The 144,179-nt window shown below is 42.0% G+C and overlaps 1 protein-coding gene across 4 annotated transcripts; it reads right to left on the bottom strand.

Annotated features, from left to right (window-relative positions):
- Nucleotides 1–50,489: 50,489 nt before the first annotated feature.
- FAM110B (family with sequence similarity 110 member B) lies at nt 50,490–135,978 on the bottom strand. 4 transcript variants are annotated; one of them, XM_014952660.1, is made up of 4 exons: nt 135,850–135,978; nt 68,008–68,074; nt 66,791–66,934; nt 50,490–54,344 (listed from the first exon to the last, which is right to left on the bottom strand). In XM_014952660.1, exon 4 carries the CDS (start codon nt 54,039–54,041, stop codon nt 52,929–52,931), a length of 1,113 nt encoding a protein of 370 aa, XP_014808146.1. In that variant the 5' UTR covers nt 54,042–54,344; nt 66,791–66,934; nt 68,008–68,074; nt 135,850–135,978; the 3' UTR covers nt 50,490–52,928. The 4 variants fall into 4 exon arrangements, with proteins under 4 accessions (XP_014808146.1, XP_014808147.1, XP_014808144.1 ...); XM_014952661.1 differs by lacking the exon at nt 135,850–135,978 and adding an exon at nt 111,638–111,781; XM_014952658.1 differs by lacking the exon at nt 66,791–66,934.
- Nucleotides 135,979–144,179: the final 8,201 nt, after the last annotated feature.

The following is a 144,179-nucleotide window of genomic DNA, read 5'->3' as shown; positions in this document are numbered from 1 at the left end:
TTCCAGGAGAGTCATCCCTAGCAAACCCTTCTCTGAGATTACAGCTGAAATAATAGCAACAATTGGTAAACAGGCATTAATCAAGCTAGCAGATTTCTCTTAGTGAGAGTAATTAGCTACTCTGCCAGCTTCCAGTCTGCTCCAGAGCGGTGATTGGCTGGTAGAAAATTTTCATGGCAGACATATGAATGTGCACACCCGTACACAGATCCTGAGCAGATTATAAATGAGCTTCTCCATGGAAGAACCGATGCATAAAGGTTGCTTTTAGAAAGAGAAGTGCTCTGTAAAAAGCCATGTCTTAGTGTGTGCCTTAGTTCCGTGATTGGCAATGGGAAGTTTCCCGTTTATGTTTATGAAGCAAGGATTTTACCTTTCAGTTTCACTTGTGTATTCTCTCTCCACAAGCCTAATCTTCAGGGGGTTTTGAACATCTGTCAGATTCAAGTGGCAGAAGGAGATGGGCTGTTTTTTGCTCAAAGAACATACTTTTAATGGATTCTGCTAAAGCCTGAATTAACCAAACAACACGTACACTTGGGTATCTGCAATTGAAACAAGGGCGAGATCTAATTTTTGGGTCCATCTGCAGCCCACCCGTAACATGGGGGAAAAATTAATGAGATTACATTTACTCCATACATGAAGTTATTTGTAGATAACTTTACTGGACTAATCCCTCAGTTCACTCCATCCTAAATGATACTCGTATGCTAAAGCCCAACAGTAGTATCCATTTGAGGCAGTGGATTGGCAGCCTGGGACAAAACAACTATAGAAGCATAAAACAGAAAGATCAAGAGAGCAAAAAGACAAATATTTACCTTCTGTGGTGTACATTCACAAAGACTAATACTTCTCAAAAGCAAATAGTAATTCTGAATGCCCAATTTAAGGCTGACAGAAGAGATCAGATTTCCAGAGAATTGATGCTGAGCACTGTCAGACTTCTCAGGAAATCTGCAGCTAGGATCTGAAAAATGAGGAATTCAAAATCACTAGTTGCCCAACAGAAATGTTGGCTGGTATTCACGAATTTGGTCTCATTCCTAATTTCCAAACCTCCAGCTGGGTTTATTTTTAAAACTGTTCCAATTCAGTTCAAGTGCTCCTCTCCTAATTTCTTGACCTCCTGCTCTCTTGGCTTTTTTTCATTAAAGGAAAAGATAGATCAGTGGCAAAGATGAGGGAGCTCATTTTGTGTGTAAAAAAACACAGGCTGTTGACAGAGTCTTCCGTGACTTCTACATGTTTCTCTATTGCTTTTTCTGCTGCTGTTGTTCAAGTGCTGGTGTAAGCAATAGCTGGAGGAGGAGGTACCCAAAACGCAACCCGCATCTCTAATAATTGTGTAAAATTACAGAGATAGCATATAACTGTATGGAGGTGCATCCTATTGTAGGGTGCCAGCAATGTTCAAAATGCTATTTCCCAACTGTACTTCTGATGTATTAAAGAGCTTATAATTAAATTACTGAAATCCAAAGCCGTAAAGGTCTACCTCTCTTGTGTTCAGCAGCTTATCTGTGTATGTGAATCAGACAGTAGAGCTAAAGTCGAAGGTCTGAGTCTTGCAAAACAAAGCTATTCAAGGATGTTAAAGCTTCATAAGATTGAAGCCTGACTGGAAAACCCAATGAATAATGGGTACTCTGTTAACCAGTAATTTCTGTTGGAAGGATTTGCAACTCATCACAGTAAAGGAAATAATCTGTTAGAGTTTTATATAAACTATTCTGTGTGTCTGAGCTTTCAATTAAGTAGACTAGAGGAAGAGTCAAGTGCCAATTTCATCAGATTCTTTAATCTTTTTTTTACCGTAAGCTTATATATAATTTGTAATTTTCATTTACAATGGAAACTAAAGTAATAAAACAACCTTTAGCTACTTCCTTGTGAAAAGCAAATATTGTGTAGCAAGCCCTGCCTTCTTCAATATTTGTAAAGCTTGGTAAGGCAGGGATTCATATTTATGTGCCTAACACTGCAGATATAATAAACTGTGCTTTTTCTGAAAGAACATGTATGAAAGCATGAACAGAAGAGAGGCTGTCTGGAGTAAGTCAGAATCACTAGGAGGACTAATTGCTCCAGAATTTGAGGCAAATGTTTGTGGCACAATGTTTTGCTGTGAGAGATGCCCCATCTAGCCCTGCTTGAGCCTGTTGAGGGACCAGCCTTGCCTGCCCACGTCAAAGGACATTGTACCAAATGTAAAGAAGCAGCATTGGTTTCTGTCAGGCTCATCTGGCTATTCTGCTTCTGTTCATTTTTTAACTCTCCCTTTCTAGCTCCATGAATATTTGAGTGCTTCCTCCTTTCACCTCTTGCTCCCCTCCACATTCCTATATTGGCATCTGTAATTAGCTGTGGCCTTCAGCAATTACCACCGTCTCCCAAGCCTACCTTCTTCCCAGGGCTTTCAGTAGCAGTATCCACTAAAGGGCCTCAGATCAACTAATGAAGGAAATTTGTCCTGTCCATATATAATAACTAACAGATAATTACTAAGCAAAGAGAAAGGAAGAGAGAGTTCGGAAAAAAACTTAAAAAATGCAAATACTCAATGATGAAAGAATAGCCTGGGTCCAGCATCTCCCTGAGATGGGCTGGGAGCACAGAAGGAGGTTGCTGGGTCAGTGATACCCAACGTAGCACCGACAGGCTTCCCAGCCAGTAATCCACAGCCTGTGCTTAATGCCTCATCTATCATTGCGTAAGATGTGCTGTTCATTTCCAAAGACGTGAGTAATAAGAACAACTCCTACACGTGCACGCACTCCCACGCAGGCACACTTGAAAAGCAGGAGCATCCCTTTCCCATAACTGCCCCGGAGGATCTTCTTTTTAAAGAACCTCCCTGTGGGACACGTGGCAGTCCTAGCTGCTGCTGCTCATGCCCGGTGGCTTTATAGGATACAGCTCTTAAAGGATACATACATCTCATGGCCACACGTAGGCCTGTTATTATTCCACAGAGAGAAGAGGAAATGAAGTGATAAAAGACAAAAATGTATACATGGAGCCATGGGCTCCTGCTGCACTAGGGTAGCCCCACGTAAACCATGCCTGGCCCAAGCTTTGGGAAGTCCAACAGAGGCTGAGGGAGCTGCTCTACTTCCAGAAATCATCCCCTGCCAAGTGTGTGGGGAAGGACCTTTGGCAGGGAACACTTTATCAGCAGCTGAACCCCATCCTGCAGCACAGCTGGCACCACTGGCCAGGGGATGGGAGGCAGCGTGGCAGGTCCAAGGCAGGCAGAGCCACTCTGGGAACCTCTCAGCCTTTGGTAGAGCCAGCTGGCACGACTCGCTGGGGTATGGGATATCTGTGGCATTAGGGGACCCCTCAACCTTGCAGAGAAGCTGAACTCACCTGGTTTTTGAGAGCACACCAGCCTTCGGAGCTGCCAGAATTAAAAATGCCTGGGGTTTAGAGAATAAGCCTGACTGCTGCCAAATGCTGATGGAAAAAAAATCACACCACCTTCTGGTATTTAAGGATGAGCAGTCTCCACACTCCCATTTTAACCGGGCAATGGTCCCTTGCTAATTGTAGCAGATAGCTACAGATCTCCATAGGAGCGCTGGGCTCTGTTACAGCAGCAGATGAGTGTGAGTGCAACCGTAAACACACCCTGCCCCACTTGTGCAGCAAAATCAGTCAGGTTGGGATGTGATCCTAAGACTGCCTGCACTGTTTTGATCTAACATCCCCAAATCAGCGCCGTGCAGAGGAAAGTGATGACAGTTACAGGAAAGTGGGACCTTATTTCCTTGGAGGACTCACTCCTTCCCCTATGAGGTATGTCAATTTGATGTTACTATTAAGTCCTGTGACGGGTACATGTCAAAATGTTAGTGCTCACTGTTATCATCATTGTATTTCTCAGCAGAAGGCTGCTTATAGGAGTGACAGTGATTCCAACGTCTTGTATGCGAGATAAACATTCCTGTCTTACTGGTGAGGTTTGCATTTTTCAATCAGAAAAAAAAAATAAAAAATTAAGGGAGACTGTGTATTAGAAGGGCATTAGCAGAGCTTTCCCACTCAAGACTGACAGAAAAGCCCTGAGAATACAAAGGACAACACAAGGCAAACATCTGTTCAAATAAAGGGAGTTAGAGAACTGCCTTTTGTTGCATTGAAGTAATATTCCACCTCTAAAAATTAACCACTGTGTTTCTCCCCACACTTTCTACCCTATTCAGATCTCCTTAGGATTATGTTTACTGGAAAGTTTTGCTTGTGTCATTTCTTTTCATAGCAAGCTAATTTGTGGTTCCATGTAGCTTAATCACATTTTCTTCAGCTTTCTATTGACAGTACTAGCCTGGGACAAATAAAAAGCCATCATTCAAAGGAATAACATACCTTCTAAACACACAGTGACATAGGAAAGCAGGCTAGGGCTCAGACAATCCCAAACCTGCTCCATTAAGAGATGACATTTCTAACAATAGATCTGTCGGACCCCACTGGAAATAATGGGCCCTCATCACGGCGGGAATTAGCGCTCGCGACAGGTGATTATGTTCTGGAAATGTTCCAGTGCCAGCTGTGTTGCTGCACGTTATTTGTAACCTCTGTAATTGCGGCTTTTCAAAACCATTTTTATTTGGAAAGCCAGTATGGAAGGACAAAAAAACCCCTACCGCCATTTGTTCAGGGAAGGAAAAAATCAGCATATCAAAGCCTGAACAGTAGTGCCCTGTTTTCTCAATTGCTGGCTTAGACTCCCTTATTCTAACAAAACCCCAAACCCTAATGCAATCACTGTTACATGTTTCCCCCTTTCCTCGTAGTCCAGTTACAGTTCCTGCTTACAAATGAGTGGACCAGCAAGCATCTGCTTAATCCCTGTGAAGGCAATTCCTTCTGAGATATCTCAAAATGGTTGGAAAGCCCAGTCTGCACCCGAGGGTCGCTTGAGCAGTAAGCAGGCAGCCTTCTGTGTGTCTGGGGGATGAACCAAGCAGGAGACAGAGAAACGAGCCATTGGGAGTTGCTCCCAAATGTGTATTTTCATGTGTATTTACCAAGCAGGAGACAGAGAAACGAGCCATTGGAAGTTGCTCCCAAATGAGCTCCATGTGTATTTTCAATTCCACTTGCTTTTACCTACACTGGCACCATCAGGTTGTGCATAGAATGAGCCTGAGTAACCGCATGAGCCCGCTCCTACCAGCTCTGGTCCCTGATGCTCGGCTGGTTAGGTCACTGCTTTTGTCACATCTAGTGACCTTTCCACCAAAACCACCTGTGGAGAGAGGACATTAATTTCCTTTGCCCTGTACCGAGCAGAGCAAACTTTTGGCTGCTACACAAATAACAACTCTTTCGCACTGTTCGTCTCGCTTGCGTCGGCGCTTTGGGAAGATTCTAGTCCTTGAACGTCTTTCCTTAGATCACATCTGAATATAGATTTAGAAATTGGTGGGAGAGGGTTACTCTGCCCCCCAAAGTTACAAAAATTGCCTGCCCGTTATGCAAGTGATGGATTACTAAAGCAGTAATGTGGGTAGTTATATTCCTGGTGGAATAGATAATCTAGGCGTGAATCACCTTTTCTCCATGGCTGTATATTCAGAGAAAGCACTTTTATATCTGACATCCATGATTTCTGAAACCACCAGAGGAAAAAAAGTATATAAAAAGAAGTCATATGAGAAAGGAAGGAAGTTTTAAGAGCTTTCCTAGGATTTTTAGTTGCCAGGGTAACCGTTTTACCCAGTAATCAATATGTTTGGCGTGTTTCTATTGCTTTGTGACTACTCCCACAGACAACATTGAAAGGTGTTTGGGGAAAACACTGGAAACGAAGGCAACTACAAACTTGGAAAAAAACCCAGCTTCAAATATGAGAAAAGGAAATAACTTATCCCCCAAATAGTCTAAGGCTGTATCAGATTTTCTTGAGAAGTAGCGGAGTAATTTTCTTTAACAGGTTTGCAGGATTTGAAAGGATCCTTTGGAGTGTATGAGTTTCAATACAATTCCTGCCAAGCTGAATGAAAACTACAATTTAGTTCTTTCCCAGGTTAAATGTACTGCATTGTGCCAATTATTTCGTGGCAATCAGTGAAGCACTACCTTTAAGCAAGAACTTCTAAGTTTAAAAAAACCATACAGTAAGCCCACACCCAAGATACTGTAGCAAAATGTCTGAGCAATGTTACCTATTTGAATTTATTTTTAATAAGACATTGCAAATATCAGGCACTGATCCAATGCACATTATCAAGAAATTTAGGAATACCCCTACAAAATACTTACATAGTGTTTTCTACCCGAGCCTTTCAGAGTGCTTTTGTGAAGAGAGGTAGGTATTGTTCTTATTCTAAAGGCAGATATAGAATGGCAAAAAGCGGTAAAATTATTTCCTCAAAGCTTTCCCAGCAAAGCAGGGCCTGACTTGTTGCTACAATTATGACTTATTCCTTTGTAGCCGTTTCCATTGCTGGTGTGTCCACAGCCACACGGAGCAGGAGCTTCTGACCCAACCCCTCTTACTCATTTCCTCCTGCCCCGTTTCTTTTCTCTCTCGAGCTGCTGCATCACAGGGACCGCACCAGACATCTGTGATGAAGCTGACCTAGGTTAAGGAGGGTGCATGACCTAAAGCCCCGCATTTCAAAAGGAAAACAGCAAGGGAGCTTTAATACGCTCCTCATTTCTCAGAGCCTGGTCCTACCCCCGCCTTCTGAACAGCTCTTATACCCACGAGACATCAAAATGTTAGAAGAACTATTTATTCAGTTAAGTCAAAATGTTAGAAGAACTATTTATTCAGTTCAGCCTATTTTTCTTTTTTTTTTTTTTTCTTGCAGCCTTTTTCAAACAGAGGATCTTCAGAAACTTCACAGCTCAAGATAAAATTAGAAACTGCTTTAAAGAACTCGCTGCAGAGATGGCGAGATTGCAAGAGAGAAGACATAAGGAGATATGTCAGAACAGAAAAGGGAGATATTTTTATTAAAATGAATGGCTCTACGGTAGGCATTTCCCATAGCTACAGGGCAAAGAGAAAGCAGAAAAATGCAAAAATACTGACCGTTAATAAATGGAGTGGGCTATTAATTTTATTTATTGTCATTTATGTAGTTCATAAGGCAACCTTCCATTTGTTTCTGGATGGCATTGCGCAGATTTGTGGTGTCAGGAGATACCCCCTGTGAAAATTTCTCTTTACGAACGGTTCTTCCTGAACCGCTCCAAATATTCTTTCTTTAAAAATAATCAGAGGCCTTGGTGGTGAATTTAGTGCTCCTGAAAGGTGACAGTGGCCTCTGTCATTGATCATGCCCCTGGTAATTGGTGGTGTGGTAAAGGCTGTTCCCCTTCTTGGAAGTGCCGCAAGGTAGTTCTGAGATACCCAAGTCAGGAGTTTGCTTCATCTGTAGCACTTGTCTTCCTGCTTCTTACATTAGCTGTAAGTAATAACCACTATTGTTTTTGTTTTGTATTATAATTAATGACTCCTTTTGTGGACATACTGGAGGGAACAAGAGCTCGGGTACCATTGCCTGAGGAAAAATAAGCCTGTGGAGCGCAAGGCTGTCGTGCCAGTGTCTGTTCTTTGTGATAAAGAAAAGGGAAACATTATGTTTGCAAATAAAATTGTAAAGGCTTCCCATCTCTGCTCAGGAGAAAGGATGGTCAGCACGTTCGCTGTGAAGCCACAGCCAATGGTCAGCTCCCTCCAGGCAGGTCCACACCGCGGATCCTGGGGTCGTCCTGTCCCCAGCTCCGTGAAGTGATGGGCAATAGTGAGGCTTTCATATGGTCTGCTGCAAAACAACCTGCTCAGGACGGCATTGAGACATTTGGCCATTCATCTGTGCTGACCCCTTTCCATTGACAGCCAGAGCACCAGCAGGACTGAGCCGGGTCAGATCCAGTCAGGGTGTTTGCAGACACCAGCAGTGTTGGCATTCAAGCCTTTACCAAACGTTGCTTTTTCACTCCTTAGAGCTGCAACTTCCAACGAGGTAAGATTCACGAGGAGCTTGTCTTGCATAAAGAAGGGAAACCCACTTTCTGAGCCTCACACTTGCAAACACAGAAAACCACAGCCGTTTCTCTCCTAGATTTTTTTTTTTTTGCAACTGCATGATCAAACTCCTTTTTGGCTTTTTCAGATTGACAACACTGTTCTACAAAGTCTGCTCTACCAGCAGGAAGGAGGTGGCAACTTGGTGGTACCGATTTTTTCAGGTCTAACCCCTCTCAGTCCCTCTTGCAGGGAAGATGGGAATGTGGACAGGGTACATCTTTCCCTCAGAGACCCTCCTGATGTCTAATTTCTCTCCTGCACCAAATTCTTGTCTGTACTCCATATTAATTATTTAAAAATACATATTAAACTGGAGTTAGGGTTGTAAATATATACCAATGTGCTAAGGTAATAAAACCTTATGGGGATATTATAATTATCCCATAAAGAAACATGACAATCCCAGTGACTTGAGATGAAGCATAAAAGAAATGAAATTCGGTTAGAGATAGGGAAAATGTCTCCATATAACCTTTACGAGGCTCTCTGGTGAGATCTTGAGAATTAAAAAAAGGAAAAAAATAGCAGTTTAAAGTAAAATACCTTTTTCATAAGCAAGCAGTCATTGCTTTATGTCCCTATATCGTTGAAGTGCAGCATGCCTAAACCAGACTAGGTGGTGTTGGGCTAAACTTAATTGGCAGTGCTGATTGCACAGGCTGGGTCAGCTCACTCTTGGTTTACAGTGCTCTCCAGAGCCAGGTTCCAACACGCTGGAAGCTCCAGTGAAGACATAAACACGGCTTTTCTTTTGACGAAGCTCTCCCAGACTTGTTGAGAGCGCGCTCTGTTTGCTCTGTTCTCTTAGAAGAAATTTCATTGTTCACACTTGACAGCGTTCTGTTGTATGCAGATGTTTCTTAATTGGTTTCAGTTTCAACGACACCCGTATGAGACCTACAAAATGAAAAATAAAACGAAATTTGATTAACTGTTATGGAAAAAGAGCTAAGCATGAAACTGAAAGATTTTGCGAGTAATGCGGGGAAGAAATAAATAAGTCACGGTGGGATGTAAGACGGCTAGATTATTACGGTGCACTTTCATTTCCATATTGCACTTAAATTCAGCAGTGTGGTATGATATGCTGACTGCACGGCCGAGATAATAACAATATCGAACTCAATCAGACTTCACGGGTTCCAGCCTTTCCGAAGGCAGCTCGCAACTGTGAGATGATCTAGTTATCCACGCAACTGCAAAGCAACCTGGATGTACGCAAAATGTGCATAAATGTCACCAAACACCTGTGGTGGTTGCCATTAAGTTGGAATTACAGCCCGGGGGGGAGGCTAGCGTCATGCAGGAGAACCACATGCAGGAAAAAGGAGGTGACTAAATCAAAATAAGTTGCTTTTGTGTATGTGTTTGTATACACATGCACGTGTGCCTGAAGTGATGAACAGCGTGTTTGGATGAGGAGGAATCACCCGATGCCACATGCACGTGTGCCTGAAGTGATGAACAGTGTGTTTGGGTGAGGAGGAATCAGCCGATGCCGATGTGGTTTTGACATTGGTAGACGTGGTGCTTACAGATAAGGTTTAGTGTCAGGGTTGGGTTGACGCCTGGACTCGATGATCTGAAAGGTCCCTTCCAACCTGGGCAATTCTATGGTTCTTTGATTGTGTTCAGGTAGCAGGTAGCTATCAGCTCAGCTCCAGCTCAGCTCAGAAAGCAGCTCAGTTGCAGCCACAGTTCAGTATCCCGACAGACTTTGTGTTAATTCTCCTCTTGTGTATCAATTGCCATCTACTCGCACTACTGGTTTTCATGTTTCTCAGGGCAATTCTATGGTTCTTTGATTGTGTTCAGGTAGCAGGTAGCTATCAGCTCAGCTCCAGCTCAGCTCAGAAAGCAGCTCAGTTGCAGCCACAGTTCAGTATCCTGACAGACTTTGTGTTAATTCCCCTCTTGCGTATGGATTGCCATCTACTCACACTACTGGTTTTCATGTTTATATCCAACCTTTATTATTTCATGTTGGATTATTATCACTTATTAGTAATGCCAAGATTAGTGCCTTCACAAGACAAGCACTACACTTCCATTACCACTCTCTGGCGGTGCTGTTCCTCTGGTTCTGTCCCGTTGCCATTTGGACGTGTGTGGAGGTATAATTTTACTCATTCTTTAAGTACTTTTGTTCCCAGAATGAAGCACCCAGTGGACTCCCTTGTTTATATATTATTACATATATTGTTCTTTATTAGTGCTGGAGTGCTGGAGCGTGTCCAGAGGAGAGCCACCAAGCTGGTGAGGGCTCTAGAGAACAAGCTATATGAGGAGAGGCTGAGGGAACTGGACATGCTTAGTTGGGAGAAGATTTAGTGTCAGGGTTGGGTTGACGCCTGGACTCGATGATCTGAAAGGTCCCTTCCAACCTGGGCAATTCTATGGTTCTTTGATTGTGTTCAGGTAGCAGGTAGCTATCAGCTCAGCTCCAGCTCAGCTCAGAAAGCAGCTCAGTTGCAGCCACAGTTCAGTATCCCGACAGACTTTGTGTTAATTCTCCTCTTGTGTATCAATTGCCATCTACTCGCACTACTGGTTTTCATGTTTCTTATCCAACCTTTATTATTTCATGTTGGATTATTATCACTTATTAGTAATGCCAAGATTAGTGCCTTCACAAGACAAGCACTACACTTCCATTACCACTCTCTGGCGGTGCTGTTCCTCTGGTTCTGTCCCATTGCCATTTGGACGTGTGTGGGGGTTTTACTAATTAATTTTACTAATTCTTCAAGTACTTTTGCTCTCAGAATGAATTCTGGCGGTGCTGTTCCTCTGGTTCTGTCCCGTTGCCATTTGGACGTGTGTGGAGGTATAATTTTACTCATTCTTTAAGTACTTTTGTTCCCAGAATGAAGCACCCAGTGGACTCCCTTGTTTATATATTATTACATGTATTGTTCTTTATTAGTGCTGGAGTGCTGGAGCGTGTCCAGAGGAGAGCCACCAAGCTGGTGAGGGCTCTAGAGAACAAGTCCTGTGAGGAGAGGCTGAGGGAACTGGACATATTTAGTTTAGAGGAGGCTGAGGGGAGACCTCATTGCCCTCTACAACTCCCTGAAAGGAGGTTGTAGAGAGGTGGGGGCTGGCCTCTTCTCCCAAGGGAATAATGACAGGACCAGAGGAAATGGTCTGAAGTTGCAGCAGGGGAGATTTAGATTAGATATTAGGAAGAATTGCTTTACTGAGAGAGTGGTCAGGCACTGGAACAGCCTGCCCAGGGAGGTCATAGAGTTGTCAGCCCTGGGGGTATTTAAGAAATGTGTAATACATGGCACTTCAGGGCATGCTCTAGTGCCCGAGATCGTTGGATTGTGTCTGTTTGTGGGGTTTGGGGGTGGGCTTTGTTGTTTTGGTGGGGTTTTTTGTGGTTGGACTTGATGATCTCAAAGGTTCCTTCCAACCATGAAGATTCTGTGATTATATTATACCATATCACATGGTATAATATAATAAAGAACAAGGTAGTGCCTTTCAGCACAAGGGGACTCGTCTTGATTACCCTTCTGATACTGAGTTTCTGTGTTGGTTTATCATCCTAGGTCAATTGAAATGTGGCAAAGGGGTGGTGAATTTTTCTTGTCTGTCTACCATTTATGCTGTAGGGACTATACATTTTGCTACGAGATGAGTCTGGGCTGCTGCACTTGAGGCAGGCAGAGCCCTGGCAGGGAGGAGGAGAAGGCAGCAGGGGAGGATGCTTGTGGAACCCAAGCTGGGCTGCCCAGGGACAGATGCTGCAGCTGGGAGCCTGCCATGGCAGTGGGGCTGGAGGGTCCCAAGCAGGGCAAGGAGGGTAGAGACGTAGCCAGACCTCAAAGGTGGTAGAAAGAAAGAGGTTCTTCCAGGGACAGACATTATGCAGAGTTTCTTGCAGTTAGGAAGCAACTAAAAGCTGCTGGCTTGCGAGCAAGACTGAAGGGGAGTTGGGGATGTGGGGAGGAAAACTTTTGTTTACAAGACTTTTTGGTTTTAATCTGTTTCAGATGCAGTTGATTCATGTTTCCTTGGCTGAACAGTGGCTTTACTCTAGCTTGTCTTTTAGTGAAACGGAGCTGGAGAGATTGAAACAGTTTTCACGTGCTCACCAGAAGGAAAAGGTGTAAGAAGATCTACCTCAAAGCTCTGTCTCACGTTAGGTCCTGTCACATTAGTTTGAGTAGAAGTCCCTTTTCCCCTTTTCATATCTAATTCAAAGCCTCTCTATTGTGCTCTCCTTGAACAAAGCAGATGAAATCCAGCCAGTCTTTCAGCACAAGAAGCAGCCCACTGCTGCAGAAACCAACATCATCAGTCCTGGCTCTTGCTTTTCTCCTTTCTTGGTGGTTTCTGCAGGCAACGAAGTACTTAAATCACTCTCAGCTCCCTGCTGAGGGCCCTCAGAGAGAAAGTCACTGCAAGAAATCAGTCTCCCTTTGGTCACATTATTCATTCTGATGTAGATACTGATGAGGATTCTCTACATATCCAGACTGTCTAGTGCAATCAAGTGCTATATAGTGCTAGGGATGTCATCCACGCAGTTTGCTTCACTTTAGTCCTAGTCCAAACTACTGATCAGTACCCTTAATTTTCCTTAGCTCAGAGTTATCTGCCAGATCACACGCTACAGCTAACTGCTGATTTCTCATCTTTCTCTTCACACAAAAGCTCTGAACTCATTTATTTTCTGTTCCTTATATAGTTTCACTCTTCTTGCCCCTGTCTGAGATCAGCTTCAGTCTGGTTAGCAAAATCCATGCTGATCCTTCAAGACTTTCAGTCACAAGTGCTGGTACTATAGATGCAGTCTGTTCTCTTGGACATTTTAATCATCGTTATCTATACTAGTATTTGCATTTTTTATGGTGCCTCTCCCACCTCATTGCAGGTAAATGTCAATGCTGCCTCAGGAATTAGGCTGTCTTCTTTTTCCAGCTCTTCCATTGATATGATTTTTTTTGATCCACCTAAGCTTAATCCAGACTCTTTCTGTTTGTGCTGAAAGCCACTGCCTTTAGTTGGCTGTGGGCTGGTCCTCAGAGCTCTGATGAAAGCTACATTTGAGGTCATGACTGTTCTCTGTCCACCTTCAAAGGTGAGGTTATTAGAGCTGTCGGTGAAAATACACAGTAAATAAAAAACTTGAGTCTCCCTAGCTCTAGATATAGCATTATTATTTGCCACCATCAACTCTGCCCTCAGCCAGCTCCACGTACCTTTTCATCTCTGCCCTGCAAGCTTCATTTTGTTCAGGTGGCACGTCACACCGACGTGCTAATGAGCTCGCGGCTCCAACAATGCCACATATGCTGCCAATATAAATGCTAAGCACACACGTTCGCATGCAAAGTACGCTTTGAAAAATGGGCTGATTATCGTGAAGAGAAGCAGGACTGTGCAGATGGCCACTCCATCCCCGTCCCACTCTGGGCGAGGTGACCCCTGCCCTGTGGTGCCACCAGAGCCCATTATCCCCGCTGACAATGCTGATACAGCCAAAGCCCTTTCATGCATATGTAGCATCACAGGGTTTTTTTTTTCTCTAAGTCTTGGCTCCTCGGTTTCAGAGGTCACTCTAGCTCGGATAACAGGATTTTTTTGTTTACAGACTATGAATGAAATTTGGTGAATGCTTACACAGCATTATAATCTAGTTGGGTTTAATGTATTTTTTCTGTCTTGTTTCACAGACTGCCAAGATACCGGGCTTGGAATGAGGCTCCTGCATGTTCATAGGACACAACACATTTGAGATTACACAGACTTTTGTCCTTAATGCCACTGTGCATTTCCTAGACATGCCAGCATATAATTCCTTCTCCAGCAGAGGTCAAAAGGAGAAAGGCTTGAAACATCTAACCAAATTCTCAATAAGAAGTGTCGGCTTTTTTTGATATCCCACTTTTCCATCCTGTTCTCCTGAAGCTATTTCACCTGCAGCATCCTTGCCTTTCTGGCTCATGTGCTGCCCTCCAGCCACGGGTGGGTAATATCACTGAAGTACAAGCTCTCTCTCTTTAAGCCCTCTTTAGATGCGGTACTGAGGGACATGGTGTAGGGGAGGACTTTGTAGAGTAGGGTAGATGGTTGGACTCGATGATCCCAAGGGTCTCTTCCAACCTGAATGATTCTATGATTCTATGACTTAAATATTGTGGTTACCTATCACCAGTTGGATATTTCTTTTTCCTCAAGTTTTTATATTATTTAATCCTTCCTTTTCATCACATTCCAATTTTTCCGTATAATTCTCACCTCTTGTCTGTGAGGATGCTGAGTCTGCCTTCTCTCACTTGCCACATATCATCTTGCTTGAGACAGTCTCAACTTCCGCTGCCAAAATCCATTTTTCTCCTTGACAAATTTACTCTCGCAGGCTCTGAGCCCGCTTTTTCTTCAAAGTCCTTATTTTCAGTCAGAGCTGGAAACGAGATGTACCTTTGGCCTCTGGTGTTGCCACCTTTCTCCAATCAATAGTAGGACCCAGAAAAATACCTCTGCTGAGCATGAGCTTCCCAGAACTGCCCTGCCCTCCTCTAGCCTTCTGGTGCCATCTTCTCATCTTGTAAAATTTTTTATTTGCACTCTCTAGCCCCCTGCATTGTAACTATATTTTCCCTCCTTCTGTCTTCAGCATGAACAGAAAAATCTTCTGCACTTTTTTTGCCATTTACTACATGAGTGCCTATCCCCATATATTCCCATTGCATATTCCCATTGCAAAGACTAGGCTGGATCTGACCATAGCTTGGGAGAGGTCTTGACTTAGAGCCCCTTCCAGTACCTAAAGGGGGCTACAGGAGAGTGGGGGCAGACTCTTTATGATGGAGTGGAGCGATAGGATGAGGGGTAATGGTTTTAAACTGAAAGAGGGGAGATTTAGATTAGATTTTAGGAAGAAATTCTTTCCTGTGAGGGGGGTGAGGCACTGGAACAAGTTGCCCAGAGAAGCTGTGGCTGCCCCATCCCTGGAGGGGTTCAAGGCCAGGCTGGACGGGGCTTTGAGCAATCTGGTCTGGTGGAGGTGTCCCTGCCCATGGCAGGGAGGTTGGGACTCCATGATCTTTAAGGTCCCTTCCAACCCAAACCATTCTATGATCCTATGATTGACACCAACACAGCTTCTCCTGCTATGTGAAGTGGGACAGGTGTTGCTCCAGGGGACATTAATACTTCATACTGCTGGTGAACCTGTGGTGGTGAAGACCCATTTCTCTGCTCACACACATGCCAGATACAGCTTTCTCTGCACTGCCTGTGCTGGTGGGCACAGGGAAAGAATCAGGGGAGCGAGCCCAATTTAATTTAAATTTTGTGCATATTGTCTATAATAATGAGATTGCAGGTACAGGCACTCTAACCATTATGTTATATGAAAATTATATTTCCATATTTTCCCAGATGAAACATCTTTCAGATTCCATCTCTTTTTTCCCCCAGAAAGGTCTGGAGGAGAATAATTTTTATAATCTACTTTCAATTACTACAATTGCACAACCATAAAAACCCCACTAAGATAAAAAAACTCTGAAAACTATTATAGAGCCTCAGAAATGAACTCTTAAATTGCTGTGTTACATTCATTACCTATCTCAGTAGGGTCTCAATGGTTTATTATCATTTTAAACTCAATAAAGAGTACATCCTTCAAAGGGCAGAAAAACCTCCATATTGTTATTTTATTTATCAAACTAATGTAAAATCATTTCATAATGAATATACTTTCCGTTTTCAAATTTTTTTTATTTTTAAAGCAATTTTTTGGGAAAAACTGAAAATCTCTACTTTTTAACAGTTAATTTTATATGATTATTGTTTGGTTGTTCTCTTCCCTAGTGGGATACGGACCTGTAGAAACACTACAGTCACAAGCACATTTAACTTAGGTATTCCTATCAGCATGTATGTATGTAAGTGATTATTGGAAATATGGTGTTTTATTTACTAAAAAAAAGTTCAAATTCTTCCTCTGCAATTAAAAATTTAATTTAATAGAATATTTCATTGGATCTGAAATGAAAATGTATTTCACTGAGGAGCAAAGAAAGAGCTCATTTTGGTTTCATTAAAATTGATTTTTCCCAACTCACGCCCAGTTCAGTCCTGTACCAATGAATCAATCCTTTACAGTTTTACTTACAGTGATGCTCCAGTGTTAGAGAAAACTTGTGAAGGCGCAGTGGTGACATTCTCATACCAATAGGACAGATGCAGTTGAGGGAGCCTAATGTACAATGTGCACTTTCATGTATTTGGCACATATATAAACAACATACAAATATGAAAACACCTCAGTGACAGTCCCATTGATTATAGAACACTTTAGAGTCTGCTAACTGTGCTGCAAAGGTTCCTACCAAGTTTCTGAATCAAATTAATTTGATACCAGCTCAGATCACTGTTTTGTGAGAAGTATTAGTCTGTGGAAAATGGGTTGGTCTGATTCTTAGTGGAGGATACACATGCAGAGATGGGGAGAATTCATGTTTTGGGCAGGTTCAGCAGAGGAGCCCTGGATTTGCTGTATGGACAGAGCCATCTCTTCTTCCACTGGTAGGACCTCCAGCTTCCCACCAAGACCCACCTTGACCTGGGAGGACAGAGAGAGAGAACTTTTCCACCAAAAGAATTGATTCACAGTAGAAAAAAATTCAGGTGATAGTATTCTATAAATACATCCAAAAAAATTGCGGGTTGATAGCTAAAAATCTCCTTTGAAAAAAGAACTAGGAAGGACAAACGTCCAAATAACATACTTGCTCTGCTTTTGTCCACGACCAGTGCTGTGAGACTGGCAATCCTTCTCTTGGGGGAAATCTCCGCTGTTCAGTCAGAAGCTTTTAATCCTTACATTTACGATGGCTCAAATGACTGTAGTTTGGTCTTTGCTAGGAAAGCTGGTTGAAACCATCATCCCAAAGCCTAAAATGATTTGCAAGCCTGTGTGCTTAGGTGTATGTGATCTGTGGACACCTACATAGAATCATAGAATGGGTTGGGTTGGAATGGACCTTAAGGTTCATGAAATTCCAACCCCCCTGCCATGGGCAGGGACACCTCCACCAGACCAGGTTGCTCCAAGCCCCATCCAGCCTGGCCTTGAACACCTCCAGGGATGGGGCAGCCACAACTTCTCTGGGCAACCTGTTCCAGTGCCTCACCACCCTCACAGGAAAGAATTTCTTCCTAAAATCTAATCTAAATCTTCTCTCTTTCACTTTAAAACCATTATGCCTTGTTCTATCACTCCAATAATGCTGTCAGTATGGTGACAGGACAGGGATGAGTAAATTCACAGAAGCCTTGCTCCCATGTGCCCAATTACTGACGAGGATAGAGTTGGCACCTGCAAAATAGTCACAGTCGTTTCACTGTTATCCTGTGTTGTGTTTTACCCACTTGAATCCTGCAGCCAGTCTTGGTATGGCAGACACAAGAGTGGCTGCCAAAGTGGTTCTAGAGCCTCACGGCAGCCCCTTGGAGCTGCTGCAGTCCTAACAAATAGCATTGTGCTGCCAAAACGTATGCGTTTGGAGGTGTACAGTACTCAGAGGAAGAGTGCAGAACCTTCCTGGAGTGGGTTTTCCAAAGGCAGATGCACAATAAGAGAGAAGGAACTTTGTTCAGTCAATCAGCACCAACGTGGATCTGCAAAAACTCACAGTACTTGCTGCCTGGGGGTAGATTTGAAAGCCTACAGGACCATCAGATGCCTTAGCTATACATTGAATGGTTTGCCACTAAAAAAACCCCAAACAACAAGCTTCCTTTGTATTGGAAGCTTGTTTTTCTTGCCTATAAAAAGGGAGAGTGAGAAAGTATGTAGAGCGCAGGGGGAGAAGAAGTTGAGAGTGCTTTTAAAGCAAAAATGAAGAAATAGCTAGGAAAATTGCAGAGGTGAATAAGAGCTTCAGTCTCCCCTCTGCAGGATGGAAGAGCGTAAGGAGAAAATATACAGTGAAGGATGATTGCCCCAGAACAGCTGACTTTACAAAGTGAATTGCTAAGGACTCACTAACCCGTCATGCTAGTGCTCTGAGAACATTAGCTATTACAATTTCATATTTGACATATTTAATGCTGGAGGAACCTCACCCCACTGTGTTTTTACCGCCAGGTAGGACAAATCCCTGGGTTAATGGTACAGCCCAGAAATCCTCTTTGGGCCCAGAAAGAGAGCACTAAAGTGATATCTTGAATCATAGCTTCACTGAATTTTTCGTCTTATGCTAAGCAGTTTTCCCCGTGGTTTCCTGTAGGGCAACACAGGAAGGGCTCAGGAGGCTGGTCTGGCCTCCTGTGAGCCTCACCTGGCTGGGTTCTTCTGGTGCAAGACTCTAAAGCTTTGTTCAGTCTATCTTGGAAATGTGAGAAATAGTTTAGCATAAAGAAATTGGATGAAGTACATCCTATGATGGGATGTCATCCTGTGGCAGGTGACTATATAGACTCCATACCTTCATGGGATTTTCTTAGCTGGGTCTCACAACAAGCTTTTCCCCCCCTGATGGTGCTGCTGGAGTTACCTCTTGTATTGTGCAGCAATAAGTCAGGCAGCAGGGGAAGGGAAATCTCCCCATCTCGTGCTGGGAAGTGGCTCCCTTAGCTGTGGGAAGCAAGTTGAAAATCTCAAAAAAGGGTTTCCTGCTTTGGAAAGAATTTCAGGTCCTGGGCCTCAAAACTGGAGGTGATGTGCTTGGTGTTCCCCTCAGGCTAGGGAGATACTGCAGGTGAGAGGCAGGAGATCTTCTCCAGTGCAGAGGTGTTTCCTGCATGGGGAGTGTTTTTTTGTCTGTTTCTTTGTAGAGAAAGGATGTAAATGGAAGAGACTATGATCAGTAACTGCAGGTGTGTTTTGGTTTTATGTGTTTGCTATGTTAGCTGCACCAAACAGAGATGATAAAATAAACCTTTTCCTTAAAGGAGGATTTATTTATAAGGTGGGATGTCTGCACTCTTCCTGTCCTGCTGCTTATATCTTGGCCTTACCCCAGCTCTTTGACATCTCTTTGTAATGCAACTATCAGAGAGGAAATAAAGTTATCAATGATTGGTAGTAAACTCACGTACATCTAGATAACTGGGGAGGGCTTGGGGATGTTTCTGCTTTACTCTACCCCTTATTATTCCATCAGGCTATTCTTTACCTTTTACAGCTTCATTCTCAACTGAGAGAATTCTCAACTGCTGAATTTTGCAGACCACGGATTCAATATCACCGAGCAGTAGGGAAGCTGAATGGTTTTAGGATATCTTCATGTCATATAAGGCAAATAGAACGGTTTTCTTCCAAACCAAAAATGTCAAATGAAAAGGTCGGCTCAACACTAGTAAAACCAATACTATTGTGGCCTGTGTACGCATATAGGATGCATCACATATATTCCTCAGACCCTAGCAACTAAATTGAGGAGTGAAAAGAGAAGACAGAGCGAGCAGTGGCCCCTTAGAGTGACATGACACCATTCCAGTGCTTCTTGGAAGGATGCCTGATGTTTCAGCTCACCCTGGGAACAGCTATAACTAGTTACACTTCTTTGGACTGTGTGTATCTAGTTTTCCTGCACACGTGCAATTTCTTTCTTCAGCATTAAAAGTTTTCAAAGGGGAGGTCACGACTGCTGCTACAGCAATCAGGGACTCTAAAATGTCAGAGAGCTCAATCAAGTTTCCGCAGACCAGGTGCATAACTGAATAAAGAAGATATTGTAATAATTAGAAGAATCTTGTGATCATAATCACAAGATGCAAGCAGATAAGAGATGAGTGTGCGCTGGGATATGATGCCAAATGAAGAACATCTGTTTACTGGCCATGGAAAATCTTATAGTCCTGGATGGAGACTCTGCTTGTTCACAGATTAAAGTTAAAAAAGAGAAAAGTGAAATGAGTGGGTGATTTGATGCAAGATAGAAAAGAAAGGAATCATGTATAGAAAGAAAAACTTGGCCATTTTCATATAAACTTGCCTCCGGAAGGAAGAAATGTGGAGTGGATGGTTAGCGTTATGTTTTAATACATGTTTACCCTGATGAAAAGTTGGGTGGGTCTTCCAAATGTTAGATCTGCTAAGGCAATAAATCACTGCGTTATGCGAAGAGCTTCACAGGGTTTTCAGAGGAGGAGCAGCATGGCTGGCCAGTATTTACGGGCAAGTGTTTTAGAAGAGACTTGTAGAATGGAGAATACATGCAAGTGTGTGTGTGTGGGTGTGTGTAAAAGAAGACTGGGGCAGGCTGCTACCCCGAGTCTTGACTCCAGCCACCGGCGATGCCGCAGGCTGAGAGCTGTCTCTGCATAGACAGAGGAAGCAGCGTGGGCTCCCCTGCTCACAGGGGATTTGGCACCTTGTTATCCCTCCCATAGAGGATAATAGAAGCACAATCTCCCAGAAACACCAGGCTTTACTGGGTGACTTGCAAGGGGAGAGGGCATTCAGCTGTCCTGTGGTACTCCTGCCTGCAGACTGCTAAGCAGTAGACTTTAAGAAGATCTAACTCCTCTTTTACAGGATCTGTGTATTTGTGCAGGCTGTGTGTTCAGAATTGAGACACAATACAGAGTGCAAGAAAACAGTTTTCCAAGACTCCGTGATGATGCTGAAAGCTGATCCTTCCCCCCTCTGGTGGTATCACCAATTTCATCCCCTTCCTGTATTTCTTCACTTTCCCTCATCGCGGAGGTTGCGCCTCGGTGTGTCTGGCAAATTAAGCTTAAATCCTTTTTGCAAGGCGTTAATGAGGTGAGCTGCTTCTCCCGCTACGAACGCTCGGTGTGTTTCTATATAAGAACCTCGAACAACTTCAGCACTTTTACTAAGCTGCACAGTGTTATTGATTTCTCCAGCTTCTGCTGCGAGGGCTTTGTGGTAAAAAGCAGTGACTCAGCTGGTGTGCTCAGTGGAGCTGTTTTACATGCTCAGACTGTGCTGCTGTTGCTGCTGAGTGGTTAAAAAGAAATAAAAAAAAAGAAAAAAAAATCAAAGGGAAGCCTTTTAATTTGTTTGAAGTAAAGTGCAGGCAGCAGCAAGGTTTTCTGGCAACTTTGCAGAGATTATTGCAAATAGTCATAATGGCAGGCGTGACTCTGGGGGATAACCCTATGTGCTTCTGCAGCCAGACAAGGAGGAAGAGAAATCAGGGCTCCAACGTCCCTCTTGGTCAGAACATAGAATCATAGAATTGTCCAGGTTGGAAGGGACCTTTAAGATCATCTAGTCCAACCATCAACCGAACTCTGACCAAAAAAACCCATCACTAAATCATGTCAAGCACTATGTCAACCTGTCTTTTGGACACCTCCAGGGATGGTGCCTCAGCCACTTCCCCGGGCAGCCAATTCCAGTGCTTAATAACAACTTCAGTGTAAAATTTTTTCCTAATATCCAATCTGAAACTCCCCTGGTGCAACTTCAGGCTGTTGTCTCTTGTTCTGTCGCCTGTGACTTGGGAGAAGAGACCGACCCCCACCTTGTTACACCCTCCTTTCAGAGAGCTGTAGAGAGCGAGGTCTCCCCTCAGCCTCCTCTTCTCCAGGCTGAACACCCCCAGCTCCCTCAGACTTTCCTACTAAGGCTTATTCTCCGGACCCCTCACCAGCTTCGTTGCCCTTCTCTGGACCCGCTCCAGCACCTCTATGTCTTTTTTTGGTGGTAAGGGGTCCAAAAATGGACACAGTACTCGAGATGGGGCCTCACCAGTGCTGAGTACGGGGGGACAATCACACTGAAGGTGAGAACAATCCCACACTACGAGCTGAGGTGTTTGGAAGGGGAGATGCCTGGAAACCCTGGCCCGTCTGCCGAAACAGTGCAATGGGCAGGCAGGCAGGTTTGTGCTGGTGATCTCAGCTCTCTACCTGCCTCCCTTTACTGCCTGCCTGGCTCTGGCAACGATTTACTGAGGCTGACCACTACTCCTAACGCTGTCCTGCAGGAAACCTGAAGATTAAATGTTTGCCATTGCAAGCCAGAGCAAAGCTCAGACCTCTCCGAAGCTCTCGCAGAGAGGAAAGTCAGTAAGTGTGCAACCTGAGGGAGAGGGGCGAAGAAAATACAGCTGTCCCGGGAGGGGAAGTGGGGATTGTTTATCCTTTTCTGAAAGATAAATAGGGTGTTCCTGCCTGTGATCCCACTTATTTGTAAAGCAGCACTCCTAGAAGCTTTCAGATCACTGCAGATTCATGGAAGTGTAGGTCAGAAGGCACCATTTGGAGGTCTCTAGTTCAACATCCTGCTAAAAGTATGTTTATCACCGACACTGCATGAAGTTATTCATGGCTTTGTCCAATATTTTTTAATATTGAAAGGATGAGGGTTCTACAGCCTCTCTGGACAATGTAGTTTGATGCTGCGCTACCACCTCAGTAAAGAGGTTTTTTTCTAATGTCCATCCTGAACCTCCCAAGTCAGAGTTTGTGGCAATTGGCCCTTGTCATATGGTTTGCAGCTACCTTTGATTTTGTCATCTTTGTAACTGACTTCTGAGTAGCTGTAGGCTGCTATTAGATTCCCCCCAGCCTCCTCTTCACCAGAACAAGCAAACCCAACCTTTTCTTACAAGGTGCATCCTCTAGGCCTCTGATTCTCCTGATAACCTTCCACTGGATCACTTCCAGTTTCTCCACAAACAAACAGCTTGGAAAGGCTGAGAGCACCACCTGAGGAGCAAGACCAGGACTTCTGTGTGTCCTTGGATTTGGAGCTGAAGCACCCAGGGTACTCAGGCTCTCCAACCACAGCGCTAGGAGACTGCACCATGAGACCACAGCTTTCATCTCCAAACGTCTGTCTGGGATCCAGGTGTCTGTAGCAGGTATCCAGATGTGTCAACGGGCACTGAGACAGTTACACATAAGAGACAACCAGGTTGCATTGAAACAGAGCTATTTGTTTCACCAAGCTTTTATTTTTTGACAACTTGATGTTCTTCCATCCCCGTAAAACTTCTGAAATCATATGGGTTACTTCAGGGAAAGGGTGCTGGCTGGAGAAAGGACTACTTTTAAGTGCTTAACCCATGCATGCACTCTGAATTGCTCAATAGCACTGCCTTGCAAAGTAGAAATGGAAAAAAACAGGGAACAGACTGACCTGAATTCAAAAAGCCTGACAACAAGCCCAGTCGTTCAAAGACTACAGCACAGAAAGCTCACAGTGGGATCTCTGAAGCAAGGAGACCTAGGAGCTTGGGAAAGGAGCATGGACATACTGACTCACTGACACAGCAATCTGTCAGGTATTGCTAGGCCCATCGCATGTTGGTGAGACCTCAAACTGCCAAATGTTATGAAAAATATTTTTAGTTGTATTTAACAGTTTTGCAATGGCAAGAAAACTCTCCCTCCCTTCTCAGCCCTTAGAGAGCTGCTGTGGGGACCCAGCAGAGCTGCTCTCTTTCAACGTCTGTACTCTCCCTGGATTTATGCATTCAGTGACCTTGGCAGAGCTACAGAAGGAACCCTTTCCCATAGCAATGGATTGTTTTTCATTGCTTTCAAGATTAGACACAAACATACCTTCTCTCATCAGATACACAGATTTTAAAATCACATTTCTTTCCTCCCTCTTCAATAAAAGGACTTTCAAGTGCAGAGAAAAACCATATACTCCAGCTGTTTGGTTTCTGCTGCCCTCCTACAGCATCCCAAGATAGAAGATAAAAAGCTGATGTTTTGAATCCTCTTTTCTGAGTCCAGTATTCAAATTGCAATTGAAGTTACTATCTACGTTGGCAATTTTAGCTCTCTGGTGATTTAAACCAATTCTTCTTAGCTAGACGTGTACAGATGCGGTATGTTTTCCTTCATCTGAGAACATGCAGGAATGGTATGGAGACACAGATGATGGGAATTTGGAGGATTCCCAACTTAAACAGAGGATTTACTGTACTGGATCAAACAGGTTTCCTATCCCACCCCTGTGCCCTCCAATCAGGACTGCTGCATTTGGAAATGACTGAGAGTCATGTGTCTGAGGGAAATGACAAAACCTACCCATAACCGATGCTCCACACCAACAGTGCAATACTGTAGGTGGAGAGAAGGCAGTTTCCTTCTGACCTTGAAGAAGAACAACTTAAGTAATGAAGTTGCCGTTATGCAGGCCAACAGATGCTGTAGTCGATGTTAAAAATCCATCCCTTCTTATGGAAAAAAGATGTTAATACTGCATGTGAAGGCTATAGTACTCTCAAGAAACATCAGACAGTAGTAATATTGATAATCAACTAGGTTTTGCTTGATTTAATGTGGGGACATTTACATCTTGTAGAAGCTTGTGTTATAAAATGCAGATTTTTTTTCAAAGCTGCTTGACCGTCATTCTAGCCCAATGCCTCCACACATTTCTGGCTAGAATTATTCCTTCTTGCTGGCAACCTGCCTGTGGGATGTACACTTGCGAACGTAACAAGAGCCATCTTCAGGTACAATGATTCCTTCTCTTAGTGACTTCTACCAAGGAGCTACTCACTCTAAAAATCCTTGCAGGATCAGCCCGCAGTTAACCAGAAAGGGAGACAACTGCACACATTTTCAAAGGAACAGACACGTATCTCTTGCCATGACATTTGTGAAAGCAAGGAATTTACAAAACCTCTCTTAATCTTGCACACGCTATCATGGTGAATGGCCATGTAAGTGTATTCTAGATAACTTTTTATTTAACCCCTCAGACCCATCAATTTTATTTTTTGTCCATGGAAGCATTATAATTACAATGTTAGGGATGGAAATACCTGATGAAGCCTTTGGATTGGAAATTAGGTGGCTTTGCCAAGTCATCTGGTCTGTATTCATTGCCTCAAAAATGACTTAGTTCTTTCTAGATAATCCTGAAGCTATAATTCATACTCTGTATTGTATGAGCAAGTTCATCAGTTGTGAAACAAAATATTGACATTATCCATTTTAACAACATCAGTTTTTACTCCTCACCTGCATGAATGGCTCTTTATAGACAGTGGCATCAGCAGCCACTTGAACAAGGTTTGTTCACAGAAACACATGACCAATGCCAAATATTTGCCCACTTCAAAAAGATTTCCTTATTTACCTTTTTGTTAAACAGTGTTAACGTGATTTTCATTAGTCCCTCTTCAAGGGCTAATCAGCACAATTTACCTGTGCACACATCACATGGCGGGACTTAGCAGTGGATTATTGACATAAAAGAGTTACCATCACAACAACATATATTTACAGGGAAGGTGTGATATAATGCACAAACAAGTCGAACCCTTTCAAATCATTGTGTAGCCCTTCTGGTTCCCTTGATCACTGGTTTCGCTTCAGAGAGGGTTGCTCTTCCTTGCAAGTGGCATAGCACAAGGATGTGGGCAGAGGTGACACATGTGGGGACACAGACTTGGAGCCGTGTGTAGCAAGAAAGAAGACTGTAAATCATACAGATTGCTAGCTTTAATGAGAGGAGTGGGACTCCGCTGGCTTTCCTTGGGAGAGCGGTTCGCAGACAATTGTGTATTTATTGTTTCGTCTCTTGATTGGGCCATAAAATAGAATAACTACCAGATAGACAGGCAGATATTGAAACGGGTAGATATTTTGTCTGTCAGGCTTTCACCTTACAAGCCATACATTGGGCTAAGGCAGCTACTATTAAATTTCAACTCAAAAGTCAATTGTAGTCTTATGATGAAGATTGAGTTTTTTAAATCTTGTCTTCTGCAGAGGTTTTTTTTTTTGTTTTTTCTGGGGAAAAGTATTCTGTAATGACTTCAAGCCATCCAGAGACTGACAACAAGAAAGCAAGGGAAAGGATTTCCTCCTGAGCTGACTGAAAGACCTACTTAAATCTTGCAGTTTGCAACCTGTTCTTCTCAGCTTGGAGACACACACCATGACCCACCTCCACACAACATCTACCCAAAGAAATTCACTTAGATATTATGTACGTACAGATGGGAGTCTGCTGAATCTTCTAAGTGTTAATCCAATCCTGTCATCCTCTGAACACCTCAGCAAATTAATACTACCCTCACCTCTGACACATGAAACATTGTTCTCCACTTTTCAGATGTGAAGTGCAGAGACCATAAATGTCTTTACACACATGAAAAAGTGTCTCGTCACACAGAACCCAAACTGATGGTGTCCCAGGTGTCTCCCCAGGCCAACACACTGGCTGAGTGATAGAGTGCCCAAGAGCTGCATCCTGCACCCGCCGCTGGGCACCGTGCCATGACGCACAGCTCATCAGCGAGGGCTCCTCACAGGGATGTCAAGGCTTGCTGCAGCAGGTGAAAATAACCCTCTCCTGGAGCTCAGAACAACTGGAGTAATACCTATTATTCACTACACGAGAGCTGCTAAAGAGACCCAGAGGCCAAACCAATTAAAAATTTGCAAAAAGGACAATGACGACCGGGGAAGCACCATTTGCGTTCACACTAAATATCATCTAGGAGTCTTAAAGTCTTGGGGTTTATACATATTGGAGAAACTTTACAGATTTTGCTCTCCCCTCCCCTTTAGCAAAATCACATTTTGAAAATATAATTGGGAGACTGAAAAGACCTCACCTTGCAGTTTTTTTGTGTAGCTGCGTTAGGTGCTGAGCAATATAAGCTCTCTCTTAACAAGTGCCCTGTTTCCTCCCGCTGATCAGAGGCTTTCTGTGAGCACATTTGACTGGCAGAGTAATGCTGCTTTCTTAAGAACTGTAACTTGTCACAGCAGGATGCTGGGTTCTGTGCAAAGTCTTTCAAGCAGGTTCACAGCTCTGCCACGGCACTGCCACTTTGTGAGGTTTATGATGGAGAGCCCGGCCGTGTTTGCAGCAACCTGGTGGCTTTGGTACCCCTGCTCAAGGCTGACCTCTCTGGGTTTAATCTGTGACTCATTCCTGTTTCAGCTGGCACTGATGGGGGGGCCACAGCCACCTGAATATTGTTTGTTTGGGAATAAGGCACTGTCTTCTATGTTTTCCTCTCTCAATTTTTTTTGGAAAGAAGCATCCATCTACCCTGGACCCCTCACTACAGGAAGGACATTGAGCTGCTGGAGCATGTCCAGAGGAGAGCCACCAAGCTGGTGAGGAGTCTAGAGAACAAGTCATATGAGGAGAGGCTGAGGGAACTGGGCATGTTTAGTTTGGAGAAGAGGAGGCTGAGGGGAGACCTCACTGCCCTCTACAACTACCTGAAAGGAGGGTGTAGAGAGGCGGGGGTTGGCCTCTTCTCCCAGGGGAATAATGACAGGCCCAGAGGAAATGGTCTGAAGTTGCAGCAGGGGAGGTTTGGATTAGATATTAGGGAAGAATTACTTTACTGAGAGAGTGGTCAGGCACTGGAACAGCCTGCCCAGGGAGGTGGCGGAGTCACCATCCCTGGAGGTATTTAAGAAACGTGTAGATGTGGCACTTCAGGGTATGCTCTAGTGCCCAAGACTGTTGGGTTGTGTCTGTTTGTGGGTGAGTGTGGTGTGGGGTTTTTTTGTTTGTTTTTTTTTTGTGGTTGGACTTAATGATCTCAAAGGTCCCTTCCAACCATGAAGATTCTGTGATTCTTTGGAAATACTAAGGGACCCAAACTGCTGATGCTGCTGCATTGTGGGAGTTGAAGTGACCTGAATATACCCAATTCCTGGGCTCAGCCAGGAGGTTTTCTCAGTGTGTTTCCTTTTTGGCTAACTCTTTTCCTTCCCAGGACAGCTTGGGAGATTTCTTAGGGCCAGTTTGGAGGGAGAAGCTAGTAAGGGAATTGGAAGAGGCCAGAGCCATGTCGAGCAGAGCTCTGCAGGGGTAGCAGACATCTTCTACCCTGCTGTCTTCACAGCAGGTTTGGGAAACTTTCCTGGAGGAAGTCAGAAAGTTTCTGCAGGAGAAAGAAATGAAAATATTTCAAAATTTTGCTTCTGTCAGATGTACTTTCTTTCTCTTTCTCTCCCTCTCTTTTCTTAATGGAATCTGTTGCCTAAACATTTCCGTGCTTTTGTCTCCAGTTCTATTCTGCTCTTACTTGAAGGCAGCAATTTTGCTCAAGAGATTTATAGCAATAGAAAATGGAAGACAAAAGTCTCATTGATGATTTCAGACAACAAAGGAGAAACTGAACAAGAAGGTAATTAAAGTAAAATCCTGAAAGCTCTTCATTCTACAAGGTAAAAAAATGTCTCTAAATCCCAGTTTAATTTTTCTTGTCATGTTGACTATCCAACTCCAATGAATAGACAAAATGTTATAGTGTATCTCCCTTTGTGTACATATTTTTAATTCTTTTTCCTGCACTTACATTATAAAAGGTTCAGAAGCTGGAAGCGTTTTTCTGCACAAAGGAAGGGAATTTGCTGTGCAGTCTGATGCCTATTAGGCTTTTAACCTGTTTGAAATAATGAATTGCAATCTATTTTAATTAAATATAAAACATTAATTAACTGAGTATTATTAACAAGGCAAACCAAGAACAATTTGTAAAGTTTATATTTCCTTTAACAGAAATTTCCCTGCTTATGAGAACACTGTCATCTAACCCTCAGCTAAAGGCTCCGTGCCAATCACAAAAGGCATTTTTCAGTCTCAGATGTGAGAATTGCATTCCTTTATGGAATGTAATATCATTTTATTAGAAGTGTAGAATTATTGTATCAAGAGCTTATGCAAGAATTCTACCAGTAAAAACCATATTTCTCCCATTGCAGGTATTTTTCTACACATCAGTTTCAGCAGAAAGATGCATATGACCAGTATCATTGAATTACCGAAACAGACAATATTCATCACTTGATAATCTGGGTCTGAAAAGCCACCTGAGAGGCTATCATCTCAAGCATGCTGGCACTAAGACGGTTCTTTCTTACAGCAAAATTTCCAGCCAGGAGGCAGTAAATGAATTCATCAAGTGTTGTTCAAATTTTACTTTGTAAGAATTAATTGATTCTGTCCCACACGCCACTTTGAAGCGCAGCTGATGAAATTTACTTTGGGGCAGAATGTACTTGTCTGTGGGAGATCTTAATGCGCCCAAAGGCTTCTTTGGTTTGGAGAAGCACAACGTTGGGATAGTTATGGCAGCAGATGTTTATCAAGGGAAAACAATGTTTTTGGTTGTGTGCTATTGTGCACTGCCTGTTCCCTTCCTCACTATCCACCCTTTGCATGGGACCTACTGACCACAACATGTCACAGGACGTGCCTACCAGGATCCAGCACCTGAGGGAACACACTCAGGTGTGCTTGTTCTTTCCTCTTTCACTCACACTAAAGACAGCCAGTTTCCCAAAGTAAATGTAATAATCCCTTAAAACTCGGTAACCCCTGGGCTTTCGAAAGGGAAAAATGGAGAAGGAAAAGGGTTTTCCTCTAGGCTCTGAGGGGATGGAGAATGAGCAGCATCTCTACTGTACAGTGAGGGTTTGCCTTGCAGCAGCATCCAAATGCCAGTATTTCACCAGCAATACAAACATTTTCTGCAGCCTGTATCAAGCCTGAGATTAATTGTTAAAGCAGATATTTGTATTAGGACACCTGAGAGCACACCCTGCAACAGTTTGTAGGCACTGTAGCCTCCACCTCGCTCAGAGCACAACATCAGCATCTGGGCAGCTTTAGCATCATCTGCTCAGCTGTACCCACAATTTTGTCATTTACTCATAATGGGGGGGGAGGGAGGTTCCCAGGCATTCCTCCCTGTGTTAGTGCTACGTCTTCAACATGGATCAGGAATAAAGCCAAAGCTCAGCAATCCCTTTAGCCCATTGCCTCCAAAATTCTCAAGAGCCACTGGCAGGAAAAGATAGATAGGTTCAGGTTTATGTCTTTAGCATCCTCCCGTCCTAAGTAGAGTGTTTGCATGGGTTTTGTGTAGCTGTTCTTAACCAAACCCCAGCGTTCAAACTGGTTAATCCTCATCACTTCTCTCTGCGCACATAATCCAAACAACCATCTTTCCCAATATTTTACTTTCTTCTCTTCTGTTTGCATAACCCCTGTGAGGTTTGCAGGCTACATCTCGTTCCCTCAGGGAGGTGGCAAAATCACAGCAAATCAGGCTCTTTGCTCTATAATTTCCCAAAGATCAAAGTTTAGTTATCATTAGAATGTAAATGTCACAATATTATGAAACTGGTGCATCAGGACAGAACATATCTTCCTCTTTGAAAGTGTTTCTATGTGATGTGACATTTTGGTAACATTTGAGGGAGGACTTTTTTTTTTTTCTCTTTAATGATCTTTCTCAGGTTTTTTTTGGCCACTATATGTATGCTACTCCCACCCACTAAAATAAATTTAAAAGAAAGTATTTTACAAAGTGTTTTTCTTTTTCAAATTGGGTCCAACATCCAATATTTTTTGTTGTATTTTTTAATCTGTTTCTTAAGAAAAAAAGGGGTTGAGCTTTCATGAATATTAAGAAAGCATAGATTCTAAACTATTTATAAATACTCTCAAATTATCAATATACCACAACATGAGTTGGGTTCCTGGAGTGTATCAGAACAGGTGATCCACTTGAAAAAAGCAAGAAGATAAAATCCAATAAAATAGTTATTCCTTTGAACAACATAATGATTTGTCTTAAACTTTCCTCTGTGAATCCATTACAACTACAGAAATGACAGTCCATGAAGTATCTCAACTTGTTTAAGGACACAAGCAGCTGGTGATCCTGAATCAGTATGTTTTCTTGGACTTTGCTTCCAATCTCAGCTCTAGATTACATCAGAAGTTGTGTTTTTTTAAAGCTCCTCTAGAAACAAGTTGCGTGCTGCATACCACTTATTGATACAAAACGTGATGTTAGAGAACAGGAGTGAGCAATCTGCAAGCAAATTTTACCAACACCACAATCCCCAGCAAGCATGCTCAATGTCAGGATTTTTCTCTTTTTTTTTTAAGCCCATCAGGACAATGTAGTTCAGCTGAGATGTTTCAGGAGGCAACAGAAGGCAGTTTTCACTAATTTAAGTACCAGGGTGGGATAGTGGGAGTTCTTTTCCAGAAATGGCCAGAGCAGAAATGGAAATGTTTCAAAGTAGGCTTCTCTTGCTGACTGCTCTTCTGTTGGCATAACTCGCTGGGTGTTTCAAACCCTCTACTAACCAAAAAATCTTGCCTGAAGCATAGGGTGAAGTTTTCTCTATTCAAGAGATGGGAGATGAGATGGAAAACCCCCAAATCTTTAGGTTCATGTAAATGGCTTTTGTGAGATGCTTGAGTCCTGACCTGCGTAAACCATCTCCGGTGTGAGATGTAGCACGTGTTATCAGCTCACATTTGTCTGTTACTTCTCCAGTAAGTCAATTAAACTAACAGGACTGAGGTTTCCAAAGATGTGTTACATAAAGGACTGGCTGCAGGAACCACGTAGCGATTCTATCAGGTAACTCCAGTACATTGGACTATTACTTAAACCCAGCAGCCTGGAAACATTCATCCCTACACCAGCCGGGTTTAATGAATGATTAATGGAGTGAGTCAGCTCAGCCTGAGGTAAGCACTTATTTGGGGCCTTGGGGAGGTCAGGCAGCCAGTGCTGGGCAGAGACTGGGCTGCAGATGGGGGGGTCCCACCTTCCAGCCCCTTCGTGGTCTCATGGAAGAGCCTCCAAAGCACATCTAGCTGCCTCTCGTTTAGTATGGCCTCTGTGCACCTAGGGAAAGGGGAAAACAGCTCCTATTGCTTCCCAGCAGCCCCAGATAGACATGCCCCTGAGATCTTGTAAAAAGTATAGATATAAGTTTATATTATATATATAATATATATTTAATATCGATATAAGTTATATATTGTGTATGTGTAGCACAGCAATTACATTTACCTGGAGCATCTCAGCCCAAACGGACTGTAAAGGACCTTGATACCTTTGAAATTAAGCATTTTAAAACTCTAAACGGTCTCTGTAAACAAGTGATGCTCCTTGTTATCAGCCAGTAAAAAGTACCAAGTATGTATCTTGGGACAACTGAAAATAAAAAGGTAAAAACCCAAGGAAAAATTCCTCACATCAGTAAGATCCACTAAATCGTTCTACGCTCGCAAATATCTCTTTTCCAAGACTGTGCTTGGGATCGAAGACTATTCCAAATACCTTTGAAATTCATTAAATTCATGCTGATTGTTTTAAGCCAGTGCACTTCTCCAGCCACAATAAATATGAAGGCAAAGATGAAAAAGGTCAGTGCAGGAAATAACCTTAGGTGTCAGAAATGTCTGGCGTGTAGTTTTTTCCTATAAGCATTAAAAATCACCTGCATTTTAAATTATACCTTTTCAGGTACAAAATTTGTGAGGCTGCTGAATCTTGGAGTGGAGCTTTTGGTGGGGGAATCCCTGTAGAGTCCTGATTCAGGAGAAAAGTCCTGAAGAGCAACAAGGTTGGTTTTTTTTTACCTTACTGTTTAGAGACTTGTCCTGCAATATTCTGTAGCTGTGAAAACAAAGCATCTGGAAGCTGATAAAAATTATCAGAGGATGAGGTGCTTATGGGTCACTCACTTTATGTACAGGGTATGGGACTGGGTGTACAGTAATCAGAGTATTGCTACAGCCATCTTAGTCTGGGAATATAGGAGAGATCAGGTTTGTAGAGACTGGCAATAACTTTTCTTAGATCAACATTTTAGCATCTCGTCAGACACCGTGAGGGGACAGTGTAACTTAAAGTTTTATTTTCTCTTGTTGTGCCACCTGATCTGACACCTCCATGTTAGGGAGGAGGTAAATAATGTAAAAATTATGCAATAAGTGTTATAATGTTATTTTATAACATAAGAAGAATTTTCCCTGTACCTCTGTTGACTGTGTTACTTCCCCCAGACGCTTTCAAGACATGCAAGAAGATGTGAGCGTGGTTCACAAAGGGTAGAGTCTAAGGACATTTGAGAGGGAGAACTTAGGGCAGGGACACAAGTTACACAGCCTGGTATAAAAAGCAACAAGATTATCAACAAAAAGCAGTGTCCTGGCTGTAAGATCATCGAAAATTTAAAATTGACAAAAAAATCCCAGCTCCACTGAAAGCAGCACTGACTTCAGAAGAACCATTACCTTCCTGGGGATGAGTAGAAGGCACCTCACCCAATTTAGGCTGGTGAAACCCTGTTTAAAAGACCCCACATTACATTATATTTACATCACCTTAGAAATAGGAACCATATTGCTCTATAGTGCAAGCTCCCTATAGCAGGTGCAACGGAGTGTGAATTAGAGGGTCACTGAGGTGAATTTCAAGGCATTGCATGTGGGTAAATTCTATCCTGTTTTAATACCAAAATCTTTAATTGGATTATTTGCAGCCATTAAAGAGAAATTTATTACAGAGCGGTTCTTGTAAGAAGGAAAACAAGTCTAGACTATATTTTTTTGCACATTTTGGCTTGGACATCTTAAGGAATACTTGCAATCTTAACTAGCTAAGGATTGGGGTTTTCTGTTCATTATTGTGCAGCCAGAATTATACCCTGTAACAACTCTGATAAGATTTGGAAAGGAAACAAAGATTCAAGTGCAGTTTTAACTTGGCTTGCTTTTTTTGGCCTTTTTTTAAACCATTTTTCAGATTCTGCTCATGTTTCTGATTATTTTTTTCTGCTATGCAGATAAACACTATCAACTTACACCATCGTATCACTGTTACTGAGCGGCAGGCAACTTAAGTAATGTCTGATTTTCAGCCCCTGTTATTATAAAGCAAATTCTGTTTTAATATGACTAAATTGGGATGGAAAGGTAGGAATATCGCCTGTGATTGCAACGCTGTAATACATTGCATGTAGAAAGACTGAGTGATAAAGAGCTTAATTAACTGTGATTTATATTGATCTATATGTTCATAAGATCACCAGAGTTTGGAACGACTTAATTTGTTTTTCATAAGCGATGCCTGGAAGACTAGTAATTACAGTGGTAAACCAATTACTGAATTAAAGTGTAGTAAATTTGAAACAAAAGCAGTCAGAGGATATTTCATTAGGAAGCCCACTAAGTCAAAACAAAGGTTAATTTATGTTTATATGACACTGAAACTGCAGCAGCACCTGTGACAGGTGAATCCTTAAGTCTCTTCTCACTCTAAACTCACATTCTCGAGGTTTCCAGAAACATTTATGTTTTGCCTTAATAGTTGTAAACAGGGTCCCAAAGCTGTCTTGTGGATGTAAGTGGACAATGTTAATATTATTTCTTTGCTGTGTGTGGGTGAGAAATCCTGAGCTGACCCAGAAGTTGGTGAGCCTACAGTTGAAGAACTCTGGAGAGCACATTTATGGGTTAACAGAGCAAGAGTTGCTCTTGGCAAAGCCGGCAGTTGTTGACTGATATACGAGCCAGACAGGTAAGAGGCAAAAATTTATTTTCACTCTTTCAAGTCAAATAAAGTTCATCAGGAAAAAGCTGACATGCAGAGGTCTGGCTGCCCAAGAGGTGATGGGTGCCCCATCCATAGTAACTGGACACCTGTACACACGTGGCACCAGGATTTTGTCTCCCTGATGTTGAAAATAACCTTTTATTTTTCTTAACATATTCCTAGGGAATCTCAGAGGAAGTTAAAAATGGGATGGCAAAGAGATAGTGAAGACCCAACTGTGTTAACATTTCCAATATGACAACACCTTGTGATGTGCTAGAGTGGACCTAACTTCTCGTAAAAGCTTGTAGTCCAGACACCATGACATCAAGGCTCTATTTCTGAGGGAGCTGAAGAGGAAATGGAGCAATAAGGAGAAAGCAGCCATTCCACTTGAGTGAATGGAGACTGATAAACACCGTAGCTTTCTTTAACTGATCTCTGAAGACAACACTGAGGGTTACAGATGAGACAGTTCCCACAAATGTACCGCTCGGGTTCCCTGTAAAAATTTGACAAGGATTTATAAAGTAACCCATTGAAAGAGAAACTTGTGAAAGGTTATTAGTAGTAGATGGTCCACCTTAAGAAAGGCAATTGCTTAGGAAGAACTATTTGGATTTTTTAACAGATGAAAGAACTAACAAAATCTGAAGATGGTGCAAAATGATTTTGGTTCCTTCAGAGCAAGCAAAGAGTCTGGTGAATGCCACACACAAGCTGCATGGGCAGAATGGTGTCTGGTGAGGTTAGCCCTCAACTAACCCAAGGCCGTGTGTATTTGAGAGAAGCCTTGAGTAACATGCAGTTGGTTACTAACTGAGGTGTAAATATTAAGGAGAAAGTGCTTCCTACTAAGGACTATTCAGTGGAAACGTGCTCAACACACAGCCTTGGACAGAACAAAGAGAAGTTTTGGCTGATCTCGAAGACCATGTCCTGACTGCAGGTGACCCAGTGTAGCTGCTCACATCACTGCTCTCCAACCCCGTTCTGTCACCATCATCCGGGTCAGCCTTAACACTCCGAACAAGGTGTTGCTGGTTTTCTGTTGTTTTGTAGTTTGTTGGGGTTTTTTTGTTGTGTTTTTTTTTAATGTGGATTACTGTGACTGAAGTGGGTTAGGGAGAGAGAGATGGCACGTGGTGGTGTGCTGACAGATCTGGTGACACTCTGCCTCGTGAGGGGCAGGAAAGGGCAAGAAGCTCTGGCTGGGCTGCCAGGGGTGACTTACTTCAGACACAGCCTGTAAAGACTGCACAAAGACAAGAAAATATCGTCACTACCTCGATGGCGTATGCCTGGATAACAGACCTTCTCACCTTGACCGTGCTACTCAGTTCTGATAGGATGCCTGGGAGCAGCTGGGATAAAAACCTCTTCATCTGAGGGCTGTTTAGTTTTCCCAGGAAAAGGTTAAAGGCAGACACAATCAGGGGGTTGTTCAGCCTGGAGAAGAGAAGGCTCTGGGGAGACCTTATAGCAGCCTTCCAGTACCTGAAGGGGGCCTACAAGAAATCTGGAGAGGGAATTTTTACAAGGGAATGGAGCAATAAGATGAAGGGTAATGGTTTTAAACTAAAAGGCAGGAGATTTAGATGAGATATCAGGAAGAAATGCTTTCCTGTGAGGGTGGTGAGACACTGGAACAGGTTGCCCAGAGAAGCTGTGGATGCCCCATCCCTGGAAGTGTTCAAGGCCAGGCTGGATGGAGCTGGGAGCAACCTGGTCTGGTGGGAGGTGTCCCTGCCCAGGGCAGGGGGGTTGGAACTCCATGATCTTTAAAGTCCCTTCCACCCCAAACCATTCTATGATTCTATGGTCTCTTCACTGTGAGCAAAACTGTGGTAGCGGGCTCTTCAGCCTTGCAAACAAATGTACAGCGGTGCCTCAGGGCTGCTGTTTGAAGCTGGACAAATTTAGAAGGGAAAGGAGATTACAATTTATCTAAGCAGGGGGTTATTAACCACTGAAATGATTTAGTAAATGCTCTTTGGGGTTCTCCATCACTGCCTTTGTTCAAACCAAAATGGGATTTCTCAACTGAAATACAGTCTGCAATTCAAAGGGGAATTAATTCATGCCTGGTTATAATTGGTGTTATGGAGAAAGTCAGACAAAACAATTACAGTGATCTCATCTGGGCTAAAAATCAATGAGTCTATTTAAAAGGGGAAAAAAAACCAAAACCCAAAAAACAAACATAACAAAACTCAGTCAGGAGGAATTAATTTCTGAAGATTGTGTTTGGCAATGGCATATCACTTTCCACTAATGCAAATTCATACCTGGAGTGATAGTGCTGCATTTCTCAAAAACACTGTTTAAGGAGACAAAGTACTTTTTAAAGGAAGTAGCAACTGTAATTTTCGGCTGAAATCAGAGCCTCAGTGACAGAAATTACATGAGTTTCATTTCTACAGGAGGTCAGAACTTTATCTGTTTTTCCCTGCTTTCACAGCTGTAAGTGTATCTCATTCTGCATGATTTTAAAGAAGGATATAGGGGCTTTTCTGGTCTGCAAGTTGTGGTATTACTTTTGGAAATGAAGAAAACCCAGCCTACAGTGGCTGAGTGGTTGGCTTTGATCTGATGATGTCTCAAAGTCAGGGATTAGATGAACAGAGAAATGTCACTGATATTTTCCAGCTACAGAGGGTTGCAGTTACATCGTTGTGGCATCCTCAACAATAACAATTTGGTCTTTTTTATAGCCTATCACTGGGTAGGATTCAAAATCAAAGTGAAAATGCAGAGTACATGCAAAGAATCACTGCTACCACCCCAGCAATTGAACTACCAATGGAAAAGAATGAGCTTTTAATACAATGAAAGAAAATAGATTCAGTGAAAGAGGCGATGAAGCTTCCAAAGCAAAGGAATTGCAACAGCCTTCTGTCTAGCAAAGTTACGTTAGGCTCACTGTTGAGAAGTGGTCAGAAAAATATTGGGACCTCAGCAACACGAAGCCAGGTTGCTACGTTTCGGTACTGTGATGTGTTATCTCAGTGCATACACCGAATTGTCAGAGACATTTCACTCGGTATCCAAGGATCCCAAAGAAGTCTCCTGTTCCAATCCTGACCAGGGCTGACTGCCAAGCTGAAATGCAGCATTTCAGCACTCACGTTCACGTTTCAAGGTGGCACTTTGTTCGAGAAGACAGTCAATCCAATCCCACCCCTCGGTGGCTGCCAACATGCCGTGAGCTGTTCTGCAATCCAAAAGCTAATCTGTGAAAAGAAAAAGCAGTGGTCTGCCTTTATTTAGAGTTTTCAGTGGTTCACACGTGACAAATATGGTCTGCCTTTATTTAGAGTTTTCAGTGGTTTACGTGTGACAAACGTGTATTTTTACAGTATTTGGTATGAGCATGGATCCATTTTTTGGTGAGCGCTCCTGGAAAGCCAAAAAAAAAGGAGAGGGCAAATTGTTACCTTTCCTAATTATTTTCCAGAGTGTCAGTTCCCACATTTTACTACAGAGAACACATTTCTAGGTTTTTCAGATTTTTCTTGGAAAGAACTGACAAAAGGAGGGGTTGTAACTGCTGTAAATGCCTACTTGAGCTTATAGATTAGCCTGGAACAACGGCTGGCAGCTGTGCTGACAAAAGCAACCCTGTCTCAGGAAAGGAGTCTTCTACAAAAAAAGATTGAGATCTCAACATTCAGTTTCCAAAGAGTTTTGAAAGCTCCCCCAGAGTAGAAAACACTGGCATTCATGGTGCAGAAGAACAGGGCCTCAGAGCACAGCATTTCTCACCGAGGTGACCTGAACATGGGACACGTTGATTCTGATGACCGTGAATTCTCCAGGCTCCCTTTGGATCCACCCAGTTTAAACACAAGTCAGTTCCTTCCTGGCAGATGTGAACTGGTACGTTGGGGTCCACCAGTTGCTTCACTGTCCTTCACTGACTGCACTATCACATTGGGGGAAACACCTTCACGCTCTGCAAAGCATATGCTCTTACAGACCACGTAGGCATTTGGTTGTGGTGGGGGATTGCCAAGATGGAGTGAAACACATACTTCTAAAGGTCACAGGACAAAACGCTCCTGGAAAGCCAAAAAAAAAGGAGAGGGCAAATTGTTACCTTTCCTAATTATTTTCCAGAGTGTCAGTTCCCACATTTTACTACAGAGAACACATTTCTAGGTTTTTCAGATTTTTCTTGGAAAGAACTGAAAAAAGGAGGGGTTGTAACTGCTGCAAATGCCTACTTGAGTTTACAGATTAGCCTGGAACAACGGCTGGCAGCTGTGCCGACAAAAGCAACCCTGTCTCAGGAAAAGAGTCTTCTCCAAAAAAAGATTGAGATCTCAACGTTCAGTTTCCAAAGAGTTTTGAAAGCTCCCACAGAGTAGAAAACTCCGGCATTCGTGGTGCAGAAGAACAGGGCCTCAAGGCACAGCATTTCTCACCGAGGTGACCTGAACATGGGACACGTTGATTCTGATGACCGTGAATTCTCCAGGCTCCCTTTGGATCCACCCAGTTTAGACACTCCAGGCTCCCTTTGGATCCACCCAGTTTAAACACAAGTCAGTTCCTTCCTGGCAGATGTGAACTGGTACGTTGGGGTCCACCAGTTGCTTCGCTGTCCTTCACTGACTGCACTATCACATTGGGGGAAACACCTTCACGCTCTGCAAAGCATATGCTCTTACAGACCACGTAAGCATTTGGTTGTGGTGGGGAATTGCCAAGATGGAGTGAAACACATACTTCTAAAGGTCACAGGACAAAACCAGGCACAGCAGCACCAGGAGAGACAACCATGTATGAGAATACAGTTGCTCATGGCTTCAGTTGCTCAATGTTTTCGGAAGGACAGTCGTCTTTGGGAAGCAAGGCAAAGAGAATCTGGCAAAGCAGCAGCCATCTGAATGCAGCAAGTTAGACAAAAGCCCTACTTTAATTTTAAAGATGGAGCTAAGTCTGCTTGCGAGCAGCAGCCCCTCAGTGGTGGGCTGGGACAGCAGGGGAATGGGCTGCAGGTGGTGGCAGGGCCCTTCTACCCTGGGCTCCTTAGAAACCACACATCCAGCAGAGAGCAGAGATTTACCACTCTTTCACAACTCACTTGTCAATCAAATTCTTTGCCAGAAATAATGCAGAAGTGTTTCAGCATTTGATTTGGGGTTCCTTTAACCTGAGGGTGGGTTTTTTTATTATTATTTCTCTTGATCCACAGAAAATTTTCTCAACGCCCATTCTGTTATGCACTTTTGAAAAATAAACAGGGCTCAAAATGAGTTATTTCTTATAGAAAAACGGTCTGTTGGGAACACATCACACATTCCATTTACTAATCAGAATCTTGTGATAATTTTTACTGTGCATTGTAAATGCAGGCAGCCCGTGTTACATCTGCAGTGCTCAGATAGACTGGAACTGCTCCAAACTAGTTCTCCAAAAATTTATTTCTGAAATTTCCCGTACATTTTCGGTTCCTTCATCCTGGTCTCTAATGCATATTTATCCAATGGACTAACTATATGCATATCAACAGTTTAGTAGAGTTACGTGTACCATAGTGTTAGCAAATAATAGACTGGCTTTCAAAGTACATAGAAACTGCTGCCTAAAGAAATATGTGTTTCAACCTGAAGAAGCTCAAAGACTAAAATTATCCAAGAAGAAAGATAAATGGCCTTAGCTTACAGTAAAAAAAGCAGCAGGAAAACTCAAATTTAAGTGATATGCTTCATGAAACAAGTCTCATACGGCTGGTCATAAATAAAGTGGGGACCCAGGTTGTTGTCAGACAAATTTCAAGGATGAGCCAAACTGTCAGTCGGCTGCAGCTCTGATGTCTGGTTTCACCACTCAAATTCAGAAGGACGAGGTGCAGGAGAAAGGATTTTTGGCTCCTGCGTAGCTGATGTGAAAACATGGGTCTGGGAAAGAAACAGCAGCGGTGAAGCACAGAGGAACCGTGGGGGCAAGAAGCGTTCTGCAGAAGTCTACCTTCCTGCGGCATGGTGGGAAGGGAGGACACATGAGGACACAGCTCAGCCAACGAGCTCCTGAATGTGCCGTTTCCTCCCACACTTACTAAATCTCTCTGTAGAAATGCTGCTTATTTGCAGCAACAAAAAATGTTTGAGGTGGTGCGCGGGGCAGGACTGAAAGAGGCGGCAATTCCTTTTCAGCAGAAGCTCTGAGGGATTAGCATTTTGTTCAAAGGGGATGGTAATTCCTTTCCAAAATATTTAAAGGAGGTAGGTCCCACCTCTGGTGTTGCACATCGGTGCCTCCCCCCAAAGGGGGTGGCTTCGGAAGGGAAGAGGCTGAGGATAATTTCCTGGACCTCTCTGATGGCTCTCTGGATCTCTGCTGTGTTTCACTGCTGAGAGCACAAAGGCCCCCACTATTCTTATCTTGGCATTCCCACTTAGGGGAAGGAGAGAAGCATGACAAATGAGTCTGCAGGGATGTATCCTGAGAGTGGCAATAAAAACTGAAAAACCAGCACTGGGGGCTGTGGCCACTCAGATCGTTTGGGAGCGGTGAAACCATTCCACATCCCGGCTCTGAAAAGCTTGTTCATTTAGACACGGGGACTGGTTCTGCTCCTGAGGAAGACCTCATGGTCGGACAGTCACAGCTAGTGTTATTTTCAGATCACATTTCTGCTCCCCCCTCTGTCCTCCCGCAGACCATGTGCTACAGCAGCAGCCTCTTGCTGTCCCCCCCCCGCCGGCACCAGGCAGGACACGAGCAGGACACGCTAACATCAAGGTCGTTCTAAAAATTCATGCTCTCTCTCTCCTACTTCCTTGTTTACTGGCTTTACAGACAGCAAGTCTATCACTTATTTTTGGAGCCTAACAACTTACTTGGAGCTGTTGGGTAAAACACATGTGCGATAGTCAGCATCAGTCAGGAAAACGCTGTGGTTTTAATCAGTCTTTTTTTTCTGAAGAGGTTCAACTTCTTCCTAATCCAGTTAACATCTCCATGCCGTTATCTCCATGACCTGCGATTATCTGGCACGTTGAAAAAAGGTGCAGGGTGTCAACAGCTGCCAGGAGTTCATATTGAACTATTTCTCTAACTTAAAATAATATTAAAAAATTAAAACAAACTACCACCACTCACAAATACGTTAAGCCAATGGATTAGATTTCCTGCATATAAAGGCTATAAATGATTCTTGAAAAAGCTGAATTAAAAGTATAATTAATTGCCTAGGCCTGGTTTATGGCACGGCTTGATAGAGTTAGTCCCTCCTTCCAGTGCACCCAGCCTTCCCCATGCCTGGCAAGTGGCCACACAGGCTCTTTCCTTCAGTCGGCCGGTTGGGTTGCTGACTTTTGCTCAGTGTCTGCTGGATCTGAGTGCTCTGCTGTGATTTCAACCATGGGAAATGCCATTTTTTTTTCATTCAGCGAAACACGTGGTCAGGAAACCCCTTCCCATAATTTTTCAACACATTCCACGATTTCATGGCGTTACACATCTGTTCACTGGGCAGCCCCCTGAAAACTCGGCGTCTCCCTGAGGATCAGCTCTGTGTGGTACTTGCCTGGGAATAAGCCTGTTAGAAAAGTCTCTAATTCCTCACTACAGCTGCCTTTGGGTATTAAACTATACACGTCCCCAAGCCCTGACAGCTCAGGACTGTCCTGCCCGTAGTGGGGGAATTTGACAGGACAAGACCCCCAAGTGTTCTGCTTGCTCCCTCTTCCATGGCAGAGCTGGAAGTAGGACAACCGCAGGAGAAGCGTACACCTTTCAACGGTGACCTCCAAGGAGCAGGGTCTGCCCTGAACATTTCAGAAATGATACCTTGAATAAATAACTTCCCATAAAGATTTTTGACATCACAGCTGACTACTTTGTAGTTTATTACTTAAACCTGCTTTGGGGTAGGGTGAATTTTTTGTAAACTAGCACCAGTCATACATTGCTCCTGAAACACCTCATTGGTGTTTAGAGATGAGAGAAAGGGGAAACACTGAAGCTTGATATGAATATTCATGATGGCTTATTAGCTCCCAGTTTTTCCATAACCTGGTCATTAGCAGGCAACGAAAATCCAGAGAACAAATTACAACATATGCTACCTATGTGTAAGGAGAGACACTCTGTGCTGAGCAGGTAGGTCCTGACCTTCTCCTTATACCAGTATTAACACCTTGCTAAGTTGTGCTTCACCAAACCTTTGCCTCATTTCACAGATCTTAATCCTGTAGAAAAAATAGTTTTCATTAAGATATTTCAGTGCAGAACATCATCCAAATGTTCTGGAAGATAACCCCAGCAAAAATAATTGAAAAATTACTGATAGCCTATGTGCAATACATGCAGCTACATGTGTGGGTGGCATTTTCTTGGAGGCTGGTGGCTCAGGTGGTCCTCTTATCAGGGGCCTCCACTGCACAGGAATACAGTATGGGGACAAATTTCTTGGCACAAGATTTACAATAGGGAAAAAAAACCCATCCCCAAATAGGGTGAAGAATTAACGTCTGACAGTGAGTGAAAACCGGTGCACCACGCTTAAAATTAGTGGTAAAATTCCCATTGACTTCAATGGGGCCAGAATTTGGGTGTCAGTTTTATCATGCTCTTCCCAGATGAAGCACCCTGCTCTAGTGGGAGGTGTCCCTGCCCATGGCAGGGGGGTTAGAACTCCATGATCTTTAAGGTCCCTTCCAACTCTAACCATTCTATGATTCTATGTTGTAAAGTTTTCTCATGCCATTGTGGGAAGAAGTGTAAGGTTTTATCTGCTTCTTTGGTTCTGTTTCATTGTGTGGCATTTTGGGGAGGGGGAAAATTCCCAACCCTGTGATTTCACTAGGAAACAATAGTAAAAAAAAAAAGAAAAAAACAACATTTTACATTATGACTTCTCGCCTGCTCTCTACCCCCTGAATTCAATACTGGAGCATATACTGATACAAAGCTCCTATTTTTGCTGAATCTGTAGGAGAAGGTTTGAAAGGGCTGGTTGGCTGAACGTGCTAGAAACAAAACCATGGGAAATGGAAAGCGTTATGACAGCTCTTTGTTCAGAGTCCTTCAACACAAAAGAAAATTCAGCAGATGGACTCAAACCCATAAGCTCGCAGAAAGCGTTTTCAGATGGGATGAGTTAGTTTTGTGCCAGATACGTGTAAGCTGATATGCTCCCAAGATCTGCAAAACATGGATAAAGAAAACTAAGCCTTTGCCAAAACCTAATACTGTAATTTTCATGCAGTCCAACACATTAACCGAACCTGTGCTTCCCAGTCTTATTTGCAGGCCAACATTAATAAGTAAGATGATGCTAATTTTCTATTGCCCCCCACAATCTATTTAAAATAAAGAACAAAACCACCATCCTCCAAAACTTCACTATAATAAGTTCACATTCAGCTAAGCACCCTTTTATCCTACTACTTAAGCCACTCCAAATCACTGCCAGTACATTGCTAAATGCTCTTTGCTGAGAGTAGCAAAGCTTTTACAGTTCAGAATGGCAAGACTGACTTCATAAAAGATTAATATACTTGAAAAGCAGGTCATTTATTAAAAGATCTTTTAAAAGCTTCATTTCTTAAAAAGCAAAACTATCTACCCACCTCCGCATCTCGTCTGAAAGCATTTGCATACGCAGCTGTTCCCAAAATTTCATCCCTGTTCTTTTTTTTCCCTTCTTCATTTTTTTAAGACATGAATAGCAGGTATTTACTGCAACAGCCCCACGCTTCACCACGTGCCTTTGCCTTTTATGCACTGATTTATCCCCTCTCCCATAGGAACACACAAGACACCCTTTTCCCATACATGGGGTTGAGGTGTCGGACCCTCAGCCCCAGGGCTGCATGGGGTGGCAGCCTGGGGATTTTGGCTCCCAAACCCACTCTTACCATGGCTGGAAATCTCCTGTAATAGCCTGGAGAGGACAGACTTTGTCTCTCCTGGATGTCTCACTGTCCTCTGGTTCTACGATAGCCTGTTCAGGCAGTGCTCTTCGGCCGACTGCCTGGGAACTGAGCGGGCAGTGCAGGTTGTCTGCATGCCACAGGTGAAAGACCATGTCACCAAACAGCAGAAGACAAAACGGTAGCTATTGCTTGGATAGTGGGCTTGTACCATTCTTTTCACTGGAAATTGTACCACCTTTGCACAGTGCAGTCCTCAAGCCAGCATTTCGTAGGGAGCCAAAGAAGTAGCGAGAGTACACATCGAGCGAGATGCAGCAGAGAAAGAAATTCAGGCCATTTTGGACCAAGATGTTGATATTTCAAGATATGTTTGGCATCCCATTCTTCATGAGTGTTTTCAATCACGGCTTCTTCCTGAAGAACCACCTCTTGCTGTTTCATCCTGCCTGCAAATCGCATAGCACACCCGCAAAGTGAAGAAAAAAATCCATTAAATAGATTATTATCTGCTCAGGACGTGGCAGCGCAACTGCAGCCACAGAGTTATACTCTTGGAAAGGGGCTGCTGTGAACACAGAGATGTAAAAGACAGGACAAGTTGTGGGAAAGTTGCTATGGGATTCAGGGGCATTGACATAACTAAGGGATGAGGCTGCTCAAGAAAGAGTAAGCGAGAAGAATATGACAACCTTAGTCATGCGTTTCAGAGAAGAGAAGATGGAAAAGCCAGGCAAGACAAGGAAGCAACATGCAGAAAAAAGAAGAATGAAAGCTGGGAAAACTCAGAAAAGGCAAGACACCAAGAAGGTGGAGAAGACTTGTAGTGCCAAGAGCAGGAAACAATAATAGCACAGATACTAGCACTTTCTTACTCTTGTCATAAGACCGGCATGAAGATTACTTTAAATTTAGACAAACGACATTTAGGAGACCAGAGGTTTTGTTATATAAATGATTGTTGTTCATTAAAAATAAATTTAAAAAAAGGTTACCACTTATTATTACTGAGTTTCGATGGGCAGCCACAACCAAATTCTTAAGTTATCAAATATAAAATATACTTGAAGGCTGTTCCAACATTTTACATTATGACTTCTCGCCTGCTCTCTACCCCCTGAATTCAATACTGGAGCATATACTGATACAAAGCTCCTATTTTTGCTGAATCTGTAGGAGAAGGTTTGAAAGGGCTGGTTGGCTGAACGTGCTAGAAACAAAACCATGGGAAATGGAAAGCGTTATGACAGCTCTTTGTTCAGAGTCCTTCAACACAAAAGAAAATTCAGCAGATGGACTCAAACCCATAAGCTCGCAGAAAGCGTTTTCAGATGGGATGAGTTAGTTTTGTGCCAGATACGTGTAAGCTGATATGCTCCCAAGATCTGCAAAACATGGATAAAGAAAACTAAGCCTTTGCCAAAACCTAATACTGTAATTTTCATGCAGTCCAACACATTAACCGAACCTGTGCTTCCCAGTCTTATTTGCAGGCCAACATTAATAAGTAAGATGATGCTAATTTTCTATTGCCCCCCACAATCTATTTAAAATAAAGAACAAAACCACCATCCTCCAAAACTTCACTATAATAAGTTCACATTCAGCTAAGCACCCTTTTATCCTACTACTTAAGCCACTCCAAATCACTGCCAGTACATTGCTAAATGCTCTTTGCTGAGAGTAGCAAAGCTTTTACAGTTCAGAATGGCAAGACTGACTTCATAAAAGATTAATATACTTGAAAAGCAGGTCATTTATTAAAAGATCTTTTAAAAGCTTCATTTCTTAAAAAGCAAAACTATCTACCCACCTCCGCATCTCGTCTGAAAGCATTTGCATACGCAGCTGTTCCCAAAATTTCATCCCTGTTCTTTTTTTTCCCTTCTTCATTTTTTTAAGACATGAATAGCAGGTATTTACTGCAACAGCCCCACGCTTCACCATGTGCCTTTGCCTTTTATGCACTGATTTATCCCCTCTCCCATAGGAACACACAAGACACCCTTTTCCCATACATGGGGTTGAGGTGTCGGACCCTCAGCCCCAGGGCTGCATGGGGTGGCAGCCTGGGGATTTTGGCTCCCAAACCCACTCTTACCATGGCTGGAAATCTCCTGTAATAGCCTGGAGAGGACAGACTTTGTCTCTCCTGGATGTCTCACTGTCCTCTCGTTCTACGATAACCTGTTCTGGCAGTGCTCTTCGGCCGACTGCCTGGGAACTGAGCGGGCAGTGCAGGTTGTCTGCATGCCACAGGTGAAAGACCATGTCACCAAACAGCAGAAGACAAAACGGTAGCTATTGCTTGGATAGTGGGCTTGTACCATTCTTTTCACTGGAAATTGTACCACCTTTGCACAGTGCAGTCCTCAAGCCAGCATTTCGTAGGGAGCCAAAGAAGTAGCGAGAGTACACATCGAGCGAGATGCAGCAGAGAAAGAAATTCAGGCCATTTTGGACCAAGATGTTGATATTTCAAGATATGTTTGGCATCCCATTCTTCATGAGTGTTTTCAATCACGGCTTCTTCCTGAAGAACCACCTCTTGCTGTTTCATCCTGCCTGCAAATCGCATAGCACACCCGCAAAGTGAAGAAAAAAAATCCATTAAATAGATTATTATCTGCTCAGGACGTGGCAGAGCAACTGCAGCCACAGAGTTATGCTCTTGGAAAGGGGCTGCCGTGAACACAGAGATATAAAAGACAGGACAAGTTGTGGGAAAGTTGCTATGGGATTCAGGGGCATTGACATAACTAAGGGATGAGGCTGCTCAAGAAAGAGTAAGCGAGAAGAATATGACAACCTTAGTCATGCGTTTCAGAGAAGAGAAGATGGAAAAGCCAGGCAAGACAAGGAAGCAACATGCAGAAAAAAGAAGAATGAAAGCTGGGAAAACTCAGAAAAGGCAAGACACCAAGAAGGTGGAGAAGACTTGTAGTGCCAAGAGCAGGAAACAATAATAGCACAGATACTAGCACTCTCTTACTCTTGTCATAAGACCGGCATGAAAATTACTTTAAATTTAGAAGAATGACATTTAAAAGAGTAAGCGAGAAGAATATGACAACCTTAGTCATGCGTTTCAGAGAAGAGAAGATGGAAAAGCCAGGCAAGACAAGGAAGCAACATGCAGAAAAAAGAAGAATGAAAGCTGGGAAAACTCAGAAAAGGCAAGACACCAAGAAGGTGGAGAAGACTTGTAGTGCCAAGAGCAGGAAACAATAATAGCACAGATACTAGCACTTTCTTACTCTTGTCATAAGACCGGCATGAAGATTACTTTAAATTTAGACAAACGACATTTAGGAGACCAGAGGTTTTGTTATATAAATGATTGTTGTTCATTAAAAATAAATTTAAAAAAAGGTTACCACTTATTATTACTGAGTTTCGATGAGCAGCCACAACCAAATTCTTAAGTTATCAAATATAAAATATACTTGAGGCTGAGGCTGTTCATACCTACCAGGGAAAGACAGATAATGTGGTGTAGGTGCCCCCACTTTAGATTATACTGGACCCCAAGTGGACAACATCTGAGTATTTTAGCAGCAGCTTACTAAGTGTAACTAATGCTATTGATCATCCTTTGGGCTTCCAGGGAGGAAAATAAAAGGTGTTTATGGGTTAATACTTCTGACGGAAATTTGCTTATTTAGAGGTTCACTTAACAGATGCCATCATCAGGAGATAAAAGTCCCTAAACTGAACAGACAATTTTAATGGCCTTTCCCATTAAGCTATGGGTGATATATTTCAAAGGGCAGATTATTGGTGTCGTTCTGCTGACAGCAAGGAATGTCAGATGCATTCAGAGTATCTGTGAACATCTAAGCCTTGGTAACAAGGATTTTAATATAGAGTTATATTGCAATTCAGGACAAAACACCTTGACCAATTTATTCTCTGGTACAGCACAAAGGGACCTTACACTATATCTACATTTATATTCATTGCCAAAATAGGCAATGGACCCTTACTGTTCATGGGAACAAAGCTCCAGATGCTCTTATATTCTAAGCCTAATGTGCTCAGCTACTGGTGGGGCACCATTAATCACATAAAACATGAGTTTTATAGCCTTGGAAAACTGGCATCTCACGGATTTATTGGTTTGACTTACTCTGCTTAACAAAAAGTTTCTTATGAACAAGTGAGCTCTGAATATAACGTACTAAACGTCACCATCCCATAATCAATAGGTATGGGGAAGGCTGTTTTTAAGGTTTAGCTCCTTTCCTGTTCCCCGGGCAGACTGAAATCACCCAGCTCTGTACTGCAGAGCTCCATTAAGCACTTTGTTTTCCATTGAATGACTGGAATCAAACGCGTACGGCCTCCGTGGATGGATAGATGGCTGTAAAAAGAGGTAGGTCAGCAATACTGACTGGCTCGGCTGTCTGAGCCTGCGTGCCCTTTGGATTTTTGAGCTTCTGCCAAAAGGCATCATGGTTCTGTGTTTACCCTTCAAAGGCCCCCGGTCACTCAGGGGGTGAGCGCGCTCACAGCACAGCGCTCTCCCTTGCACCTGAGAAACAGGATTCATAAAAAAGAAAATTTTATTTCAGTACTTGTATTTGTCAAATGTAAATTTGTGGCACACATCCTCTCTCTCTCATAGAATCATCTAGGTTGGAAGGGGCCATTAAGATCATCTAGTCCAACCATCAACCCAACTCTGACAAAAAAACCATCACTAAACCATGCCACTAAGCACTGTGTCAACTCATCTTTTGAACACCTCCAGGGATGGTGCCTCAACCACTTCCCTGGGCAGCCCATTCCAAGGCTTAAGAACCCTTTCAGTGTAAACATTTTTCCTAATATACAACCTGAACCTCCCCTGGTGGGACTTGAGGCCATTTCCTCTTGTCCTATCACCTGTGACATGGGAGAAGAGACCAACCCCCACATCTCTACACCCTCCTTTCAGGTAGATGTAGAGAGTGAGATCTCCCCTCAGCCTCCTTTTCTCCAGGCTGAACAACCCCAGCTCCCTCAGCCTCTCCTCATAAGACTTACTCTCCAGACTCCTCACCAGCTTTGTCGCCCTTCTCTGGACCCGCTCCAGTACCTCGATGTCTTTTTTGTGGTAAGGGGCCCAAAACTGGACACTCATCTCTTATGACACTGTCGCTATATAATACGAAGTGATTAAGAGACCGGTTTCACTTTGCTTCTCCATCTCTTCCCTTCAGAGAAACGGTTCATCTCTGGGCAAAGCTGTAGGAAGGTTCCAAAGGGAGTTTGTAGCATCACCTTCCTCTTCCTTTCCCTCTCCCAGCGAGCCAAAGTAACAGAACCACCATAAACCTCTGTGGTGGCTTCTTTTGTGTGCGAGTATAAATCCATACTAATTACTGAAAAGATGCTGCGTTCCTCTTCACTTCTGGGGCCAGGACTGTCAGCGCTGGGCTCAGCTCTGGCTTCCAGAGGATGCCCCAGACTCGCAGCTTCCTCCAGAGCTGCTGCTGCCCCAGGAGCTGTTGTTTAACCACGGATGCTCACTCTGTGCTTCACACCCCAGCAAACGGAGGCAGCAGGAAGGCCACCAGAACGTGTCCCCGGCAAGTTGGTGGCAGCTCCCTGCAAATCCAGCCATAGGGGCTCGGGAATCCCCTACGGCAGAGACAAAGAATTAACCCTCCTGACAGGTCTGCAGGGGCAAAATGGTTATTCCCACTGGAAAACAAAACAGGATCAGACACCAAACATGTGGCATTGGTCCAAACGTACCAATTATAGTAAGACTATAAATCAATCAATCAATCCTGTCTGCATAAACTGCAATAAAGTGACAAACGGAGTCGTTATCCGCGTGTCCATTTTGCAAAGGATGAGCTTTTCCTGCGATTTCTGTCACTGCGACCTCACCCAAGCTGCACGTTCAGCTGACTCTGAAGGTCCAGGTCCTGCAAAATCCTCCTCCCGGGCGTCCTGTAGGAGGCAGGGACAGAGGTGTCACAGCCTCACGCTGTGCTGAGTGTCAGCGGGGCCGCTGACCATCCCGGGTGAGGAAATGCTCTCTTACGGAGAGCTCACAGGCCTAACCCCCTCGTGGCATGAAAAGGAAATGAGTTTGATTCCTCAAGAGCCTCCAGCTTCCTAACAAACCTTGGGAAACTTGTTCAGAATACCAGCATATGCTCCGATCCATTTTCCAGTTATAAAAGGCTCCTTTATTGCTGGTTTTGGCTGACACCGGTTGAGATAGCGTGTTTATCATCATTCTTAAAACACTCGAGAGAGAACAATGTGAGTGCATTTTTATTTCAGTTTTAACTTCTTTATTTCATTGCTGTACAGCTGCATTACACTTGGCTTTAATCCCTTAAGCATTATTTTCCTTGGCAAAACAAGTCACTGAACTGAGCAGAACTCACTATTGGAAAAATATGCTTGAAAAACCAGTGTGATGTCAATGCCAACTGAAACCCGTGGAGCTTCAAATGTCACAAACGCGCCCGTAAGCTGAAATACACAGCTCCTCATTTTTATTTTTTTTTTTCTGACTGAACTAGGAATGTTGTAGTCTTAGGTTGTGAAGCCGAGTGTAAAAACCACAGAGTAGCCTCCTGAAACTGAACGTACGCCTTTTTTTTTTTTTTTTTTTTTTTTTTTTTTTTTTTTTTTTTTTTTTTCTCCTTCTCCCCATGAACAATCCTTTGGAAAACAATGACATAAAAATAGATGGAGGATAATTCCATAGGCAACAAAGGACCGCGCGGCTCCCCTTCTGGGCTCGCCTGCTTTAGCTGTGGCTATCGGTAAGAAGTTGGGCTACAGGCTCCTTAGAGAAAAGATAGAAGCCGACTTTGTAAAACATCTTTAATATTCAAATATATAAATAAGCACTACTGAAGAATAATTCAGAAGACTGCAGTGATTCATTATGAACAGATGCTATAAACGGGAACAGCAACATTGCTAGGTAAGGAAGAAGCAAGCTATTTTAGGAGTCTTGAAAATCTCTTCTAGTTCTTCAGACAGATCATGCTGCTATAGTTACTTTATAAAAAATTATATTCTGAAAAGCACTTGAGTAAAAGAAACCTTTTACTGGAACTATTATTTAACCAAGACCTTCTACAGCACTAAAACACACTGCAATTGAGTTCCCGATATAGTTTTAAGAATGGGAGGGGTAAGAAAAAGAATGAAAAAAACCTACCATACCTGCACCAGGAGCTATTTATTAGCATAACACTCTTCCTTTTAAAGATTTCGTAACAACTGAAGTATATACAAAGTCTTACAGCATTTACACAATAAAAAAGTTTCCTATTAGCCGATGAAGTATAAGGTAGTGCTGCAATTTACTTCGAAGCGTGTATACAATAATAATGAAGCAGACCACTGTACTTTCAACTTCTCCGCTACCACACCACCACTGTCAGTTGAAATGACAGGTAATTAAACCACTGGGAAGACACAGATTGTCAAAAGATTTGTAACAGGTTGACCTGCAGCACTAACCATCATAAGGAGGAAAAAAAAACCAACCAAAAAAAAAAGAAACCAACAAAAAAAGAAAAGCTACATACTGTCATGTTTCTACACTTTCCTAGAGCTGTAACAAACTTTCACAGCCTTAGATATAACATATGCAAGACAACATAATCACAATTTTTCAGATATAGTTCAGCTACTGAGTGTATTTACTTCTGAATAGGAGGCGTTATATTGATATGGCTGTGTGTTTCCATTTTTGTTCATTAACTGTTCAAATAGGTCTACAAAAAAATTAAAAGACAGCATGGAGTTTGTAGTCATGATGTGTTTGACTATAATAAAGGCATTCAATATCAGCTATAGGATCTAATCATTCCTGTCAAAAGTTTAAGACCAGGAATCCTTGAGTAAAAACCAAACCCACAAAATCCCGCACCTACAACATTTCCAGCTGTTGACTCCAACCTTCTTTAAGCTTTTCCAACAGGGATAATACAAAATCACTAAAACGCTTGCACCAACCCAAATGCAAGACTCATTTAGGTTATGAGAGGTCAAGCAGATTCACTAGACAACTTCTGCTGTAAAACCGAGGGAGCTGCTTACCAAGAATAAAGAAACTTTTACTGAACAGTCCCTTACTACACGTAGGGATATATACTTTAACAACGATACATAATTTAAGAACGTAGCATTCTTTGCCTTTTAGAAAGTTTTACATGTGTCAATAATGCACTTTCTACAAGAGATAAGGCTGCTTTGCCTATCGTCATGTGCCTAAACCTCTTATTTTGGCCAATTTTGCTTTTCTTCCCCCCAGAGGGATTCTGTTTCAACTTAGAAAGCCGTAATGTCAGTTGACAATATCTGTATTAAGACAAAAAGTGACATATATAAAATCCACAAGGAACGACATAAATACCAAAGAAGTCATATAACCTTTCCATGTAAACACTTGGATTATACTGAAGCCCTAATTAGATTCTTGTCTTAAACTTTTGGCAGATAATGTGTATGCTCAGCCAGGCTTTGTAGTTAGTTATTGTTCAAGTGGAAGCCAGGTCAGCTCACATGTTGACAGGCATGCAACTTGGAAACATTGCACAACAAGCAACACAAAGAGATTTGAGAAGTGTACAAGACTCCAAGTAGACTTCACAACCCTTCACAACTGAATATTCACAGACAAAGCTACAGTCCTTGCTTTTTTCTACGGTGGATTTTCTCTCACACATGGGACACTTTCTGTGACTCTCTAGCTTGCTTGATGCTATACAACCACTTGATGATTCTGGCATTCCTTTCAATGGCAGAAATGCCGTATGGCACACGGTCATTGGCACTGTCATCGTTTCTAAGGTCACTGTTGCTGTCCTGAGACTGTTCACAGTCTGAGCTAATCATGCTTGCACTGCGAAAGTTGAGGGATATAATATCAGAGTTAGCCCTTGCAAAGTTTTCCATCCCGAGGTTTTCAAGCTCTTCAGGATCCAGTCCGCAGTAGTTAAAGAATCGTTCGACGTCTGCGTCGACGCGAAAGTATCTGTCGCTTAAGTCTGATTTTGATCGCTGTAGGGAGGGTCTTCTACTAACCCCGCATCCAGACTCGACTGCCTCAATCTCCGGGGATTTCAGGGTGGAGATGGCAGCAATTTTGGGCTTTGGAGGCAGAGGTGGGGCTGAACTACTGCAAGGTATTGCTTTTAAGGGCTTTGCACTAGTTACTTTCCTAATGTCTGAGGAGCTGTGAGAGACGTGCAAGAAAGTCTCTGCCGACTGATCCAGGAGCCTTCTGCTGACGTTGGAGCTGCTCTCCTGCGGGCTGCTACGGCCCTGCGTGGGGTAAACCTTCAAAGATTCGGCAAATGAGTGTCGGTTCAGCTCCGTCGAATCGGCTCTGTGGGGCGGCCAGTTTCGGGGACCGTGCTTGTGCCCCGAACCCGAGCTGGACCCTTCGGAGCTGTTGATGATGTTCTTCAAGATCTCGAGTTTCAGGTTTTCTCTCTGGACGCCGCTCTCGGTCTTGGCGTTGTTGCTGAAGACCTTCAAGGTGGGGCTCCCCAACGCTCGCTTGGCCGCCGGACAGACCGGTGGCTTCGCCAGCACCGCCGGCTTCACGGGCTCCTGCTTGGCGTTGATGACCTCCTGGCTCTTGACATACTTGGCCTTGTCGGCTTCGAGCCTCTCCACCGCGCTCAGTCTTTTTGGGTTAGGCTCCGCCTGCCTGCGAAAATAGTCGGGTCCTTTGTTGAGGATGCGGAGAGGAACGGCGGAGGTGAAAGTGACGGCGGGGCTGACGGGCTTCACCATGCTACCTGTCGGTAGTGTTTCTGTAGGCATGTTTGGTGGTCTTTCCCCCGCAGCCGTTTTGGATTCTTCTCTGGGATCTCCTAAATGCACGGTGCAGAAACATGTACATTAAGCACAACGAAGAGCCGATGAATCCCGGGGATCTGAGCGTTAGCAGCAGCGCCTCATCTCACAGCTCATTAAAGGACGCCGCGTTTCTCTTTTAAAGGCAGCCTTTGTAGGGCAAGGCCACCCGACACAAGTCCCTATTAGTCTGCTCCGCCGACTCCTTTCTTCTGGCTGAAAGATGCGGGGGTCTGGCCGTTCCCTTTGTGCTCCGCTCCCGGCAGCGATCTGAAAGGCAGGAGAACCAACCACACGTTAGCGAGAGCGCCTGACATCAGAGCGATAGCAACAGCCGCCTCCCAGCCCTCCTCTCCCTCTTCCTCTCCCCTCTTCTTCCTCCTCTCCCACCGCCGGATGGGATGCGGCCGCCGGGGAGGCGGCGCTGGGGGCATCCGTGCCCCTGCACCCCTCTGCCTCCTTGCTCACAGTCTGGATTTAACAAAATTACACTGGAAAAAGAAAAAAAATAAAATAAAATAAAAAAAAAAGCCAAAACCAACCAGCAGGATGCAGCCGTGCATTTCTGGAGGGAGAAAAGGAAGCAAAGTGCGTCAATTCATAGGATTAGACCTATCTATCTCCTGAAGATCGATGAAAGAGCGCTTTCTAACTAATACCTTTGGCTTTGATTAGTTGGTTTGTGTATACGTATTTTATCTCTAAACCCCAAACATTTTTCTCCTGACAGGCAGCAAACACTTAATATCTTAGATTTACAGAGTATGTTCCTTTTTAATTAAATGCTCCAGAAAACTATCTGGTCTAAAAATGAGAGAGCAGAGACAAGTAGCATTTTAAGTGCAGTGCACACATTTCATCATTAATCTGATATAAAATTAACAATTAAAAAGTAGCAGATTTTGCTTAAGCCACCAGTTCCAGTTCAAAGCCTTGTTTGAACGTTAGTCCCCACAGCACTGGTGCTCCAGCAGTGAAATAAGGATTTCCAAAGTTCTCGTGATCACTTTACAGTCTTAACAGAAGAAGAAAAGAAAAAAAAAAAAAAAAAAAAGGCTTTGTTTTTCGACGAGAGATTTTGGGAGCACGCAAAAACATTCTGACTGGCTTTGAAAGAAAAGAGCTCGTCTTCGCATTTGGATATAATCATTCAAGTTTTCTACCAAGCAGAGAGTGCGTATAAAGTTTACCTCCATCTAAATTATTTTAAGATCCTATCACTCAGGATTATCACAACAGTCTAAAATCCCACACCATGGATAATGTTACAAGTGCTGTAACAATTTTTCCCACACGAGGCACTGAAGGGCACTTATCAGAGAATCTACTTTTCAAGCAGTGATTTAGCTAATGGGTCTCATTTGTTTTATTACTGCCCCATTAATCTATGCTGCCCTTTTTAATATCCCATTTCTGTTATCGCTGTGTTCTTCAGGGAGAGAAAGGAAAGCAGCTGCTCCTTCTTCCTTCAGCCTAAGGAACGGGGAGCAGCATCCTTCCCAGGGACAACACGCTCTCCTGTGTTCTGTCGTGCTGGGCATGCTCATCCATCAATACCCAATTTACTAATCCAGGGCGTGCCATCAGTATATTGTTTGGAGCAAAAAACCCCACCGAAAAACCTTAAATTCCAGCTAAAGATACACGAACAGTAAAAAGAAAACAAGCTCAAGTACCGATTCCCAGAAACACATGATACACACATTGAGTGTTCTCTTTAAATCATCCAAGGTCAGAGCAAGCAAATAAAATATATAAATGCTATAATGAGATTATAGGAAAAAGCTGAGCTTTCTCCCAAAGGCTCACTGTCACAAGCATTCTTCAAATACAAACTAACATATTTAGGTGGGTGATAAACCAGACACGCATTCGGTGCCATTGAAAGGGTAGTGAAATGTTAATTAAGCTTCCCTTTCAATGTTGTTTTATAAATCCTAGTGCTAACTCCTCAGCAGTTTGACTTCCTGAATTTTAACTAAGTCTTTCTGAAAGAGAAAAAAGCTCCCTTTCCTCATTTGAATCAACATATTTATTGGTACTATTTTGAAATTAAGTATCAAATTTCCAAATGCGCTGAAGGCAATTCCAACGCGCATCTGCACACACGTATTTCTCTTCCGTACACACAAATCAAATCTCTCCACGTTGCCAGCTCTGAGCTTGATGGCTAAATGCTTGTAAAAATAACCCCACTGGTGTGTGTGTGTTTGACACTTGTGTGCAGAAATCAATTCTATGCTGAGAGCAGGGGTCTTGCCAGGAGGAAGAAAACCCCCCCAAACAACCAGCCCCCTAATTCCCTGTACTTAACACTGTCACCGAACGGAGTTAATACTTGATTAAGACAGACCACAACCCTCCATCTCCTCATTGGCCATTGTCATTAAAGGCCATCCTTGTCTTGCCCCAGAGGACAGCTGCCAACTCCATTCTCTTCCCAGTGAGTGGCTCCGCACACCACTATGGATCTGAGCTGTGGGAACCAAGGCATTGGACTCGAGGTTGCTTTTGGAGGTCCTTCCCCAGCACGTGACAACTTCCTCACTCAGGATGACCCTGATCAATGCCAACAAGCATTGCTTAGGAGGCTAAGCATCCATGTGTGCTTCATCAAAGCTTTTTTGGGCTGCATCAAAAGAAGTGTGGTCAGCAGGCCAATGGAGGTGATTCCGCCCCCTCTACCATGCTCTGGTGATACCCCACCTGAAGTGGGGCTGCATCAAAAAAAGCATGGCCAGCAGGCCAATGGAGGTGATTCTGCCTCCTCTACTGTGCTCTGGTGTGACAGACTCAACCTGGAGTGCTGTATCCAGCTCTGGAGTCCTCAACACAGGAAGGACATGGAACTGTTGGAACAAGTCCAGCGGAGGGCCACAAAAACGATCAGGGGACTGAAGCACCTCTGCTATGAGGACAGTCTGAGAGAACTGGGGTTGTTCAGCCTGGAGAAGAGAAGGCTCCAGGAAGACCTTAAAGCCCCTTCCAGGATCTAAACGGAGCTACAGGAGAGATGGGGAGGAACTCTTCGTCAGGGAGTGGAGCCATAGGAGGAGGGATAATGGTTCTAAACTGAAAGAGGGGAGATTTAGATTAGACACCAGAAAGAAATTCTTTCCAGTGAGGGTGGTGAGACACTGGAACAGGTTGCCCAGAGAAGCTGTGGCTGCCCCATCCCTGGAGGGGTTCAAGGCCAGGCTGGATGGGGCTTGGAGCAACCTGGTCTAGTGGGAGGTGTCCCTGCCCATGGCAGGGGGTTGGAACTCGATGATCTTTAAGGTCCCTTCCAACTCTAATCGTTCTACGATTCTATGAACATCACACTTCAAAGGAAAAAAAAATGAAGAAAAAAACTCCCACTGTGCACACACGTTCATCCGAGAGAAGAAGAGCGTTTGTTTGCAAGCACCTACGGGGCCAAGTGCCCTGAAGTGAACGGCAATATGCTGTGACTGGCAATGAGCTCCAGGCATGCCTAGAAAGAAAAGCAAAGACCTGGTGAGGAGCCAGGGCAGAAACGGCCACCTGAGCCAGCACAGGGAGCTGGGGGAGTAAGGGCCGGGAGGTTACACGGCCAGACCTGTAACAGCTTTGTACCTGTGAGGCTGCTGGTATAAATTAAGGTACATGCAGTTATGAAAAGTGATCAACTATATTTGTGTGTGTTGTTTAAATTGCTCTGTTTCACTGGGGTGCTGCAGGTAAACATCAGAGGAAAGTTTATTCAGTACTTTCGTCTCAGAGAGCTGAAAGTTATTAGCCAGATACTGGTAGAAAAGGAAGTGGGATGAAAGAGAGGTGGGTGAATGTGAAGTGCTAATGAAACAACTACTCTTGCCTGTGCTGGGGATGGCTGCAGCCTAATTCTGCTGCTGAGAAAGCGAGAGCAATTCCTGCCAGCCCCTCTGCTGCCCACCGGCACCTGAAACACAGAGAGCCTTGCCGCTCATTAATTTCATCAGTAATGAAAAAGGCCGAGCAGCAGCAGCAGCAGGATGGAGTCTGGGGAAGACAAAATCGTGCCACTTAGTTTCCAGTTGTGAAAATCATCATTGTAGCAACAGGGGGAGAGAAATGGCTTTCTTCTGGCTTAAACGCCAAAGAAACTCCCTGCCCAGGCATCTCGATTTCCCACACTAGTACCAATTTTCGACTGCAGAAATTCAGAGGCAGATAGGTTTTCTTCACCCACTCCCCCAAAAATGTGTGAAATATACTTAGAGACCTAAGAAACAGTCCTTTTACTCTGTTTACATCAAATGCCTACTCAGTAGGTGTGATTCTTCCATGGACCGAATTGTGTCTTTCAGGATTCACTCTGTATTTCCGTTATTGCTCTTCCTTATGACAACTGCTAGACTTCAGAAATTATTTAAAAAAATACAAAACTAAAAACTCATGCACGCATTCAGACATAGTTCATCTTAACACTATGCATACATTAACAAAACCTTTCTTAAAGTTCTCCCTAACTGAGCTTTTCTAACACCCAGCAACAATTGCAGACCCGCTGAGTAGAACACAAAATGTACAAAGGGGTAGAAAGGTGTTGTTTTTTTAAAGCTGTATTTTCAACCAGACACTTTGATTCAAGGATTCCTTTGCAACAGAGGCAGAGATCCAAAGCACTTACTCATTCTGGGCATCGTACTCTAATCACTTTTAAGTCTGTAATAGGTTTGTCAGATACTCACATTTAAATAACAGGCGCACTATCTGCGTGATTGAGGAGAACACAACACAGCCCAGGGCAGCAATAGATATACAGCTAACATTAACTACAAATAAATCCACTATAAAATATTCTTGCCTTGATTTAAAGCCAAGACAGTAGGAGGAGATAAACTATGAAGAAACTTTGGAATTAAAGTTCCATATATTCCAAATATGCAGGATTTTTAAATTTAACAGAAATTTATGAACTGGGCTCACTGGCAAGCATAGAATTCTTTCTAGCAATATTATTAACACCATGTTATTGTACAATACTCAAGTTTATTTTTTCTCTCATACCTAAAGCTGCATTCCAACCACAGATGGAATGATGCTCACTGACAGAAAACAACCCGCTTCCCTCCATGGTTCTGTGTTGCCCTGTAGCTCCTACACCTCGGCCAAGTTTCAGCCAGTCTTTGCCTAAAACTGCACTCAGAAGAACACTACACCTTTTAACAGTGTTCAAGTTGCATCACAGCAGCAAAAAACCCACAGTGAAAATGTGGCCCAAATGAAATCAGTGGAATTTCTGCTCTTGACTTCGGCAAGGACACGGCTTCACCCGGCAAAGCTATGCTGAAGCTGATGCTCTTAAATTCATCCCTCTGGGACAGCGGATGAAGGGATTCTACAGGAGGTAGGATGGAGCACAGTGGATAAATGTAACAAAGGCTGACAGCCTTTACTCTGCTTTCCTTGATATTTAAAGGCCCGTGTCAGTTTTATTTTCCAGATGATAAAATGTAACTACCACAACTTCAAGATGCACCATAAACATCACATAAATTCCAGCGTAAGTAATCAACAAGTGATTTCAATAGGACTCAAAGAAATCACAAAACAAACGCAGGACACAGATGGAACATGTCAGGCTCTGCTAATGACTAGGTGCACGTTAGGGCTGAAGGTCCATTATGAAGATGCTGCTTCGTTAATAGTTCCTAAAAAGCCTCTACATAAACGAGGGCTTCACTGGGAATGACTTGCTACAGGTCCATGCACTAAGATACACTAATGCATACGTCTAAAACTGATCTAAGTTCTTCTGTGAATAATTGTGATTGCAAACCTCACATATTTAGGTTACTCAGTTTACAGATACAGGCTAAGCCTAAAGAAACTGGGTTTAAATTGACATAAGATAATCCACATCCAGACTGGCAGCGGCATTTTATTTTTTAAACCCATTTAGATAAACATGTGTACGCGTGTAGTCTTGGTCTCACAGAATATTAACTGTCAAGATAAAGGAAAAGGAGATGGAATAATCTTTCAGATCTACCGTTACTCGAAATACTAATAAAAGTGCTGATTTTCAACTCGGTTCCCCCAAAGATCTGAAACAGTGAACAATAAGCGAAGAGCAATATGTGATCAAGAAGACATTTAAACCTTCAAAAGGTCATAAAAAAATGTGAACCGCAGTGACCTAAAGCCAAGAGTGGCAGAATTATGTAGATGTGAGAAACTTCCACCAAGTGGGAAGGCAAGCAACTTTGGCAAAGGCGCTCACTTTGCACTGCTGATGTATTTCTTCCAACCAAAAAAAAAAGCAAACCACAGCTAGCATTAACGTTGTAATAAGATGCACTGATGAATGTACAACGGGCTGATAGATTTATGCTACTTCTGCTTCGCTGTTACGTCACACTCAAAGACTTTTAAGCTAAAACTCTCCTTTGACAAAACACTGCCACCACTTAGCGCTCCTTCCATTTCACTGCCCAGTTGAAATGATGAGGTTTAAAGCAGGGTGCTGCCATAACCAGAAATGCTAACACTCTTACAGGGAAATAGCTTCTGGAAAATCCACGGAGGTACAAAATGCCCAGAAAACAGGAAAGCAACTTAGCAGCTCTACTTACATACTGCCCCTGCAACGTATGCTTAGCGCTCCCTGGGAGCTGCACAGAGACGCCTCTTTGAAAGAAAAATCTTCAGAAAGTGTTTTGCTTCTTTTTAGTTCTGAAATCTGGCACGGTTACATTTCCTACCCAGTAGCAATAATCCACTCTCAGCACTACTTGCTTCTGGGTAAATACTGCCCTATAGATGGCTCCCAAACATGAAAACTCTGATTTCTTTCAAAAGGCACAGACAGCTGCACAAATACACAAGGAAGCTCAGACATGAAATTTCCCTGTCTTCCAACTAGATAGTACAAAAAAAAAAAAGTCATCTTATTATTTAGAATGATACTACATGCTGTGTATGTAAAAGCTGTAACGGGAATCAATTCCGTTTTCTTTGGGCCCCTGTGTTGCACACACCATACTTTGGAATAATTTCAGCCTCTCATTGAAAGAAAAAATAGTATCAGGAAAAGGTCTAAAAAGTATAATAAGGAATGTAACTTTTTATTACATTTGTAGCTCTAGCTTTACATGAATACTTCTATTTCAGTGTATATTTTATGAGAATGATTCTTTAAACACTTTGCAAAGCTTTAGGAAACACCTTTATTGCTCATTCATCAGCCAGTGTCAATGGTCCCAAGTCCAAACCACTTTTATCCTTTTAATTCCGCATCTCTCCATAGCCATTACGTTTAAACTCATCGCCTCCTCCCTACAACAAGACTGCAACTCCCAATTTATCTTGTGGTCTTGTGGGCCTACACAATTTCCCCAGGATCCTTTGTGTACATTTAGAAATCACCACAGCCCTCTTCTTCAACACAGGGTACTTGGTCCTGGTGCTCCATCACGCTTCAGTGGTTCATCAGACCCTGAGACAGGTCGTTGCTGCACCGGGTCCCAGCTGTTGGGTCCCTCTTCTCTGGGAAAAGGGGGATTCTTATTTCTCTGCTCCTTCATTACCTCTTCCTCCAACCTTTTCCCTATTGTGCCATCCCGTTTTTGCAAGACGCAGGAACTCCTGCTCTGCTCTGGTTGGAGGAGCAGCACTAATCTGGACTATGCTTTTCCTTTCTTCTCCTCTACAGACAGGAAAAACTAGCATGTCATCTCCTCGCTCCTGACAGCTTTCCTTTCCAGCCATGCTTGGATTCAGCAACCTGGAAAACCACTTTTTTTTCCCAGTAGTAATACTTTCAATATGTAAAAAAACCCCAATTAATTAGGGGGAAGGAGGCGGGGGGGGCACGACAGGGATGGGACGGGTCATAGCCACACACTGGGATAAAACAGAGGGAGGCAGAACAACAAAACAGTTTTAATGATGAAGCTCAGCAAAAGTGTTCTAGATGGAACACTACTCATTTTAGTTCACATCTCAAATCAGCAGTAATTCTTAACAAGCCCATTTTAAGACTGAGACGTATTTTAAGCTACCCAAATCTTTGTGGAATGATATGCACTAGAGAAGAAGCAAATCAAAACCTTCTATCTGCAAAAACGTGGAGAAACACCTGCAGAGCACCCTCCTTCTAGTATCCCACACCGATACACCGCCTCACTACCTGGATTTGCAGACTCCACACATCAGTCACCCACGTCACCCACCCAACTGCAGAGCCAAGCCTGATCCTCTGCCCTGCAGAGAACAACAGAAGCACAAGCGTAATCAGTAATTAGGCAGCTGGGAAACAGCTCAGTAACTTCTGCAGCGTCCCTCACCAAAAAACTGGTTATCGTTAACTCAGCTATGAAAGAACCACTTTGACAGCAGTATTTTCAAAATGCTAATTCTGGGCCACGCTGAGATAAATTAAACATAGTCCTAAATCCTTTGAACGTTTGAAAATTTGTATGAATGTTAAAGCATTTTACTGTGGCACACTCGTCATCATCAGCATGACTACGGCATCAGCCTTGGGCTTCACTTACACTGTGGAGTGAGCCCTAAAACATAAATCACCTTGGCTTAGAAGAACTTTTGCATGCAAACTTGGAAATACTAAGAAGTCAGGCCAGGTTCAAATTGATAAAGTGAACAGTATAGATTTTTAAAATGAAAGTTTATATTAAATGCACTGTATGTCTACCAACACGGCCCTTGTAGTCAAAGATTTGAGGACCCATGACCAGGTGACTTCAGCAGGTTCACCTCCTTCAGAGCTACTGCAGGAAGGTGACACGGCTTCCCTTTGAGATCTGGCATCTTGCTTCACACAAACTTGTGGAAGGCACCTCAAGTTCAGTACTCAAAACTAATGAACACCCAAGCACGCAGATTCTGTAGGGAAACAGAGTCTCTGTGTTCACCATTTAAGTGACAGCTCTGTTCATAAAATCTCAGGTAGCTGATATTTAGGCTTAGATCTTGCCTAGAAGCACATGTTCCTCTGCTAGTACTTTTTTGCCTAAACTAATAGAGAATCAGTTCTGAGCTCTTCTGTCTGGGTATAACACCCCAGCTATGTCCCGATGCCACACCAGGTCAAAACCTGGACACCTTCCCCATCACCCTTATTTGACTTCCTTGGTTCCCCATCTCCCATACTTAACTTCCATGGAAAGGAACTGTGAGAAGTCTGGAAGGAACAGGAGCATGTAGGACAGGAGGGATGTTTGGGAAAGAGGCCAATGGCCATGCTCTGCACACCCATGCCATCCAGCAGCCCTGCTGTTTCTACAAACAGGCACGCACACAACTAAGCCTGGTGGCTAATTCCCAAATTGTAGAGGAACCAGGGATTTCCTCGCCCATCTTGCTCATTCACACCCCCCTGTCCAGCAGGTACCCGCTGGCTCTAAAAATGCAGTCAGGGATAATGCAGATGACAAAGAAAAGACCTTTTCTTTCACTTGGAGTGCAGACTGGAAGCAGCCCTCCAGGGCAGGTGCTCAAAGTACTAGGCTATACCATATGTAGAGACAGATCCTTCTCCAGCGCTTCTTTTCAACGGTTTCCACTTTTAAGAAAATAAATATTTGCAAGCTTTCTTTAAATTAAAAAAAGAGTTTAAAAAAAAAAGCCTGTATAGGGTACTTAGGGAGGAAACTGGGTTACTAACCCTGCTGCAGTGCAATTAAGTAATTTCTAGCAAGTAGGACATTTCAGCTGAAATAGGAAGACCCACTCTACATTCTGCCAACTGGGTTCTGCCTCAGGAGGTGGGAAACTTGCCCAGTTTGGGGACTGGGGATTTGATCCACCCCTTCTCCTGTTTTCTCAGAAGAGAAGCAGCAGTCTCTGATCTCAGGGACATAAAAGGATACCTGCTGCTGCTGCCAGCTCCGTTTTGTGGGAAAGGAAAAAGATTTACCAGACTCTGCCATAAGAGGCCAAAAGCCCTGAAATCTCAAGTCGCCGTGTTTAGATTCTTATTTATTGAGAAAAGTTTTCTAAAACTGTTTACATTGAGAAATATATTAAAGGAACCCAGTATCACAGCTATAAACAGATTATTCTTGAGAAATAACAATAAACCCACAATGAAAACAGCTGCTGTTAGACATTCCCTTGCAGTTACCAGCCCTGCAACACTCCAGAAACGTTCAAATACACGAAGACCCAAAGTAAACAAATACAGCCCAGAAAGCAGAAACAAACACAACCGTTTATGCTGTGAAATAACAGAAACCATAAAGAGCTATTATAAATGGGAAAAAAACATATCATACTTAAAAATTCCTTTCCTTTAACCAGAGATTTAATAAAGCAAGAGAAACTTTTAAAAATACTTCTTTTCAAAGTTCTAAAACAAAGCTCAACAACATCTTTCTGAAGTTTCTTACCTGTTGTGAAAATATATTTGAAAGAAATAGTGCACAAGTATATAGAATATTTCTCATAAAGCTTACCAAATTTCTACAAAAGCCAGAAAGTCACACAGATTATGTGCATTTAACTCTTTTCTCTATTATTGTTATATGGAAAATTCTTTTTAAAAACCTCTATACATGAACACAACCCTTTCATCTTCAGAAATAAATATTTAAATACAGCTAATGAATGTCTTTTGCTAATAGTAAGAACCTACAAGATCACCTTTAATAGGCAGCACAGTATGTATAAATAAAACCCAAGTATGCTAAAACCAGCACCATTAAAAAAATGATAATGTTCAGCCAGTGGAGTACAATAGAGTGGCCTAATTCTGACAACTGAGGGCTTTGAGCCACTCTTCTGATTAGCTGTGGGGTCTTGTTTGTCAAAATCCTTTGTATTAAACAGCCTTTTTCTGTAACATGAAATATTACTGCAGTAAGGTCAGCAAGGTTATTTAAAAATAATTTCTACCCCATAATTAACCATTTCTACCCCTTGAAGCTTTACATGCATGAAATACTGCCCATTGATTTTTTTTTCTTAAATAAACACACTATAAAAGTTTTGTAAAACTATGTAAAACTATGTAAAACCAAATCAAGTCTTTTTAAAACTAATAAGTAAAAAAACCCATCAAAACCAAACCAGACATGATTTACAGCAGCGTTACGGGGCACTGCAACCTTCAGATCAACTCCATGAATGATATCTTTTATTTTTGACTGGTACAGCTATGTTTTTCTCTAGATAAGAGGACATTTTCCCATACCACAGCATAGTTCATTCCCCTTTTCTCCAGCCTCAAGTCTAAAGATACCCGATGTCAGAAGTCAAGAAAAGAAAATGAAAGGAGTGCATAACACTACAGCTTGAAGAACAGGCCTGCATATTTAAGACTTCTTTGAGCAGATGGTTAAAAAAATACCAATTTTGGCACTGGAACACAATGCAATTTAGGTTTTCAGTGCTGTGATGATGTTGCCATCAATGATATAGCTGTACAGCCCAACACAAGTGCTAAGCTGTATGTGCACGACATGACTACACACTTGTGTGTGTAACCCCTTAGACTACACCAGATGTATTTACTGGAGTTGTTGAGGTGTTAGAATACACTAGGTGTATTTTCTTCTTAATTGCCGTATTGGAAATATGTGTCCACAGAGTCCAGATGTTAAAACCACAGATATTCACAAGCTGTTTAACTGAAGACGAGTATCCAGTTAGCTAGCTATGCATCCAAAATTTTGTTAAATATCCACATTTGATGCTCAAAGTGTGGTTTTTGGGTAACTGACACTTAATGTAATGAGTCTTCACTAAAACAATGTTTTTAGAAAGCTGCTTTTAAGAAATCAGACTGTCTGGACTCTGCACACTGAATGGTTTTTGCGTATCTGAGGGCCCTGATGAAGTTATGATGATGATGGCCACAACTTTTAAGAAACCATGAAAACCTCACCATCTTAAAGAAAACAAAAGCTGTATTGAGTCATGACCAGTGCATGTCATCAAGTGGAGAAGGCGGCAGTGCAGGCAGGGTTGAGGTGTCCCAGCTCCTGCTCATGTAAACAAAGCAAAATCTCCAAACAGGGACTTAAAACCAGAATTGAGTATGATTGCCCAAAGTAACAAAGGAAATTTCTTCCAAAGTCAGAAACTGGATACAAGTGTCCCAAGCTTGTAGCTGCTGCTTTATGCCCATGACTTGTTACCTCTTTAGAGACGAGCATCAGCAAACTTTTTCAGTAGGTGGATCTACAGAAACTGAACTTGAACATCAGATGGCCAAGCTGCCTAAACCAGATACATCCTGGGATGCAGCAACCAAGGTGCTGAGCTTCAAGTAAGGACATATGGTGTCCATTTTCCCCATCCACCCACGCCTGCTGCATAAAGGTAACCTCTCCTGGCCAGCCGCCCTGCCAGCACACCATCCCCATCACTGCTGGAGAGCCCAGTTTCCCCAGTGGAGGAGATGTCCCACACTAACTAGGACCAGCCCATCACTGATATGGACTGGTTTCAAGTCATTCTCTAAAAGCTAATAACGAGGGAGGGCTGGCTGTGTCACCGCAGCCAGGACCAAATGCTGTTTTTATCATAAATCCAATCTTTTCAGTTTGCAAAACAAGCAATAGATCTCCAGCAAAACTATGAACCTCCTGAAGCATCTGTACGAACACCAAACACTGAATTCCCTTTTTAAGAAGGCAGAAATAAATCCCATACGGCATGACATCAGGAAGGTAAAAACATGTAACGTGACTGTGAAATTAGTGTAGGTTAATTTGTGACCACAAAAACCAACACAGATCACTTACAAGGCTTTGAATGTTCCTGGTGTCAGTCCTTGGCACAGCCAAGACAGTTTTGCTGCCTCTACTTTCATACTGCAACGTATCTGGAATTTCAAGCTCCCAATTTCCTCAGCTGACAGAACTGGCTTCTGAGATGACTTCTACATTCTGGGAACAGATTTTTACCCTTAAATTAGCCATGCATACTCTCAGACTTAACATTTTTGTCTTGAAATAAAATAGCAGCGATAATTGTTAATTTAAGATCCCACATGATGCAAATTTACATTCTGGAGCCAAATATGGCGATTGGAAACAGATGAACATGAAATGCCTTCTACTGAGCGGAATTAAAACTAAATATTAGTGAAGCGTGTTGCTGATTTTGATACACAATGCATCTGACATTGATTAATGATTTTTTTTTCTTTGCTACGGTGAAATACCAGAAGTGACCTACTAGTCTTTCAAGGATTGTACAACCATTGGTACATAGTGCCACATGTACAGCTCTTGTCCCCTTTCTGCCCTCTTGGGTTTCAGCTGGTTTCCTTGTACTCACCAAGGATGAAGCTACTTGATATATGCCACTCCTTCCATTATTCCTGACACTGGATTTCCCCCTTTTGTTCAGGAACTTTTATGATGAATAAAAGATTTTAAATTTTAATGCTCATCTGTTCACACCTTGAAATCAGGCTCAGAGTGTTGCAGACGGACCTAGAGATGTCTAAGCCTTCTTCTGGTTTTGAGCACATTGGTAATAACCAGATAAATAACAGAAAGCTCTGGAGGACTAAGGCTTGAAGCACTTGCTTGCACTGAAGGTCTTCATTATAAAAAAGGCTTGAAGCACTTGCTTGCACTGAAGGTCTCCATTATAAAAAGTTAACACAATCCACTGAATGGAAGGACTGTAACCACAGCATAGGTTAGGAATAAAGAATGGGAAAAACCCTGGGACTACTGGAGTCCAAGGAGGATTCTGCCATGTTGACACACACATTGTTGCATGACTGGGGCAAGCAAAAGCCTTCATCTTTCTTAAAGAGTACTGAAATATATATTTGCAATTAATGAATCTGCCAACCCAATCAATTAGTAAAGGTCAACGAAGAGAAATCCATTACCAGAATGCACCTCGCAGGACGGCAGAAGGGGACATGCTAAAGTCCGTCTGCAATTGCCCTCCTTTTATCAAACCCCGAGGAAAAAACGTGCATTTTAATTCAAAAAGGTACCTGTAAAAGCGCAATGCCAAACTCTTGTCCACACGCTGAAAGGGGGAATGTAGTGCTCCAGGGGATTCTGAAAAAGAGAAGAAAACAAAATATGAAAAAAAAAAAAAAGCATTAAGAAAAGAGAGCAGTGACACAGCAGGCGTGTAGGTGTTAGTGATGCTGGAGGTCATGGAAACCCAACGCCAAGGCTGGTCCATGCCACGAGAAGGGAGGGAGAGAAACGCAAGGCAGCCAGAGGAGCAACCAGGACATGAAAGATGAGATAAGTGATGACATCAATGTGGCTGTGCTCTGGAAAAGCTACGGGCTGTGTAATAATAACAACTAATTAAAAAGTCATTTGGGAAGCCTCAGAACGTGAGCTCACATATGCTGCAGCACCCGAGGTGTGAGATGAGACGCAGCCACGCTCCGGGTCCACGTAGAAACGCAACCAATTTCAAAATGAAATTTTTAGTTCACTGATGAAGGGCAACAAAAAATTCTGCATTTTAAGGTCTTGTTATAGATAAACAATCCCTTTTGTTTTGGTTTTGTCCATCTCCAGATGAAGAAGAGAGTTAATATTGTGAAAAAACCCCACTCTGTTTCTGTGATCCAGCTTTAGCCAGGCATGGAATCAGTGTCACCTATTTTGCAAGTAACTGAGGAAAAATATCAACATGTAAATGTTACTGTTACTTCAGGGTGACTGCTAGTTGATTTCAACATGAAAATACAGAATCTACAGTGATGATCTGTTTTGAAGTGACCTCCCAGATTCAGAGTTAATGTCAAAGAGCAAAGGGTTTGTGTGCTTAAACTCCCCCCCTATACCTCCCTGCTGGGAACTAGAGGGAGATGACAGCATATTTTCCAAATTAACAACCACCGTGACAAAAAACTACTACTACATTTTAATACATCACTTACGAATTCATTATCTACTTTTCACCACCCATTTGAAGTGATTATTCATGGAAGAACTATAATATTCAAATGGTGGCAGGAAATTATTAAAAAAGCATGAATTTTGCTATATATATTTTTTTAATTAGCCTCTTCACCTTTTCTAAAGCACTTATTTTATACAATGCGTTTTTATTATGGCAGTATTTACAAAACACTACTCCCATCCAGCCAACTGATATATGTTTCATTTCATATGCAATACCTTCTCCTTTTTCTCTCCAAAATTATTAGGTACTTTTGGGGGTTTAAAATCAGTTATTAAAATCCACGCAGAAAAAAAGTCCAGGCCTTTGTATTTTGTGTCACCTGCTAAAAATATTTATATATATCTTCACAATACAGTAAGGTAGCAGAAAAAGACATAATTTAAAAAAATTCAGATTATATTCCTGTGCTTAAGTATTCGTATAAACAATACGAAAGGGAATAATAAATCATTGTATTCATTTGGGAAGAAAAGGGCTCTGCTGCAGGATGGAGTCTTCTTCTGTATGTTTTTATGTGCAGGAATGCATGGATGCAGTAAGAGAAGCAGCAGTTTTCCTAACCCTGTGATGAGGCTGGTGACACCCAGCTGAAGGGTAGAAATGCCAAGCTGAGGAAGACCCTCCAGCACAATCATTTTTTTTAAGAACGCTCCAAAACACAGTCACCATGTAAAGGCACACACCAAAAAGTTTCCTTCTTCCCATATCAACATTTATACACTTTTATTTTTTTTTACTGATACAAGTACATAGACATAAAAACTCACATATATATGGGTTTACACCAATGCTAGTAATTCAAACTGGCTCCAAAACTATTCATGAGGTTGTAGATATACACAAAAATACCTTCAAAATTTTGGCAAGACTAGAAAAGTTTCTATAGTTTCCTCAAAATACATAGCGCTTATTATAGATCGTTATTCAAACAGCAACAGGGATCAACACATTTATGATGTGACTGTCAGTGTGAACTATATCGTGAAATACGTTCTCGTTTAGTGAACAGCAGTGTATGCTATTTTAAAAATGTGTAGCCTATTGCATCTTCTGTGTGTTAGAAAGAGGTCATGGTCATAAAAGTGCAAGTATTAATACTGGAGTAGCTCTGGTACAGTGGGCTGCCATAATTCTCTGGTTCCACAATAAACATGCTGCTCCAGGTCTCAAGGGTTTCTCAAGAGGGCATGCATTAAACTGTGAAATCACTGGGAAGGGACACATCACATCGGCTTCACTGGGCTTGGATCTGGACCCAGGAGAGCAATGACCAAAGAAGACATACAAACAAAACCCAAGCAGACTAATGTTCTGTGGAGCTTTTAAGCACATGACTGGTTTCTACGTTCACACTATGAAACAAAACACCAACAACTTCAACCCAGTTCAAGAAGGACAGGGAACTGCTGGAGAGGGTACAGCAGAAGGCTACAAAGATGATTAGGAGCCTGGAGCACCTCCCTTACGAGGAAAGGCTGAGGGACTTGGGTCTTTTTAGTCTAGAGAAGACTGAGGGGGGGGTCTGATCAATGCCTATAAATACTTAAAGGGAGGGTGTCAAGAGGATGGAGCCGATCTTTTTTCAGTGGTGCCCAATGTCAGGACAAGAGGAAATGGGCACAAACTTGAATAGAAGAAGTTCCACCTAAACATGAGGAGGAGCTTCTTTACTTTGAGGGTGGCAGAGCACTGGAACAGGCTGCCCAGGGAGGTGGTGGAGTCTTCTTCTCTGGAGACATTCAAAACCTGTCTGGACACGTTCCTGTCCAAGCTGCTCTGGCAGGGGGGTTGGACTCGATGATCTCCAGAGGTCCCTTCCAACCCCATGTGATTCTGTGATTCATTTAGCATCCACAAAAGGAGTGTGCAGTGACAAAACTTTTAATGGATAAAGCTGATAGAGTAAAACGGAGTCAGACCAAGTACTATGGAAGTTCTTCAACACAACAGCACAATATTCTCCAGTCTATGCATCTCACACATAGACGGGACCAACCATGAAGCACCACCATGGACAACCATCTGTAAGGGCTTGGGTATGTCGGCTAGAAGGAGAGCAAATCCTCAGGCAAAATCCTACTGGATTTTGTAGGTGCAGGATGAACAGCCCAAAGCAGAACCATAAATTAATCCACCGTTTTAAGTGGAGGAACTTTCTGGTAACAGATCTCAGCCCAACATAGTGCCCTTCAGTGACACATTTCAGACAAACTTCTTCATCAACACAACACCCTTAACACAGCTGAGAGGGACCAGGTACGCTACAGTGAATATTTTTAAACATAAATATGCAACTGCAAGAACAAGTAAACAACATGTAGAATATAGTGTAAGCCTCAGAAGAAAACACGAGCAATGACTTGTTGGGAGACCTAAAGGCAACAAATCCTCCTTTCCCGATTACTTACACTGTTTTATATAAGAGGTATTATACAAATATTTCTCAAGTTCTTATTGCTCATGCAGGTATAATTCGAATGTCTTTAGAAAGCATCATCCCTTCTGCACGTACCACGCCATTTCTGTCACAAACTTTTGGTTTCCCCATGGATCTAACCTTTATGGCCCAGCCCCAATGCAGAGCAATCCAGAAAGTACACCAAAGTACAGGCACTTGTCTTCTCCATGAGACAGGAGAAAGGTGATAAGGAAACAGTTGCACTTGTCCCACATCCTCTGGGGAATTTGTAGTACAATCAGTGGCTTGAAAGAGCCCACGTACTTGTGACTAAACCACTATCAAATTCCTGGGCCTCCAAGGAGGCTCCAGAACTTATGAATGGCAACTAATACAGTTGATTCTTTGGTGCTTTTCAGTTCTTTCTTGAATTTCTTCCTGGGCTTGGAGGTCAAGGATTTCATTTCTCCTGCAGGTGTATAGTTCAGATGAAAATACAGGTAGGCATGTTGCCATTCAGTTTTACACTGGATGCACAGTAGAGTTTGAAAATGTTTGGTAGCACGTGTGCTTCTTCCTGGTGATGCCCAGACCTGCTCCCTGCAGGCAGGGTACAGCGGGTACACCTGTGACAGCTGGGCACAGTTACCACTCCATTTATTTCTCATTGCCACTCTTTCTTAGAAGTTTTTTTTTTTCCTCCCCCTTTAAGTAAGCTAACGAGGCCAATGATAGCAGATCTGTACCATCGCAACAGGGAAGGCTGGTCTCCACAACACTTTGATTTAGGAACAGTAAGTGGTCCCATAGTACTTCTCTTAAAAAAAAAATTAAAAAATCAATACTAGATATGCTGATATAGTGCCAACAACAGACACGGTAGCTGAGATCTATGCAAAGAACTCATCGGCCACTGGCTCTTACCAGACAGGTGCATGGGATGTAGTTGAACTCTGGCCTCAACATGAATTATTAAAGCAACTGTCCTTATCTTTCTAATTCTCAAATAAAAAAATAGAGACAAAAAAAAGAAATAAATAAAAGTATTAAAAAAAAAGCTTTTAAACATGTCAGATCTAAAACAGCACATGAAAACCTGATGTCAGACTTCTCGAAATCACAAAAATCCACGAAATGCAGCCACGTACACAACCCAGTTTACCTCCTGAGCTTCAGCTGGAGGATTTAACCTCCTTTGTAAGGGAAGAAAACGCATAACACCTGGACAAGAAGCACCAAAACCAAGACAAGAAACTGTGGAAGGCCAATGATAGCAGATCTGTACCATCGCAACAGGGAAGGCTGGTCTCCACAACACTTTGATTTAGGAACAGTAAGTGGTCCCATAGTACTTCTCTTAAAAAAAAAATTAAAAAATCAATACTAGATATGCTGATATAGTGCCAACAACAGACACGGTAGCTGAGATCTATGCAAAGAACTCATCGGCCACTGGCTCTTACCAGACAGGTGCATGGGATGTAGTTGAACTCTGGCCTCAACATGAATTATTAAAGCAACTGTCCTTATCTTTCTAATTCTCAAATAAAAAAATAGAGACAAAAAAAGGAAATAAATAAAAGTATTAAAAAAAAAAAAGCTTTTAAACATCTCAGATCTAAAACAGCACAAGGAAACCTGATGTCAGGCTTCTCGAAATCACAAAAAACCAAGAAACGTAGCCACGTACACAACCCAGTTTACCTCCTGAGCTTCAGCTGGAGGATTTAACCTCCTTTGTAAGGGCAGAAAATGCATAACACCTGGATAGGAAGCACTGAAACCATGACAAGAAACTATGGACTAGAGTCAGACTGTAAAAAAATAATAATTTCTTCAATGTTTTTCAAATCGAGCACTTATACAGGCGTGAACTATCACGTTGTCCTCTGACCAGATGCTCCTCTACAGTTTTGTTGTCTACAAAATCCCACAGCCTCATTCAAATTTATCTCAAAAAAAAAAATCCTCTCTGAATGCCTAGAAAAAAACACCACAGTGGCCAGGCAGCTGGCATACCACAGTTGCTCGTTATCCTAATTTCAATAGTCTCTCTTCATCTGCTGGTGAAACCAATGTCACAGAAAAGTGTTAGCAATTACTATAAGGAGATCTGGGGATCTTAAAATTAAATTTGTAGCTAGATAAATTCTAAATATTTCTATCATTTTCAGCTATGTATTATTTTGAGCATTTGGGAAGAAAAAAAGGTATGCAAACGGTTCAGGAAGGAGTTGATGCTCCTCTCCAAGACTGACTACCTGAGGACACCCACACCCAGGGTGGATGCTGGTAGAACAGAGGATTTACCTTCACCTGTAGCGCGAGGACGTTCTAGCAACACGCCACGTTTACAAGTTTCATTAAATAACATGTATCTTCATGATGGGGTTGAGATCTTTAGTCCTAAGAGTCACTGAAATGCATGAGTAACATACAAAAAAATAAAGATTTTCTTCACTCTGGCTAGCGTTCCTACTTCTTTCTGTGGGTCAGCCCTATCTCTAAAGGTGCCTGATCCTTCTGAGGTCATGTACACTTCCAATTAGCAGGGCCATAAAACCCCACTTTGTCCCAGGACCAGTGGTCCCTTTAGTTGGCTGTTTGTCAGTTCAGCATCCTCACAATATAATATCTGCAAAACCACTGTGGGGCCCAGATCACCAGGTATTGTGACTGGTATTGCATATTTGAAAGCTCAAAATCTCAAAGGAAGGAACGGCCAACACATCTGCCATGCAAGCAAGATCCCAGTGAGGGTTTTAAAAGGGAGAAAGAGGCCAACCTAACATCTGGATTACTTATTTGAGATACACTTTGAAGAAATGAAAGAGACATCTGGCCCTGGATACTATCAGCAGAGGGACGTGGTTCATAAACAATTCTCCAAGGCATGGCCAAGGACAGATCTTCTTCAGCAGCTCTTAACTGAAGAGCATGGTGAGCCCCGTGCCTGGAATAAGCAAACACTCACCAAGGTGAGGATTTAGGGAGTGCACCCGATTCTTCCCATTTTACTTGGGAGAAACCAGGGAGTTTGTTTCCTCAGCCAGAACCTGGCTTTCCCTTAGGGACCCACAACCTGAGAAGTGCCCAAACTTATCTCAGTTTAGCCTCAGAGATCCAAATCTTGAACAAGAATAATTAAAACAAATAAAAGGACTATTTCCCCTTGCTGATGAAAACTGAAGCAAAAGAAACATGGAATGAAATAATTCTAAAATAAGTTTCAGGTATTTTCTTAGGCAACATCATGCCATCTAAAAGCATATTACTGTTTGCAGTCTGTCTTCTTATGAAAAGCTGAAATATTTATACCTAAATATACTTTCCATAGCTTTTCTGCTTTTTGCCTTCATAGAATAGAATCACAGAATCATAGAATTATCTAGGTTGGAAGGGACCTTCAAGATCATCTAGTCCAACCATCAACCTAACTCTGACAAAAAAAAAAAACATCACTAAAGCCTGTCACTAAGCACTGTGTCAACCCATCTTTTAAATACCTCCAGGGATGGTGCCTCAACCACTTCCCTGGGCAGCCCATTCCAAGGCTTAATAACCCTTTCAGTGTAAACATTTTTCCTAATATCCAATCTGAACCTCTCCTGGTGCAATTTGAGGCTCTTTCCTCTTGTCCTATTGCCTGTGACTTGGGAGAAGAGACCAACCCCCACCTCTCTACACCCTCCTTTCAGGGAGTTGTAGAGAGTGAGAAGGTCTCCCCTCAGCCTCCTCTTCTCCAGGCTGAACAACCCCAGCTCCTTCAGCCTCTCCTCATAAGACTTATTTTATTCTCCAGACCCCTCACCAGCTTCATTGCCCTTCTCTGAGGTGCTAGACCTGCTCCAGCACCAAAATGTCTTTTGAAATCCTGAAATCTTGACTCCGAACATAATACCACAACAGGAAAAGTGAAAACCACATACACAACTTCATTTGAACTACCTGGACAACAACAGACCTTGATCAGGACACCACACGCTAACACATGCAGACACACACAGAGAGGAACGTTGTGTGCCCAACCTGGCCGACCCATAAATGAATGGAGAGGGACCTCAAAGCCACAGCCCAAGCTCTGCTGAGGAGCACTCGATGTGTGTAACACAGCAGGTGGCTGGGAAGTGCTTGCACAAGTTGCCTGACATAACAGCTTGCTTACAACATGTTCCCCATGATTGAAAACAAAAGATGAAAATTATCATAATGAAGGGAAACAAAAAAATACAACCCAAACCCCACCCCGAGACAGTTCAAGAGCCACAGAAGTTAAATGAGAAGTTTAAAGAGAATGAAATTTGAGTCATCACTGACCTTTGCCTGCATGAACCGTGGGGAAACTGCTGGCTTCGGTACTGCCAGCAAAAGGTGATTTAAAAGATTTGATGGTTTAGTGAAATGCTCAGATTTGGATGTGCCACTTTCTTATCTCACTCAAAAAGTGTACCTGGTGTTTTCCATGATGGAATCCTCTATTTCTCCACTTGCATAGCTGTGTTGGAGGAGGTTTTTTGGTTGGTTTTTGTTGGTTTTGTTTTTAAAAAGTCTCACAATAATTATGATTAACAAAAAATTGCAGGTAACCTCTACTTCTGAGAGTTAATGTTGAACAGATGTTTCAGCCCATCTAATAGTACTTAATTTTGCCTAAACTGCCACAAAAGGAAAACAATTTTTGAAATGAATAACTGTAGTTGGAGCGGTATAATTGGAGCACATCTGAAGCACGTTACCTTTTCCAACAATTAACATATGTGATATAGATATCAAAACATTTTCATAAACAGACACATTTTTGCATAATTTTTACAAAAAGGTGAATTCAGATACTGAAAAGGTTTGGCCCGTATTCTTCATGGAAATGGTTAATTAAGCCCAAATTCAGAGACTTTTTTCATACTTTTTAAGAGATACTTAAACGTCTCTAAGTCAAACTGTGATGATGAGGAAGTAGGTGCTTGGTGTCTCTGAAAACCAAGTGCAGCAATTCAAAGCCCAGCACACAAAGTCCAGGGCTGCCCTTTGAAAAGTTAGACCTCAAGTGCCTTTACTACATGAAGAAGACACCGTGCAAGATGTAAGGAATACAGTCCATTCCTCCCAATATCCCTGGTCCATCACCCCTGGCAGCAGATCACACACATCTGTTACTAACACCTCTTGGTGAAGAGGAGGAGATGAAAATAGGACTCGGCTACATATGTGCTCTAGTACCAAAAGGAGATTCTTGCTTCCTCTCTACCAAAAAAAACAAAAACCACCCTTTGATTTTTATGCAGTTACCTAATTAAATTTCACTATGCATATTGAGTTTTCTGATGTCTAGCTGTTTTATGTTCAGTCCAAAATCAAAAGAGCGCACACTGATAAATGCCCCTTTCATTAAAAGAAGCCGAACCGAAAATTAAGACAAGGTTTGTCATATGTAAAGATATCCCTTGCTCTACTTTAGTTGTTTCCTCAGTTCAACTAAGGAGAAGACATCATGCACATAACTCCTAACTAGGTCACAAACTCTACCTTTCTAATGTTTTATTCATGTACCTTGTAAAGAGATGCGCATTATGTCAAGTTCCAAGAGGAGCATCATGCCATAAGCAACAGCTCTTCCAGAATGGATCAATATTATGTTGGTGTTACTCTCTTTTAGGGAGGGAGAGACAGAGCCAATTTCTTCGGTCAGTGAGAAATAACGACATAAAATCAAATTGTCAATCTCTGGACATGCTATTTGTTTTCACCTATAGTCAATAGCTCCTTGATGAGTCCGTGGATTATTCCAGAGCAATTCACAAAAATGCCTATAAGAAGATGTATTGTCCAAAGTCTGAGTTTGCCATATAGAATTCATCCATACATTAGACAACATTTAATGGTCTGCACATCAAGAGGAGCTGAAACCTACCGCTTCCCATTACATGCTCTGAAAACCATAATGCTTTTAGAATATATACACACAATAACTGTGTGTGAATTTTCAGCTAGGAGAAAACAGCTATCTTAAAAAATTAGATGAGAATTTATCAGGTGCTGTAGCTCTCAGCTCATTAACCTGGAGGTGTACAATACACAGAATCACATGGGGTTGGAAGGGACCTCTGGAGATCATCTAGTCCAACCCCCCTGCCAAAGCAGGTCCACCCAGAGCAGGTTGCACAGGAACATGTCCAGCCTGATCCTGTTTCCTAGGATCTTTACAAACTGATACCTTCTTTCAGGCCAGTACTCATAACACGTGATTCACTGAGATTTAGAAGTTCTATCTTGAAATTTTCACTTTTTTTTTTTTTTTTTTTTTTTTTTTCTCCCCTGACTAGAAAGTGTTGGACATCTACCCCACTCTCAGCACTGCTGAGAAAGAGAAAGGCCTTTGCAGAGGTTCAAAGCAGACTCTGGGCACTGAGCCAGTCTCTAACTGTGCTTTGCCCTCCAAAACTGTGTTTGGATTTACTGTGATATTGTATACAATATCTGCATAAAGGCTCTTGAAATACCAGGGGCAACAAAAAAAGAAGCAGCAGAAAACAATTTTAAGCACCATTTTTCTGCTCCAGTCACTAACAGAATATGATCTGCACCTGGATCCTGGATCTGGAGTAGCATCCACCTTTTTGGGTTGAATGTTTGCATCTGACTGCAGAATATTTAATTTTATACTAGGCAACATGTTTTAAGTTCTTAAAGAAAAAAGTAAGGATCAATACTTGCTGGATGGGGATAGCTGTAAGAATGGACACTGTGACAGATAAAAATAACTAAGCTAAAAAATATCAATTGCTTTTTTCTTTTCTGTTACCATACGTAGAATTTGATGTGACATCACAGTATATGCAGCCATCTGAAAATGTTAGTTTGTTGGAGGTGTTGCACAAAAAGGTAGAAAAAAAGGGACAGCTTAAGACCAGTTGATAGGAAACAGGGAACTACACTCTGGAATACATCTGGGATGTCATCCCGTAGACACACTGCCTGGAGCAGCACTGCCTGCCCAGTGCCAGACCCACGTTGACCCACCAGACTGAGGTGTGGGGTTGGATCACAGGAGGAGAGGAGGAAAGCACTGTGTCTGCTCAGCCCCGAGAAGAGAGGGCTACAGGGGGACCTACCCACTGTCTGCAAGTGCCTGATGGGAGGGGACACAGACTGTCCCCAAGGTGCACAGAGAGGGAGAGGAGGCATCAGACAGAGCTGCAACATGGGAAATTCTGGCTCTGTACAGAGAGAGAAGTCTTTTTATTGTCAGGGAGGTGAAACACTGGAACAGGAGCCCAGAAGGTCTGCTGGACCTTCATCCTTGGAGATACTCAAAACTGTCCTGCACACAAACCCTGAGCAACCCGATCCAATGGGACCCGATCTGGGCAGCAGGATGGACCCGGTGACCTCTGGAGGTCCCCTCCAACCTACCCAATTCTCTGATCTCATCTTGTTACCTCTGTTTCAGTCATACTAAAAGCTGGCGTCTCTTTGCCTCACCCTGTCCTCAGCAGCCAGCGATCCAAACACAGGCAAGACAGTAATAAATACTGCAATGCACAAGTTAAAATTCATCACCAGAGATATCCATTTCCTTCTATCACTCCTTTTTTTTTTTTTCTTTCCTGAAAGACTAAGATATTTGCTGCTCGGTATGCGCTGGGCATTCCCTCTGCTCTTCTGCTTTTTGCACCTCTCAGTGATTTAGCTGTCAACAGCGCACAAACCAGGACGACTTGAGGAAATCAAGAAAACACGAGGAGGCAGAACAAGGACTACCTGGGCAAGAAAAAAAAAAACAACAAACAACAACAAAAAAACCCATGATCTCTCCTTTTTTTTAGCAGCGGGCACCTGTAACATATTCAGCAAGGCAGTTAGTTAAGAGGCCGAGCTGCGCAGGAGTTCTTTGTGTACGGTGTGTAGAAATCAGTTCAGCAAAGGGCTGAGAAGGACAAGCTGCTGATGCCAGTGTTTAACTGTCAGTAGGGGCTGAAGAGGGGGCTGCTGGGCTGTGCTGTTCTGTGCAAGCCTGGTGAACGTGCCACGGGAGCCCCAAATGCACTGTGCTGGTGATAGGGATATCCAGGGACATGCGGTGAGATGCGGGATATGTTGGGACAGAACTATGTGGAGGGTATAACAAATTCTGCTATTTAGAAACTCTTGTAATCAAAGGAGATTTTCTGATGCTACAAAGCACGTACTAGGCAGGGAAATCATGGAGGGTCCCACTTAAAGGTCTGTGGTATGTGTCACATCACATACTCAGAAGAAAATCTTTAGTGTGAGGGTGGGCAGCATGTTCCAGTGCTTCACCAGAGAAGTTGTGGATGCCTCATCCCTGGAGGTGTTCAAGACCAGACTGGATGGGGCTTTGAGCAACCTGGTCTGTCCCTGCCCAGGGCAGGGGGTTGGAACTCGATGATCTTTAAGGTCCCTTCCAACCCGAACCATTCTATGATTCATTCTATGATTCTACATCAACTGAAATAGCCAGTTTGATAATAATGACGTGATCTGCTCCTTGCAGCTCATGGAAGATCACATTTAAGCAGAACTGTGCAATGATTTCACCAAAAGAAAATAGAAGATCTTGAGTTAGGCTGTCTGACTCTCTGCAATGTTTCTGCCAACAGTCCAGTAAGAACTTACAAATATTTGTAGTGATACAACACAGAAGCAGTATTCCTAGCAGACACTGAGTAACAGAGATCACCAAACTTTTTTTATGTTTAGTGAAAATAATTAATAGCATTATTAGAAACTGACAGAGAACAAACAAACTAAAGCAACTCAGCAAACCCACAGAGAAACTGGCTAATTAAGTAAACTCCTATTTTCCACAGCAAGGATGCCTGGAATCTCAAGACTGTAAAACATGCGACTCTCTTCCCCCATTTCATTTTCCTTAAATCAGCTCTTTTTCTTCAGTATCCCAGTCAAACACAAACTAGATTTTAAAAACATCCATCCTAAGAGATGAGCACAACTCCATAATGAAGCTACTGAAATCAAAAGCGTAACCCGTAACCGTATGGTAATATCAATGTTATATCATCACCCATGAACCTTCAAATGCCTTCATAATGCAGATGTCCACAGTGTATGCAAGCCATGGTGCTACAAATGTGGGTTAAGGTTGGTGAGGTTTCCATCCAATGTCTCTGCACTGTTGGCAATCTCTTCTCCAGTTCCTTTTCTCACCATGTTGTCTATGCTATCCAATGTGATTATGACAACAGTATTCCAGGAACCCACTGAAAAGGAGTACTTACTAAAACATTTCCACCCTCATATTTCCTATGAAAGTATAAATGTATAAGGCTCCCACCACTGCATGTTTTTTTTCAGGTTCCAAGCATTATTAGAAACTCTTTTGATATAAGTTATTATCTTTGCACAATAAGAGGTGATGCTAAGGATTAATAACACGTGTAATGTTTATTAATTTCATACTGATAACTTATTTGCACTTATAAGCTACACCTCAGTTACAATGACAGCATAGCTGTCCTCCACTAGTCACTGCAGCCACGTAGCTTTCATCCTACAATCCCTCCACCAAAGCTCCTGCTAAAGAAAAGCATGACTAATGTAGAATGCTTCACTCCTGAATCGCTGTGTTACAAGTTATGGGAGTGTTATAACATCCACAGCTTATTAATTGCAAAGCACTACACCTTACACCGAGTTCTCCTCCAGCAAACTCCCTACCTGGTGGGACCAAGGGTGGCCAGAAGCTGTGCGTGCCCTCCCAGCTATTTCGGGTGCTCAGGATGCTGGTGGATTGCTCACCTGTGAGATGAAAGCAGCTCAGGGCAGGATTGCCTTGGTGTTACAACAGCTCTGGAGGCAGCTGAATGCTGGAGCCCTTGCTTGGCCAAGGGCACTGGCTGCTGTGAGAAACCTTGAAGAAACTCCTGGGAAGCAGGAATGGAGAGAGGCAGGGCAGCCCTGTCACAGCAGTCCGGAGAGCACTGCTGGAGCTGCAGGTCAGCTCCTGTCCTCCCCCTTGGACAACAGCAAAGCTCTTAGTCACTTCCCAGGCCTGGGAACGGAACATGGTCTTGTGAAACTCCAATAGAGCTTTAACGCTACCATTATGAGCATTGTCTTCAGACAATGAAACGTTCTGCGCGGTGGCTGAGGGATGACAGCAGTGAATACACACTGAGTCACCCCACGGTAATTTAAACAGCACAACTGCGTGAACACGTGTTCTTTAGTTAAATCCAACACACACTCAAAAGTGAAAACAAGCAGATCTCCAAGGAAGAACTCGCTTTCTACGCAACGCAAAAGCCACCCTCGCTGCTGTGCTTCTACAGCCTCAACAAACAGGCGGCAAAGGGCTCAGTACAGCTCCTTGTAGACAAGTACACAAAGCCACCCCCAAAGGCTTATGTCATTAAGAACATATGTGCCTAAACTTGGCTTTATTTGGTGACCTCCACAACCCAAGCGGAGACGGTCCCTGCAAGCAGGCACTCAGCATCACGGTGTTGACACAGAGAAGTTCTTCCCCACCTCTCCCTTCCAATCCAAACAGCACCTCCCAAGAAGAAAAACCACTGGGGTGTTTTCTTGCTATAGGTAATAACATACCCTCCCAGTTACGTTCAGTCCCATTCAGAGCAGGAGAAACCCAGAAGATTTCAAAAACTGGGGCACGGGGAGGAGGGTCTACTGCCCAGAGATTCCCCCTTATCTCAGGACTTGCTGTGCTGCCAACTCACCGCGCGCTGCTGATACCAACGAACACCAAAAGCAAAGCAGAACAACTGCCCCTGGGTTCAAACCGGCCCGTGTTTCCGCCCCTCAACTAAACCGCCACCAGGAATAGAAACTGGATAAAGCCCAGCTTCTGCATTTGGAAATGAAACCACAGAAGGCAGAGAGGGTTAAAACGAGCACATGTTTTTTCACATTGCATCCGTGGAAGCCCCCTCCACAGTCTTCCTCGCACCAAAGCTGCACAGCTGCCTGAAGGCACCTTATTTCACACTTTGTAAAACATCTAACTCTTCTAACGCGCAACCAGATACACTCCAACCAGGTATCATCATTATGAAAGGATTCATAATGATGATAATAATGACGATCATAATCATCAATCATGCCCCTTGGCAAAGGGCAGCCCCCTGACTAATGGCCAACCTGTAGTGTCAACTGCCTCCTGCTTATGTCTAATCAAGATGTATATTTTTAATCCTATTTCCTAACTGTTAGCATTTTCATTTTATGTTGCCAAGCAGGTGAATCCTTCAAATGCCACTATGCAAAAACTATGTAAAAAGTCAAAATTTCCGGTCAGACCACTTCCTCCCTGCTGAACTCCTTCCAAACAAAGTGAGAGGCGCAGTGCAGAGGGGCAGTCTTCCATGGGATGGCTAATTATTAGTTATTATTACAATTAGTTACTATTATTACAATATGCATCATGCTAAAATACTTAAATATGTTATTTAAGGTCTTTACTTAAATATGTTATGCCCTTTCCTCCTGTGCCAAAAGCTTGTGCTGATAAAGTTTACTGTGCAGACATGAACCTTGTATTTCTGAGTTGTCTTTTATTTTTCTTTTCTTTTTTTCCCCCCTCTTCCTTCAGACATGAAGGTAAGCTTTAATATTTATTCCAAAAACCAAGAACAATGAGATTTTGCAGAAAACATATCTAAGATGACAAAATGCCCCGAGCATTAAAATATATTAAAAACACCGATTTTTTTATTTTACACATTCAATCCTAGAGTGGCTTTTAGCACCCTACAAAACATTAAAGCCTTGTAAAGTCAGATTTACAACAGAACTTGAAACAGCCCCATCTACAGCCTACAAAGTGCTGTTATAATGCAAACTTTAAAAGTGTCAAACTTCAGTGAATTACGAAACTCAGCACTTCCCATCTTTTTTAGCTGTACTCTTGGATGGAAAGGGGTTATTTAAAAAACTGCCTGCCCTTGTGCTGTAAGATTTTATTATTTTATTTATCTAACAGGTGTTATGAAATTAGAAGTGACAAACCATGCACTAAATCACTGATTTTGTGAATCTTTTTTAAAAGCCTGAATATCATCATGAGTTCTAGATTAAATTATATGGATAAAAGCAAAAGGGACAAGATTAAACAGGAATAAGTAGGTACATCACAAAATCAGGTTTATAAGTTTCATATTTTAAAATGTATGGTGAGCAAAAGAAAGAACAAGAAAAATCTGACACCACCACAAATTTGGGCAGTAATGACAGGAAACTTAAGTTGAACAACTGTTTATTGGGTTTTATTCCTTCTTCCTAGTTTCCAAATCTGTTCATTTTGTTCACAGTGGATCAAAATGAAATTTAACAAGTATCAATTTATACCTACTTTCCACCGTGCAGAAAGATGAACAACTACTGGTGTTTCTGAAGAAATTCGTATCAGTTAATGTGCAAGACCTAAATACATATGTGCATTTCTCTTTAAGTATACAGAAGCACACTTACTTGGGTGGAATACCCACCAAAATACTAAATAAATCTATATGTACTACATTTTCACAGTGAAGGCCCAAATTACATCAATGTAGCAGACTTCACCTTTTTTATGTGATGTCACACATCCACTGGAGGATAATTATATCCTTGTGAAAATTTCTCTAGAAGTTCTTGATCTTTTTTTATAGTATCTTAGTAATCCTTACAAAATAACATTTTTCTTTGCACTTGAATTAATTTATCTTCTTTCATTTATCATCAGTAGCTATAGTAGAAAATGAATAACTGAGATGCCAAATGTTGTCACTAATTTCAGTATTGTGTGACAAAAATAACTTAAAATTTGACGAGTCACTGGAAATGCAAACTTTTTTTTCATATTGCACGCACACCTATATATACATAATATTGCATTTATAGTATTTATTTACATATTTTACCCGGAACCCCAGAAAAATGACTGCTTTTCTCCACAGAATCCTTTCCAATTCCTGCAAAGGAAGATCAGGATCCTACATAAAATATCACTGTTTATGATGTAAAGCATTTTAGAAAGAGTAAACAGAATTTACCTCTCAAACCAGGACAGCGGGGGAAGGTAAGAATAAGTGAGAAATGTCAGAAATACTGCCAGAGATAAGAAGCAAACCCATTCATTAAAGAAGTGATTTAGCTCCTAGATTAAGATACGAAAGAATAAAATTGACAGAGGATCAGCATCCCCACAGATTACCAGGATTTGGAGAGAGCAGAACAGAACACTTCTAGACTGACTAAAACTATACAATATTCTATGTAGCCATCAAATTTTGTGAAACTTCAATTTTTTTTCCTCCATGATGCAAATCAAATCCTCCTTCCCCTCCCAAAACCTTCTCTTTCAAGGCCTTTTCTGGATCTGCTCCAGGGGAAGGGAGAAGCGCAGATGAGCTTTTTAAAACAAGTAACCCAACTTATTAAACCCACTGCACGACTGGCTGCATACAGAAACGAGATCTCCATTCCCAAGCAGATAGACTAGATATGTCAGTTCTGTTTTTGCCATCTCTGATATAAAAATAGGTGTCAGCAAAACCCAGTATAAATTCTTGCAAGCCCCTGCAGGAATGCTGCTGTTTTCCTCTGGACTGTTCAACCAGCGCAACCACCCAGAAGCTCCTCGTCATCACGGAAAAGGGCGGAACCCACCCTAAACTCTCACTTCTGTTGTGTTCAGAACCCCTATCAAAATAACCAAAATGATTTTTCTTATTGCTTAGAACCAACCTCGCAATAAAATATTCCTGGGTCATCACCGCTGACCCAGGGTTGGTCCCTTGTCCGAGAAGGAATGATGGGAATCTCTTCCCTGGGAGGGGTCCTGGTGCCATCACCGGGGGTGGGGAAAAATAGAAATCAGGAGCATTTTGTGGCCTGGAAGTAAATCCAAACACAGCTGCGTTTAACAGCAAAAGCCAGCAAACCGAGGCGTGCTTCTACAAGCTGCATCTCACTATTCCTCGGGAAAACCTCTCCCCGGCATTTTTCTGTTGGGTATTTTTCTGCGAGCAGGCATTCCCATCGGCATGTGCGGGGGCTGTTGCCAAGTGCTCCTAAAGCTTGCACTCCCACACCTCCCACGTGTGTGCCCCTGCTCAGGCGGGCACAAAAACCCAGCAGCAAAGGGTGGCAGCCGTGACCCAGGAGGCCAAGAGCAGTCTGCCACCCACTGAATCCATTTATGGGGGCTACAAAGATGCTCCCCCAGCCATCGGTGCAGGCAAAGGTCCCTTCCAACCCGAAAACAAAAAAACAAAAAAACAAAAAAACAAACAAAAAAAAAAATTAAAAAAAAAGAGAACTCTTTAGAATACAGAAAGGAAAAATAAATAAATAAATAAATAAAGATAATTAGAAATGTTTTGCCTTCAGGCAGCTCCTGGGTTTCTCCTCCCACCCGAAAAAAAAGCTAATGTGTTGCTTTTGTAACCCATTATTATCGTCCATATACACAAACAGAGCGATTTCATGCCTGTTCTAGAAAGTGAACAAACCGAACTGCGGCAACACACCCCAGCGTATGGCCAAAACCCAACCTCTCGGGCTTCGTTCAAGCTTCTCAAGTACAACTTCTCTTTTTTCTGCATCTTTTTCTCCATTCCCCTCCATTTCCTTCCACGTTTCTGATCTCCAAATTTTAGTAAACAGGCTGAGAGAGCTGGGGTTGTTCAGCCTGGAGAAGAGAAGGCTCCAGGGAGACCTTATAGCAGCCTTCCAGTATCTGAAGGGAGCCTACAGGAGAGCTGGGGAGGGACTCTTTGTCAGGGAGTGGAGTGATAGGACGAGGGGTAATGGTTTTAAACTGAAAGAGGGAGATTTAGATTAGATATCAGGAAGAAATTCTTTCCCGTGAGGGTGGTGAGACACTGGAACAGGTTGCCCAGAGAAGCTGTGGCTGCCCCATCCCTGGAGGGGTTCCAGGCCAGGCTGGATGGGGCCTTGAGCAACCTGGTCTGGTGGGAGGTGTCCCTGCCCAGGGCAGGGGGGCTGGAACTCCATGATCTTCAAGGTCCCTTCCCACTCTAACCATTCTATGATTCTATAAGGTGCAGGCTTTGGGCTGGGTTTGCTGCCTGCACGACTGGGACACGAAGAGGCGGGGGGGATGGATGGCAGGCAGAAATTGTCACCACGTGAGGGAAAGCAGAGCTGAGCCAGCAGCAGACACGATAAGAGTTATCTCTGCTGGATGCTGCTCGCTGCCACGACGGCACCTCGGCTCAACGCTGACAAACGCCGGGAGGGAGGGAGCCGGCGCTGAGGCTGGACCTTACTCGTGACAAACGTGGCACTTTGGGCACTGGGGCTGTCAAAGCAGCAGCCTACCCACCTTTCCAGACATATTAGAGAGGGTAGAATCATAGAATTGTCTACTTTGGAAGGACCTTTCAGATCATCGAGTCCAACCATCAACCTAACCCTGACAAAAACCATCACTAAACTGTGTCTCTAAGCACCACGTCTACCCGTCTTTTAAATACCTCCAGGGATGGGGACTCAACCACTTCCCTGGGCAGCCCATTCCAAGGCTTAATAACCCTTTCAGTGAAGAAATTTTTCCTAATATCCAATCTGAACTTCCCCTGGTGCAACTTGAGGCTTTTTCCTCTTGTCCTATGGCCTGTGACTTGGGAGAAGAGACCGACCCCAACTCTCTACACCCTCCTTTCAGGCAGTTGTAGAGAGCAAGAAGGTCTCCCCTCAGCCTCCTTTCCTCCAGGCTAAAAGGAGTAAAACTCCTTGAGGAAGTAACTGCTTGCAGCGGGAAGGTGAGAAATGTAGCCGGGTCCTGTGTTAGTGGAAGGTGAAAGGGGGAAACCCCAACCCTCCTCTTCCCCAGAGGGCTGGAGGGGGAGACCCCAGCACCCAGCCTCCTGTAGCAGCTGAAGGTCCCAGAGCAACCACAGGCTCCCGCAGTTCCTCTGCACCCACACCTACTCAAACTTCCTAGTTGTTGGACTCAACATTTTAGGTTTTTTTCCCCTGTAGTTCTCCAAAAAAGAAAAAAGATTATACACTCAGTACAACACAGTAACTAGCATGTTTTTACGGAAGAACAGTTCCTGCACTGAGGTGTTCAACTACCGATGGATCCAGAGGGGAAAAGCTTAAGGGAAAACAATACCAGGTATTTTAGCTCGCCCCGTAATTCTTATCCTTCTGGTTCAAAGCTGAGTTTCTCCCCTGTGGGCATCCCTGAGCACAGGCAGCACGGGCAATCCAAGGGTAGAGGACTTCAACTATATTTGCCCACTGGCTGCAGGCTTAGCCAAAAATTAACAGAGATATCACCAGAGAAGCCACATCTACTGAATAACCCCTAGCAACGAAAGCAGCCGAGTTTGTCACTGGGCATTGCAAACAAGTCACAAAGGAGAAAAACAATTTGGATAGGCCACAGTGTGAGAAGAAACTTTGTTTTTAAGAGTTTTAGATATATCCACAGATTACTAGATGTTTTACCCGGAGGATGATTTTCAGTTTTAGAAAAGATACTAAGGAGGTGTATCAGGAAAGATCCAACCTGGGGGGGGGGAAAAAAGCACTTTATGTAAATGGAGGTAGGTTACATGGAAGAGCTGAGAATGTAATTAAAGATGGAAGAAAAATCAGTATCATCTCTATATCACGGCAACAGAAACCAGACCTGTCATAATAAGTACAGTTCATATCCTCTAATTTAGTTAATAGGTTTTTAGAGAAACTGAAAAGTTCATTCATGGGATACAGTTTTTTTCTCTGATGAGAGATTTGCAAGAGAATCAGTGCAACAGGCAGCCTTGTTATAACTTTCACACATATAAAAGGCTAATAAGCAATTAGGAATTACAGACATTAAGAAAAAGAGCTGAGACCTTCTCCAGTCCATTACCCTGCCAACTGAAGATAATTCTCTACCATCTCTTAGTGAATGAATTGCTACATCTAGTACCGGAGCACACAAGTGCCACAGCCTCTTCCTAACTTCTGTAAGAGACTACTCCCTGGATTTATGCGTGTCCTCATTTGAGGTAAAACAGAACCAACTTTCTGTTCAGTAATTTTACTTCTTAGCTAAGTCTCTTCTAACTCTCTAAAATTAACAGCATATTGTGCAGAAAACTCTTCCTTCTCAGGCCTATAGAATTATTTTTTTTTTTTTTATAGAATTTCCCAGGCCGGAAGGGACCTCCAAGGGTCATCTAGTCCGACCTCCCCGCAGTCAGCAGGGACACCCCCAACTAGACCAGGTTGCCCAGGGCCTCGTCGAGCCTCTCCTTGAATATCTCTCTATGTTTCTAGTTAATGTCAAGAAATGGTATGCAGACATGCTCTTGCTTTTACATGTTGCTATAACAACAAAATGAGCTGACCTTGGTTATTTGCTCCATTAGAGGGTCAAAGTGGAAAAGCAGAGGGCTCACACTTGCAGGGAGGAGTGGACAGGGCAGGTGACCCAAACCTGACCAACAGGGGTATTCATAGAATGGTTTGGGTTGGAAGGGACCTCAAGGATCATTGAGTTCCAACCCCCCTGCCCTGGGCAGGGACACCTCCCACTAGACCACGTTGCTCAAAGTTCCATCCAGCTTCGCCTTGAACACCTCCAGGAAAGGAGCACCCACAGCTTCTCTGGGCAAATTCCATCCCATCTGCCCTATGTTGGCATCCGAGGAAGACCCTGTCTGTCTGCCTTTGGTCTTGATCCATGTGTTCCTGACTTCAGAGCTGAAATCTAGCTCCCATCCATCTCCGAGTCCAGTCTGGGACTTCCCTAGTACCTGCTGGTGACATCATCCTGGGAGATTTATACGGGTTTGTATATACTATATCTATTTCATTTTTTTTATTTTATTATTAATATTTCATTAAAGTAGTATAATTCCTTCTAAACTCATAAATCTCTTTATCTCTCCTTCTCCTGTCCTTGGAGTGAGAGGTGTAGGGAGAGCATCTGTCTCATCATTGGCTGATTCAGCCTAAACCACGACAATGCATCTACAGAATGAGTATTAAAGAAGTTTTTTGATTTTCTTAATTATTTTTGTCTGTTAAACCCTGATTCTTGTTATAATCGCATATGTTGAAAATTTCTTTTGTACTTCAGTTTTATTTCTCGTATTTGCGCTTTTCTTTCCTGATGTCCTTCCAGTACCATTGATCTCCTCCAAGGGATAAAACATCTGCAACTGACTGCCCGTTTGAGGTGTCCACACAGAAGAAACACAAAGCTTGCTGCAATGCCAGCCAACATCAGTAGGAGATCCTCCACCAGCTCCAGTGGGGTCACAATCAGATTTTCAGAGCTGCTACTCGCCCTTGCAGCTGGGCATCCTTATACAGCCAACAGCTGTAATATCCTCCCACCCTCATTATATTTTAGACCCTTACTACTATTATTCCAAGTTTTTTCCAACATTACCCTTTTTGGTCACAATCAGATTTTCAGAGCTGCTACTCCCCCTTGCAGCTGGGCATCCTTATACGGCCAACAGCTGTAATATCCTCCCACCCCCATTATATTTCAGACCCTTACTAGTATTATTCCCAAGTTTTTTCCAGCCTTACCCCTTTGGAAGTCTCTCCCTTACTTGCAATAGTGTTTTATTTGGGATTATCTTTGGTAAAGTTAATTACAGTTCTGCATTTTATGTTCCTGACCTCTTTAGATTCTTTTGAACTTTAAATATTTGTCCAGACTTGTATTTCCAGCTCTTCTGAATGTGAATGCGGTTCATACAGCATCTGAATTCCCTCCGTCTCATCAGTTTAGTTTAGAAAGGACAAAACTGAAGTCTTTCAGAGAGGCAAAGGACAAGCTTTTGAAGGAAGATGCAACAGTTAAATCTTGTTTCCCATCAGATTACTTTTTCAGAACTAATTTTGACTTAAAGTCCTGAAATACTAGCACAACAAATGAAATATAACCTATTTTGAAGAAAAAAGTGTCAACTTAGAATTAAAGTTATATAAGCTTAGACTGACTTCTTTAATAAAGCAATGGGAAGCCACAAACTGAGGATCAACAAGAGAAAACATCAGTAACAGACCCACGGATCAGCAATTATATTGCCATATTTGAGAAAAACAGACACTTCAAGAGATGCCAGCCTACTGGGAATACTAAACAACATCGCCGCCTAAAATGTAAGCAGCAGTAGAAAATAATTCTTTACAGAGTTACAGTTAGCTTATCTTTAGCACCTGAGGAGTTATTTTTTGGTTTGCCAGCCCAAGAACAACAGGGTCCCTGCACACAATACGCAAGAACACAGGGAGGAAAGAAACAGTTTGCACTAAAGACTTGAGTTTGGATATAAATGGCACTTTCCAATAATTTTCCTGCAGAAAAAAAAAATGGTAGAAGACAAAGGTGATGTAGACACCATATGGTATGTTAATTCCAGTCCTGACAACAGCTCAGTTCTCCATCTATTCCTTTGCTAGACTGTGAGAAAACACACAACTTGTGTCACTGACACCTACGGCAAAACCCAGCCTCATCAGGCACAGCAAATATTAATGAGTAGGTAAATAACAGCCCAGGACACTGGGAACAAAAGTTGTTAATGAGCAGCCCTGCAAGCAGTGTCATCGAGGAGCATCGCTGGGTGGATGAAGTACCACAATAACTTCTTCTTTGGTGTTATGGGAAGCCAGGATAAACCAGACACAAAACACACCCTGGAGCGAGGAGGATGCCATGCTGCCTTTACCAAAAAAACCATACAACAAAAAAATTACCCAAATAACCCACTTGGAAAAGGAGCCTGGGTCATTCTTCTATAAATCCAACCAGTTTGTACTGCACTAGCACATAAAACCAAACATTAAGAGCAGGACACTGGCACCAGGGATGTGCAGGGGTCAGAACACCCCACTGTTGTGGGAAGGGGCAGTGGGACAAACACCCCCATGGTGATGCACCCAAATCTTCCTTCCAGGAAGGGTGCTCTGGTAGGACACAAGTTCTTCAACTAAAATATATTCTGACAGCAGTGAAGGAAGCAGGTAAAACCAGACAGACTGTAATTACTAATTTTTTTTTCAATCTCCAGATAATACCAAAATGCCATCGCTGCTGTTGCTGAGTTATAAGGAGTGAAGCACGCGGAAATAGGAACTTGTTCTTGCTAGGTAGGGTAATTCAAACTTTAAATATTTAATTTGCTGGGGGGGAGCGGAGAGGAGGGGTAGGGAGCTGTGGGTGGCTGAGAAACAGCTGGGATGGCTCAGCAGCACGTGTCACCGATGTGTTCCCCTGCATGGTGGCATCTGGCTAGGGTGGCTCGCTGCAGGGGAGGGAGAAACACCCTGGAAAACACCATGGCTGCCCTCCCAGAGGCTCAGGCTCACCCTCGCCACCGAGCACACAAACTTGGCCAAACATGGTTGTGTTTCACCCCGCCTTCCCACCATAAAGGAGAGATGAGGCTGGGCTCCTACTCGCTCCATCTCCATCTCTACCAGTGCCTCCCTCTGCACCACCTCCAGCATTAAAGTGCCCCTGGAAGGGTCCCACGGGTGCACACCACAACCTAACTCCAAGATCTGGTCTGGAGCCCATCCCAACCTGAGTCCAGCTTCCTTAGGTATCATCCCAGTACTGACTGCTACCTCTTTGACCTAAAATTAGGCAATTTTGGCCCAGCAGCACATCACCATGGCCGTGGACACCAAGTGAGAAGCACTGGTGGCTGCCCACACCCCCTGTGCTTCAGTAAGGCTGTGAGGAGCTATACTCCAGCTGGAACGTGGCCTTGTCCACCTCCTGCGTGGTGGTGAGACCTTCCTCTCTCCTCCAAAGCATCCCTTGGGTTACACTGGTGCAACTGCTTGTAGGGGCACAGCAATATCAGGTTTGAGATTTGATCCGGGCTAAAAATTATATTCTCCCATCAAACGGACAGGGGTGGGGACAGGGACAAGGAAGAGAAGCACCATTTATAGCCTACCTCAATTCTGGGTGCATTTAATTGTGAGAAATTGTGCGACACTGGAACAGGTTGCCCAGAGAAGCTGTGGCTGCCCCATCCCTGGAGGGGTTCAAGGCCAGGCTGGATGGGGCTTTGAGCAACCTGGTCTGGTGGGAGGTGTCCCTGCCCATGGCAGAGGAGTTGGAACTCCATGATCTTTAAGGTCCCTTCCAACCCAAACCATTCTATGATTCTGAATGTGGATGCTTACCTCTAGGTTTGGTCAGTTTTTCTGTAAAAATCTTAAATGTCAACTATTTTACTTAATATAAGCATCTGCATCTGACATGCCCTGCTCACGGCCCTGTCTGCACCTTATAAATTCATACCTGCACAGTATTAATGGTTATAGGAAAGCTTGAAATCCTGCCAAACACAGCATGGTGGTGGTTTAATTTGGTGTGCACCCAGTGTGCACCCAGGCACACTTGCTTGGTGTTCAGGTGAGAAGACACAACTGCCTTCAGACAGGGGCTGCAGTTGTTCCACTTCAGAGTCAACAGTCTCTAAGGCCGGTATAGGAGATGAAACATCTCCTAATCTGGGCAGTACAGAGACATGCAAGGATATGACTGCTTTGGCTGCATCCTGCTCACAGCTTTAACAGTAATCCTCATGACTGGAAGAGCTAGAAACACCTTTTTTTCTTTTTCTTTTAAAAATAAAAGTTCAGAATCTAGATCAGCCTAAGTTTTGGCCAACATGGTGTTGCAATCTAATCCTAGCTGTTGATTTCCAGATCTCTCAATTTAGTACCCCTTAAAAAATAAGACTAAAACCTACCTTTGCCCCCTAAAAGGATTTAAGAAATTATCATGAAACAAGAAGCATACCAAGTCACTACAAAGCAGATTTGGTTAAATATACTTCTGCAAAGGAGGTTACTGTTCAGTCAACTCTGTTTTAACTGTATTTCTTGATATTCCAATCTTCTTGTCACTTCTTTTCTGGTAAAAGTCTTCTTTAGTCAGACTGCAGAATCAATTCGACCAAGATCTAATAAATCTGCTTATTTCCCATGCTAAGAGTGGCTTTGCTTAACATAACTGAGTTAGGTAAAGCAGCAACAAATCCAGTTGTGCACACATATACTGATATGCAACAAGAAAAGCACGTGGTGTGGAAACTGTGGGGGAAGAAACATTGCCAAAAAATCCCCCGTGACGAGGTGTGATGAAAAGGCTGTAACTTCCCAGCACCTCAGACGTGCACCAGTCCCACACAACCACAGCCCTCCCCAACCCCAGAGAGAAATAAGGGCTCACAGCAGCCTTAGAGGGTGCTACAAGAACAGGTTCAAGGAGTTGAGCCCACAAATTACTCCACTCTATAGGAAGTTGCCTGTGAAAGGGACTATAACAAGTGATTTTGTTTGGTTGGGTGGTTTTGTTGTGTTTGTTTTTTTTTTTTACAATAATATAATGGAAAGGATAGATATTTTGTTTGGTTGGGTGGTTTTGTTGTGTTATTATTTTTTTACAGTATATAATGGAAAGGATAGACAATCTGTGATCACACACAAATAAGATAAGGCAGAACCTGTTAAGATCCAGGATTTGGAGTGTGATGTGTATATATATATCTCAATATAATCCACGTACTGGGAGCAGGAAGCACATACCCTTAATAACAGCCCCCTGTAGCCAGGACGCTAAGCAGTGGCACCTACCACAGCTTTCACAATGGGACCCCAAAGGTCTAATTCCAAGAGGGAAATAAAACAAATTAATAAGAAAAACAGTGCAACCATTAAGATAAATGAGTATTAACTTGTTTCTGGTCACAGATTTTTTTTTTTAATAATGTAAACAATGTGAATCCTAATAGAAATTGGGGGGGGGGAAAAGTCCACATGTATCTACAGGGCTCATCCTAAATATTTAGCAGTTACTTTGACAATAAGTCTTTTCGTGTTTTGGTGTACTAGTGCAATGTTAGTGTTCTCAAAACTAGCCTGAAGGGTTTCTAAATTAGTAAGTCAATGTTACCATGGTAACATAATGTACTACCAAAATGGACCACGTTTTATACATCCACTATAATCAAGTTAGTGACCAAGCAAGTTATAAAAACCCTTGCTTTTTCAGTTTTGGGGGTTTGGGGTTTTGTTGGGATTTTTTGTTTGGTTGTGTCTGGTTTTCTTAACTATTCCTACAGTTTTTTTAGAATTATTAAGACACCCACAGAATTTCTGTTTTTTCATGCAGGAATAGATCCTGCATAAGCAGAAAAAGAATCACCACCAGCAGCAACAAAAAAAAAAAAGCAGTTCTTAGGACTTGCAAAGGGTTTCTGTAATTTCAGTTCCCAGGCACGCAAAGTTTTAATGCCCCATTTCTGGTTTTACTTTTCCAGACTGCTCACAAGCAGAAGACACTCATTCCTTGTCACAATACTATTTAAAACACAACGACATGTCTCTCAGAGCTTACACAGCAGGATCCTGCCCACCATGCTGTCTCAGATACCCTGGGGCACGTTAAACCGTACTGGATGCCCTAAAAGTCAACCTGCCATCCTTGATCAGACGATCTTCAAACCGAGAACATTCAAGTTAAAAACATTCTCTTATAAAGTTCAGTGTTCAAAAGACATCATCTTCACGGTCATTGCTTCCACACAGACCAGAGTATCTGTCTTACACACACACACAAATTTGATAAAAACAAGAGTTTCTTTATACCTTAACAAAAAGAAAAAGCAAATTCTCTCAGTAGAGCCATCCCTCACTAACACCATGCAATGCCTTCGTACGAGGGCTACCACAGGATCTCCTGAGGACAAGGAGCCCCATCCATCCCAGCAAGTTTTCACATGATGGTCCTTATTCAAACCACGTCAAGTACCTGAATGAAAATCTGGAAGACTCATGTTTGGATAGTTTCTATTAAAATATAGCATCTCATTGTATACAAATATCTTTTCTCATAGGCCTGCTGTAACAACCTCCTTGGGTTCATAAAAATCTGTTGGAAAACAGATTCATAAAAACCCTGTCCATAAAAATCCTTGGAAAAATATTAAGATTATATGAACTTTCTCTGACTCTTGTATTGAAATAGAAGAGAGAGTAATTGGTTTGTGGTTGTGCCAATAAGAGCTAGATGTATCAGTTTATAATACTTCTTGCCAATAACTCTAACATTTTAAGTTGATGGCGGAGTTCAACGATTTAGGAAATTAAGAGGGTTTTTTATTATGAAATTTAATAAAATCAAGTAAAGATTCCTATTAGTGGGAGAGCATGTCAAATATTCAACTTGCCGCTTTCTACTTGGCTGACTAGTTTTTATTCTATTAGATGATACTATCATTTTCAGTCACGAGGTAATGCCAAAGCATTTCTGATGAATTTGCTGAAACAACTGGCTATAACTTATATTCCTTTCAGAAAGCTGGAGGGACAGGAAGAAGCAGTCTCCAAAGACACTATGCAAATCCCTCCAAAAAAGACTTATATGAGCACAGGATTGCTCCTTGCCTTCCTTTGCCACACAAAGCAGCAGCAAGTGAGCCAGGAACCCAGGACCTCTATCCCCCTTTACCCTCACCTTTCCAAAAATCACATCCACAAGATATAAAGGAGAAGCTGCTCTCCTGTTCAAAGGATCTTCCACCTGGGAAAATGCATCAGTCAAAACATACTATATGTATGTGTAGTAGCATATATATATACACACACACATATATATATAGGCAGAGTGTGTTTACATACATATGTACGTGTGGCACTACGGTTTGAATTGTGTGTATGCAATTATCTAAGTATGAGCAACTTTCTGCTGCGTGGTTGGAGTTTGGAGGAAGAGTACATGATAGTCTTTTCAGAAAAACCACCTATGCATGAATGGGCCACTAAAGTGAAATTACACATAAAGCTCAAATCTAGCGTTGACCATCTTCAGACAGCTTGATTTCCTAACTGTAAATGGCTGGTTTAATATAGTTGTACAGTCTGCAATACACTGCAGTGATTCATGTGTGGCTTTCTCTCCTGCTGATAACTGTTTATAGGCTGTAACTTTTTTTTTTTTTAAGTGGCTCAGGGATTTTCACATCTAGCACTGAACATGTACCTGAGCAAAAAGAAGTTAAAAAACTCACAAATTTATCTGTTCACTTAAAAGTCAAAAAGCCCTGTACCCGTGAATGCTCAAAATGTCACAATAAAACTGTAAGTTCAAAAGCATTAGCAAATTGTACGTTCCTCCTACTATGTTACAAAACATGCAGTGTGAAAAATCCTTCAGGATAATCTCCTCTGAATCATTAATTCTCTGACATTTACATGAGAAAAGAAACTCGGGATCATTTTATCTAGATTGTCACAAAAATCACAGCCCGGGGTACTTCTCTCTAAACTTTGAGGTCTCACAACCTTGTCTATTCCTGGCTGTTTTGAGGGACAGATCCTTATTTTAGGATTATCCCACTTACATCATTAGGTAAAATAATTCCACACACACACTCCAGGAGTCCCAACAGCTGCATCTTAATTGGAAATAAAAACTGATAAGGCCAAGAACCAACAGTTGTTACTGCAAACTAATGGCTCTGGATCATCAAACCCCATGCAGCTGCCTTTCTGCCAAGCAACAAGACAGAAGCTGTAAAACTAAGGTGCTTGAGAATAAATCAAACACCAAAACTAAATTACTGCCAATGAGGCCATCGTATTTTAATGCTAAAAATGCAGGAAGCACCAGCCAATTTCAAGCTGCACTAATTTGAACATAATCCTTACATGTAAATCGTAATTTCTGGGAAATAATAATTCAAAATACCGACAGCAGAATTTATATCTCAATAGCCGGCATGCCGACCGCTAAGATGGATCACACACCTGGCTGTTTTTGTAATATAGGAACTGCTGGGCTGGTGCAAAAATTGAAGTTATTTTCATGGATGCCCACGCTGAGAGCACACTCCGTCATCCGAGGGTGAAGGGCACCAGAGGGTCAGCAGCAGCAGAGCTCTTATTTTACGTCCCTTTGATGCACATCTGATCCCCTGCCTCAACATACCAAGGTTTTGCCGGAGAATTTCACTCTTTGTCCAAGGAAAGTTTAAAATACAGCATCTTCTCTTGTCAAGGGTAATATTTATCATAGAATCATAGAATGGTTAGGATTGTAAGGGACCTCAAAGATCATCGAGTTCCAACCCCCCTGCCATGGGCAGGGACACCTCCCACCAGACCAGGTTGCTCAAAGCCCCATCCAGCCTGGCCTTGAACCCCTCCAGGGATGGGGCATCCACAACTTCCCTGGGCAACCTGTTCCAGTGTCTCACCACCCTCATACTAAAAAATTTCTTCCTGAGATCTTTATGCACGTGAAAAGATGAAATTGCTGTGACGGTGTAAAAGAGTCATGAATCTGCAAGGGGAGTGCACTGCAAGTCCAGGCACTTCATCACCTTGGCAGTGACGCGTGGTAGGAAGGACCCCACCACATGTTCCCACCCCTGTCCCTGCTGCAAGGACAGTCCCAGGGTAAGGAAGAAAAACGCCGTTTTGAAGTGTTTAGCAGTTGCTTAGCAACTGCTACAAAACCCCAGAAGATTTCCAGTCAATGAACCGGCACATATACCTCTAAACACGTCCACGGTGACGTGAGGAGCCCCACCACGCTGTTAGACATCTCAGCCCTGGGATACCCCCAGCCCCAACACCAGCGTGTCCCTCCTCACCTTCCAAACCTGCTTCCAGCCTCCACTTACCCATCCCGAAACTCCCTGAACCACAGAGAGGCGCAGCAAAGTGCCTGTCCGCTGGGAACAAGATTATTTTTAATTGCAAAGGGGCCGGCTACACCCTTCTGTCGGTTACCACACACCTCCAAACCACAACTGCTTTAAAAAGCAAGTAGGATGGAAAAGCTGTCCCTGAACTAGCCCCTCCTGTGGTAGAGACTGGGTTTCTTCCCAAGCCACGCAATGCATAGGCAGTGACCATGACCAGCAGTTCCCATGCCTGTTACCAGTTCCAGTGGGAGGCGACGGCCAAATTGCATAAACCTTCTGGTCTCCGCGATCGCACACCATCGTCATGCCAAGGGGTTTCAGATTTTCCAACCTCATATATGCGTGTACGCACAGATTTTGACAGGAAACAAAGATTCACTGAATTGTCGGAGTTGGGAGGGACCTCTAGAGATCATCTAGTCCAACTCCTTAGTTTTGTCTCAGCATTTTTTCAAAACAAGTTTTCTGTTCCAAGTTATCTCCACTAAGTTCTATTTATGACAGTGCCGTGGTACGAAGTAGACCTCTGTGACAGCGTTTCACAAACATCTTACTTGGCACCTACAAGGGACCCCTTACATTCTTTATCCTCATAATTCTTAGTGTATTGAAAAGAATACAAGTTTTTAAGAAATGCACTGAAGAAAAGTACTATTTGCAGATCTCTTCTAAATATCTAATAGCATTTAATGATCAGAAGTTTTCTGATTTCTTTTAACACCATCCCAGTGTTTTTATGTGGAAATTTAGGTCCTTAATAAGTAAGTTTTGTGTTGTTTGTTTTTTTGGAGGGTTTTTCCTTCATTTGTTTCTTAATGGAGTGACCCCCCAGTGGCATTGCCAACTGCCTTCATGGGGAGCTAGTGAACGTAGCACAGTTTGAATGATCTGGCAAACAAAACTGAGCTTAAGACTTTCAGGCATCTACTACAAAAAAAACCCAAAAAACACACAAACAAAAAAACCAAACCCACCACCAAACCTGAAAGGACAACAACAAAAACCCCTGGGCTTTCCAGAGTGGTATTAAACAGAGTTACTTAATTAGTGCCTGGAACCACAATGAGGGTTGGACCCATTGTCGCTCCTGTTTCGTACCTGAAGAAAAGCGCTGGGTCAGTGGGTGAGAAAGGCAATTCCTACTGCAACTCCTGGCTCCTGAAAGAAGGGCACTTCCCCTCTGCGAGGCCACAACACAATGCTTTGAGTCTTCCAAAATGACACAGCCACCACACCTGCACAAATTATTTTGTGAAGCACCAGAAAACACATACCGAGTTTGTTCGGGACCTTCAATACCCAAGAGCACCAGAAGCAGCGGTATTTAATTTCAGCCTTCTTTAAGCCATCCTTTATTTTTTATTAACGTTATTTTTTAATCTTGCTTCACAGGACAATTTGCTTTTCTAACTGATGGTAATTCTCACTGCGCCCAAATCCACTCATCTAGAAATGTCACCAGAGCAGACTTGTTCTCTGTAACCAGTGAAGACACCTTAGCAAGTTCCTGTTGCGCTACAAGCTTTTCCCCACCATCTCCACAGAAAAGTCCTCCCAGCAGATACGATGCTCCAGATGCGCTGTTCCAAGTATAAATGCAGGTCCTTCTGAAAAGACCTTTTCCTGGGTCTTAATTGAAAAGTTACTAATATTCAATTTGCAAGATTGCCTAGTGATACAAGGTAAATTAAAAGAAGACAGTAACACGGTGGAGCACACTGAATTGATTTAACAGTATTAGCTCTTCCCTGGTGGAAAAGGCTGTAAAACAAAGCAGAAAGATAACTGTTTGAAAGCGTAATGACAAGGTGACTTAAGATGGCATTATGGAGACAGGAAACTAACATTTTGATAATAAATGAGAGATGATAGATAACACTAGGATATCTTATCAAGAGTTTCAGCGCTGAGTACAACGGGGAAGGAGGAACCAACAAAAAGATGTAAAGAGGGATGATATGATCAAAGCCACAGGCTTGGGAGATGCTCTTTCAAGCAATATACAGAACTGATGTAAGTGGGACAAGGCTGCTTTCATCCCGGCTGGAAAAGCGACGGCGCAGTACTTCAGAGACACGGATAGAAGATTTCACAGCGCAGGCAGCCGGGGAAGGCTGCATCTTGGACAGGCTACATCAGGAAAATCTTCAAGATACGAGTTGTCCCCTGCTTGTGAGGGCCATGGGAGAAATAAAGCAGGGGTAGGAAGGACGAGTCAGCTTTTATTTCACTGATACCGTATTTGATGACCGATTTTTAATGCACCCATTTTTCATTATTATTTTAAAAGATGAACAGGTTTAAGGCAGGAAGAGAAAGTTATTTTCTGATTCAAGTAGATTGCAGATTTTTTTACCTTAGGGAAAAATTATGAAGCTAGTGTAAGTGCTACTTTGTCTAGAAATATCATCATAAAGGCTCCTTAAGACATACGGCTCTCAGTAGGCTAACTTAATAGCAATCGCACTAGCTACGCAAGAAAGTGACCTTTATTTATAAGAAATATTGGGACACTTCAGGGCTTTTAGAAGACCCTGAAAGCAAATTCAAGATTCCAGCTGAGCATTCGAAAACTTTAATGTTAACCCTGTTTTTACGTAACCATGTTTTCTGATAAAAACAGAAATAGATAGATAAAACCAGAAATAAAGGTTGTAATCTAACTGCAGAGACAACTCAGCCATTCAAAACTTGTGCAGAGTATTTAAGGACTTACTTGCAAGGCAGAGCACATTTAAAGAAGTACAAATCACCTCAGGTGACAGCTCATGTGAAATAGGGATGGGATGTTAAGGAACTCCCCCTGGACTTCAAAATTATGCTAAAATCACGCTAGATACAATGGAGACTGAAACAGAATTACACCTAGTCTAGTTTTGCTCTTTGAGAGGGAAAAATCCAATTATTTTTCGAGGCTGTATCAGTTCTGCATTCGTAACTGGGCCATCTGACTTCTCCCACAAGTGCAAAAAAACCTGAAATGAACCAGTAGCACAAATTAACCTCTTCAGCCTGGTTCTCAGCATTAGCAACTTATTTTCTAAACACGGTAACTCTGTTTTGAGGACAAAATGCCAATGGGGTCCCCATAAGCATCAAAGCAGATGGGTTTCTGTCCTCTTTACGCATTAGCAACTTATTTTCTAAACACGGTAAACTCCGTTTTGAGGACGAAATGCCAATGGGGTCCCCATAAGCATCATAGCAGATGGGTTGCTGTCCTCTTTATAAAAACACAAGTGAGCTTCCAAACTTTTCCAGAGCAGAGCAAAAATGCTGATGCTGTGGCACAAAGTACAGCATCGTGCTTTGGTTGGTACTCGTGGCTGAAAGAAATCAAACTTTCTAATGATCTCAAGAAGTCACACCTCTGTCCCAAGGTCCTGCCCAAAAGCACCTTGGTGTGAATCTGCCTTTATGAAACTCACAATTGCTGTTCCAACACCACTGGGCTTGGTGTTAAGGGATCCTCCAACCACCAGGTTTCAGGATGAAAACATCCTACAGAAGCAGCTGACCCAAAACCTTTAAGCTTAATGAAAACTCCTTTTCCTGCTGCACAGAAAAGCGGGAAACTCATAGCCCACTACATGTTGCTTCCAGCAGCAGCATATCACTAAAACCATTCTGCAGATCTGAAATCAAGTCCCTAAAACTCCTAAACTCTTCCTTGGGGAATGTCTGACCAGGAACTCCTTCTGCCACTTCCGTCACCTCTTCCCTGTGCAGTTTGGAAGGGTAGGACCATGTGAGAAAGTGATGGTGACACTGGTGGCAGCCTACCCCTCACTGCTGGCAGCGCCGAGCCTGTCTCAGACTTGTGGGGCAGCTTGATTTATGGGCAGGTCTCACTTTTGTTGAAGAACTTCACATCAAACATTTGCGACATTTCCAGATATACCATGAAAAGGAAATGAAAAGGTTTTATACTTTAAAATATGGAACGGGACCTTGTCTTCTTGCTTCAGATGGCCAAACGGTCCTTGAAATTGAAATTCATAGCACACATGAGTATTATAGACTTGGGAAGAAAAGGGGTTGGAGGACAGACAGAGGAAGAGGTGGTTTTAAAACACACGTGCAGGAAGAGGAAAGAAGAGCAGAGAAGGGAGACTCAAGCTGTCAGTGCAAACCCATCCTTTCTTCATGCATGTTTGTGATACCTGACAAAACTTCCACATTACCACATGTTACCTCCAAAGGATTTTCAAGAGACAACTGTATAGAACAAAGAATGCAATTTATTCAAGTGTGAAAAGCCTAACTGTTGAACTAAAATTAAACAAACAGGGAAAAATGGTACATTTCATAAGGATTAAAGGATGCATCTGATCAATTTTTGAAAATTCAACAACAAGAAAAAAAGTTCAAAACTTTCTCGCGGCTGTGATTGAAGCTGGTATGTTAAGCATGGAACTAAGCAAGCTTTCATAAACAGAGATTTGTTTCTTTCATCTTGAAAACAGATTTTGTTGTTATTACTATTGCTATTTTTGCAAGTGGTTCACTTTCTTAGAAATGCTACTTAGACCTTTCTAAGTTGTTATGTCAAGACCCATAAACAAGCAGGAAAAAGGAAATCCCACCCCATATTTAAACACAGAGCATCAGAAGAGAAAATGTGGCATTGCCATCTATCTAAACAGTAAAAATCCAAATGCTCATTGCAACAAAGATAACAGTTTCCGCAATTTCAAATATAAAACCTCAGGTCTGCATGCTCTGTTACTTATCTAGGCCAAGATGTAAACAAAGACAATGACTTCAACCCCCAAAATGTAATAATAACGATGGTGGTAACTTAAACAAGGAGATAACTGACTTTAATAGGGCTGAAAAGGAGTAAGCTGCTACTGCTACAAGGCAGGATTCATGGCTTTGAAGACAACAAGAAAAAAAGTTCAAAACTTTCTCGTGGCTGTGACTGAAGCTGGTATGTTAAGCATGGAACTAAGCAAGCTTTCATAAACAGAGATTTGTTTCTTTCATCTTGAAAACAGATTTTGTTGTTATTACTATTGCTATTTTTGCAAGTGCTTCACTGTCTTAGAAATGCTACTTAGACCTTTCTAAGTTGTTATGTCAATACCCGTGAACAAGTAGGAAAAAGGAAATCCCACACCATATTTAAACACAGAGCATCAGAAGAGAAAATGTGGCATTGCCATCTATCTAAACAGTAAAAATCCAAATGCTCATTGCAACAAAGATAACAGTTTCCGCAATTTCAAATATAAAACCTCAGGTCTGCATGCTCTGTTACTTATCTAGGCCAAGATGTAAACAAAGACAATGACTTCAACCCCCAAAATGTAATAATAACGATGGTGGTAACTTAAACAAGGAGATAACTGACTTTAATAGGGCTGAAAAGGAGTAAGCTGCTACTGCTACAAGGCAGGATTCATGGCTTTGAAGGGACAGGATGAAGAGCTTTATGGGAAAAGGAGGTGCTTGCGAAGTTATCCAACTCATGCTACAAAGGATGCTCATAGACAGCTTCCTCCAACACAGCCCCTGAGGTCACCTCATGCTTCTTTTGTATATTCCAAAGAGACTACATGGGATTTAGCAGTCAGCCTTGCCCAGCTTCCTAGTTCTCAGCACCGCTGTCAGACCTTCACAGCTACCAGGGGCTGCACACCCCACCAGAGCAGTAATCATGTCTATGTAGGACTCTAAAAAATATTTGCATAAATACAAAGTGCCTGTACAGAGTTCTCAACTTAGGCCAGTTTTTCCATGTTTACTACTTCATTTGGAGCTATGTTTTTGAGAAAGGGGAGTTCAGCTGAGGGTGCACCTCTCTCTCCTCACTCAAGAGCTTTTTAGTTTCCTCTTTCCCTCACGCAGATCTCCTTCTGGGCTGTTTGTGCCTACTTTAACACAATGTGGTCTGTAACAAAGATGTAACTACGTACAAGCAGTGCCCAACAGAAGTCATCTAAGAAAAATAAAGCTTTCCTTAAAGCAATTTCATCTAGTATTTTTTACTATACAGATGTAGCGTACTATTATGATAGGCAAAAATATCTCAATAGCTGCATAAAGCATAGAAAACCAGGGTGGCCAGTATGAAATGGCATTTGTATATTTAAGAAAAATACAAAAACATTCTCTTCCTCCCTTTTCCACCTCTGATACTGTCCAGTTTGTCCTAGCCTCCAGGTACATTTACACAACAGCCAGAAATAGGTAGGCGTATATGTACCTACACGTGGGCACATTCACACCTAAGGACAGCTATAAAATGTGAAGTCATTTTGGACAGCAGAACTAGCACAGAAAAAAAAACAAAACAAACACCAACTTGGTTAGAGTTGCAAGGCCTGCTTGGTCTGCTGTTTGGAGATGTCTAGTTACAGAAGCACAGAACAGCTGAGGCAGCTCTGGAGATGTCCTAGTCCAACCCCTTGCTGAAAGCAGGTTGCCTGGGACCCTGTACCAGTTGGGTTTTGAACATCTCCAGGGACAAAGACTCCAAGACCTCTCTGCGCAACCTGTGCCACTGTTTGGCCATCCCCAGATTAAAAAAGAAAAAAAAAAAGTGTTTTCTTATGTTTAAATGCAATTTCCTGTATTTTATTTTGTGCTTGTTGCCTCTTGTCCTGCCATGGGATACCACTGAGAAGAGCTTGGCTCCATCTTCTTTATTCTTCCTCGTCAAGTATTTATATATACACTGATAACTCCATACTTAATTTTGGTGAGAAGCATTAAAAAAAAAAAAGAAAGCTTTGCATAGGATCTTAATGCTTCCAGTACGATGTTCTGCAAAAGCCAGAAGAGTTGCTATAAGTGGCAGATGTACATAGTTCTTGAAGATGAGGAAAGCATCAATCCAGTTTCAGCAAGCTTGCAAAAATAATCATGGCAATTCAACACCAGACGGATTTAGCATTTGTAGATGTCTTCTAAGAATGGATGTGTTTTAAGACTTAGTTGCAGACATGGTTTTGATGCAAATTTAAGGCTTCAGAGTCATGCTGAAGTAAAATAAGAAAGTATAAGTTGCTTTGTACCATAAGGAAAAAGAAAACACTTGCAAAAACTCTGGCTCTTTAGAGAGCTAAAAAACACAGTCTATAGTAAAGAAGCATCCCAGGTTTTTTTACACATACCATAGGAAAAAACACTTCTCATCAAGCCCCACTACAGATGAAGAACCCAAATCCTGTATACTTTAGCATGAGATGGGGGCATGATCTGCTCGGCTGTTGCTCTGTGAGGTTTTAATGAAGGTGCAGAGCAGGATCCTTTAGGCATCCCGTGCAGCAAATGTGCCAAGTAGCCGGCACAAAAAAGAGCAAAATAAATGTGACTTTAAGGCAGTAAGCACCCACACGGCTCGGAGCCCTGCAGGCAGCAGTGAAGCTGTCAAGATTCAGGTCACTAACGTGCCACCGCTGCCCGAGACACCCACGGAGAGCAGGAGGAGGGGCAGAAGCAGCTCCTCTGGGGCAAGCTCTTAGAGAAGCGTGGCTGGTGTGGGGTACCTGCACGGAGGCACGATGGAAAGGAGCCCCATTTGCAGAAATGGTCAGCAAAGCTCATTAATCACACTGGAAAGGCCTGATCTAGAGATGACAGGAGGATGACAGGAAGATGAACAGAGATGCTTCCTTCCAGTAAAGAGGTAGCAGGCTGAGAGAAAAAAAAAAAGGCAGATATGTCAGACTTGGAAAGGTCAGGGGTAAGATTTGTATTTGTCAGAATGAGCTTTCCACGCAAGAGCCAAGGACATCTTGCTCCAACAAATAAATAAATAACTGAAAAAATATCAAGCATCTTTGGTAAGAGAACTTAAATTCTCTACCTGCGTGCTGTCCTTGGGCACCTCTGCCTACAAGGTATTTTTGGATATCCACCCCCCAAAAGGGAGCGGTGTCTGCAAAGATGTCAAAGAGCACATGGCTGAATGGCAGATTGAAGCTGAAAGGCAGAGAGAGATAGATTGGACGAAGTGGGTAAAAAAAAGAAATAGATTTGAATGGGAAGGAAAATGGGGCAGACAAATTTAGAAAGGAGGCAGCAGCAAGGCAAGAAGAGAACTGTGGGGAAGAGAGAAGCAAGAGGCACCAAAACACTGAAGGACAATGCCACCATCTATTTTGAGGTCCTGTTTTGTTGCACCCACCGTGGTACCTGCCTTCTATGTAAAATTAACAGCCATTGTACTGCCCCTGCTGGGCTTCACCCGGTCCCCAGGGAGGTAAGGTGCCAGAACAGCAATCTCTGCACTCCACAATATGCTAAAGGAAGGAGGGTGGGGGGAAGACAGGATGGGACAGGACCATGGGTTGCAGTAGGGTTGATGTAACAGTAATGGAAGAGAAAGAGATGTAATTTATGAAGTCCCTCGTACGTGTCCTGACTAGACTGCTGTTGTGATGTCACGGTAGAAATACAAAGCCGCACACTCATTTCCAGATGACTGCAATGCCCAAAATACCCCATGCCAATTATGACACCGAGACAGAAGGAAATCATCCTTACCCTGGAAAGTTTGTACTGTAAGTGCCTATATAGACAGGAATAGTTATACTGACCTTATAATATTTTTCACTCTATTTAAAGACATTTGCAGTGATGGTTTATAATCCTAAAGCACAGACTGTTCAGCCTACCCTGCAAGCCCACAGTTTGTGGTCACATAAAATATGCTTCATCTTTATTGTGTCTGTTTCTCCATTCCTCTCTAGGCTTTTTCTGCCCAGATTTTACAGGCGGGAAACACTTTGGAATAGAGACCATATCGTATTATGCATTTGCATTATAAGCCAACACACCACATCATATCAATATCTCTCCTTCTGTATCATTACCTACAAAACCAGTACCCAGGCCTTAAAAGAACCAATTATAACCATGGACGCTAAAGAGATGCAAAAGCCAAATTTCACAAACTTGCGAAAATGTCCATACCATGGAAAAACTGGATATTCACATTTCTCTCCAGTTAAACGGCCCTAATACTCTATACAAGTTGTATCACACACTGCACAACTTTGCTACAGAATGTGTTTTTACAGACTTCCTAATGAGGGAGCAGAACAGCCTAATCCTTAGGCCAACCTACCAACTTCCAGAATGCTAAATTCCCTTAAAAGAGAAGGAAGAATTTCATATCCTTCTTTGCCATTCATTGGGATTTTGTGACACACACACATTTCTATTGGGAAGGCAGAAACGGATACAGTAAAATCACTCTACAAGACCCAACAGATCCACAGCCAAAACCATAGATGGCCGTACAATCAGCAGCAGTATAAATAATATACTGTTTCAATTAATAAACCGATATACCACAGAAGTATGAACTGCATGACAGGGCATAAAACCAAATAACGTCTGCTATGGAATGGAATGGACAATTCACTTTTAAAAATGACATCTTTACAAAGCGAGGATCTGGGCTGGAAGCTCCAGGTGCCTCATGGAAAGGCTGTAGGAAGTATTTGTGCCTACAGGTGGCTGAAGCACATCCATGAAAGACAACGTGAAACTGAGACAGGAATCTCGTTACCAGGATTACGCAGACAATAGCATCCAGGATTACTGTTTGCCAGTTGTATTCTGCATCAAATCTATCAAGCCTCACTTAATACCGCAGGTAATATATTTACGAACAATTAAAATTAATCGTAACAGGAGATTAATTGTAAAAAAAATAATATCATCGTCATCTATTTTGTTTTCAGTTCACCGTACCACTGCAGCTGTGAGAGCTGCAAGAAAAAGAAATCACTGCTTCCATTCCCCAGTCCATAAAACACGACTTTCCTCTAAACATTGTGAACGTTTGACACGCAGATGCCTAGAGCCAGGCGTATTTCATCCGCTGTTGAAGCTTCCGACTCCACACAGTTGGTCCCCAGAATAACTTGTGCCAGGAGAGCCAGAGCCCTGCGGGAAGGGAGAGGAAGGGCAGGACAGACCCTTCCCCACCCCAGGTCCTTGCCTGTGCCCAGTCCCTGGGCATGGGAGGACCTGTGCCCCCCCCAAATTGGGGCAGCAGCCGCCTGCATACAGAGAAGGTGGCCACATTTCCGACCCCGTTAATTAGCGCTCCTGCATCAGTGCAGGAAGAGTGGCGTGACAATAAGGTCATCCCAACTTAACATACACCTTGCCGAAACTGCAGAGGGTATCTCCATCCAGAGGGCTCATCCTGTGCCTCCCCACCACCCCAGCCCAATACTTTGTGGATTTAAAAGAATAAAAAGACCTTCAACCCAACAAAATACAGAAAACAGGCTATCGATTTCCCATGAACTCTCAAAGCGTTATAATAAGCATCCATAGATGGGCTATTAAATGTCTCGACCATTTAAGCAGGCAGACATTTCATCAGCAAAGTAATAACTGGTGCTGGTTCCAAAAACAGAGGAAAAGGAAAAAGGAGCTTTAGGGCACAATGTCACTTTTCTCATTCTAATGTAAACTTTTACACAAATATCAGTTACTGCTACTCGACTTACAAACTGTAAGGCACATACGTACAAATCCTGCAAAATAAACACTGGTAATACTTTAAATCCCTACAACTGTTTTTCAGAAGTATCTTTTTCATTGCTAACAGACTACAAAAAAAAAAAAAAAAACATTAACCTTAAGCATCATCTTTCTGCTTTAGACTTGATACGGTACGCAAAATTCACTTACACACACAACAGTACCTTAATAGACCTTAATAAAAAGTAGACCTTAATAAAGCAGGGCTGGTGTAGCACTGTTTATTAAAAGGCAACCAGTTTACTGCATATCTCCAGCTCCAGTGAGCAGCCAAAGCTACTGTTTCTGAAAACACTACTCTTCGAGGAGTATTTCTATTTCTATTGGATTCTAATGAGAGTACTGGTATGACACTGAAAGTGTTAACAACGTATTAATTCCTACACAGATATTAGTGATAAATGGTAGAAGTGATTCTTGCCCAGCTATATATATGTATATTTATATAACACTTGAGACCTTGATTTTTGTAACATACTTTTGTGCCCTTACCATACACACACTCCCTGAATTCCCGGTTGGAAAGAACAGTTTCCCTTTCACATAACAAAAGACTTGGGAGATTTATTTACCAAGCAAAGTATCAGAAATAAGAACAGTTCACAGGCACACAGCAAACGTGCAATGCATGCCTCTCCTTACAAAGAGTAATTAAAAACTTTTACATCAAGAAACTCCCTGGAAAAACTTGAATATAAGATCTCGTTGAGAATAATCTGCAGATTTCCTGTAGCAATACGCTGATTATAGTTAAAATATGTTTATAGCAACAAAGATGATGACTTTTTTTAGAGAGTAACCTATAGGATCTGTTTCTTCAATTTGTTCCCTTTGTTTACCTAGAAGAAAAAGGAGGTTATAACAATACGAGAAGCAGTAACAAAGTAGCTTATTCCTTCCTGTTATGGTATTACAAGTTTAAATCACACTGTCACCAGTTCCAGTTTCACAACTGTCATTTTTTCTGGTGATGTTTGCACAGATCATCACAGCTCTTTTTGGAGGCAGAGATGTCCACACCACTGCTGGTGCAGCATTTCACTTCCAGGGGGTGGTGGTATTCCCTGAGATCCATCACCCAGATTTTGTTAACTTTTACAGCATTTTTCCATTTGTGCCTTATGTTACCTACAAATGGTAGCTCAATATATGGAACTGAAAATATCAGCCTCTCGTCTCTTGAAAATACACTGTCTGGATATGGCAAACCTATAATTCAGCTGGGGATATTACTTTCTATGTTTCTTTATCACTAACATCACCTTTATTTACTCCTTCATGGGATGCTGTTGCAAAGGTCACAGAGATGTAAATAAATTACTTAAGGTAAGCCTCTGTTAAAAAAAAAAAAAAAAGGCAGAAGGCATAGTTTAACTTTAAAACTTCTTTAAGACACTTTTGGCTGGTAATTTGGAGCAATGAGTGAATATGAAACAGCCTGAGAACAACACGCCTTCGCATCCCGAGTCCTCCCTGTCCAAACTTAACTGTTGCCGTGCAAAAATGCCATTTGCCAAGTCTACGTTGAAGAAAACAACTTTGGAAACAAAACCTAGATGAAACGGAGACACCAAGGAAACTATTTTAGCCAACAGCAAAAATTCGAAGGAGTGGGTATGTACCAGCTGTGATTAAACCTCCCAAATACTTCTTCTTTTGAATATGCTATCACAAATAATTATAATAACCTGATGCACCCACAGCCATACAAAGTTAGCAACCAAATAAAGGCTGACATTTAAGGGTATGTACGCAGGAGGTAACAGAGTTTCGTATCATATAGCTTAACAGCTTTGCTTTGGTTTATACAGTAGGAAAAAACCTCTTTGTGGATAGGCACGGAGGGAAGAGTGAGGACTAACACCAAAATAGCTCCCGTTCCTAACACCTTTCTGATCCTGGCCGAGACAATCCACTCGTACCTCAGACGCATGGTGGCAGCCAGCCAGCCAGATGACTGGTGACTTAATATACAAGTTCATGTGGGCTCTGGAGTCTGACACAGACAAGGGCATTAACTTCCAAGTCTCAACAGTCAGCCTCAATATTCAAAAGTCATCAAATGAGGCATGACTACATCAAGAGACTCGTTTTTTTTTTTTTTTTTTAATACTTCATGCTTGCTTCCTTCTGTTCCGAACAGCTTTCACTCTGAGATGTGCTCATTAAATATGCGTGCTTTTTATAGGAAAAGTTGTGATCAATTGATGCGTAGGTCAAGTGTGAAAAGAACTTAAACGGGTATGACGCTATGATAAACACTGGAATAGCCTCAGAATCACAGATGAAAAGATTGGCATATCTATCTTGTTTCATTCGACTGCTGAAAGCAGTTCTGACAATAAACAAGGCTTTGGGCCAAAATTCAGCCTTTGAGAACAATACAGATATACAGAGTTTTATATATAGATATAATAAATGTGTGTTTAAGCAAAGGATATACTGCGATCTACCAGGCAGGGTGGCTTTAGTTTCATTTTGAAAGCCACTTAAAACAAAACCCAGTGGATGAAACAAAGAATCCACCCAAACATGAAGGCTCCAGCATCTTTGTTGAAAGAACAATAGCATATTACTCCTCATCCCTCTGTCTTGTGCAAGAGAACCAGCAAGACAGTTATTGCTGTGATCAAATTAAAGAACACTTCACATAATTATTCTTTAAACTAATCACTATTTATAAAGATTTATCTCCGTGTGCCAATAGTCATAAATGCTCTCATTCAATTGCTCTGCAGAAAACATCCCAATAAAAGAAATATTTCCATTAGCACAACAAAAGGCAACCAGTAAAATCACTCACATGCACAGGCTCAAAATTTCAAACGAAAGCAATATTCCTGTATAAATACCCTCTATTTTTGTACTAAATCCACTCTAATGATACGTTTTGTAATCTGATGGCTCTCCCACCGGAGGACGCACGATTATTAACGAAAGCAAGATCACATTAAACAGATGACATGATTAACAGTATTCATTTCATGCATGGCTGTTTTACCGGAGAGAGAGATAAAGACCTGAAAGTAATTACCACCAAGTAAAAAAAAAAAAAAAAAAACACAACTCCTTTCACTGACCTCTCCGGCTGGCAGCTAGCAGTCCTTAAATACTGGTGTTTTGCAACAAAGACCAGTGCCTTTCATCTGGGAGGTTGGGAGGGGGGGGTGGCTTGGCTTTTACGCTGGGAGCTGAGCACCTCTCTCCCCTCGCCCGCACGCAGTACCTCTGTATCTATGTCTGTAATGCAGCATAAAGATGCCTGGGGAGACCTATCAAACCGGCAGGCAGCAGCAGCGCCCGCCAATAAGCGCCGGGCACATGCGGAATCCAGCACATGCTCGCTGGGGCTCGCACACTGTCACCGCTCGCTGCTTAACGGGCTGCTCGTCTAATTATAGCCTTTTTTTTTTTTTTTTTTTCCCCCTTTTTTTTTTTTTTATGCCCAGGCACCCCCACGCCAGGAAACAGGAGCTTGGACGTTATCGCACCTTCCCGCCCAAAGCATCGACGTTCGGGATGGTTATTTGGCTGGGAAATAAATAAATAAAATTCCTGTTTGGGTTTTGTTGTTTTTTTTCTTGTTGGTTTTCCCCCCCCGAATGGTTCTCCTACAAGGGGGTTTGCCTCCATATCTGAAATAAGGGATATATTTAGGAGTGGCTCTTTCACTAGCCGACCACTTGTAGTTTGTTAGGTTTTAAAGGAGGAAATAATAAAAATCACAGAATCTTCTAGGTTGGAAGGGACCTTAAAGATCATCTTGTCCAACTGTCAACCTAACAGACAAAAATAGACACCCGCACAACAAACAAGGAGCATCATCACTAAACCATACCTCCCAGCACTACATCAACCCGTCTTTTGAACACCTCCAGGGATGGTGCCTCAACCACCTCCCTGGGCAGCCCATTCCAATGGCTGAGAACCCTTTCAGTGAAAAAATTTTTCCTAATATCCAGCCTGAACCTCCCCTGGTGCAACTTGAGGCCATTTCCTCTTGTCCTGTCGCCTGTGACTTGAGAAAAGAGACTGATCCCCATCTCTCTACAAATGCAGCAGTTTATTCCACCAGTAAGAATTCTCGTTTTGAATCTACACGTTACCAGCATCATACACGCAACACATCTCGGATGGGTTTGTGCACAGTGCTTCCCTGTCTACAACACAGCCCCTCGGACGGGTGAGGTCTTTCAGCACACAGTAGCCCTACAGAAGCCAACAGGACCCCCTCTGTCCTTTACGTTTTACACGTGGGCAGATACTCAGATGACCCAAGGGCTTCTATGTGCATTGGCACATAAAGTCCTAACTAAGCTTTCATGAGGCTAGGGGTGGAAACGCCAAGGAGATTTTTGCCATTATGCAAAACGACTGAATTCATTTGGAAAATACTTACAGTGAGCAAGTACTCCTTAGAAGTGTGGGGGACTAACTCCAATAAGCCTCACACGCATCTTACATATTTATAAGTCCACAAAACTAAGCACTGTTATGATCTAGGAGACCACTGTGTATTTGAAAGATGCTGAGAGTTTCTACAACATCAGGTAAACAATCATGAAAAAAAGATACAGGCACCTGTAGTTTAGTCTTCCTTGATAGCATATTTCAATTAATCTTTGCTCTGATTAGCACAAATAGGAAAACAATCCTCTGAAGTTTTCTGTTCCCACACGGTTCATACAATCACCCACGCTCTGCACTGCCCAAAAGGTTTTCAGACGTCAGTGCAAGGTGGAAATACACAGCCTGTTTCTCAGAAGTGCCAGTGCCAGCTGCCTCTTGTGAGATACAGCACATTTTTCATTGCCAAAATATCAGAATGCTACAGCATTATGCATACACAAACTTTACAAAACATTAAGATGTTCCATGAAGTTACACATAAAATACATCTATAAACATTATACTTACAGAACTCTGAACCCCACTGCAATAATGAGTTTTTATGTGCCCGCACCAGCATTTTTCTTAATTCTTTACTCTTTATCACTAGCACCACACAGTACGAGGCACAGTCCAAGTGCACGATATTAAAGGTTGTTTATAAACATTTTTATCTATCGTGCTTGCTTCAGTACAAAAATCGTAATTGCTACTTCATAAAAATGTTACTAATGGAACAAGACTTCCATGCGGTAACAGAGCAAGACCATATTTCTTGACAATATGTAAATAGCTGTGTCACAGCTTTCTTAATCTGCCAGTGAAAATTGCTCGTAACGAGTTGCTCTGCGCTAGAAGCGGACTTCATCTCTGTAAGAAAAATATTCTCAAAGCTATATACGGCTAGAAATAAAAATGAAATGCAGGAAGAGTGCCATTTTACCCCTTGATTCAACTTGCAGTCCACATCAAGTTTTGTGTTGCCATAAACGAAGGAGACTATTTTATTAAGTCTTCCTTTTCAGATTACATCATCTGAGGAGCTCATCAATTTTTATAAACTGTGCTTCTTTAAAATACTGTAATAATATTACAAGTTTCTCAGCAGTACTGCTTGAAGCCAGAAAACTACGTATTTTATGAACAAAGGCAGGAGGGGCAGTTATACAAAGGTTAAAAACTTAATTTAAAAAGAGTTCGAGAGATGTGGGAAGAAGAGGTGTCCAATTATTTGATGATCAGATCCACAATGATTTGTCTAACAACATTTCACCGAAAGTAGCAACAGCAGAACACGACCAAGAGCCTTGACCTTAAGTCCTCTGATCCAGCTACGGGGAATGCTCAGTTTGCTAAGCAAAGGAAAAGATACACACAGACAAAATAAGGAAAATCAGAGACATAAATCATTCCGTGAATCTAATTCGCCCTCACAGATCACCAAAGGTGCCTATGACAGGTGACACACTGACCAAGAATCCTGAAGCAGGAGTTAAACAGGCTTTAGCTGCCATGACACTCTGAGTTTTGGCTCCCTCCCACACAAGATGCTCAGCCTGTGCATCCCCCATCTCTGCCCAGCAGCTCCCCAAGACCTCGCTGGTCCCTCCTGTGTGGGTCCTGCACCGCTCTCTGGTGGTTCGGGTCCTGCATTAGGATGTTTCCCCATCGACAGCTGCCAGGTTGCATTTCAAGTGATACCTACTCATCTCTGCCACACAACCAACGTTCACTAAACGCCTGTGCTGAGCTTAGGAGACCAGTCAGAGGAGTCCTGACTTAATCATAGAATCATAGAATGGTTTGGGTTGGAATGGACCTCAAAGATCATCGAGTTCCAACCCCCTGCCATGGGCAGGGACACCTCCCACCAGACCAGGTTGCTCAAGGCCCCATCCAGCCTGGCCTTGAACCCCTCCAGGGATGGGGCATCCACAACTTCCCTGGGCAACCTGTTCCAGTGTCTCACCACCCTCATAGTAAAAAGTAACAGCCACTTCTAACCATCCTGACGATGCGCTGGGCGAGGCAGGGGGAACAGCACCGCAGGTCTGATGTTTGGAGCCAGCGGTGATTCACATGGGTCCACGTTCAAAGGCAGGTGGCTAAAACTTCAACTGACAACAAGGCAGAGCTCCACCAGGCTGACCCACCACCCGTGGTGACCACACATGACCACCTGGACCACGCACCAGACCTGGGATAGGATACAGCCACATACAGGCATGCCAACAAGAGAGGCCAAGAGAGGTTTCATGAGGACACAGTCACAAGAGTCAGCTCCAGCAAGTCTCTGTTGGAAATGAACAAATTGTTAAAGGTACACGAGTTGGCCAATATTCGACAGACTTTCATCGAAAGCAAAAGCCTGTCCCTGGCACAAGTTACCCGCCTGTGCTAAGCTTCAAGTTCCTGCTCCTCTGTGTGGAAACAGAAGGTCTCTACAATTTATTTTTTTTTTTTAGAAATTAAAAGCAAGTTAGGTTTTCTCTAGCCCTGTTCATTGACAGAACAGCTTCAATCAAGTTTTTCCAAAACCATATGGTCTGAGGCAGATGCCCATCACAGGGGGGAGGAGAGAGGAAAACCTATGGGGGTATGATGAATTCATCATATGACACTGAAACCAGCATCTTGCAGTGAAAACAGCCTAGCCAGCACATTAATTAATTTTACACTTCATTTAGGCATATCTAAGTGAATTAAGAGACAGATGACTATTTTGGGAACAAATAACTTTTTACTATGTTATGATCACTTTTTATAAGTACTTGTATATCCAATGATTTCAATCAAAAAATTCTGATGTGTTTTGCAACTAAACAGGTTTCACTCTGGATACCATTTAACCTTTGACTTAAAAATATACCAAATACTGCTTGGAATCTTCTACTGCTCAGTTACTTAATTAGATTTTGCAAAGTATAGTAAACATATGGAATGAAAATGAGTTGAGCAAAAAGGTTGGTGAATCAACACACTGCATTTCTGAAGGCAACAGTGTGTATATTTCCCAGCTGTAGCCTTGAGAGGTTGAACTGAACCAATTATTCTAATGAATATTTTACTTGGCTTGATGCACTCATTAGACTTTTAGAACTAAGCTAAACTATCCCATGGTTATGTATAAATAAAAAAAGCAAAATCTTAAGATTTTTCAATGGTTCCTTTTACATTTACACAGATTAACAGATGAGGGGACAATTTTCTCTTCCACAAGTCTTCCTAAATTTCCATTTTCTTTCCCAAAGAAATTTATCTAGCAGGTTTTTTGCTTGTGAAAACTACCTTTGACTTCACAATAGTTATTTGTTGGGCTCTTTCCTTTCCTAGGAAGTACCTGGTAGAGGTCTGGAAAGTCTGCAGATTAGTGGCAAACTCATCACAAGACCCATCATCGTTCTTGGAGGAAAATAAACATGGACCTACGGTTTGCCACATAAAGCCACTTTCCTCAGAAAGTCACCAATGCCAGGCTCCAAGGTTGGCACTCAGCATGGGAAAACCTACATTTGTTTTATGAAGCACAGGGACATTTCTTGGACTGATGCACATTTCTGCCTAGTAGACAGCAGTTACCTGTACATGTGGTGTATACAGGTGTGTACATGTCAACGCTATGGATCATGTTTTGAAGTTGGCCAGCTAAGCTGTAACTTCAGGTCTTTTATTTCCAAGTATGCTAATTATATCTCTAAATGTCCCAGACAGCTCTTCCTCTAGGAATACTTCTATGGAGTACTTGTTATAGCATTTATATTCACTCTTTTCTCAGAATTGTAAAAACAACAAAAAAACCACAAACCATAAAGACCCACATTCTAAGGACATTACCATCCCTCACCTCCACAGACCTACATGTTGGTAGGTCTGTTCATGGAAGATCCAACTGACTGAAATGCAGACACCAGTCCATCACTGCCACCTCAGAGAAGCAGGGGAGGAGCAGTTAAGCTGTCACAGAGGTGTATTTCATCCTACCGCTGATGGATGCAGTGAAGAAGAATCTGAAGTGAAGCCTGCAGGAGGTTTTCTACACTGAGCACTTGCACTTTGCCCACACAGACAGACATGGAAGAACACAGTATTATTCTCTTTGCATCCTTAAGAACATAGAAATCCCAGATTAAAACAATACGTCATTTTAAAGATTTCACATCACCCTGAAACATGCCACAACACATAACCATCTCAATGTCAACCTTCCATTTCTCCTCAAGTTCCTTCCACTTTTCCTCCAGTGCAAAGTTCTCTTTCACCTTTATACTGTATTTCAGCAATCACCTCGAACTATCCAAGTCACCATCCCTGAATGTGTTTAAGAGTCGTTTAGATGTGGTATTGAGGGATATGGTGTAAGGGAGAACTTTGTAGAGTAGGGTTGATGGTCGGACCCAATGATCCCAAGGGTCTTTTCCAACCTGAATGATTCTATGAAATACCAGAGATAATATCAAAAAACAGCAGAAATGCAGTATGAACTGCCCATTTCAGAACACATTTGTCAGCACAACTGAGACCTTAGCAAGAGAAAAACATGTGTGCCTCCTAGCCACCACTTCATGACCTCCAGCTGACCAGCCAGATGGCCACAAAGTTGGTGAATCACAGAAAGGGACCGTGTTGCTTATCAGCAACACTGTAAGCATAAGAAATAGCCTGAAATAGCAGATTCAGGCCATGGACCCCATACAGTGCATGCCTGACCCGCGTAAAATTAATGATCATGACCCTAGTGAGCCAAAGATTGTAAAATATAGTGTAGAAAAAAGCAGGCTCTGCATCCAAACAGCCAAGTGAGAAAGACACACTAGCACACCATAACAAACAGGTTAAAAAAGAGAGCGCAATTAAAAAAGATAAAAAAGAAGCATGATTAATGCAAGATGCTGAAAACCTAACACAAGGTATAATGGTAGCAGAAGTGAACTGCTCACAAGGACATGGGAGGTTAAATCTACATTGGAACAAGCCACAAGAGGGCTTCAGAAGTGGAGATATATTTTTTGTACTTGATGTGGTGGAAAATAGGGATCCCGAGAGCGTCACTTCAGCCAGAAAGCTGACAGACAAGTACAGATTTTCCTCAGTGGAAGAACAGAAAACCAGAGCTTGCAATATAATAAGTATACTTCCAGTACCTCCACGTTATTAATCTTCATCACCATGGCTGGCACTTTCTTTTCCTTCTCAATTTAGTGTAATTTTCACTATGACCACCTTACTGCGATGGGTGACACAATCTGATGCTGAGTGTATCTTACCGAGATATCTACAGATCGGCCTGGGAACACTTTAAATGCAAGTCTGCCATTAGAGGACAGGTGTAATTTTTCAAAAATGCTATGCTGCAAAGAGCGCAAAAGCTGAAGGATGAAGTGCAGCATTCCTCCCTTTGAAGGAGAAACTCCTCCAAACAGACTTGCTCACTTCTGTAATTAAGAATGTTATTTCCAATTCTGAGTAGAAAGCCAGGCTCCGAGGCTTTCTTTGATCTTGTGTGATGACAATGAAGACCCATCAAGCTTTCTAAAGCCCATTGTTTTTTTTTATTCTTCAAAGACTGTTTTCTGCTCTCTTACATCTCTCTACTCCAGGAGGTGTTTATGTTGAGCTGCAAGATGGAACTAGAAAGCAAGTTCAAGGTACGACTGCTGGAACATGAAGTGGTTCCTCGCAGACACTGATGCATCCAGGCATTCACTCCGAAATCTCCCCTCTGCCAGGCAGCTCACAGGGAGCTTGGAGACTGCAAACTTTCGAGACTTCAAGTCTCCAGCCCACACCCACAATTCAGAGTCTCAGAGCAAGTCTCAGATCTTATTACTTTACGCAAGAGTTGAAGAGGCTCAGCACAATGAATCCCAGAAGAAAACTACCTTTGAATGCAATGGCTTTGGTTATCATTTCACGGCTAACAAGTTTGAAGACAGCCTACTAAACTTCAAGCCTTTTTAGCCAAACGTAAAATAAATTTAGATTTTAATCTTAGAAAGATTGTTAATTTAATGACTAGAAATTGTCTCCATATAAAACCAGCAACTGTGACTCGTTATACCAGAACCCAGTCTCACGGTCTTCTTACAAGAAGCCAGAAGCATTTTGCTGGCACAGATGAAAAACCTCTCCAGGAAGAGCGGCTTAATTATTTAATAGAGAGAGCCAAAAGCCCTTTCATGAAAGAGTCTTCAAGACTCTTGTTTCACATAATGTTCCTGAAGAAGAGCATACTTACGTTTAGGGCAGCTTGTAGACCTAGTAGTTAAAGTTTGTGGGGCAGATAAAATCCCAGGCTCTGCTTCCAGCACTGCTTGTGGCTTTTGGCCAACCCTCTAATGCAAAATGAGCGCACAAGTCACACAACTAGGGCTATGAAAAATTATTATAAGTGGGGAGAGACGAGTGTCCACCCCAAGCCTAAGACTCCCTCTCCTTATTTTCCACCCTGTGACCATCTGAGCAGACACCATCCTGTCCCTGCACAGTGTTCCCACAAAGGTGAGGGGGAGAGGGATGACCCTACTAAAACTAGCATGGGAGCTAGAGAGTGCTCTGAAGATGGGAAACAGGCACCAGGGGAACTCTGCCACATTCTGGGGACAAATTACTTACTCATCTGCCTTCTCAAACCTTTCTTGGGCAAAACAGCAGGCATTTCCTTCATTTCCCCTTCCTAGGCCCTGGGGGCAAAAAACATTGCCCAATTTCTCCACAGCCCATGCCTGCATGGCATAGTAGTCTCACACAAGTCACCTCTTTTAATACTACTGCTGTCAAAACCCAGAATTTCTTCAGGTGGCTATTCTCATGAAGTGCTGGCTGCTCAGAGGATCAGTCCCAAATTAGGTGGAGCTTTTCATGCCTTTGTCCCAGCTGCAAGTCCCCAGCGCTTCCAGAATAGGTTTCTAAAAGCATCAGCATCAGGATCTTCAGTTTTATATTACACAAAATGCAAGCACGTAACCACCTTTCTTTCTCTCACCAGCATTTTAACGCTGCTGACACACACACCCTTTTAGGAGGCATCTATTATTTTGGCAAGAATTTCTATCAACATAGTATGAGGAGTAAAGGAGGCTAATGGTAATGGGTCTGAACCTAGTCTTCACTGCAAAATAAAACACATTTTGTGAGCACAAATGTACAGCTCGTATGCCCCATCTTTTCTAATACTGTACTGTCTCATGAAGGACAGAACATTTTTGAGGTCATTGGTTTCCCACTACCTCAAGTGAGTGATATAGCAGTGAGTCTAAAAGTCCCAAACATGTCAGTGGTGGAAAGGGAAATCACTACATAACCTTAAGAGCATAACAATAATCCTTTTTTGTCCCTACAGAAATCAGGTAAAAACATGTGAAAATAGGTGAAAAGGCAAACACTCAAAATTAAGTGAAGTCAGGACTGGAGCTTTCAGTCTGTCTCAAACATGTACCTCCTGCATGTTCTACGATAACGTCGTCTTCAGTGATCTGAACAAGAAAAATGTCTCCTTGCTCCCCACACTTCTGCTTTAATCAGAGTCTGAAGAAGAAGAAGCTGGTCCAAAGCTAATCGACAAATAAAACATCCACTGACATTTTCAAAGCAAATTCCAGCAGTCTGTAGTCAAAACATAAGCAGCATAACCACAGCAAAAGGGCTGCTGGAGAAGGGAAACATAAGCAAGCTTGAAAGTTGCGTAAGTGACTTCGCTGTACGTATTATTCATATTTTGTAACAAACCGCGTAACTATGAAAAACACTGTCTAACTTAGAAACCACCATAATTTCTATAGTCAGTTGGACTGCCACATGCAATGTGCATGGCTAACCTGCAAAATCTAACCATTTCTCTTACTTCAAGTATTCAGGCTATTCTGGGTACTTACAACTGCTCCATTTATATAATTCCATACCTGTTTCATTAAAAACAAGTTGAAATAGCTTTGAAATACTGATGGTGAGAAGAATTTAGAAGGCTTGTTTTCTCTTTGGGTACTTGGTATGACTAAAGTAATCTCTTTTGGTAAATTAGTACACTACAGCAGAAAAAGTAGCTTCTATTATTGCTTTGCAACTCATCAATACAACAGGACAAGACCCAAACAATTGATCTATGAATACTTCTTTCAAAATAAAACAATTCTAATTTGTAAGTTAGGGTAAAGATTTAACTATGTTTAGAAGCATCTACTCATTGAGAACATGGGATTTAAATTGACATTTACACATCTGACACTGCATAATGGAAAAGTTTGAAAATTACCTTGTGCAGTAGTCATGATTTTTTTAGGTCTCTCTGTATACGTTTCTTCAATTTCCAATGAAAGGAGAGATTCGGAGTAAAACCAGAGACTCCTTTAAGTCTTCCAATGATATTGCATACTAGAGTATCTCATGTCTCCCATCCCATGACATCCATTTCATCCCTCCTGCAGCTGAAGTCTGAGTTAACGTTTAGCAGAACTTACAGATAACTTCCTCCAGTAAATCAAAATACAAGAGGAAAAAGGATCAAGCCAAACTAACTGGGGATATGTGAGATGGACTGGAGATTTTAAAAAAAAAACAAACAAAAAAACCCTAAAATCTGTAGAAGCTGATGGCAGTGAAAGAGATTTAGGTCTGCCCTTGAGAAGTTCACCACGTCAACAAAAAGCCCAAAAGAGCAAAATCAAAAGGAAAATGAAAAAATTATATATGCCCCCCAAAAGGAGGCAACAAAATCCACACCTAATACACTAATAAGGGAAGTCCAGAAAACAAAGTATGCCTTCTAGGTGGCAGTACATCTTTACTCACCTCATCAGTTTTCAAAGTCTGCTGGAGACAGAGCTACAAAGCTTGTGAGGAAAAAAGTAAAATTGTCATTGTTGTATACGTTACTTGCATCTCACTACTACCAATCTCAGGGGAACTTAGCTGTAACTACTTTAAAAAAAAAAATCTAGGCAAGATCCTTCCCAGCAGTAACAAAAGCAGCAGTTTATACTTACTAACTGTACTTCTTGCCGTGTGGACATAACTTTTTAATAGATAAATAGCTTTAGTTTACATAGTCTTTAAGGCAGCCAGATGGAAAAACAGTATTGATTTTCACGTCTGACCCTCTGCAATTCAGCAGTTCAATCTAGTGAGCTAAAAAGGCAGACACCCCGACCTGTGGTTAAATGCTGCAAGCTGTGGCACAGCATTTTCTCAATAGAAGAGGAAGGAATTTAAGGCTGGGGTCACGTCTTAGCAACCAGCTCCAGACTTTGCCATCGGGGACACCACCAGCAAGGCAGACTCCACAACAAGTAGCAGAGAGAAGACAACTCTCCTTTAAAAAAAGGAAAAAGAGATATCACAGCCAACTGAAAATTGTAGCCTGTTGGTAGGTGGGGCTAAGTATTTTGTGTTTGAAGGTACTGTGAAAGAAGACAGAGGACTTACCCTCCACAAGCCCTGACCTTCAGAAGAGCGAGCCTGTGAAAAGCCTGCAGAGGCTGACGAGTGAGAACCCTTGGGAACACTTCCCACGTTGTTTTGGGCTTTTGTTTTTCTAAACATTAATGAAACTCGCTGTAGCTTACCACTGAGAAAATGAAGATAGAAGCAAGGATAAGAAGACAGAACAAAGCTAAATATAGGTATAGTTACCTGATGCTTCAGATAACTAGTGAGTCATTTGAATACTTGCACTAGAATTAAAGCATTTGAAAATTAAAGGCTGCTGGTGCGCAATCTCTAAAGGAATGGAAGACTACATTATATGCATAGCCAGGCTACATCTCATAGAACCTTTTTCTCCCCTCCTCCTCCTCAAGATTATCTGTATTTTCTGTTACAAGATGAATCCATTTTGTTCTTCATACAAAGTTCTTTAACACAAGGAGCACCATTAATTTGAAAAGACTCAAAATACTAAGCTAACAAGATACAAAGCTATCACCATTCAGGACTCTATAGAAACACTTCCCTCAACTCTGAAATTTAAAACGTTGACTGTGACTAAAATAGGTGAGTGAAGTAACTTGGCATAATCATAAGCAATCATTCAAGAAAAATGTGATCTAATACTTGTAATTTAAAATTATCTTGCAACCTCACTTACAAAATAAAGAAAACAAAAGATATCATTCAGGTGAGTCAACATTTTCATTACAGGCTGCCTATCACAGTGAAAACTCAAGTGAATGAGCATTGCAAAAGAACATGTTCTTGTAGAAATAAGTTATCAAGATATAACTCAAAACAGTCACAAAGAAAGCATAGTGTGTATAGATTTATTCATTTCTTCAAACGTGTTCTTATTAGTAGAACACAGAAAGAGAAAACAGACTGCAAATAGAGAGATCTACAAAAGACAAAGCCTTGCTGAAACAATCCACAGCTAACAGAAAACTCCATTTAGAATTGATGCAAACATATCAAGTTTGGGTATCAGAATGATTACGTTCTAATGACAAGCAATTCTGCATAGTGATAACTTAAATCACACTGAAACGACTGATTTTTGGCTGAGGTCATGTATCTTACCCTCGCTGTGCTCAAGCAGTCCATCACTGAGTGCTGCTGATCAGATACTGTTTACATGACACATGAAAAAACACTTCTCTCCTATGAAAGTTTACGCCACCTAAACTAATATAAATTACAAATTTCAGCTGCAACAGGCAGCAGCAATAAGAGAAAAACTTAAACCTTTTTTTTTATGTAACAATATTGAACAGATCTATGCATAAACATGTGTCTTTCTGGAAAATACCTTATAGATCAAAAAACTATTTTTAAGATGTTGACACCTACAAATCAGGGAAGGCTGATTTAGGTTCCAGATTGTGCATTTATCTAGCATAAGTATTTATGCTTATTAAGTCTATTAAGAACCCTATTATTAAGAAGCTCCTCTCATGCTGTGGTGCCATAGTAGGAAGACTCAGAGATGATGGTGAAAAAATAAAATCAGATATGAGTGAGTTCACCGCAAAATTATTTTCTATCCTTTGTACCCTTTGGACTTCAGTAAGTCAGAGAGCCTAGTTCTAGTTCCTCAGGAAAAATTAAACAGGAATTCTTCTCATTCAACACACACTCTAAGAAACTCTAACAAACAGGCCTAGGTGGAAACATTTAATTTTATCACATAGCAGGTAATTCTGGATGACCTACCACAATAGCCACCATGACATCAGCTACCTCACTGAAAGATAAGGGTTATCTCGAAAAGCTACATTTAGTGGAATGATGCAACTTCTGGGAAGATGGGAGACAGCCCCAGAACCAGTAACCACAATGGTATATTTTCAGGAGCTCCACTGAAAGTCCACCTAAGGCTCACCACTTTGCATGTAAGTAAAGAGAGTTGCTTCCCTCCACAGAGAGCTCTTTTCAGTGCAGAAAACACACAGTCTCTGCCTTATGAACAGCTCAATCATAGAACGGTCTAGGGTGCCTTATGAACAGCTCAATCATAGAACGGTTTAGGGTGGAAGGGACCTTGAAAATCATCTAGTTCCAACCCTTCCCACTAGACCAGGTTGCTCAACCTGGTCAAAGCCCCATCCAGCCTGGTCTTGAACACTTCTAGGGATGGGGCATCCACAGCTTCTCTGGGCAACATGTTCCAGTGCCTCACCAAGATCAGAATGAAAAATGTCTTCCTGATACCTAATCTAAATCTACCCTCTTCTAGTTTGAAGCCTCTTCCCCTCATCCTATCACTACATGTAGTAAAAAGCCTCTCTCCAGCTTTCTTGTAGGCCACTGGAAGAGACACTGTCCATTTAGAATTGATGCAAACATATCAAGTTTGGGTATCAGAATGATTACGTTCTAATGACAAGCAATTCTGCATAGTGATAACTTAAATCACACTGAAACGACTGATTTTTGGCTGAGGTCATGTATCTTACCCTCGCTGTGCTCAAGCAGTCCATCACTGAGTGCTGCTGATCAGATACTGTTTACATGACACATGAAAAAACACTTCTCTCCTATGAAAGTTTACGCCACCTAAACTAATATAAATTACAAATTTCAGCTGCAACAGGCAGCAGCAATAAGAGAAAAACTTAAACCTTTTTTTTTATGTAACAATATTGAACAGATCTATGCATAAACATGTGTCTTTCTGGAAAATACCTTATAGATCAAAAAACTATTTTTAAGATGTTGACACCTACAAATCAGGGAAGGCTGATTTAGGTTCCAGATTGTGCATTTATCTAGCATAAGTATTTATGCTTATTAAGTCTATTAAGAACCCTATTATTAAGAAGCTCCTCTCATGCTGTGGTGCCATAGTAGGAAGACTCAGAGATGATGGTGAAAAAATAAAATCAGATATGAGTGAGTTCACCGCAAAATTATTTTCTATCCTTTGTACCCTTTGGACTTCAGTAAGTCAGAGAGCCTAGTTCTAGTTCCTCAGGAAAAATTAAACAGGAATTCTTCTCATTCAACACACACTCTAAGAAACTCTAACAAACAGGCCTGGGTGGAAACATTTAATTTTATCACATATAGCAGGTAATTCTGGATGACCTACCACAATAGCCACCATGACATCAGCTACCTCACTGAAAGATAAGGGTTATCTCGAAAAGCTACATTTAGTGGAATGATGCAACTTCTGGGAAGATGGGAGACAGCCCCAGAACCAGTAACCACAATGGTATATTTTCAGGAGCTCCACTGAAAGTCCACCTAAGGCTCACCACTTTGCATGTAAGTAAAGAGAGTTGCTTCCCTCCACAGAGAGCTCTTTTCAGTGCAGAAAACACACAGTCTCTGCCTTATGAACAGCTCAATCATAGAACGGTCTAGGGTAGAAGGGACCTTGAAGATCATCTAGTTCCAACCCTTCCCACCACACCAGGTTGCTCAAAGCCCCATCCAGCCTGGTCTTGAACACTTCCAGGGATGGTGCATCCACAGCTTCTCTGGGCAACATGTTCCAGTGCCTCACCAAGATCAGAATGAAAAATGTCTTCCTGATACCTAATCTAAATCTACCCTCTTCTAGTTTGAAGCCTCTTCCCCTCATCCTATCACTACATGTAGTAAAAAGTCTCTCTCCAGCTTTCTTGTAGGCCACTGGAAGAGACACTGGATACTGGAAGCTGGTATAAGGTCTCCCTGGAGCCTTCTCTTCTCCAGATGGAACAAGCCCAACTCTTTCAGCCTGTTCTCATATCGCTACTGGTCAGCACTAACCAGGGTTAAGTGAAAAATCCACATTAGGCATTTAATGCTTGAGATCAGCAGTCAATTGATTAATATGACCCACTGGCCCCATTTCACACACCAAGTCCTTTATGCAACGATACCGGGTAGATGCATCAGGAGGGTTATACCACCTAATGCCTTAATTCTGTAAACTTTCCCACTCAAACAGGGCCCCAAAAAACTTTGTGTTAAACAAAAATTAGATTTGCCACAGGAGTTAAGTTTCTTCACATTAGAGAGATAATTCAATGCGATCAGAACAGAAAAAAAACATCCTTTTCCTATATTAAATGTTTCTGGAATATCTCTCTTTGTAAATTTGTTAGTCTTCCTTTTAAAAATTTTACAAAGTTCAGAATTTGGTCGGTTGTGGGGTTTATAGCTCTTTCAGGGGAGTAATAAAATCACATACCTAGTATTTTGACAGTCTACTTCTGTAATTAACGTAGCTGAAAATTTCATCACCTCTGAAAATCTACCCACTAAAGAAACAGCAGGAACAGCTAGTTTGTTTAATTATTAGAGGGTGGGGGTGGAAGATCCGTGCATTTCCTAGGAGAATAAACTTTATGGTTGTCACAGCTGGAAGAAAAGCTTCCAAAAGAACAAAGCGTGTAACTCATCCTGAGTCATTTCTGCGTATCAACAATGACTAGTAGCTGCGATCTTGTCAAACTGTTGGTTGTTGTTCTGGGTTTATTTTAAAGAGGTTAACTATTAAAAAAAAACCAAAAAACAAAAATGAAAGCAACCAGGAGAAAAAGTAGAGGCGATCCACACACCTCTGCCCCTTAAGTAGCCTCCTCTAGAGAAACCAACTGCAGAAATTCAGGTTGATGGGGCCACAAAACTTTACATATCTCCATGGCTTCCAGTAGTGAGTGCCCAGAACTAGCCAGGAGACAAGGGACAGTTCCAGACAGGGACCACAAGGGTCACAACGACAAGTACTTCACTGGACGCTGCACTCCAGTGTGAATGCAGCTCTCTTCTCCAGCTGGCCACCATACAAAACATTGACTTTCATCCCTGAGCTTTGGTGTCCCTCTTTCATTCCCATGACACCTCTCACCCTTACAGGAATCCACTCCCTCCCCTCCTGCCCCATGCCTGTTCCTTCTTCCCCAAGACCTTCCCCATGTCCTGAGGCACCAACTGTCCCACTTGCCCCAGCCCTTCCACCAACTCAAATTCCTTCACTGAGCAGCTCCCAAACACTTTGGTCTCACCCCCAGCCACGATCTACCACCTCTTTCCCTCTTCCAGGGCAACATTTTTCCTCTGCCGGCTGTTTCCTGTCAACACCTTCTTCCACACCATGAACAACTGCTTTGCTCCTGCCTGAGGGCCACTGAATAGGGGTACTGGATAATTTAGTGTTAGGTGTATTAATTCACGCCTAAGGAACAACAGTAAGCCCTTTAGTTGCACCTCAGGTGTAAGGTTTTAGAACAATTTTGAAGACAAGAATGAGGGACACATCAAAAACTGGAAAGTAGGATGCGGTGCAGCATATGTTTGCCAGAAGTATATTGGGCGAGACTAGTCCAGCACCATTGCCTAGCACTGATTTTTCTAGATAATGGCTGTGTGTATATGTAATCTCCAGACTCTGCTGAGCACTGATTTTTCTAGATAATGGCCGTGTGTATATTTAATCTCTAGACTCTGCTTAGAGTCCTTAGAGTAGCAGAAATGGAAGGAATAATAACAGCATGAAGTGCAAGTTCAGTAATCAAAACCTGCTAAAAATGGCAACCACCAGCTGGAAATAAGAAAAAAATAAAGATCACGTGCATGTGAGTCTTGACTATGAGCTGCTATTATGAAGCCATCCACGATGGGGGTCCTGGGCAAAGGCTATCACAGGAAGAGAAAAACATACTATGAATGACGAACTTTAAGGGAGCCGGAGATGTGCAACGTTTCCCTCTGAGAAACAAAGTTAGAACAGCAGAGTATTTAAACCAGTTGAAGAAAGAAAACCACTAGACATTTTAAGCCACATTTTCAACTACTCCAGTATCTTCAGCAGAGATACTTCAGCAGACAACCATGATGAGAGCTTGCACTTTCTAGAGATGCACCCTCAGTGAAAGCCATAGTGTCAAGAAAATGCAGTTTATTCACCAACATTTGTCCTTTGCACTAGCAGGGACACAACTGTTCAAAACACAGATTGGAGGAAACAACCGTTCATTTTGAGGAACAAGATTTCTACAGCTCACAGAAAACAGACATCAAGCCTATCATGTGTAACACATAAAGAAGCATGTGTTACCTGTGGCATGATTAGTAAGAGGAGTATACACCAATGAGTTCACACATCAGTATTCTCTTGCATGGGAGTACAGCCATATTTTTATATCATGTAGCAGAGCTTCAAGTGTAAGAAAAGCTGGTGCCAGCAGAGGGAGGCAGTTGCTCTCCAGGATCTCCACGTTCCCCGATGCACAGTAGGAAGCCAAGGAGTTTGTTTTTGTGGAAGTGAACTCACCCCTCAGCCATTGTGTAAATGTGGCTTTAAATCAAGCTGTAATTAGATTTTGCTGTATTCAACAAAACCTCTCTTGTTGCTCCTCTTTTCCAGCTCTAGACAGGAAATAAATGTATTCGTGAAAGAAAAAAGGAAAAAAAGTTTATGCCTCTTCCCGGAGCATGTCCTGGCACACATGCAAAAGTAAGTACAAAACACAAAACAATAAGCTCACGAAACACTCAATCTTCACATTACATCGGCACACAAAGATCTCTCAGCTGGTCCACTGCTACATGTCACCTCGCTTTTATCAATATCCTGCTTCACAACATTAACCTTGTTAAAAGATACTAACAGTCCAACACTTGGAGTCTAGCTTTTCTTCATAAATTTAATTTACTTGGCAGAAAACACAAGTGGAAATCTTCCACTAAAGACTCAGGCAAGCTCAAGACTGCCACGTATTCATTTTAGGACAGATTTCTCCCCCCCGCCTCTTATTTTGAGTATTATGGTCATAGCATTCCCCTTTTTAACCAGATATCTCTATCCCTCCTTGCAGTCTTTAGACAGACTTCTACCCTAAAATAAAACTCTGTGTGTTTTCTTCAAACCCAGTTTACTGTAACACATGACACACAGGGTGGTTTTATTTTCTTGAAGTTCTTTATGGACTAAACTGTGTATTTCCACCACACTTTACATTGCCATAGAAGGAACTGCACAGCAAATGAAGTTGTGTACACTCTGAATAATAAACAGTTTCGACTGACTCCAAAGCTCACAAAGAACTTTATGGTGGTGGCCAGAAGAGTGGGTACAACAGTAAACTGGTGCAAGAAGTAAAGAGGACATGCCCAAGGCTATACATCAAGTCACCTGCTGATCTAAGAACAAAAAGTTTCTGCTCTTAATCTAGACCTTCTTCCCAGTGAGTCAAAACCTACTGATAACTATCTGGTCTTTACAAAAAGTTTCAGATTCTTTAGAAGAAAGGAAAAGAGGCCAACTGCTAATTCCTAACTCACACACATGCAACCACTGCTTAGGATTCATTAAGTTATTTGCATAAATTATTCATTTTAGGAGACTCTGATAAGTGTGCCTTTTCAAAATAAACTGATTTCAAGAACATACGCTCTAACACCCTAATTCCCTACAAATCTTCTATAACGCTGCAAGTTTTAAGAAACCTAAGGGTGGTTTAGACAACTCAAAAGATAACCTCGTTCCGTAATCAGTTTGCAGTTTAATCTTTAAATGGAAAATATCAAGGTAAAACCAAACATTGCCAGTAGATTATCATTCTACACCTAGGTTTGTTGTTGGTTTTTTTTTTTTTGAAACAGCTCTTCCTAAAGGCATGATAATGGAGTTAGGTTCAGTATTGATCTAAAATGACCATTCAAAAATTCTTATTATGTGTAGCGAGTTTCTGCTTCTGAAACCATAAATTTCCTGAGCAAAAGCTCCCACTCAGCATCCTAATTCTTACTGTGTCTCTACTGATACAAAAAAAAGTTTAAAATTAAACATCCTGCATAAAAAAGATCCAAAAAACCTAAGTTTGCCATAACCAAAGAGATTATCAGTATAGTTCCTTTCACTCACCTTTTTTGACCCATATAGATCAAGAGTTGTTTTTCGTTAGGTTCAGTATTGATCTAAAATGACCATTCAAAAATTCTTATTATGTGTAGCGAGTTTCTGCTTCTGAAACCATAAATTTCCTGAGCAAAAGCTCCCACTCAGCATCCTAATTTTTACTGTGTCTCTACTGATACAAAAAAAAAAGTTTAAAATTAAACATCCTGCATAAAAAAAAAATCCAAAAAACCTAAGTTTGCCATAACCAAAGAGATTATCAGTATAGTTCCTTTCACTCACCTTTTTTGACCCATATAAATCAAGAGTTGGTTTGTTTTTTTTTTTTCCCCCCTGGAAGTCTGAAAATTGGCACAGCATAGTGCCATGACCCACAACTGTGTGAAACTTTATGAATATTAATGTCTAACCAACCCAACAACTCAGGAAGAAACTGGGGAAGAAATCCCCCTAAGGCATGTAGCCAATGGTATGGTGTCTTAACTAAGGGAAGTTTTCTACCCTAACTCCTAAAGTGGAAGCATACAATAGGATTAGCCTTATCTTATTTAAATTTCTTAACAGCAAAACTGCATCCTCCTGAAGGCATTCTGCTTCCAGCAGGGATTCAAACTCCAAGTAAGAGTCATTCTTAAAGTAGCAACAGCTATGTTTGGCAGAGCTGGAACCATGAGGACAACACAAACAGCCAAAACAGTTTATTCAGGTTTGAGTCAAGAGGAAAAACTGTATTTCAGGCTAGATAAAAATAAGACACAGCATACTCAAAGAAGCGTCAAGACTACCATTTTTAGGTCATGCCCTGTACTTTTTCCAGCTTTTCAATTCATACATAGGAAGGTCAGATCATGAAGTGGCTTTCACTGTGGCATTTCAATTCAGAACTACTCTCTACGTAATAATTAGTGCCTTTCTTCTCATCAGTTGCATACCGTTTTGCTAGTCTGAGAATGTTGTTTGTATTTATTTATTCCTGAGAGGCTTTTTTTAATCCCTTCAAAGTACCAGCATCCTAAGCATAGCGATCTCATGCTCCATGAACTTTAGTGCAAAAGCTATAAGCGTTTCTTTTCTTCTTAACGACTTCATTACAGTGTTTATACAGGAATACAGTGCTAGCACTGTAACCGTGCAAAGCAAATATGCTGTAGTAAATGTAAGCTTTATTCAAAGCATAGCTTTAAAAAAGTGTTTATGGCATCCACCAGCCTGGACTGCCCGTGCCAACGCAGGGAAAAAGGCAAAAGGAAAACTAAATGACAGACCTTTCCCGCTACCAAGAATTTTGTGACAGTCAAGCTGAAAACCTATGGGCTAAACACATTGCCAAAATGCTCAACCTGTTTGTTGAAGTTCGCTGCATTTCAGTTCCAGACAGATAGTCTGAGTAGAAATGGTTGAATATTGGAAAAATCTTACCAAGAAAAAATATTAAGGGGGAGGAAGGGAACATGCCTCTCTCTTCTTCTAAAGATTTGTGAGTTGTTCCCTGTAACATCTTTCCTGGAAAGCACATTGAGGGGCAGTACCTCTGGTAATTGGATCTTCTGCAACATAAGAGAAAATTTGCAGAACAGCAGCCAGAAGATATTTATGACTCTACAAACACTAAAGATGCAGATTTTTCACTGGGACTAGGGGACGCCAATACTGAAGCATTTCGCCCATCTTCAGGAAGCATTTCAGAAAATAAATTTAAACTGTTCAAAATTTATTGGCAACATCTAATATACAAAATCTGTTATGTCTACATTAGCACCTACTAGATGTTTATAGGTAACATAATAATCACACTGTCACTGCATGCTCTACTGCCCTACTATAAAAAAAAAAGATTTTGTAGCAGAATAGACATTCAGTACATCTTAAAAATTCAGTATTTATACTATGAATAAAACTAATCAGTACTTTGAAAGTTTCCAAAACTGTTTTAAAGAATGTTTGAAATTGTACTGAAATTCAGACATGTAAATCTAATGTTTTCACCGCTTTCCTCCAGGTAAGCCAAATCATTAATAATTGTAATTTGGACACATACTTCTCTATCAAGTCTCACATGGTAGCCTTTTCAACGCAAATAATGCGGCTATCAGCAACACTAGTCTCCATCTTAATTGCATTCATTATCACCTTCTCCATCCTCTTAAGGAAAAAAAAAAAAGAACCTGTCGAAAAACCCTCCAAAACCCTCCAAGCCCAGACTCTCATACAACTCAAATCCCCATCTTCTTCTTTGCAAACCCACCACATCCCAAGCTACCCCTGCAAGAAGGACCTCAATTCCTCTACAACATCTTCTCAAACTATTTATTCACCATGAGATTGTTAAGTATATGGGAGAGAAAAATCGTAAGATGATAAAGAAACCTGGATCAAAGTAACTTGAAAAATGGAAGTATAAATTCATTTAAAAAAAAAAAAAAGAAAAAAAGAGATGAAATGTACTTCTGGCAAGCTAGTGGGCAAGTATCAAGACATGATTTTCCTTCTGGTAGAATTTAGCACAACCAACACACAGACCACCAGCGAGGGATTCCCAAGGAAATACAGCATGTGGGGAGAAAAGCAGCATCAGGAACCCCATCCTAAGGAGTATTTTAGAGAAGAATTTCTGCCAGAAGGAAAACACTTAAGCAAGACTGAAATCCCATTAAGGAAGAAAATAAGAAGGAAAGAAACACCAACAACCTCTTATACTAGAGAGTTTAAATGAAGTCAAAGCTGTTAGTGGGGGCAGAGGGGAATTCAAAAGGAAACAAAGGCATAAAAGTCAACGTAGTACAAAAATCTGCACGGCTGGTTTCACTTCTTCGGAAAAAATATAGTTCTATTTAAGAAACTTTTTTTTTTTTTTGACTGAGGCAAAACAACACCATTTACCTCCTCTAGCAGGAAAAAGTGTTCAGAGCTTCTCCTGTACAAAGTGGAAAATTATTATGCTAGCCCTTTACACTCCCACTGAATGAAGGCCTGTTTTTTGGGTTTGCCTTTTTTGTTTGTTTGTTTTTGAGGAAAGCACTGAAAGGCACGCATGGCATGTACATAGAGCTGCTTTTGCTTATATCACTACCACTAGAGCGAAGCACTTTAATTCAGAAAATAACTGAACAATTTGAGGAGAAAAAAAGAAAAAACATAAGCAGACTGAACTTGCTATTTTGAAATTCCAAACTGGTATTAATGGCAATAAAGCAGAGAAAAGCCATGAGTAAAATCCAACACCGTAGTGCCTCAGAGATACGGCGATGCCTGAACAAATCAAAATCACGGGGTTTGGTTTGTGGTACAGAAGTTTACATTGGAAGGCAGCTGGATGGCAGTCAACTGGCTGGCTCCCACAGCAGCACCTTCAAGCTGTATCGATTCCTGGGGAAGAAAGGCACCGTAAATCTGCTCGAGCAGCATTGCGTCATTCTCCTTGGTTGGCTCCAAGAAGTAAATGAGATGTTTTCCATTAGCATGGTAAAGAAGCTATACAATTTTGTTTTTATTTCGAAGACAGGCTCAAGTTACGGAACGCTTTAGCTAACTCTGCGGCCAGGACTGCATGTTTCGTGTTTGTAAAGCCAGCAATTCAAGCTTATGTGAAACCAGATGTGTACGCTGCACAGTTCCCAGGGCTGGGGAGGGCTGTGTTTTCTTTTTTAAATGTGTTGCTGTGGATTAAAAAAAAAAAAAAAAAGTCCTCGCTTTTCAGTTATATCATAGAATACACTGAAGCAAAACCAACACACTCTTGTGGGGAAGAGGGGGAAGAGGGAAAGGGGTGGGAAAAGAAGAAAACTTTAAGGGGATGAAAGCCCCCCACACAGAGCAGCGTATGAGCAATGCTGTAGTACAACAAAGAGCAGCACAGTTCTGAGAAGCAATAAGCATAACATTACTTGAGGTAACGAGGACTCCTTGATCAATTATTCATATAATTTACAACAACAGTTACAGCTGCATCAATGAAAAAAAGAATCTAGGGCAAATATAAAATCTTCACAGCTATGAAGTGCCCTTGATTTTCACCAGAACATTTGGCTTTCTGATATCATGTGTTTCTGGTTAGCAACACACCCCTCACACAAAGGGAAACAAGAGACAGAAAGGCACAGAACAAACTGTCTCACTGGAAGCAGTGACAGTGTTCAAGGCTGCATTTCCACCCCGGACACCGTGCATCACCAAAAGCTGACAGTACCTCACACTCCTGCACATGAATGCTCACCAACACCCCGCTTTGATACATGCAAACACCCCACGGGATCATGCAAATACCTTCCATGAAATCGTTACTCTCTCGATGTGTAAAATTTCATTTTTAAATAACATTCAAAAGAAATTATCTTTCTTTTTTTTTAGTGCATGGTCAGCTTAACTTTTATTGTTTCATGTACTCCTAAGGGAAACAGTAAATGGAATTATTTCTGGATCGGGTTGTTTACCTCCAGTTTGAAATCACTGCATAATCACCATCGGTTAGTCTACTCTGCCAAGGATTCAATTAAGTATCCTCAGTTGTTCAAGGGAACCTTGGTAATGGACTGGAGAAACGCAGTTGAAACCCAACTCAGAGAAGTGAGAAGCAGAGAGAAAGGGATGAGTGAGCCCAACCATGCTTTGGTGGTCTTACTCCCAGGACACGTACAGCAAACCATAAGGGAAGGTTATGGGGTGAAATGCTTCCCATGCTAAAGGGAAGACTCATGTCAATTTTGATTTTACTCTACTGATGTTAGAACAGTGAACTTTGGTCTAGTTCAGAACCCTAATGCCAGTCCAAATTAGAAAGATCAATAAAGGATTAACAAGAGAAATTCTGTAATGAAATCAAGGAATATTTATCTAAGGGACCTTCCAACAATGAAGTTAACACCTTGCAACAGCTATTTTAAAAAATGCAGAAGTTGGCAGACCTTTAGAAAGACCTACATTTAATCTTGAAAGTCTCTGGAAAACATTTCCACTACTACTCACTTTTTTCAGCCAACTCTCTACACAAATTTCAATTAATCTTGTCAGTAAGAATTCTGCGTATATCATCACTACATTCAAAATCCTGGCTATCTAACAAAACCATAGTATAGTCAAATCTCTCAAAGTGCCTGGGTCTGTAGCGTTGATAGGTTCAACAAAGTTCTTCGGGTCACATTTCTTCTTCATCCATCAGCATTTGTCCTTTACAAGCAAGAAGGAGTTCTGGATGACCATACTAAGAGAAGTAATTATAGGCTGGTAAACAGAAATTCATCATACGCAAACCTCATTCTCCTCCCGTGGCTGAAGACATCCGAGAGCGTTTCCATATTTTTGTGGCCACTTGAAGCGAGCTCTGAATGCGGCAATTAAAGCGGGATACGTTTCTAAAAACAGAGCAGGCTGTAAAGCTCTGAAACAGCCTGTTCCCTTGTCAACAAAAGACTGCGGATATACCTTTTTACTAATATTATAAGGAATTACTTCTGGCTCTAACCTACAATGTACTATGTTGTTTTTCCCCTCCTCTCCCAGCATTTGCTATGACAACATTGGTACCAGGTAGCAAGCAGCAATACACACAAAAGAAGGAAAAAGCTCCGAGATGCATTATTTTGAAAGTCATATCAGCCACTTCAATTAGCTTGAAAATGAATCCTTTACCTTGATGTAAGACTTCTGAGCTCTTGCTAAGGCTGCCTGGTGCGTCGGGAGGTCTTCACCTTTAGCAGAGGTGTCCAGGCAGAGGCAGGTTCTCTCCACCCTGGATGTCCCAGAGGCTCCTTGCAGCAGTGCCTGGAGCAACAGGGAAGGAATTTAGCTTCATCATCATGTCTCAAAGGCACAGTTTTAGGACAGGCAACAAGGTTCCTTTTATGTTGAATCTTTTCGCTTAAGCAACCTAAATTTCAGAAATCAGAAGTGTACGTTGCCTTTTAGATGCCGAAAGGCTGCAAAGAGGTGGTCAGTGATACCAAACAAGCACTCAGTCAGCTCTAGATGTTCTCTAGTGTTTTTATTGCTAGTCCTAACAGCCTGATCTTCAAGCTCTCAAATTTAACAGGTGACCTACAGATATCAGTTCCAGGTTTCCCTCATGTCATTATTTTCCCTGTAGTGAAACTGCTCAGAGACACACTTTGGGAATGCTTCTGAGGAAAGAGCACAAGTGGTGAGACATCATCTTCTCGGGGGAAGTCAGAGAGTGCTGGGCCACCACAGGCAAGAAACTCAGCCTGAAAGCCACCTTACCTCCCCGTGCATGACCTCCACCCAGCTGACAAAGCAGCCCTTGATAAATACGCACTTCAGAAGACCATTTTTTGCTCAGAAATATTCAAAATAAAAAAAAAAAATCCTTAAACTCCACCATCAAAAGGGAAGGACAACACCAAGATTGCCTTCCTGAGAGGAACGTGTTTCACCATTGCTTCTTACATGCAAAACAGCCTTATAAAAATTTAGTAGGTTACAAGATGCGAACTAAACACCGTTTAGGTTTATGTTCTTTTTCCTCAGTGTGCCACCTGAGGTAAGATCAGCTTTAATCACACCTCAGTCGTCGGGTACCTGAGTTTTCTGGGATTTGGGTTTATGTGACAGTACGTGCTCAAGCAGATGGCACAGCAGCTTCTTTTAAGCAAACATTTCTTTGCAGTTTCAAATTATCTTAATTTTCTAATCAGTTATCCACTCTAGAAACAAGACCGCAATCAGGTTACAGACCGTGTGATGAAATAAAGGTTCCTTTAACAAAAATCTCAAAAAATATTTGCAGAACCTATTTAAGCAAAAATTCAAGAAAACAGTTGTGTCTCACACTTAAACACCAAACAAGCAGCAGTACTTTTCAGGTATCAACTACTTTGGATTTCCTCACTCCCAATCTTTGGGGAACCTGCCTGAGTTTGGGTCTTGACAGTAATAAAACAGAAACTAGAAACAATGGAGGGATTTCCAAGACAGATGGGTACCTTCATGTAAGCACTTAGAAATTAGAAAAACAAGAGGAAGAAGGTGGCATAAGCATATTCAGAGTGACACAGCATTATAACTACTCAGCTATTATGGGACTGCTGCAGTATTGTTATTCTGGTATTTACTAAAAGAAGAAAAAAACACCCAGCATTTTTAAAGCATGGGAGGAAAAAAAAAAAAAAAAAGAAATGTTTACCAACTTTGCCTTGTTTAATACAACAATGCCCACCAACAGATTACCAACCCAAAACACACTCTTGTACTATTACAAATTATTCTGATATTCCAAATTACTGTAATTTAAGCAGTAATTCTCAACTGACAGTCATTGCAGTCTCCTAACTAAAGCAACTTTGCAAGCAAAAGGATGGCAACAACTCATAGTTCGTGATCCCTGTAAGCTCATATTCAACAAGTCAGAGGGGAAAAAAAGGGAACACAGTCATTAATTGCAGCTAGCAAATTTGTTCCAGACACATTTCTTGGCCAACAGCTTGAGCAAGTTCAAGTACAAGCACTTTTATCTCCAAACTGAGTGACAATTTTTACAGCTATCAACCGGTCAGGACAGAAGACACTCCCAAAATCCCTAGAAGGCTACAAGATGTACTGCTGAATAAGAAAAACTCCTGACAAAATACTGCCAAAAAACCAAGTTTGTGTCTTTTTGTGCAGCTTCACAAATTCCTCCCCTTCTGCCCTATTGAAATTGGAGTCCCTCGCTTTGTGTTTTGCTGGTTTAGAGTCTGAAAAGAATACAGGTTGCAGCTCCCAAACTGACATCTGGTGCCGGTAACGTTACCAGTCTCCTACAGGAAATACATACCGCCAAGTTGAATATATTCATGTTTAAAGAAGAAAGTATACTATAAACATATGCATGTGCACAAATAAATATATGTATAAATATTAAAGTAGCTGCACAGTTATCAGTCAGCTTCTCCGAGGCACTCAGAAATGGTACTTTGAAAATATTTTTATGAAACTCTTTTGTATTTATAGACTACATCCTGAGTTTCAGCCTTTATCCAACAAGCTGGAGCCTTTATGACACACATCAGTTTCCTGCTTCGCTGTCCAGTATCAACAAGTCTTTGGGCTTTCTTTCTAAAAAGAGTTTTCATCCTCACTTGCTATGTTCTTCCTCTCTTTCATTCTCTTGCTAAGTATGAAATCAAAGTTTTAGTACTTACAAAAATACACATCTCAAGGAAGAGAAGCCAAAGCTAATTCGGAAGGATCCGTGAATGAATGAATGGGCTTCTTATTCTGACAATCCCAAAGGTACCGATTTAAACCTTCAAACCTCACTCGAGTCTACCCTGAGGTTTCCATAATCCAAACTAAAGTCCTTAAAAAAAAGTAGGATTTCTTGACAAAGAAATAAGCTGATATGGAAACTCAGCAGCAGACGATTAAGCATTTGATAACTTGATGCTTTGATAAGGCGTTACCTTAATCGCTGTCACTGGGGAGAAACTGAACTCAGGAAACTGAAACTAAGCAGCTGGAAGAATCTAGCTACTCAAATAAATAAGATATACTTTCTGTGCCAAAAGAGATACGAATGCTTTCTGCAGCCAAACAGAGCGCAGATCCTAAGAAAGAATAAGGTTATTTAACAAAGCAGAAGAGGTTTAGGAGATCTCAACCATACACATAACTAGAAACAAGGAAATATTTACTAACGGATATTATGCCAAAAAAAAAAAAAAAAAAAAAATCAATCTGCTTAATGCAGACCCTAAATTTTCACAGGCAGGAGGTGCTGAGTCACTACTCTTACATCTCTGTAGCTTTCAGGTAAAAAAGCTCACATCAAGCAAATTAGGTGTAGTCAATTTAGAGAACATGATTTTCAGAAACATTAATTAGTGGAGTTTTGTTAGGAAGGTGCCATATCCGCTAATTTCTACTCCTGTAGACAGATACGTTTTCATTAAAAACAATAATAAAACTAAGCTGTAATCTGCTCACTTACTCAACATTTAACCACTGAAGAGATGGAAGAATCAAATTAATGAAATCCAGAAGTCAGAAGCCAGGCTTCCCACAATTAATGTTAACACATTCATACCTCACACAGTGTTATGGTTACTATTACTTTATATTACCTTCACCGGCAAATAAATCCATAAGTATCTTCAATATTGGAGCTTTTACTTCTGAGCTGGAAATCTTAACTTTCACATTTTCTGACTTTATACATAACTGTTAAAAAAATTCACCTGAATTTAGACCAAGAATAATAAATTTCATCACAAAGCAAGACACCTATAAGAAACTAAGACGACCCTTACTCACCACAAAGTTTGATGAAAATACTGCTAATTTTTCCAAGCAAGAGTTTTACCAACTGGAAAACTGGAAAGTACCAGCATCTTTAAAAGAAGTCTCACATTTTCACTACCACTATTCTTGCAGCTTTGAGCATCTCACTAGAAGGCTTTGAACCGGCACAGCTACCCAGCCACTGTATACTGTACTGTCAATGAAAGTTACAGTAAATTTACAGAAGCAGAAGGTAATCTCATAAACATTAATTATATTAACACAAAGCTTCAATTAGAAGCAGATTACCAAGTCCAGCACTAAATTTTTGTTTGCTGGTTTGTATGTATGCATGTTTGAAAAACATATCTACGAGAACAGACAAAAAGCAGAGATTGATTTTACCCTCATTAGTTTTCTGCTCACATTCTCAGATACTCTTTTCTAGTCTCCAAGACTGAGGGTTTCACTTAAGGTTTGTATCAGTTATGGATTAAGCACTCTGTGTACATGGAAATACACACATCAGGTGTCATTCTATGATCCACATGCAGTGCTGCACCATTTACCAGGAAAATAAACAGAGTCCTTAACACAATCATATGATCACTTACAAAAATCAGAGCTGCTGTCCTTCCAACCTTCCTCACTGGACTGCTTATAAGCTTATAAAGGTAAAGGAAAAAAATATGCATTTATTCTAGGAACTTTTTAGTGGAAGACTAGCCCTTTCCTGGAATGAATCGCAAACAATCATGAAAATATAACAGAAAAGAAAAAACAACTAAAAAGGAACACAGAAAAACAGGTTGTCTGGCCAGCGTGCTACCTGGCTCTGCAGGATGGGTTTTCTTTTTCTAGAATTAAAAACGGAATGAAAATAAGTATAGACATTACGATAGAAATAATTAAGGTTCTTAAGTATCAGCAGGCATCCCGGTAAAACAGGACTCCAAAGATGACTAAAGAGATTGCATGTCTCTTGAGGAAGAAATTGTCTTGGAGGGCAATGGAAGACAGGGAAATCAACAATGGATGAACAAAGCAGCAGTATGGATGGACCTGATGGTTTCCCATCCTGCCACTCTATTTGGACACCCGAGGAACAACAGTTCTAATCAAATTAATGACAACCAAAAAGCAGTCAGATTTAGGTCTGGTAAGACAAACAGCTAAGATTGGTAGGTATTGAAGAGGATATTGAAGCACAGCTATCATGGGGAACCATTCCTTCAAGAAACTCCACTGAGAAGCAGATGATGACTGAAAGTAGTCCCCAGCTGAAAGCACAAACAGTTCAAAAGGTACCAACTAAAAACTGCAACTGGGAGTTTATGAACTGAGTTTATATGCTAACGTGCAATTCCCTACCATCTTGAGTTACTGTGACCTCTTGCCAAGGGACTTGAAAGTAGAAATCCTGTATAACTTGTGAAAGTTCCTGGGTTCAGTGATGACGGCCAAGCTAAGAGTTGAAAGAAAGGCTGTGAAGCGGTAAGGAAAACAAGGTATATGACAAAAAGGAAGTAGAATGATTCAAGTGACTGACAAAAGACAAGCTTAAGAAGGGGCCTGGTACCATGATTTATTTTAAGTAAATACAACTAGGAAATTCAACGAGAACATCAAGTTTCTTAAGTTTTCCCTGTGAAAGGGAATAGAAAAATATCACGCTGCCTTCTTACTATAAACATTACGAGAACCATAAAATAAGGAACAAAAGCTGAAATTAAAGCAAAATAAGAGACCCTTTTATGAGAGTTTATGGTGAGCTCTCTAGCAGTTAAGAAAAGTTAATTAAGCTCCAAAAAAGGGGCATCACTAAAGCAATTAAGAATCATTCATTCAGGGATACCAATGCCAACGAGATTCATGGCTTGGAGGTCTCGAAAACAATTTAAGACTTGACACAGCCCTGGAGATTTCCATTTATGAAAAAACCAGCATGCTCTCTGAGCTGTTATTGATGATCCAGGGATCGTGTCAGCATACATGATCTTAGAGAATTATGTACAAAATATAAATGACAGCCTGGGTATAACACCTGAAGTAAACCAAATTCTGAACTGTCCTCTTTTTGAGTTCGCAATTTAGCTTTATTCATTTTTCATAGTCCCCATGAAAGCATAACCACTTTGTAGTTCATGAGATGCAAGTTAAGTAATTGGTTTGACTTTAGGACAGACATTAGAAGCAACCATATGCTATCACCATCCTTGTCTGCTATTTGGGAGAAATCTTAAGACAAGACATTCATGAAAATACGCATGAGAGTAATTATATACAGCTGAAGAAGGAATCACATATGTTACCCTACCCTGTCTGCATTCCTACAACAAACTTTCAAAAAAAATAGCAGCACTTAATGGGTAGGGCTGGAACCCTACTAAACATAAGAAAAGCATGGAACTAAAAGCATGAACTATGCATGAGTGAGATTTTAGACCTGACAAGGGTGACACCTCTCTCTCTGATTTTTAATAGTGACACCATTATCATTTTAAGAAAAATACTCTGGAACGCTTAGACACTTTCAAAAGTCTTTGCAACATCAAAGTTAGACAGTCTTAATGCCTTCAACAGATTTGGACTCATGATTGTTTTTGTTGCAAATCCAGCCACAGTTGGAAAAGTAGGGGTTTAATATAAATGGTAAAACAAATTTGCTGTAGCCTCTCATCTTCCCTCCATCCTGTCATAACCACATAAGACAAGCTGTACAAGATGGGAGTCCTAAGCCTTCTGTCCTGATACTGAACCACCACATGAGATGTGTTAGTTCTCCCTTCAGTATGACCAAGGGACAATGACCCACATTCAAAACAACAAAGTGACACTCAATCCCATTAAATCAGATCAAGACAGCTCTCAGGTTTTTAGGACACAGTTAGATGCCGAGGTAAAACTTGCCCAAGCAATTTTGCCAGGGAATGATGCCAGGGAACTGCAAGAGTGGTTCTCCAAAGTACCTGAATGACTGGAGGCATTAGTCAGTGCTCTCATCAGATCTATGGGTAGATGGGGAAGTATTAAAGTGCCAGATGGTTCCTGAATACCAAGCCATGCACTTGTTTTGGAGGAGTTTCAAGTCACCTTCATTTGCTCACTAGCCAATACAACAAGAACTGAATTTACAATATAACCTTGAGAATAAGTACTAATTATTAACAATGAGACATTTGCAAATACAGGGGATAAAAAGAAAAAACATATCAAAAATAAAACGGTTAAGCACTTCAGAAAAAATAAGAAACAATTGGCAGGAGGAATCAGCTGAGGGAAATGGTCATCAGTTTATCCTTTCAATAGGCATGACTGAAACACAGATGGACATTACAGACCATAAAGGCAAATTTTCCTCTGGCCTGAAAGACTCCAGCCCACACTTCTGCATGCAAGTTTCCAGGTGCAGAATTTCATCAGCAAGTTCTTAAAGCCCCAAAGTAGCAAGAATTTAATTTAATCTATACTCACTATTGGACAGCCACTTGTTTACCCTGCATCCCACCCAGACTACGCAATTCTTTGCAACTCAGTATAAGCAGCAAGAATAAACTTGGTTCCTTGTTATTCAACTCTAAGTGTTTCTCTTCAGATAGTTTACAGCTGGAAGAGGAAAGGACAGAGATAGGTGAACTCAGTTTTAGACTTTAAATCAGTCAACAAATGACACGTCAGTAATAAGAGACATGAAACAGATATATTGCCCCTGATAGGAAATACTAATTCTGCAGCTGGGCTTCAAAAAAAACCCACAGTCCACTATGCTGGGAATAAGAAGATACGGAAAGCTTTGACTTAGGGTCAGACCACAGGGTCAAACATACAAAGAAGACATAAATCAGAGATTATTTCTAACATTTACTTTCCCAAGCACAAGAGAGTGAGCACCAAAGTGTTTATAAAACATACTAGCACTGAAAAAAGCCAGGTACAAGGGAAATATATAGTAGCGTACAGACTCCAGCCAGGTACAGATGTACTGCTGGCTGCAGTGGTCAGTCCTACTCCCTGTCACCAACCACGCCTGGGGACCCAGCTCAACAATTTTGGCTCTCACACCCAGGTTTTGCCTGTGTCACACAAGGGAGGGGATGTCCCCTAAGGCAGGGGAGCTCCCTGGGATAGTATGTAACTGGGGAGCACTCCAGGACCCCGCACTACTGACCAAGCTGGGGACTCATGGAGACTCAGGTCAAGACATATCAGGGAATACACAGCAGAAACTTTTCCTAGAAAATAACAACCGTGCTTTAAGATAGTAATTAAATATTAATATTGGACTACATGGACTACTACTATTGGACTACAAAAAACTACAAGCAGTTTAATGCCTGCCTTTGCGACCCTTTTCAATACTTCACTACCATCATTGATAGGAACAGCAGAACAGTTATTACATTTGCAGAAAAAAAGGGTGTAGGATGTGAATGATCCGATTTGAATGAGGCTGTGGAAGGAGTCGTTGGAATCAGGCCCAGCACTGCATGAAGATGGGATCTCTTACCAAAAGCCTTCCTCCCTGGACCACAAGAAGTGGAGCCCACCCCTAGGCCATGGGCTCAGTGCTTAGGACAGCCCAGCTGATGTTTACAAAAGCAGGAATTAAGCACAATATGACCACTCTGCAAAGTCTAGCTTCATCAGGGGCATTTAATAATAACAACATTCTCGTGATGCACACTAAAATTTATAGAAGCAGAGAAGGAAACAGCTTCATACACTGATGTAACTCTAGCTTAGAA

This window comes from Calidris pugnax, unplaced genomic scaffold (assembly GCF_001431845.1).
Source record: "Calidris pugnax isolate Ruff unplaced genomic scaffold, ASM143184v1 scaffold182, whole genome shotgun sequence".
Lineage (NCBI taxonomy): Eukaryota > Metazoa > Chordata > Aves > Charadriiformes > Scolopacidae > Calidris > Calidris pugnax.
Note: the sequence above shows the minus strand (reverse complement) of the source record. Positions and strands in the feature narration are given on the sequence as shown.

Excerpts from the sequence above, each read along its gene's own strand:
- FAM110B (XM_014952660.1), bottom strand. The coding sequence starts at position 54,041 with ATGCCTACAGAAACACTACCGACAGGTAGCATGGTGAAGCCCGTCAGC.